Source organism: Medicago sativa, chromosome 7 (assembly GCF_051527215.1).
Source record: "Medicago sativa cultivar Bolivia chromosome 7, Bolivia_mono, whole genome shotgun sequence".
Lineage (NCBI taxonomy): Eukaryota > Viridiplantae > Streptophyta > Magnoliopsida > Fabales > Fabaceae > Medicago > Medicago sativa.
Genome location: NC_140755.1, coordinates 64,420,715 through 64,546,402, shown reverse-complemented (window position 1 = coordinate 64,546,402; position 125,688 = coordinate 64,420,715). Strand labels below are relative to the sequence as shown.

The window sequence follows — 125,688 nt, the reverse complement described above, 5'->3', positions numbered from 1 at the left end:
GCACAACTAGTATACTACTAGAATTATTATTTGTTTAACTATGAAACATTGGCACAAACCGAAACCTGGATAGGTGGACATGATACTAACATTGACACGTCAACAATTGCAATAATTTAAGAAAATGGAATACTTGAATGTAATCACATGTGACGATATCGTACATGCCTTCAATGTGAAGTGTCGGTGTGTAATTCTCATCATTTTTATTCACAATATAGATTATCAAAGAAGACCACAACACATGAATTAAAAGGTGGAAGATACAACATAAATTTTTCATGATTGCAAAAGCTGTATGCAATCAAAGTGAAATCAAAAAGTGCAATTCATGAATACAAAGAAATCAAGATTTCCTTTATTCGTGCCATGTAATGTGTTTGATCTATACCATTTGTCCTAATGAACAATAAAACACGAACAAGCGCACACCACCTCAGTAGTGCCATACGTTGAACCATAGTTCTGATTGTAATCGCTAGCAAATTTTACTCTTCTATTCAGTGGCGGATCTTGAGTTATTTTCTTGGGCGTGCGAAAAGTTTATGAATTATATATTTAGCTATCTGCAGAAATCATCAAAATTGTTAACTGGTTTGGTGGTTGATTTTGCTTGATTGCATAGTAGAGGGTATGTTCGATTCTTCGATTCCATGTGAGAAACTTTTTTTTGTACAAAATCGTAAAAATATAACAAAATCATAAAAAAGAAGAAGGCAAAAGAGTCAAACATGCGACCTCAGCCAGAAAAACATGCTAACTTTCCATTAAAAAAGGGAACCCGATGCACTAAAGCTCCCGCATACGCAGGGTCCGGGAAGGGGTCCCACCATTTGGTATATTGCACGCAGTCTTACCCTGTTTTTACACAAGAGGCTGTTTCCAGGACTTACGCCAACCTAATTTGCTAATGTCAGAATTAAAATTTCCTCTTAATTTGCAACTTAATGATCCACCTTTTGTGATGCATCAGACTATAAAGAAGAAAATTGCTTATTTATTGTTTATATGGTGATGATCGTATTTTGAAAAACAATGATAATCGAATTTGATATGTCTGATTTTGACATGATGCACAATTTTCTTGGCATTGAAGTTGTATAATCTGCAACTGGAATTTTCAAGCTCATTTCACTTTTTGTAAGATGTGGTGCAGATATTAGAAAAGAATGATATGTATCAGACCTTTTAGAAAGCGAAACTTCCTTTATGAATATTTTTACCGCATCTTTCATATTTGAAACTTCTCTTACTAGAAAGTTCAGAAAATGAAAGGTTCGATATGAAAGTTTCATTCTTTGTACATTTAAAAAATTCATTAGTATTTCGGATCTTTTGTGAGGATACGTGGAATTTGACAAGATAAATTGTTCTTTGTTTGTTAAAATCAAGGATATTTTGGTGTTTGTAGGGTTAAAAGTACAAATCATATGGTTTGAGGTAAGATGATTTCTTATTCCCCCATCCTCACGGCCCTCTGAATTTTTTTTTCTCAGCGTCATCGTTTCCTCATTTCTTCAATTTCGTATTTTGACATAAAATACTTCCAATCATCTAAAGCTTGCAACATTGTGTCATATTTCAAGTGAATCTGCTTGAATTCACCTCTTTTGAGATCTTTCCAACCACAAAATAATATGTTATTAGTTCGCATTTTTTTTGTGGACTTTATTCATAGGTATTGACTTGGAGGATCGTGACTAGAGAGAATGAACGGTGCTCATGCAAGTTTCAATTTCATGGCGCATCAGTTCAATAGGCGTCTAGAGGCAGCACAAAGGGGTGAGGATGATGAGGTCTAGAGAGAGATGAATCCACAGTAAGCCATCCAAATGTACCTACTGTAGTTGATGGCACCACTCTATTTGCTGCCAGAAGCACCACTTATGTTGATATCGCCTACTTGGAGTATTTTCTTGATTTCGGAGACGGCTGCCCTAGCCCACTTGCATAGAGAGTCTAATGTTGTTTGCAAGTATACCACAAAGAAACACATTACTCCCTCCATTTCAAAATGAGTGTCACTTTAGCCAAAAAAAATTGTTTCAAAATGAACGTCACTTTCAGTTTCCAATGCAATAATAACTTTTTCTTTTCAATTGTACCATCCAATTAATACTCTGCACACTACTTCCAAAGTATTACTTTTAAAACTAACCAATAGTTAATAAGGATAATTTGGTAAAATAACCATTCTCTTTCTTTTAATCATTGCATTTCTTAATATGTGTGTAAACACCTAAAACGACACTCATTTTGAAACAGAGGGAGTATTATTTATGTAATTGTTAAAAGTGTTATATTCAAGAGAAAATCTTGTGTGGACCCAAGACCAAGAATTTTGGTTTGGTCACACACACAAGAATTTGTCTTCTCTCTCTTCTCTTCTCCATTTTCTCTCTCTTCTCTCTTCTCTCTCTTCTCTCTTATCTCTTTGTGTGTGACCAAACCAAAATTTTTGGTCTTGGTCCACACAAGTGTTTCTCTATATTCAAATGTAGACGTGGTCCCACGACGTGTTTGGATCAAGACATTGGTACCTGGAGCCAATGGCGATGTGCAAACCAAATTTTGGAATGTTATAGAGCAGATCATTGCAGAGGCTCAGGGAGGAATGATGTATCACTTGACAAGGAAGGGGCTAGGGGTCATGCTACCTAGTAGGATTTTCTTATTTTCATTTTTAGATGTTTTCGTTTTGATTTTGTATAATCGTGTTTTGATATTATTGCTCGTTTGGTATTATGTTTGGATATTATTGCACGTTTGGGTATTATATTTGTATATTTTTGTTTGCATTTGTTATATTATGTTCACATAGTGTATATGTTTATAACAAGTCACATAAGTTCTAAAAACTGCATTGCTAAATTGCGCATTCTTTTTCAGATTTTATAAGTTGAACCAGTCTGTTTAAAAACTTAAGAATTGGAGGTTTGACATTGTTTATATTATATAATCCGAATTGTTTCTATATGTAAAATTTTCGGATTCTATAATCTAACCTAGTTAAACATATGATTTTTTGTGGTCTACAATAAACTGATAGTTTACGTGGTTACAACGCACGTAAACAACTATAAACTGGTGTGGCTGGTTTACTTTCATTCCACATCATTGAACAAGGAACACTTAACCTAGTTGCAATTTACAAGTTGTTTAATATTTGTGTTGATCTTAAATTGTCTGAATTTAATGATCAACTAGACCAAATTAATGGTCGTGCCAACCGCGTCGACACGAGAAGATGATCAGTTTTGAGTGTCATCATCCTTTGATCAACTCATATAGAAGCGTTCGGTTCACCCTATATGAAACTTCACAACAACAACGATGTGAGAACAATGTTATCTATATTTGGTCATCATAGTGAGAAGGCACTGATCGAGTTAGACGTTACCTTGATGAGATTTGTTATGTATTCATGAAATTTTGATACGTCTCAAGACATATGAAGAAATCAGGTTGTGAATGTATGAATAAGATGAAGAAATTTGTTTGGATCATCCATAATGTTGTTTGTGTTTAATTTATGTTTTTACTTTATGTTGTCGTTGTTGTATTATGTTTTTGATGTTATTGAATTCATGTTAAATTGTGTTGTGTAAATTGTTGTAGATGAATTATGTTGTTGTTGATGTAGGATGTGATTTAATATCAAAATTCTTGATCTTCTATGTTTTGATTACTTTCAGATTTTATAATATGAAACTCTTAAAACACTCTTCCGATTTTAGAATTCAAATGGGAGAAAAGTGAGAAATTTGGAGGGCGCATGAGCATGTAAAGGGGTGATAAGAAACTCTAGTGAGATAAGCTTCTATTGGGTCAAAGAATGTCCAACCTGTCTGGCCCATGCTTAATTAAAGTTTTTTTTTTGCAAGAAAATAAAATAAAATAATATTAACAAATCCGTCTGGCTCCCCTTGTATAACGTCCAAAGGGTTTCTCTAACCCGTTCATGGAAAAATGGCACACTTTTTTTTTTGTAATTTACTCACTCCGATCTCAAATGTAAGAAACTTTTCACTTTTTAGATTCATTCAATAATTGACGTATGTGGTCTATAATATGGACCACATACATCAATTATTGAATGAACCTAAAAAGTGAAAAATTTCTTACATTTGAGACCGGAGGGAGTATAGGAAACAGTGGACCATATCCAATTTTTCAATTGTCAAAATTGAGCTAATTAATGGTGTATCATTTTTGTTTTTTCCGAGAATTAAAATTACTAAACTCAAGAGTTCACATTTTTTTTTGAAAGGTAAACTCAAGAGTTCACATTTAATAATAAATATGAATATTTTAACCCCAATGCATAAAATCCAAATAAATACTAGTACACTAAGTAAATTGAATTTTCCAACCCATTATCTATCCATTTGATAATACACTTTCTTTGGAGTTTTTAGTCCTTCAAATTTGTTTTTGTTTCTCCTTTGCTAGTTTATACCATGGGTGATAATAAAAAGGAAGAGCAAGTGTCATTGAAACTTCTGGTGAACAAAGAGACCAACAAAGTCTTGTTTGCTGAGGCAGGTAAAGACTTTGTGGATGTTCTGCTTAGCTTCTTAACATTGCCTTTAGGAACCATTGCAAGACTTGTGCAGAAGGATTCAACGATAGGGCCAGTTACTATCGGTTGTTTGAACTCGCTCTATCAAAGTGTGGCAGACCTCAAAAAAGAATGTTTTTGGACGGGGAAAATCAAGGGAATGTTATTGCAGCTAAAAAACTCATCTGAAGATTATTGTGGCACTATTAAACTTAACATTGATGACACTCAGACCACAAAGTACTTCATGTGTCCAAATTTTGATCCCTTTAATTGTCGTCGTGTATTGGTAAGTAGCACTTCCTTAATTAAAAATTGTGGGTGTGGGAAATCTTTGACCTGTCCAGTTTCTGTGGAACCATTCCACAGAGGATTTGTTACTGATAACCTGAATGTCATCCCGAATGCCTCGCGTTATACAAGCCTTGGTTTGATCCGGGATTCTGGTATAAAAGGGTTTTTCTAACCTGTACAATGTTACACAGCTTAAGGGGCATTAAATACACTTTTTTATAACTGTCAATTAATAAATAGCCTTTCCTTGAAAATGATTTTTTCCTCTTTCCAATTAACTAATCAGAGAGGTTCATCCATAGTCTCAAGCAAACAAACAAAACGAAATGCTCTTTTTGCCCCTCTCTCTATCCTAACTTTGTGCAACGTTGCCGTCACGGCGGTCGCTACTGCCACAATACTCCGGCGAACTTCACTGTAATTTAGAGGTCCATGTGGAAGGGTCACCTCATGATGCAAATCCATCTGGGTCGGGTCAAAATTTAATGAGATAAAAGCCTATGTCGCCGGCGAAAATTCCGATCAAGAGGTCATTATGTATCGCAATACCTACGGTGTATAGTACAATGTCAGTATGAGATACTGGTTGTTCTTTCTGTCATGAAGGTGAATTCTCTTGTTGGCTGCTTCTAGGAGAGAGCAAAAACAAATCCTTGAGGGACATAAATGGCATTTCATTGTGTTTGTTTTCTTAGAGATAATGAGGTTTGACTTGAAACGTTAATAGGAGAGAGAAAACAATTCTTTTTCAAGGAAAGACCAATTATTAGACAGATTATGTGAGTCAAATGATGTATTTAATGCCCCTTAAACTGTGCAATATTGCACAGGTTAGAAAACCCCGGTATAAAAACCATAAATTTATTGAACGAAATGGATGTCAATGTCACCAAGGAAAAGGTTTTTTTTTTTATTCTCATTAATATTTTGTAAATAGTGTTTTGTTCTTTGATCTTCATACATTATTTCTTTTAGTAGTTAATTTTTCATCTTCTATTCATTTTTTTGACCAATTGACATTTCATACAGGTACTGGATCTATTGAAATGTTCCTTGCTTTCCAAGTCACCTTTGACCGATATATTTTTGGGGAAGAAAAAACCATCACTTGAGAGGTCATTGTTTTTCCCTACTACTTTTACAAGCCATAGTAATTTCCAAACCATCCTCAACTTAGTTATAAGAAAATCAGATGACAAGATATTATACGCACAAGGAGAACAAGATTTTGCAGACATACTTTTAAGTTTTCTCACCTTTCCTTTGGGAGCAATTGTACGCGTTTTTGACGAAAATTTGCCTTTGGGAAGTATTGATACTTTGTACAAGAGTATTGTTAACTTGGAGGAAAACAAATATTTGTTGTCAGAAGAAGCAAAAAGGAGGCTTGTTGATCCATATGTGGCCAGGCAGTTCAATTCTAGCAAATTCATGTTACCGTGTCCCAAAGATAAATTTGGATATTATTTTTATTTTCAAAATGAAAGTTCAAAACAAAGTAATGATCCATTTTTCATAACTGATGAACTTAGGAGGGTTGACAAAAATCCTTTATTATAAAAGCTAGACTTGTTTGGCTATCATGTTTGCCCTAATCCTCCTTACTTTGCCCTAATTCCCTAGCTTTTTTCCCTCCTAAACATGTACTAATTGCTCGAGTAATCTCATCCGTTCAAGCACTTGATCACATCCGTTTATTCAAACTTGAAAAAAGTTCTTTCACTTCGTTAATGCAATTGAATACGTATTAAAGCCTAATCAAGTCGGTCAACATTTCCCTACACTAATTGCTAATCAGAAATAACTGATTCCCCTACACTAATTGCTAATCAGAAATAACATAAACATCCCTTAGAAAGCGGCAATTGAAAATGTTTCACGCATACATTTTTCAAGTTTGAATTGCTAATCAGAAATAACTGATTCCCCTACACTAATTTCAAGTTGTTTTAGTTCGAAAACCCCTATTTTGCTTCTCTTAACCCCTAAATAACGATGTACTATAAATAGAGACCATTACACCCTCTTTTATTCATTCAGAAAGTTAGCAATACAAGGCAAGGTTCAAACATTAGAGCTTCAAGGCAGAGAATCTCATGTATAGTGCTTGGTGATATTGGTGACATCAACACTTCTCTGGTTTTCTCTAGGGTATATTTTTCTATTGTTTTGTAATGATGTATGTTTTCATGTGCTGCATGTTTTTTCATTTTCTTACATCAACAAAAAAACTAATAATTAAATTAATAATAAAAGATCTAACAAACCTCTTTTAAAAGAGCAAGATAACTCTAATAAACATGTTTCTAAAAAGTAACAATATACTAAAAGAGCTTGGTATCTATTTGTAAGTTAATGAGTATAAGATTATTAAATATAATAAGGTAAATTCAAATAAGGGGGACGAGGCGAGTTTAAACATCCCCAACCCCGATCCCGTAATAAAAAATCAGGTTTTCCCCACACCCACAGCCAGTTAAACTGGCTTTTTCCCGTTAAATTCAGGGTAGGGGCAGCTGGGTCAGGACAAGGGTGGACTTTGTTGCCATGCATACAAATAAGTCAAGTAAAGTATGATTCAAACTTGTCTTCATGAGCATAGTTCTGAGCATAGTTCTATTGGTAGATAGATATAATGTATGCAATAAGCAAGGGCGAAAATTCATATCTCATATTCACCACTTATTTAGCTTATAGGATGAATTTTGAATCAATAGAGTACTTAAAAAAATATTATCTATGATCTTATTAATAAGAGACATTTGAGTCAACAAAATTGATATATTTAATCCAAATTTTAAACTAAATACATCAACTTTTATTGAACTCAAATGTCTTTTATAAATAAAACCAATCTTTCCTCAAAAATAAATAAAACCAATCTACGAGCACCATATTAAGTGAATCCCATTTAAAAAAACGAGTATTAAGTTTTCCTTTACTCCCTCTGTTTTTAAAATACAAGCAAATTTTGACTTTTATGTTCATTCAATTAATGATGTATGTGGTGTATAATATAGACCACATACATCATTAATTAAATGAACAAAGTCAAAATATGCTTATACTAGTATTTAAAATCGAAGGAGTATTTTTTACTCAAATTAATGGCTTCTATCGAGGGAAAAAAAACCAAAATAATGATTGAAATTTTTTTTAATCCAAAACAATAGCTGAGGATAATAGGGAATTGAACCCTACCCTTGTCGAGTGGCCAAACGTCTGATAGTGAGAGGAGCGAGCATCACGGATATTTTGTTTTATCTTCTCTCAAGTAGAATCCGTGACTCAACTCCAAATGGGTCCCACTAATCCGACCAATAAAAAAACCCTATACCATTACGTGTCACTCTCGCCGCGTCTCTCTGTAACAAAACATTTCGATACATTTGTATTACTCTTTGTGGTTACATTAATTACACTGATATTAATATTTCATTTCTTCTTCTTCTTTTGGTTTTTTTTTTGCCACATTCATCATCATTCATCCAATCACTGTTGTTATTATTCTGAAAAAACGTTACGTAACGTGTCAACTTTCACTAACTGATTCACTTTGGACGGAAGCTCCATGGATCCTACACGAGCTTTTGTCAAAAGTGTTAAACGTGTTGTTGTTAAGGTAAATATATATATAACACATATATAACATAACGTAACATGATTTCTCTTATGTTTTTGATTGATCTAAATATACAACGTTGGTTAGTGTTTTTTTGTTTATATTGAGATCGATGTGATATATTTTTTTTTGACATGGATGAAGACATTTTGTTCTTCGGATTTATTATTTATTAATAGATTTTTTGTTTTTTTCAATATATATATATATATATATATATATATATATATATATATATATATATTTGTAACATATACTATTAGATCTTGTGATAATTGTTAATTTTGATGTTGATTGAGATATTTGAGATATTTAAAACGGTTTATGTACTATTGGATTTTTTGTTTGTATCTAATAAATGATATTATTTATTTTTTAATCATGGATATGGTTATAAGGTTGATTAAATATTTAGTTGTTTTGTGATATATGAAGGTTGGAACAGCTGTGGTTACTAGAAGTGATGGAAGATTAGCATTGGGAAGACTTGGAGCTCTTTGTGAACAGGTGATGATATATACCATTTTACACTATTAAATCACAATATCATTTCATATACAACATGAGCTAGAACTCCAATAGTGCTATCATTAGCATAAGTCAAATTTGTATTTGATAGCATATGCAAATTATGCCAGATCAAGATTTAGTAAAATAGCCAAACATTTCATTGAAATGATTTTAAATATATAACTAGTAGTTCCAAAGTGGCAGATCAGTTGGTAAGTCGAGAAACGTTGAAGGAGTACTAACCACAGTGTCCAGAGTTCAAACCCTCGAAACTAACATATTCATGAAGTTATTAAAAGAACGACATCTACTTATCAGAAAATATTTAACTAGTAATAACGGAACCGTGAAACACGGATATGGAAACACGGATATGGAAAAAAGTGTTGGACGGGAAACTATATCACTAGAAGGTGACACACGTCGTAACGAATCATCCTTTTTGATAATAGTCAATAGATAGAATGGAAGAGCTTCATAAATTGAAGAATATTGTGATTGTAAATGCTTGTCCTGTTTTGCATAAGTGCTTTTGACAATGAATGGTTTTTATAAGTGTGATATTAGTTCTTCATTAATTATGTGATTATTTTTAACTGGATGCCATTTTGTCTGCAGCTTAAAGAGCTAAATACAAGAGGATATGAGGTCATATTGGTGACTTCAGGAGCAGTTGGTCTTGGCAGGCAAAGACTAAGATATCGCCGATTGGCCAATAGCAGGTTTGTTTGTAATCTATCTTTCGCTATAGGAACTATACGTTTTCAGTGACAGGAATCATACTTTCATTTAATGATAACTGGTACATTCTTTCATCACATGAATTTATAAAATTTTGTGTTACATTGATTTGTCATTGAATGAAAATCTGTCGTTGATTTGTTTTCCTTTATCAAACAGAACGAAAATATTGTGCTACATTTAATTAAAAACATTGCTTTTCAAGAAGTAGTTCAATCTTTGAATCGCCAACTCGAAGAATGAACGCCTTTTGTAGTTTTGTTCTTTGAAATTTTTTAATTAGGACTGGCTCTGCAGTTTTGTTAAATAACAGCTATAGCAGCGCATTAGTGAAGCAGAATTTGGACAAAACATTATTTATCTGTGATTCGCTATATAATACAAAATGTTGTTAAATAGCAAATATAGTGGCGCTATAACACTGCTGCATAACGGAATTTGAACAAACTGCTATATTTTGCATTCCGTAAATGACAACAATGAATTAGCATAATATTGGAAGATCTTAGTATGAAATTTGTCATGATTCTGTCTATCAATGAGGCTGATATAAATTTACTTGTTGCGTAGCTTTTCTGATCTTCAAAATCCACAATATGAACTTGATGGCAAAGCATGTGCAGCTGTGGGACAGAGTAGCCTCATGGCTCTCTATGATATCATGTTTAGTCAGGTGAACATAATATTAAGTCTTTAATTCAATAAATCGCGAATCTTGTACATGCGTATATTTCTCTAACATATGAACTATTGTTCTATTAATCGAACTGAGTCCTTATTGATGTGGTTTTCCCTGATGCAGCTTGATGTGACTTCATCTCAACTTCTTGTGAATGATGGATTTTTTAGGGATGCCGATTTCAGAAAACAACTGACTGATACTGTGCACTCATTATTAGAATTAAGGGTCATCCCCATTTTCAATGAAAATGATGCTGTGAGTACTAGAAAGGCACCATATGAGGTATGCTTCTTTTCCTTCAACTATATCATTTGAATTAGCATCCTTGTGAAAGACAGTACTCCCTCTGGTTTCAAATATAAGCAGAAGCCGGTCAAAGAAAGTTGATGTATTTGGTCCATATTTTAGATCAAATACATCAACTTTCTTTTCTACTTTTTTTTAAGAAGCTAAATTAGTCCACCCAAATTGACACTTTGGAGAATCGAACCTGAGACCTTGAGGAGGAACACACTCCCAGGTCCCAAGCCAATTTCATCAGGCCAACGCAAGTTGGTTTTCTTTTCTACTTATATTTGAGACCGGATTAGCACCTATGATTTGATGTGAAGAAAATAGTGAAGTAGGCTTTTCAACAGGCTTGTCAGGCTTTTAGAAAGGTCGGATCAGACCCTAAAAATGGGCCTATGATAGGTAATAAGCCAAGCTCAGGGCTAACATTTTCAAAGTACATCAGGCTCGATCGGTTCAAAGCCTAGCCTAGCTTGGTCTACTTTCACCCCTAATTGGCGTCTGTTCCTCACTTGGCCTTATTAGCTTGGTTTTCTGACGAAGTTACTTTTAATTGTAAGCTTCTGCAGGACTCATCTGGTATCTTCTGGGATAATGATAGTTTGGCTGGTCTATTGGCTTTGGAACTCAAAGCTGACCTTCTTGTTTTACTGAGTGATGTTGAGGGCCTTTATAGTGGTCCACCATCTGACCCGAAATCAAAGTTAATTCACACATATGTAAGAGAAAAACATCAAACAGAAATTACTTTCGGAGACAAGTCAAGATTGGGCAGAGGGGGTATGACTGCTAAAGTTAATGCTGCTGTTTGTGCTGCTTATTCTGGTACACCTGTGATTATTACCAGGTATCATTTACTGTTGAGTTTTGTTTTGCTAAGCTTTAAATGATGCAGTAGATTATTGACACTGAAAATAACTATCTTTTGTTTTGATTTTCGATCCAGCTTATCAAAAGAGACATTGTTTTAATGAATTGTTTCCGTGTGGCCAAGTAGCGGCTGTAGCAGTTTTATAGCACTATACGAATTTGAATAAATCGCTATTGTTTTGCGATAAGCTATTTAGATAAAGTGTTGTCAACGAACCTTTGTAGCTGCGCTATAGCACTGTACCGTAGTGGAATTTAAACAAAATTTTAGTTCCTGTAATCCATGATTGATAGCACTAAATTGAATACTGAAAGTAGTATCTTTACCGAATTTAGAATTGAACAAGGTATCATGTGAACTAGTTTGTAAAAGATTATTATCCTTTATTGATCATGAAACTGCATAAATGATAAATCATTTTGAATCTGGTTATGGACAAGGTTTTAAATTGCGGCCGCATTGCAATCCTTGATATTGTGGAGATTCGCAATCAAATACGGCTAACTTGCCCTTAATCATGACTAGGCTGCGATCGCAGAGACATAAAAAACCTAGGCTCAAGTGATGAGAATATATCATCATTTCTGTTGTATTCATTTTGTTAATTTTCTGATATGCAATTTTGAGTCTGAAAAAGCACTTACTACCCGAGTACAATCATATGTTTAAAATTTTCATTTTTCTGACATTCCTTTTTCATTTCAACCTCCTTTCAAGTGGCTATCCTAATGACAACATCATGCGAGTGCTTCAAGGAGAAAGAATCGGTACTGTATTCCATAAGGATGCTCATTTGTGGACCAGCATAAAGGAAATAACTGCACATGAAATGGCAGTTGCAGCACGCGACAGCTCTAGGAAGCTTCAGGTATTTACCTACTTAGAATGTGAAAAACAAGGTTTATTTTCATGTGGCGAGTAAGTTTAATAACTAACTAATAACAAATTATTCGCCAACTACTAACTAACTATATATATATAATATTGTTGCCAATAATACAATGAGTTCGTGTTGGTGATTTTGGTTTTAGATTCTAGATTCCAAAGAAAGGAAGAAAATATTGTTGGATGTGGCTGATGCATTAGAGAAAAATGAAAGTGAAATAAGGCTTGAGAATGCTTTGGATGTTGCTGATGCAGAGGAGGCTGGATATGAGAGATCACTGATATCGCGTTTAACACTAAGACCTGAGAAGGTAAGTACTTAATTGGCTAAATAATGAAAAATAATTTGCTTAGCATTCATTTTGTTTTTGTTGTCCAAACAAAAACAAATTTGAAAAGGAGATAATTTAAGTTATAGCTTCTCATGAATTGAAGGTGAAAGAATTGAAAAGATCTTATAATCATTAATTCTCTTTTAAGATGTGACGGTATGATTGTTTTTAGTTCCACTAAAGATGTTTTTGTCGATATCTAATTAACATAAGGGCTAGAATATATAATGTTATTAGAGGAAAGTTTATAATTTCTGCTATGATCACAAGCCATTTTTTGTAAATAATGATCATCGTGACATCGTAAATATATTAATGAGAAACGATCAATGTCTCTTTCTTTATAAGTATTACTTACATACCTATACAAGTTTTGCTATCTATTTTCGTTAACGTATCCAAGCTCCATCATATTGTGATTTTTAAATATTTCATGTCCTGTGTGTGCCTACTATGTATCCGAGCTTCATAGCTAGAAGCTAATCTTATGTTTTATGAAGTTTTCTCTTTCAAGTATAATGTTTTTACCTAACCTTGATTTGTGTGTTTTCAGATTGCTAGTCTTGTAAAGTCTGTTCGCAAGCTGGCAGAAATGGAAGAACCAATTGGTCAGATTTTGAAGAGAACTGAGGTCTAAACCAACTGTACAATTGTGTCATTAATCAGTTACTAAGTAACAAATGAAATTGGTTTTGTGATATATTGTACTAATATTCATCAGTTTCTACTTTTTATATGTTTAAAGAATGTAACAATATTTGACTTATGCAATATTCGATAACAACAAATTCTGGAAACTGAATGATGTTATTGAATCTTGCACCCTACTTTTCAACATTCACTTTTGTCGATTCTGATTAGTACTCTTTGTGTCCAGCTAGCAGATAAACTCGTTCTGGAGAAAATATCATGTCCCTTGGGTGTACTTCTAGTTATATTTGAGTCTCGACCCGATGCTCTTGTTCAGGTTATAACATACCTATTCTTTTTCAATTCTTTGATTTGTTTAACATTTCGAACATTGATTCTTACAATGATCATTGAAATGGACCAATAGATAGCTGCATTGGCAATTCGAAGTGGAAATGGTTTATTGCTCAAAGGAGGAAAGGAAGCCAAACGATCTAATGCAGTGTTACACAAGGTTTGTCGATTTTATTTAGAGCATGTTTGGATTGATTTATTTGACCTTATCTACTAGCATAAACACTTACGAGACTGTTTGAGATAATTTATGAAAACAACTTATGACATTTCCATAAGCTCTATTCAGCTTATTTTCATAAGATCTCCATGATAGCTTATGAAAACAATTTGCCTTTAGTTTATCTTTTGTTATAGAAATAGCTTATAAGTAATTGTTTATATTGATTAATAATAACTCATTTCATATATTTTTTCTTCATTGTTGTAGATTATTACTTCAGCTATACCAGATACAGTTGGTGGCAAACTTATTGGCCTTGTTACTTCAAGAGAAGCGATTCCTGATCTACTCAAGGTTGTTACATCTAAAATTTGAAATTGTTTATGTTGTTTGAAATGGTTTTCAACTAACTAAACTCTGCAACAGCTTGATGACGTGATAGATCTTGTGGTCCCTCGAGGCAGTAATAAACTTGTTTCTCAAATCAAGGATTCTACAAAGATTCCTGTTCTTGGTCATGCTGGTAATATATAGTACATCATAAGTTTCCTATTTCCCATTTGTGACCAAACTTAAGGAAAATTAGTAGCATAGACGCGTATATTTTGTGTATCAGTGTATGAATATTGTTAAATTGCTATTTGTATATAGATGTGTCCAATTATGACTTTCCATCTTCGAAAACAAATTAGTAGTATTTAAGAGATATATTTAGGAAAAAAATTGTAATAGATGTATGTAAATTGTAATAGAGATTATATTGAAGGACACTTTTTTTAAAAGGGGCGCTTATATTTAGAGACAGGCGTAGTATTAACTTGTGATCTTTGTTATGCAGACGGAATATGTCATATATACATTGACAAAGCAGCTAATATCAATGTGGCAAAGAAGATTGTTAAGGATGCAAAGACTGATTATCCTGCAGCCTGCAATGCAATGGTGAATACAGTTTAAATCGCATGCAGTGTATTGTTGCACATTTGCATTTAATGATGTATATAAATTGAATCTTTAGATTGCTCATTTTAATGTTGTATCATGATGTTCCTAGGAAACCCTTCTTGTACACAAAGATCTAGCAGGAAATGGTGGACTGAACGAACTTATTGCTGAACTCCAAAAAGAAGGTTTGACCTTAATTTCTTATCTTTCTATTCAGTTTGTGTTTGCGAAGATTTTGAGTAGAAACTAAAAGCATATTTAACACAATAAATCATAGGATAATAACATGGCTGGTGTATATTAATCTATATGCAGGTGTTCAACTATATGGTGGACCAAAAGCTAGTGTCTTATTAAAGATTTCTGAAGCAAAATCTTTCCATCTGGAGTATAGCTCACTGGCTTGTACGATTGAAATTGTAGATGATGTATATGCTGCGATTGACCACATACATGATCATGGAAGGTAATTTTGGGTTCCCTTGGAAAACCTTTGTTGTCATTATATTATTATTGATATCATTATCTTATAAGTCTTAAGTTTTTTTTTTTGAATCGGATCTTATAAGTCTTAAGTATTTGTTGTTTCCTGTTTCTGCAGTTCTCATACTGATTGCATCGTTACAGAAGATAGTAAAGTTGCTGAAACTTTCTTACGTCAAGTTGACAGGTATGTCTTTAATGTTTTCTTTGATCCTTTTCTAGTTCATGAAACACCGACGTAGACACATACACCAAACACGACACTGGCATGTGGTCACCAATAACAATTTGATCCTTTTCTACATTTGGACATAATTCCTTTGACATAAGTAGCATTCATGCTTCGATGTGGCACAGTTACTCTATGACTGCGTCATGTTTGTGACTAGATGTTGCCGAGTGCTGACACTTGAAATTTACTTTTATTCCTTTTAGTGCTGCTGTATTCCACAATGCAAGTACAAGGTTTTGCGATGGAGCACGCTTTGGACTTGGTGCAGAGGTATTGTACTTTCAAAAAACTTGTTGTAATTCATAATAGCAACACAGTTATTCAAATTTTTATTGACTGTTCTTGATTCTGTTAACTGTTGATCAGGTTGGAATAAGCACAAGTAGAATTCATGCCAGAGGTCCTGTAGGAGTCGAGGGCTTGTTAACAAATAGATGGTATGGAATTTTCCAATGTCTCTGATTTTGTTTTTATTAAATTAATACAATGGATATAATAAAATATCAACTGAAGAAAGTTTTGTGATAATTTGTAAAACCTGATTTTCATGTCTTGTGGTCGTGTCCTGTGCGCGAATTGTTGGATCTTTTGATGCTTAGAAATCTCTAGATTACTTTTTTAAATAGTTAATCGATTAGGAAGCATTTGTTATCGATTAATTGAATGGTTTAATCGATTAAATCGTGTCTGTGTTATTTCAATACCATATCTTCATTCATTTTTCTATTTATCATGGCCGAATACTTGAATTAAAATTAGACTAAATCATATGCTATGTTGCAGGGTATTGAGAGGGAATGGCCAAGTGGTAGATGGCGATCGAAGTATGATTTATACACACAAGGAGCTGCCAGTAAAAGCGTAATAACTATGCAATCAGTTGAATCAGAGATTTATTTTACACACAATTGGATCATTGTTGTTCTCATCAAACATGCAGCTATTTTCTGTTCTATTTCAATATACAGAAGTCTGCTGGCACTGTATAATGTTAAATACTGCCATTGCCCCATTCCAGATTTATTTTTTCTTACCTGGAACATGTTCAGGGGAAAGAAAATTACTGTTTGATGAATATTATTTTCTGTGTACTAAGTTTCTCTTTGATAAGTTGCTGCTTATGATTTGTGAAACAATAATGCAGTGAAGCAGTGACAAATATGGAAAGCACATGCCATCATTGACATTACATCTTTGTGTAGTTGAATAATTAATTATACACTTATTATTCTTCTATATAATTTAGCTTGTGTTAATGTTTAGACAGCATTTATCTACTTTTTACTATCATGTAAATGTGGTATGTTCTACACAGGTAAGTTATCTACACATTCTACATTGTATCTAAAACAATCATAAAAAAACCCTATTCTAAATACTCCCTCCGTCCCTTAATGTAACCCCCCTTTGCATTTTTCACATTTCTTAAGAAAAGTTGTCAGTGTAATTAATGTGTCTGTTTTGTGTATTAATATTACCAAATTGTCCTTTGTTTGTATGTGTATTAAATTTGACTATTCATATTTCAAGACAAGTTAGTATTATTAATTAGGGGTATGTTTAGGAAAAAAGTAATAAATGCATCTAGTAATTTGAAAAGGGGGTTACATCTAGGGACAAAAATAAAATCAAATGAGTGGTTACATTAAGGGACGGAGGGAGTATCAGATTCTACACACTACCGGAAAATATCATATTCTCTAGGGGTGTGTTTGGATTGAGGGTTTAGGAGGGAAAGGGAGGGGAGGCGGGAGGGCTTACTTTTATATTTTGAAAAAGCCTATTAAGTAGATAGGTCAGACTTAGGCCATCAAAAAAGCCTACGAAGCCTAACAGGTCGGCCTGTTTACGCATGTTATTAAAATTTATTTTTTATTTATAATAAAATATAATTTATATTAAACATAAAAATAAAGAAACAACTCAAATAATAGACTTTTTAAATAGGCTTTAAGGCATTATAGTGAAATAGGCTTTTAAGGCCTTATAGTGATAGACAAGCCTTACAATGAAATAAACTTTAAGGCATATTTAGCCTATTTAGAAGTAGATAAAATGAAATGTTTAAGACTTTAATAATAAGTAGGCTTGTAAATAGGCTTTCAGGCCAGGCCAGGCCAAAAAAACAGGCCTATGAAAGGTCATACGCCATGCTCAGGCTTGCAAATTTTTTCTTAGGCCAGGCTCAGGCCTATCAAAGCCTGACCTGGCCTGGCCTATTCCCAACCCTAGGGGAGGGCTCACTTTTATATTTTAAATTACGAACAATGAAAAATGTTTTTTTAAAATAAATTAAGAGTTTTTGAAGTATTATATGATCATTTATCATTTTGTTAATTCAATTTTCTTAAAATCATTTTATAACGTCCATAATTTAAGAAAGAAAAGTAAACTCTCCCCTCCCTTCCCCTCCTAAACCCATCATCCAAACACAACCTAAGAATCGATCACCCACTTTAAGGCAATATAAGCTGCTTAGATTTGCAACTAATAAACTTACCTATGTTGGTGGAGAATATATTGTGTCCCATAATACTCGCAGACACCTTTCGCTCTGCCGTGAAGACTACACTGCCACCGCGCCGGAACACCGCCTGCAACCATTACCTCTATCTGATCACTACCGGACAGATCAATACTTATAATGGGTAAAGGGGGAAAGAAATAGATAATTGTCAAACTTATATGACTAATTCATTTTGTAATGTGCAGTATGCTAGTTACTAAATGATTTTAGTTTTTTGGTATTGTGTTGAATATTTATAGTTTCATTCATAATGATATGCTCAATACATGTTGGTACCTCAATGAATGTATTGGAGCTAGTTATGGATTTGGCTATCCTTGCAAGGACATGAGCTACCTTATTTGCTTGTTTCCTATTAAACTCGGTAAATAGTTGCATGTTTGATGAGATTATCATAGAGTTTAGCAAGTAGGAAACACCCTTCATCATCATGGATAAACATACTAATTCCACGCTATTTCGGTGTATAGATAACGATGCATCAATGTTACATTTGCACATACCGACTCACAGTTTCATATTACGATTATTAAATTAATTAATTAATTTAACATTTTTAGGTGACAATTTTTTTTTTTTGACAAAAGGTGACAAATATATATATATATATATATACACACACACACACACACACAAACGCACGCCCGGCTCGGCTGGCCGAGTAGCGGTGTCTCTTGAGACATCTTTGCGTTCACAAGACTGGTTACCCCAAGGGTAGACCTTGGGAGTGATTCCCCTCTTTTTATTTTGACTAAAAAGTTATTTCCCTCTTATATAAATACTATTAATAGGTGTGTTCATCCAATGTGAAACTTTCACCTTTTTTAATTCACACAACACTAATTCTATTTAATATGAGACTTTGTGTTTACTCTTTCAGTTTTTAGTTATTTGCTCTGTGTTCCAACATGAATATTATGGATTTACTATTCTTCTGTATAATTTAGCTTGTGTTAATGTTTATACACCATTTATGTACTTTTTACTATCATGTAAATGTGGTATGTTTTCTACACAGGTAAAAAATCTATACATAATTACTAAAAAAAATCTTAAAAACACCTAAATTTTCAATATCAGATTCTACTACTACCATAAAATATCATATTCTAAGAATCAACCACACCCATTTTAATGCAGTATCTTTAAGTTTAACTTATCTAATAATAATATAAACTTGTACAAAGATTAGTTATGAAACTACTTATGGGTAGTGTGTAGAATATAAGCTTCTTAGATTTGCAAGTAATATATGTTGGTGGAAAATGCATTGTGACTGACAATCCTCTTCCCCTCTCATCTCCTTCCCATAACTAATTAGCATTTTAAGGCATAATTGTGATATATACTCTAATTATTGGCAAAAAGAGCATATAATCTTAGAAAGTTATTAATATTGTTTAAATTTAAAAGTGATTTTCTCAATATATAGTATAGAGAAATAGTAAGGCTCAATGGAGAATTGCTTCAGTCAGATATTGAGTTGCGTCGACGATTTGGAAGTAATGACGACATCTTCTCCGATGAGATTATGTGAAGGCTTAAATATATAAAAGGAAATAAGACATCTTCTCCGATAGAGAACTTGAGTTTCGGTCCCTGCAATTGCAAATCCTTTCAATTTGACCTTGCAAATATTAATCATTTTTAATTTTGAATCATGATCTCTATTTTGTTTTTTTTGCTGAAGTGATATGTTTTCGCTGATGTGGCAGTGATGATTGCGCATCAATGGGAATGACAAAAATTCCCTTAAGGCATAAAGAACTAAGTAAAATGACAAAAATACACTTCTTCTCCAATTGAATTCTTATACCTCAACTACTCCATGGTTACCATTTCAAACTCAAAAATTCATTAAATGTTGAACTTAACTCATAAAAAGCAAAGAAGTCTGGTCAACTGACACAGTGTCTTCTTTGTTTTCTCGTACCCTATGAAATATGGATCTTCTAAAAAAGTGAAGTTCTACCACACAATTAACAACAAGGAAAGGGTTTTCAGATGGTTAGGATGGGAGTTGGTCCTTCGAGGGATGTTTTAGGTATTTTTTTAGGAGTATTGTGTTTTTTTGGGTAGAGAGCATTTTAGGTATGATTTTTTTTGTTATTCTGTCATTTTGTGGTGTGCTCCATCTGGATGCTCCCAATGATCTGATATTAAACTTCACTACCAACCATATAGCTAGATCCTTAAACTCCCTAAAGTTTACCAATTTGAATCAATCATCCCACCTCAACTTCCTCATGCTCCCTTCACTTCTTGTTTGCAGATTCCAATTCTTGTATACCCATTTTAGAATCAGAAACACAAAGCACCTAGGAGAAAGAATAAACAAGGATCGCAAACATGAAACACAAATTGAAGCAAAGCAGACGCAGAGGCGAGAGAGATAAAGACCAAAAATGGGAGTGAAAGTTTTGAAGAGGGAGAGATTCTAATAGTGGTGATGGATGAAGAGGGAAACAAAGAAGATGAAGATAGAGGGATTCAAGATTTGTTGGGATTGTGGGTTTTTGGATGATAAGGATAGTTTTGTCCTTACCATAGTGGTTTTAATGAGTTTGTGTGTCCAATTCCTAGACAATTGTGCCACATCACCAAATTTGTGCCACTGCAGAAACCAAAACTCAAGTTTACAATATTTGCATAGACCATTTGCATATTTAAGTCTGATGTAGATTTAAAATGATAACTGAATTTAATCTACCTCTTACACAACACACATAATCTTATCAGAGAAGATTTTGTTATTACAAGACTTTCAAATCCTTGGCACGACCGAAAGTTTGACCAATGTAAGTCTCTTCTGAGCCCTACTGCCATGCCCAAACTAAATCAGAAATTTCTCTATACTATACAATGAGAAAATCACTTTTAAAATTTAAACAATGTTAATTTCTACAACAACAAAAAAATCATGGGTAAAGATTTCTTCCTAGTCCATATAAATAAAATCAAAAACTTACGTATACAAAGTTCATGTTAGTGAGAAACTCAAACTATATGTTTTGCAAACCGATTAAAGCAGTCATATTTCATTGTCGTCTCACTGTATGTTTAAGATTATATGTGTGTGAGTATGAGATTTTCTTTTATCCAATTAAAAATACATCACTATAACTTGTTCATATAATTTATCATAATATATTTGAAGCTGTGACAACAATTAAATTTTTATTTAAAATTATGACAATTAACCTTACCAACAAATAATTAAAAATAACAGCAAAACCTTAAAAGACCATGAGATGTAAGCTAGTATAAAACTCATCAGTTGAATATTGTAGTCTTTTCAACAATTCCTCTCTTTTGATTTAAGTTCAAACATAATAGATCTCATATAAAGTGACATGACTTATTAAAATATCAGCAAATAAGAGTTCGAGTATTGAAAATAGAGTATTAAAGCAAATGTGACCAACAAAATTTTTATACTAAAGAAGACTAGCTAGGCATATAGCATACTAAGATTCTAAAGTTTTAGGGACAAATCAAGGAATGAGGTTGAAATTTGGTGGCTATTTGGGTCATCATGATTGGTATTTCCCCTTAGCACATGATTGTTAAGAGCAACACCAAATGAAGGAACCTGCAACTGATTATTAAGTTCATAATTTCCAAATCCCACATTATTATTCAGTGGAGTTTGGGTAGCCCAAGCAGAGTTACTGATCATCCCAAATGGGTTGTCATAGCTTGCACGTACGGGCAACAGGTTGAGGCCATCCAAGTCCATGATAAAAAGGTGACGACCATGCAACAGTGAAGGGATATGGGTGATAAATTGAATATGGACACAAATGATGATCCCCAAGTCCAAACGTTCCTAATTGAATTTCTTTTTCAATTCTCGCAAGAACTCTTTCACGCCTATGGGCACCTTGGTGTCCTCCCAAGGCTTGAGAACTTGAAAACTTCTTGTTGCAAAACTTACATGGGTATTCCCTCAGCTCCTCATGGATCTTGAGGGATTTGGATGAAGATCCTCCACTTCTCCCTCCTCCTAAACTCAGAGACAATGACGTCTCTGAATCAGCAACTATAGCATCATCCATCTTGCGCTTTAGCTTTTTGTTATCTGTTGGAACATCATCACCAAATCGTAGTGTTTCTGACATTGATAATAATTATATTATTATTCAACTTCAAAGATGATGGATTGTAATGTGATTTTGAAGGATATTTATCAACATGAAAAAATATATTTTATTATTTATTAAAGGTAATATATTTTTAATAAATGACCTTGATATTAAAGAGACTTTGAAATGTCAAACTTTAGGATGCATGAACTTAGTTCTTACAATATAATAATGTATATTTTAAATTAATCATACTCCTACAGTATTTTAATTTTTGTATCACCCATTTGGGGTCGACTTGCACTGGTTTTACTGGGTTAGGTTTATGTCCTCAGTTTTTATGTAAATGTTTCCATTTTTTAATAATATTTATGAGCATTTGACAAAAGATTATAGAATGATACTAACTTAATTGGAAGTCTCTCTGTTTGATGTCATTTTGTTCTTGCCTTATAAAAAGAAATTAATTACCAATAGGTTTATGAATTTGAAAGTTTTTAAATCTATGCTCCCATTGTTTTAAAAAAATTATGTTCTCACCCTAGTTCCACAGTTTTGCATATATGTAGGGATGAGTTTGACTTAGCATGCTTTGAAAAACTTAATTAATCCATTTAATATATAAAAATATTTAATTCATATTCAATTTGAAACCAAATAAATCGACATGAAGTCATGGTTTGTAGCTTTTTAATTATGGAACCATGGCTAATTAACAATAGATTACAAAATCTAGCAGTTGTTTTTATACATCAAGGTGATCACCATAGCATATTACGCAGCATTTTTAAAATCTAGTCATGGTTTGAGGGTTTAGACCGCCAGTAATTACCGAGGGTCCAAATCCGTTCGTAATGTAATTTTGAATCTGTCACTAATTAAGAGAATTCTTGTATCAAAATCACTTGGGTTGGCCTAGTGGTATTGGTCAAGAATTTGGGAGTATGCTCTTCCACAAGGTCTTAGGTTCGATTCTCTCTGATGCTAATTTAGGTGAGCTAATTTAGCTTTTTATTAGGTGAGCTAATTTAGCTTTTTATTAGGTTCGATTCTCTCTGATGCTAATTTAGGTGAGCTAATTTAGCTTTTTTTTAAAAAAAAAAAAAATCTTGTAGTGACTATACCATATTACACAATATTTTTAAAGTTCAAAAAAAGGTGAGCTAATTTAGCTTTTTATTAGGTTCGATTCTCTCTGATGCTAATTTAGGTGAGCTAATTTAGCTTTTTTTTAAAAAAAAAAAATAATAATCTTGTAGTGACTATACCATATTACACAATATTTTTAAAGTTCAAAAAAAATATTTAAGACTTCTTTACAATAAAAATATTATACATTGTCCAAACCAACTGAGCTATGCTTACACGGACTTTACAAGAAAAATATTGAAAACCTAAAATATGGTAAAACTTTATATACACATACATACCCAATGTAACATTTTATTTATGTTAAGAAAATATATAATTGTATACGCTTTGAATGAATTTGGAACTTATAAACCCCAAATACATAGTTACCTAAAGATGACATTTTTATAGTATATAACATGGGATTAATTTTGATACACTATTTGTGTATAACACATTACAGTGTTAGCTAATTTTTTTGACAGTGTTAGCTAATTATAAATCATAGCTTGTATATTTTTTTAGGTAGATGCGACTAAAGTTAGATAATTTTAATGATCAAACAATTATTATTGATTTAAAATATACAAATCTTTCACACTTCAATATTTATGTATATTTCAATTAAATTCATAAAATATTACAAGCTCCTCCTTTCCATAAGAACCAGAGAGTTAACATAAAAAAAATATGAATAAAATATTATGATCGACTAAACTTAAGAAATAATATTTTAGAGAGAAAAAAGAAATAAATAATAAAACATAAATGTTTGTCAGACATGTGATGCATTTAGAATATAAATATACCATATGTCTGAATGAATCACATATCTGACAAACATTATAAAATATTTATGTCTAAATGCATCACATGTCTAACTTTGACTAAAATATTCTTAACAATGCAGAAAGACATTATAAAATGTTAAGAATAGTTTTGACTAAAATATAAAATGTTTGGCAATATATGTATATTAATATTGCTAATGTATATTTATATTGCTAAGTTTGACTAAAGATTAATGTAGTCGTTAAGAATAGTTTAATTAATATATATTTGTACAAAAACACTCTTATTTTATCATTATTTAAAATACTCAACTATAAATATTTTCATAAAATCAAATATTTTAATGATATCTAATAATAAGGTCTGAAAAACAATGGTCAATCCTATTTTAAGATTCCAAAATATTCATATTATTTTGAAAGAAAAAAATTAAAGATGTATAATACTATTTTTTTGACAAAAGATGTATAATACTATTGTGATGTGATAAATAAAAGTTTTGGGTACGATTCTCGCTAGTGCTTTTGAGTTTGTGATGAATATTACTTTTATGTTGAGTGTTAGTAAATTATGGAATGAATAATATATTTAATGAATTAAATAATTTTAAATTTCAAAATAGGAATCCATTAATCTTTTCTTAGAATGTGATTTTTTTCGTCAACACTTGGTTCCGGTTTCCGCAGTGGATGGGAATTTTTAGTGTTTTACCATTTCATGTTTGAATTTATGCTTTGCAATTTCGTGATTCACAATTGTTTTGGGAGGATGTTCATAATTGCTTTCAAAAAATCTGGTTGGCTTGTATCTAGGTCATATGAAAGGTAATTCTCAAACTTTTTCAACAAAGATTTGTCTCTGTCGGACCGTTCTGCAATGACACAAATATATCTACTGGGGGGTTAGATTTGTCTCTGTCGGACCGTTATGCAATGACACAAATATATCTACTGGGGGGTTGGCTTTTCCAAAGTAGGTGCAGAGAAAAGGTGGTAATTTTTATATTATGCTTATTTGAACAACGCAAATGAGAAGTTGTTCATTAATGGAGATCAACAAAATACTCAAGATAGCGAAAAGTAAAAACCAATTGACATAATCAAATTAAATGAGAGAGAATCACATAGTTTGAAGATATTGATAATAAGCTAAAAATTATACAATAACTTATTTGAAAAAGCACCTAACTTTGTTAAAACTTATTGTTAGGCCCCCCAAAATTATTGGCGCACCATACACATTGAGTTATCTACCGGAGTAACAAAAGCGGAATTTTAAAAATACACTTCAGGTAGTTATCTACCGGAGTAACAAAATCGAAATTTTAAAAAAACACGTCCAGGAGTTATCTACCGGAAGCACAAAATCAAAATTTTTAAAAATGAAACTCCAATATTTATCTACCGGGAGTTTTATTAAGGACAGTTTTGTAATTTTGGAGGGCATGAAGAGATATGGGGGCCTAAAAAGAAACCTCCAAATTGAATTACACAACAATCAAATGCAAACAACAGAAGTTTAATTCCATTGGGTTACTAATGTGATGGATTCTAAGAAGCCCTTCTCGATGCTATTGATTCTCAACAAAGAATCAATTTCTTTTAAATCAGTCAAAATTACATTCTTCAAAATCAATGTTTAAAACCCACAATTGAATCACTATACAAACAAAAATATGAGAGTAAATGGATAGGGAAGTAATTAAACATCGAGGTTTATAGTGGTCACCCAAATTGTCCTCGCTAATGGTTTTCATCCCCTCTTAAAGACAGTCGTCAGTGGAGTTTTTGTTGATTATTGAATACCCATCATTTGTGAAAATTGTTTACACAAATATTGTTCCTCGGGCTCTGGAAATTGAACATTAGAACCCCAATCTTTTAATAATTATTGGTGTTGCCCATGAACCTTGACACCTGAGATTCAAAACCTCCAAATGTCATCAATGACCTCTCTTGTGCAACCAATCTGATGGATCTATTCAATCTGAGAGTCTCCTCAATCATAGCATAAGCCACTCCTAAATCTGTTTGGGTCTTTTTCGATCTAGAGAACCCAACCTTTGATCCTCCAATGATTGTTGACAAGCCATCGATAAAACCATCCAATAACCCCAATTAAGGTGAAATATCATGTCTCTCGTCTAGGTTTCAATTTTCTTATTTCAAAACTGTAGGATATCACAATTCGAGTACAAATAAACCTTTTTTACGTAACTCACAATGTCTCGGTCTTCACAATCAATATCTACGAGTGTTTAAAGAGTAGAAAGTAGAAGGTGTTTGAGATAATGATTGTGATAAATTCAAGTTTTAAAATGTTGTGAGGTGTCTAATTTATATAGGTTTTTGAAACTAGTGAGAAAGTGAAGTTAAAAGGTATGCTGTGAAAATAATAAAGTGGGTTGATTCACTTTAAAGAGTGAAAAGATTCACTATTTTTCTCTAGACGAGAAACGATTCACTTAGCAGAGTGAACCGATTCACTTTTTAAAAAAATAGCAAAGTTTGCATGATAACAAAAAGTGAAACAACTCACTTGGTCAAATGAACTGAGTGATACGATTCACTCAATAAAGTAAAATGATTCACATTGTGAAAACTTTCCAAAATCAAAAATAAACACTGAGTTGATTAATGTAAGGTTTAAAGGAATGCAACCTAGATAAGATTGTAAAGACAATATCATGTTAGCTAGCTACGTGCACAAATTCTAATAAGAATTTGTAATATAATAAAAATCATCACTAAGCCTAATTTCATAACTAAACAAGGAGCCGAATGCCCACTAACAATCTTATGCGCATTTACGTATTTGTACCAAGCTTTATTCATTGTGGTAGCTGAAGGCTCAAATACCATATTCTTTTTTTGGATTTTAATTCTTACCGATCTAACCCATCTATTTGTATTGGTTTTGCCACCTGTGATGTCGTTTGGTTGGTTTATGAGTTTGACTCTTTTTGTGTATTTTGTGACATTGTTTTGATTACTTTTTGGAAATTGCTCTTTAAGCTTCAGAAATTGTTCAGGACATATTTTGGACTCATCTCAAATCTATTAAGTTGTTTAACAATTTTCCGACTGTTTTGATCATAGACTCCACCTATAAAACCAACATGTGCATAATGCCATTGTTTGAGATAGTTGAGGTCACCTCAACCGATATGACATATTTTGTTGTTTTTGCTTTTCTGACGTCTAAGAAAGAAGATAACTTCACTTGGGTTTTACACGCATTGCTTTATCTTCTTAGCTCAAAGGAAGATATGCAATGGTAATTATGAATGACAGGGATATTGCTTTGATGAATATTGTAACAACTATTTTTCCTAAAACTACTTTGTGATTTTCATGTTGGTAAAAATGTTAGAGGTAAATGCATCACATAGTGTAGAGTCAAATCTAGGGTTGCGAAAGTGGATGGGAAAGAAAAGGAAGTCAATGTGGTTAAGGGAATTGAGATAGTTAACAATAATATCATGAGAGCTTCAGATAATGTGGTTGAGTCTCATTCAAAAGAATCATTTGCTGATGTTTTTATGTAATATCGAGATGTCTGTAAAAAATTCTCAAAGTTCCTTACCTATGTTGAAACTACCATATTGAATACTATTAAAGAAAAAATAGTGAGCCATGAGCATACCGTGTCTTGCATCTTGGTTGTAGAACCACCAACAGAGTTGAAGGGGCTCATGAAACATTGAAGAAATATTTGAGTAATAGCGCGAGAGATTTGGCTACATGTTGGGAGGTAATACACGATATGTTGGAAGGGGGGTTAACTGAGATACAAACCTCCTTTAGGAGGAGTTGTATTGTCTTAGAACATAGATACAATGACAACATATTGTACTATGAGTTGGAGGGTTATGTTTCTATAGCTGACTTGAGCTTTATTTTTTTGGAAGCAAAACACTCCAAGAAAACTGGGATGGATAAGAAAAAATGCGGTTGTGTGATCAAAACATCGTATGTGCTACCTTGTGCATGTATTATTGCTATGAAGATTAGACACAACAAGCCTATTTGATTGGGTGATATAAACCCTCGCTAGCAAAGGTTATATATGGGTGAAGAAGGTGAAGATGATTTTTCTGTGATGGATGAGTGGAATGGTATTCAGGACAATCTCAAATAGTCCATTACAAAATGAAACTACACATCAAGGAGGTTATGCGACAATTAGTATTTCTAGAAATGACAATGTTTACTCCACCTCCAAGAAAGGTACCAACCAAGGGGGCCAAGAAAAGAGGGAGATCAACACCAAAAGAGGCTTCGACTAATCGAATCTCATCTTTGTGTGAGCATGTTGATTCTCAATTACCCGATAGTCAATCGTCACGAATAAAGTCATCATTTTCTAAAAGAAAATGTGCTCGTATTGGCAATCCATAATGTTCTCTGATTTCGTTGTCTACTCGGGTACCAAAGCATATTCCGGTTCCAACGTCTATTGATCATATGCCAAAATTCATGAAACCATTCACTGAAAAAATTATGGATGTTACAGGAGATACGAATTCTGGATTTCAGGCTATAACTATGCTAATGGGTTTGACTGAAGAAAGTCATTATATGATTCACGGAGTACTTATACAAGAGGTGAAAGATCATTGGAGTTACTATACGTGGGTATTTGGGTGAGGAGCATTTTAACTATATCTTGAATGGTTTGTACCCTTCCGAAAATAGTAGTGGGATTTCATATGAAGATAAGTGGCTGATCGGACATGAGTTATAACATTGTTGCAACTTGTTACACAATAAAGTTGTAGTTGAGTTGATAAATCATGAAATCGGTATTTCAGAGGCTTTTTCCCAATTAGAGGTAGGCCACCACTAAACCCAAATACCCATATCATGTGTCTTGCCTTAATCCCCAAACATTTTGTTCTTGCTTTTTTGAAAGATGGTTGTCTAATACCTCCATCGTCAAATTTATTCTCTCTTTGTTAAAGAGTAAAACTAACTTCTACCAAAAAAAAAAAAAGTGAAACTAACATAAATTTTTGGGGAAAAAAACATGAAATATTTTCACAAAAGTAAACTAACCATATATTACTGCTGAAACAATAGTTGGTCCAACACCCATGTTATAATTCTAGTATGTTTGGTAAGAATTCAAACCAAACCCAAATCATACTCTGGTGAAAACACATGATGGCAACTTCAAAAAAAATGGTCATTGGAAAAGTTCTCTTCACATTGGATCTTGGAAGCTTTTTAAAAGAAATAATACTAAAAGAAATTGTTCAATGGTAGAGCCAAACACTCCCAAATGACATATTTTATGAAGGCAATCCAAATTGTGTCTTCTGCCATCGCTGTACAGAAAGCCTAGACCTTTTCCTTCCTATGAATGGGCAAAACAAAAAATATTTTAGCTTTTTTTTTTTTTTTTTTTTTTTTTTTGTATATGAAGAAAGTTCAGAATGTTCTTGAAGCAAAATGAATTGTTCTAAGCATGTGTTTGGAAAAGCGTTTGGAAACCCAATACGGTGTCCCAATGCACTTTCGCCGTGAAAATTCTGAAGCTAGTATACCAAGTTTCTGTGTTGCCGTGATTCTCAACGTGATTTTGTCCAAATTGACACCATTCCAAACATACTATAAGTAGTAGACCTATGTGGTAAAAAAAAATATGTTATGTCTTAGTTATCTCTAGTTGATAGTGCACTTTTTATAATCGACTGCAAGTTTATTAAGCAGTTGTTTTTTACGTCTTTCTTCCAACGAAACAAAAAAATCATGGATAATAGGAAAAGATTAAATGAAGATAATTTCTCAATCCGCCCACCCAAAAACACCAGGGGCTTACAGGAAGCATGTTTACGGTAGTGTATTTTGGCATACTTGAGCATATATGGGGGCGGATTGAGAAACTATCTTAAATGAAATGAAGGCCTCATAACGAAATCATAAGTCGATGTTTCCTTCTGCTAAAATATCTAGCTATTCAGTATTCACATAAAGCCCACAGAAAGAGAAATGAACATATCTTTAGTCAAAATAGCAATGCAAATTATCTCCATTTCATATTTCTCCATCCCACAAATCTTCAAGACTTTTGTATGGACTACAACTTTCATGGACTGCAAAGTCCCCTCTAAGTAGCCTTTGCTGCATTATACAACAAAATAAATAATTAAACTGAAGAAGAATAAAAAAAATTATGCATACATGTGGACAAGAATGATTAGTTTTTATGTTTTCAACAAAGGCAGTGATCAAACCTGGTGAATCTGTGAGAATTTTGAGAAGAGTTCTGGAGGGATACACCAATCAAATAAGCTAAGGTTCTCTTTGATCCTAGATTCGTTAACACTCTTTGGAAGAACACTGTGACCACTTTGAAGTCCCCACCTTAAAGCCACTTGTGCTGGAGACTTGTTAAGTTTTTCAGCAATTTCAATCAAAATTGGTTCCTTCAAGATTTCTCCCTTTACCCATGATCCAGGAGAACCTAGAGGAGAATATGCCTGCAAGGAAGCATTTGTAGTTAACAAAATGTAAGCAAAAAAAAACCTCAAATACATAAATGCAGGACCAAAAAATATCATTTAGATTACTCAAATGGACATGTATAGTATGGCCTAGATATCAGTGAGGAAAATAAGGGGTTGCCGTTACGCTACAGTGCTATAGATAGTGCTGCTATAGCCATTATTTGGCAACACTTTGTACTAACTAGCGTATCACAGAACAATAGCGATTTGTTTAAATCCTCCAATGCCTGTAGTGCTATTTGCAACACTGAATAGAATTTAATTTATACATATATTTAGTGTTATTTTGTCATGTTATTTAATGATATTTCTAACGGGAATACTCATTAAAAGGGCAACCCGGTGCACTGAAGCTCCCGCATATGCAGGGTAATAAATATTTTTTTCACTTATGATGCATACAGATTAAATTCTTTAGATTATATCAACTGTTATTAAAAGTTGATCTATTAAAGACCAAAACTCGTTTGGAACATACTATATCCATCTTATCAGGGTATTACCGTGAGATGAACACCAGTAGAATTGCACAAATTATGAAGAGCTGGTTGTTGCCAAACAGGATGGCCTTCAACTTGGTTAACTGCTGGTGGAATCTTTGCATATCCGAGTAAGTCTTGAAGCTTCTTAGTTGAAAAGTTGCTGACACCAATCGCACGTGCTTGACCTGAGGCGAATAAACCTTCCATCGCATTCCATGTCTCTGAAAGACATAAGGGAGCCATGACCTCAGGGTCCCAACCCCTTGATCCTGATTTTGTCCTAAAAGGCCAATGTATCTGTGACAAATAATTTACTGTCAAAAGCATCAATTTTTCATACAATCATCTTCAGTCTCGGCATCATGTTCGAAGACTGGTTTAAAATCAAGAACCATACCAGATATAAATCAATGTAATCAAGCTGCAGGTCCTCTAGAGTCCTAGCCAGTGCCTTTGAGACATCTTCAGGTGCACAGTCACTAATCCTGTATGGATAAAAAATAAAGTCAAGCCATATATGAAGACAATTCATTGCTCTTCAATTCTTGAGTAAACCCTCAATCATCCAAGTATCAAACTACATTAGTCGTATAAAGAGTTTTGTAGCAAAATTAGTCCCTCAGATACTATAATGTCATCATATCTGTCTTCTAAGTAATGATTCACTAAATTGATCCCTTAGTCCTTGTATACACAAAATTGTCAACAAGTTAGTCCTTTTATATCACCAATTTATTCCTTTTCCTAGAGGAATTGGATGACAATTGTATATATTTGAGCAACTAATTTGATTACAGAAGACTCAATCTGGCGACACCATCTTCAGATCCACTTTTCATCCTCTTCTTCTCATATTTTACAATCAACTACTAACTGAAATGCTACATATCACGCACTCTCAGATATACATCAAAAGCATGATTAAAAAAAAAAATAAAAAAAATAAGGTCAATAATCTTTGATCATAATAAGAATTAGTCTAAACACATACCACAGCTTTGATGTGATGAACATTTCACCACGCTGTACAACCCCAGCAGAAAACACTGTCTTCAAAGCCTCGCCTACCTGCAGCAAATACAACTTTCCTAGCATCAAGAATGCCAGAACAAACAAAACATTTTTTTTTCTTGACTACCTAAAATATTAGTTTCATATAAATTTAAAAAATTTGGTTACCTCTTTTTCATTATCATATACCCGAGCACAATCGATATGTCTGTAGCCAGCCTGAACAAATCATTGAGACAATACATTCAAAACACAAATTAGCACCTAGCGCTGATACTTCAGATTGAAGACGTGTATGATGTCCAACATGTGTCAATCCACCGATACAACGGCACATGTAGTTATATTTGAATATTCTAGTTTATTAAATTAATCACAGTGTCTGCGTGTCTGTGTCAATGTTTCATAGATTAACACAAGAAATTCAAAAGAAACCAATGAAGCACAAACCCTCCTCGGATTACATGTGTCCCTGTGTCGGACACGTGTCGTGTCCGACACCAACACATGTAATGTAATTACACTGAATTATGTGATTTTCTCACATTATTAGCAGTGTCGGCGTGTGAGTGTCCGTATCCGTGCTTCATAGAGAGAAACCAAGAGATTAAGAAGCAAAAAGCAGAGAAAGCACCTTGACTGCAGCAACAACAGCATCACCAACAACACCAGGAGAAGCTTTCCATGTTCCAAGACCAATTGATGGTATCTTTGCACCAGTATTCAGATCAAAATGTTGAGGACCATTTATATTTTCTTTTTCCATCTTCTAAAAAAGAAGAAGAAAAAACAACATTAATTAATATAAAGATAAAATACAAGAATAAAAATAATTAAACTTTGAACAAATAATACATACCCTTCTTGAAACAAATTGCTATAGATTTTTTTCTCAGTTTTTTTACATAGCTCTAAATGTTGTATATTAAAATTGTTGAAGATGAATATAAATGTGACATAAAGCAAAGGGTTCGGAGTAAAAGGTGGATCATTGCATCATTCTTTTAACAAAAGTTTCGGAGCATTGAAAGTAATGGAAAAAAGTTATACTTACCAAGTCACTTTTTTTGACAATGAGGATTCTCGTGATTATGACTTACTCAAAAAAAAAGTTTCTCGTGATTATGAAAATGTAACCACCGTAGTTCCTGGCTCATAGATTTTGGGAAGAGTTTGATTGGCTTGAATCTATTCACAATTTCAATCCAAAACAATTCTGTTTGTTTTTTTTCAATGGAATTAAAAGGTAGTACTAGTCAATTTAGACTCTTGGTTGTGTAACAAGTTGCTACAATTGTCCTCAGATGTATAAAAATTCTAAAATAGTACTCCCTCCGTTTCACAGTACTTGTCCATTTTAAAGAAATTACACATACTAAGGAATCAAATAAATGTTGTAATTTTTGATGAAATTCTTTGTGTTTTTTCTATAATACCCTTATTCATTTATTATTTCATTCTATTATTTCTCTCTACAATAAATAGGCAAGGGTATTATTTATAAATCAATAATTAATGTTGCATTAAAACTTAAAAGTGACAAGTAAAGTGAAACAATATTATTCTCCAAAATGGTCAACTATTGTGAAACGGAAGGAGTATTTGATTGTGCATTTGTTAGATTAAATAGTCTCCGACATTAAAATATTCTTTCAATATTGACAGTAACTCTTTGAATATCGGGACTAATATAACAATAAGTACTTATAAGGATTGATATGATAATAAATAAGTATATTGAGTGAATAATATAACAATATTAATGAAATATTTTTAACGTAAGAGACTATTTTGATCAACATAATGCATAATCAGAAACTATTTTGAAATTTCGATATATTGAGGGACTATTTTGATTACTCATTACACATTCACGAACCAAAATGACTATTACCCTCAGAATTAAATTTAGTTTTTTGAGAGGGGAATTAATTATTATTTTTTTGCAACGGGGGAATCAAGTTTAGTTGTTGATTAAAAAATAAATAAATTTTAACCAAGCAATTTAGCACAAGTGGTTAATGAAATTCATCTACGACAAGTTGTTTGGGTGAACCTGCGTTTGATTCCTGGATAGAACAATTAAACCCGAGTTTGTTCAGCGGAAGAACCCGAGTTCGAGTACCAGCGCCCCTTCCCCTGAAAACCAGAGGGTTAAAGAAAAAAAGTTGCATTATTGACTTAAATTTACAAATGGTGTATTAATAATAACATGTCATCTTACGTTATTTTTAACATATTTTTCAGTCATTTTTATTTGATTTTGATCCAATTTAGAGGAGTTTTAGAATAATTGCATATGGTTTTCAGGACATTTTGTAATGTTTTCATTTCAAGTCATATAATTATAGTTTTCCCGAAACCAAGGAGTTCTAGGGTGTTTTTGATGTAATTCAAGGCAAAATCATGCAAATTGGCAGAGCAAAGCATCTTATGAAAGATTTGGAAAGACAGTGAATGAAGATTCAAGAGGTCTCTGAAGACATTACAAGAAGGAGAAATTCTATTCAAAGTCCAAAGACAAGTTCCATGGAAGAAAACACCCAAAAGGACGAAGAAACTTATGTGCAGAAAAAAAAAGAACCCTATTAGGTAGGGTTCTACGATGAACCTCTAATTTATTTGTTTGATCTATTTAATTTAATTCTTTTTATTCGATTATTTTATGAGTCATGTTTAATTTTATTATGTGAAGTACGTAATTCTTTCACATGACCTAGGGCACACCTGAGATAACAGTAAATTACTCGATTAGTGAAGTGAGATACCTAATATAACAGTAAATTACTCGAATTAGAAAGTATCTTAGACAACAGTATTTGTTAATACTGTCACTGATTTGGATACAGGTAGTTTTTCCTGAAAGAGGAGTTTGGCTTCCAGACTGATGTTGGGGCTAAAATACATTTATGATTTCTCAAGGTTAATCTTTTGATCTGAAGCTGCCTGGTATTGATCCAAGATTTCCTTAATAATGTGCCCTTATTCAGGTTTTGCCTTGCAAAATAAGATACAGTCATTAGCATAGAGTAAATGAGAAATGGGAGGGGCATTAGTAGCTATGGTAACACCATGTATGTGCCCTTCATGTAAATTCTTAGTAATTAAGCCAGATAAGACTTCAACACAAATAATAAAAATGTAAGGGGAGAGGGGGTCTCCTTGTCTGATGCCTCTATTAGGAGAAAAAGATTCAGTGGGTTGACCATTGATAAGAATAGAAAAAGAAACAATCCTGATACAATTCATAATAACATTAATAGTATTAGGAGGAAAACCCATAGCTCTCATAATATTCTCTATAAAGTTCCACTCTAAGCTGTCATAAGCTTTGGCTATGTCCAATTTAATGCCAACGAAGCCTTGTCTTTCTTTCTAGGTCTTTTAATGTATTGGAAGGCCTCAAACACAATAAGAGCATTATCAGTAATGAGTCTGCCCGGAAGGAAAGCACTTTGTTGATCATTAATGATGGAGGGAAGGACATTTTTAATCCTATTAGCTATAGTTTTGGTGACTATTTTAAGGATAACATTACAAAGACTAATAGGACGAAAATCAGAGGGAAAATTGGGAGAGGAGAGCTTAGGGATCAAACTGATATAAGTGTGATTGATATCTTTAGGGCTCCCATTATTATTTAAAATATTAAGGGAATACTCAATTATATCCTGCCCTATGATGTCCCAATATTTATGATAAAATAAAGCATTTAAACCATCAGGACCTGGAGCAGAATTGCTTTTCAGGTCTTTGATGGTTTTGGTAACATCCAAAGCAGTATAATTGGCATCAAGGAACTCATGATGAGCTTGAGTCACTCTGTTATGAACTACACTGAAGATATCATGGATTGGCTGACAATTATTAGAAGCAAAGATATTTTTAAAATAACTTTCGAAACAAGCATTAATATGAATAATGTCCTGCCAAAGCTGACCCATGTTATCTTTTATGCTGTAGATAGTGTTCTTTCTTTTTCTTTGACTGGCCTTGTGATGGAAGTATTTGGTATTTAGATCTCCATGTTGGAGCCAATTTACTTTAACTCTCTGTGCCCACCAAATTTCCTCCTCTTTAAGGATAGAGTCTAACTCCTTTTCTGTGGATTTGATGTCAATAAGAGTGTCTGCTGTAGGAATTTTGTTTTTGATTTTATCTAATTGTTCCTGGAGAAGTTTAACTTTTTTAGGAATGACACCAAACTTAGTGTTCCTCCAGTCAAACAATTGATTCATGGTATTGTTAAGCTTTAGCACACTATCTCATGAAGTGGTGGACCAAGCTTTTTTCACCACTTCTTGGCAATCGCTGTCTTTGGTCCAGACTTGCTCAAATCTCTTAATTTTGATTTTTCTTTGAGTAGTGATGCAATTGATAAGGTCAGAAAACTCAAGGCAAATAGGAGAATGATCAGACGTATATCTTATAAGGTGTTTATTAACATAAATGGGAAAGGTGTTTAACCAGTTAAAGTTAGCACAAAATCTATCTAATCTTTCCTTAATATGCTCAGAGTCTGCCTGATTATTAGCCCATGTAAACTTATAACCATGATATCCTAAATCATATAGATCACATTGGTTAAGAGTATTAATAAACAGGGACGTATGATTGAAATCCACACCATTACCACCAAGCTTCTCAGAACTATTAAGAATCAAATTAAAATCACCAAAAATAAGCCACTTTTGAGATTTTTTACTGGGATAGAGGTCATTAATAGCTTCACAGGTCAAATGTTTTTGATTATAGTAAGGGGAGCCATAAAGGCCAGTAGCAAACCACTCAAAATTAGAATTACAAGACATAATGTACATATCAATTAACATTTTATTAGATTGGAGAAAATCAATTTGAATACAATCATTCCAGGGGACAGCTAGTCCTCCAGATCTGCTACCATTATTCATATTACAATCAACCATAAAAGAGTGGGGGAGAGGACCACAAGAGAGAACATAATTAACATTTTTATCTGAAGAGTGTAGCTTGGTTTCCATAAGAAAAACAATATCAGGGCAAGTAGATTTAAGGAGCTTTTTAAGAGCTCTAACTGCAGAGGGTTTCCCTAACCCTCTGCAGTTCCAAGAAACAACCTTCATAGTTGTTGGCTGGCCTTGTTATCAAGGCCTGCCAATCCATGGTCATGAGTGATAGAGGGGGTAACAGCATTTTCCCCCACTTCTGAAATTTGCAGTTTCCTTTTTAGCTTATTCAAATCCTCTATATGAGCTCTTTGTTGGTTAGAAACAGTCTTCAGGTATGTTTGTCCAGGGTGAAAAACCATAGAAGTCTTAGAGATCTGATGTTGATATTGCTTGGGAGAGGAGTTTGACACATTAGAGTGGGTCCCTGCTTGAGGAGAGTTGCTGGGACCAGGCATATTCAAGTTTATATTTGCCATTTTGTTGATTAATCCCTTAGGTATAGGACTATAAGGACCACCACTAATAGACTTCAAGGGGTTGCTACATAACGTTTTTTTTTTCCTTTCTTTCTATGAATCTGCGTCCATAGCTTTTTGACCTTAGCCAAGCTCCTCTGGGATTCACAGTACCTTCTGTTGGGGTAGAGATGATTCTGCAATTTTCAACCATGTGTCCTACTAAACCACACCCAAAACAGAACATGGACAGGTTTTCAAAACGAAAATCAACCTAGTTGTTGCCATCACGGTCATTTCCAATGAACATACCTGCCCTAATGGGGTTGGAGGTATTAAACATAATTTTTACTTTGACTGTTCTGGCATTGTCAGGGAAATCATAAAGACCCACATCCAAAACTTGACCCAACTGGGCTCCCATTTCTTTGCCCATAGAGAGGGATTTGCAATGCAGAGGGAGACCCCAAACCTGAACCCATAGAGGGACATTAGCAAAATCTAGAGATTGAATGTTGATGTTACGATCCCAGCTAACCAGCAATTGCGTAAAATCCAAGGACTGCCCTTAAGAATCCTCTGCAATTCTTCTTCTTTTTCAAGCTTGATCTGATATAATTTCCCTTCAATTTCACTGATCTTGAACCCTTGAGGATTACACCAGATCCGAGTGAGTGTATTATGGAGAACTTGTATAGAGATAGGTTTTTACGAAAGAATCTTGCCAATAATACTATTTTGACACTGAGAAACGCTTTCTTGAACATGATCTTCTTCATAGTAGAGAAAAGGGTCTTCTGAAGTAGTATCTGTAGACCAAGATTTTCGGGTGTCAAGCCATTGATTGGACTTGAACCTTCAATCTACCGGACTTGCTCGATTTTATTCTTGGGAAGGGAAAAAGAGATTGAAAAACCCTTTTTGGATCCGGGGGTTGGTTACGATTCGGGAAGGTGTTAGGCACCCGCGTCGTTCACGGTACTCCGTGAGAACCTCTTTCTAACTTTTATTTTTATTTGGAAAATTATTGCTTAAGTATATGTGAAAGAATGGAGGGAGAAGAAGTTGGAGTTTTGGTTATTTTTATTTGATTGATTTGAAAGGATTAAAGCCTCTGCCTACGTACCCTTAAAAGGGATCAAAACCACCGTAGTTCACTCTTATAAAAAATATTTTTGTGGGTTAGGTTGATTTTAATTATTTTTGAAAAATGGTTTTAAAGAAGGAGATTGAGGGGCCTCAAGGCACTAGAAATAAAAATAGGAGTGAGGTTGTTTCATTTTATTTAAGAAATTGAGTCTAAGTTTAATTAAAGTTCAATTAGGAATTTGATTAAGAAAATAAAGGGAAAAATCACTTGGATTTGGATCCAAGGTTTATTATGAAAATAATTTGACTTTTGCTTATTTAATTTTTGGAATGAAAAAGGTTTTACTAAACTAACGGTAAATAGGCGTAACGATGCGAAAAGTAAAGCAAGCATGGATAAAATGGTGTAGTGTCGGTGCTTGTGTCGGTGTGTGCAATTACTAAGCTATTACATACCATTCCTAAATGCAAAGCCCACAACAAATTACATCATTCCCCTAATTATACACACTAAAAAAATCATGGGGCTTTGCAATAGGAAATAAATGAATAGATACCAAAAATTAAAGCAAACATGATTAAATGAAATATAGAGAAAATTTAAAGCATCAAATATTAAAATGTAAAGCAATGATGATAAATTTTTTTTAGTAAAGCATGATTTAAAGCTAGATGCACATGTAAAAAAAATGGACAAGACATTAAAAATATGCATAATATAAAAACTTTAAAGCCTAAGAACAAAATGATAAAGTATGGAGATTAATGCTAAAAAAAGATGAGGTAATATCAAAATAAAAATGCATGAAAGAAAGTTTAAAACATGAAATTATAAAAATATAGTGATAATAAAATGCAATGCATGAAATAAATTATTATGCCGTAAGTATGAGAAAAGGATATGCATGTGAAAGATTTTTTGAGTCTAAATAGAATGCATGACATAGAGAAGGACTATATGAGCTATAACATAGAAGTTTGGTTCATAATCAGACTTATATAAATGCACAATGGTGTAAATTCTTTCAAGAAGAAGCTACGTAAACTAGAAAAGTAAAAAAGAATGCGTGATGTAAGAACAAAAGTTATTTAAATGAACTTAAAAGATAAAGATGCATGATATAAACGATTCTAAACCTAAAAAAGATGAATGTATCAAAGGATTAATGTGCTAAGATAATAAGTAAAAACAAAGTAGAGTAAGACATGCAACTACGAGGAAAAAAAACAAAAGCAAAGAAAATTTTATCATGAAATAGGGGGGTACAGGCTGTACAGTGGGGTGTGTGTAGTGAAACTGAAAACCTGCAACAGAAGGAAGAAGAGTGGGCTGCAGGATGGGTCAAAAGAAAATTGGACCGGTTCAGGAACGGGTCGGTTCAACCGAACCGGTCCAACACATTGGTATAAAAACGGGAAACTAGGGTTTCCTCTTCATTTCAAACAAAAATCTTCTTCCTCCCTACATGCTAAACGGCGCTACTCCCTCTTCTTTGTTTTTTTTCATTTTTTCAAAACAACATTTAAGATACCACACATTTATGCATCGAACATTCAAGCATATCACCAGCACATAGACTCAACAACATCAAATTCTACACACAAAGGAATCGATACCACAATAGTTTTTTTTTGTTCTTCTTTTTTTTTTATTTAAATTTTGACAGTGAGTAAATCACAATAGCAGTGTCGAATCACTCCCTTTCCTTCATGTTTTTTTTGAAATTTTTTTTAAACACAATAGATTTGTTTAACTTCGGATCTGAAATTTTAATTCTATTCTAAAAAACTGTTTTCGAAATTAAAATTGTCTCAATATTTTCCATTAGTTCCAGATCTTGAGCTTAAATCCTTTTGGTTCAAACGATATGTCAGCAAATGAAACATGAAGGAAAGTATTCATACCACTTTGATTCAAACGAAATACCAGCAAACAACATATAGATCTATAGCACCGAATAAAATTTACGTTTAAGAGTAGTTACCTCTTCTAGATCGGAGAAAGTTGGAATAGAAGGGAAAACTTCAAGATCCAAGCTGCTGCACTCCTTTATAACTCCGATCCGGATTCACCGCTGCTTCAGAGTTAAGAGCAAATTGTTGATGTTGAGGTGTTTGAGTTCGGATTCACTGTTGTTGAAGAGAACAGATCCGGAAACAAACTATTTGAAATTAGATTGTGATTTGCGATCTGGATGTGTATGTGTTGTTGTGATGGAATCTGAGTTGGTTTGAATAGATGTTGTAGTTTCAGTGGTAAATTTATGATTCTGGAAAAATTAGGGTTCATGTGTTCTTCATGTTCTTCATGAAGTTCATATGATTTTTGATATTTGATTTGAAATTGTGAAGAAAGAGAAGAGGATTAGGGTTTCTGCCGCTACAGTGTAAAATCAATCATTGGGGAATAAATTCTGACACTGTAGACTATATATAGTAGAAAATTAGGGTTAACACTGACTCTGAGAAAAAAGACTAAAATGCCCCTATGTCTCTGATGCAAGAAAATGGACAGCACAACACTAAAGGATTGGTGCCCAAGTTTCACATTGACCAATGACAGACTGACACTGGACAAAAAAGGACTCAAAGATTAAAACAAAAACTAAAAAAGAAAATAAAAAAATAATAATAATAATTAAAAAAGAAAATGAAACAAGTGTGAGCTTTTTTGCTCACGTGACCTTCTAAAGAAGAAAAATAAAATTTTAAATAATAATAAATAATAATAAAGATAAATAATAAAAAATAAAAAAAATTAAGACCAAAAACTTTATCTTAAATGAGGTATTTTAAAATACCTCTCTGCCGAAATTTTGACTGAAATGTCTGAAATAACGCGGCGTTTTAATGCGCGAACAAAATTCTTTTAAAGCGGTTTAAGAACGAGCGAGGCGGAAATTTTGAATTAAAAGCTTCTTGAAGGAAATTAAAATAAAAATAGGACGCTAAACACTTAAAAAGAGCGCGTAAAATATTTTAAAAAAGCTAACGCGCAAAAGAAATAATTACACGAAACTTGGACAAAGAGAAATTCACTTGGAACTGTAAAATAAAGCTTCAAAAACAAGTTTAAAAGACGACTAAATGACTTTAAATAGTTAGAACGAGAAAAGAGTTTGACGTTTTAAAAATACGACTAAAAAGAAATGACTGGTCCAAAATTGGGGTATGACAGATGCCCCTATTTAAGTTTCTTCGTCACGAAGATTTGAAAGAAGACTTTTAAATCGATGGGTCGAAGAGACTTAAATACTTAAGTACACCACTTTTGGACCAGTTGAAATGCTGCGAATACAATGCTCATGAGTATTATGGTATGCATGCGTGCAATGTGATTATGAATGCAATGACGACAAATATATACCGACTGGGGGACAAAAGCTGACAAGTAACACTGGGGAGATAAAGCCTGTCTAATACCGACTGCCGTGGTAAAGGCGAAAATACGGACGATAAAGCTTGTCTTTTATCAACTGCCGTGATAAAGACGAAAGTACCGAAGATAAAGCTTGAAACGGGAAGTAAAGCTTGTCTATTACCAACAGCCTGTGATAAAGACGGAGATACAGAAGGTAAAGCTTGTCTATTACCAACTGACGCGGTAAAGACGAAAATACAGATGATAAAGCTTGTCGGAATATAAAGCTTGAACAGACGGTAAAGCTTGGAAGATAAAGCTCAGACAGCAAATAAAGCTTAAGACATGATGTAAAGCTTGCGACGGAAAATAAAGCTTAAGACGGAAAATAAAGCTTATGACGGAAAGTAAAGCTTGAGATGGAAAATAAAGCTTATCAATTACCAACAGCCCGTGGTAAACGATGCCAATGCGGAAGATAAAGCTTGGACCGAAAAAATAAAGCTCAGACGGGAGATAAAGCTTGAGACTGAACATAAAGCTTGAGACAAAAGTAAAGCTTGAGGTGGAAAGTAAAGCTTATCAATTACCAACAGCCCGTGGTAAATGATGAAAATGCGGAAGATAAAGCTTGTCTACTACCAACTGCCGTGGTAAAGACGAAAGTACTGATTAAAGCTTGTCTATTACCAACTGCCCGTGGTAAAGACGCAAGAACGGAAGATAAAGCTTGTCTATCAATAATACCGGAGTACTTTAAGCAGGGTACTGGGAAACTGATTAGCATTGGTAAAATGATCATTTGATGTGACTTGCCACTTGAGCATAAATTGATTGGTTAACACCTTGGGATTGACATTTTTAAGTATTGGAGTAAAGCATGGGAAAATAATGCAGTTATGCATGAATGATATTTGTATGCATGCTATCTATGCATGGATGAATGAATGCATATGAGACTTATATGACGGTTTAACAGAAAGATTATTGAGACGAGCATGGGCAGGTCCAAAGAAAGTGGCCCGACATCACATAGCCAACACTTAGTAATCTTCATTGGGGATAACATTGCTGGGGATGAACCAAAACGAAAGCCGGGGTACCACCCTTCAAACAAATCAATGGCAGAAGTCGACATTTCTCAACCGCGGCACCTTCTCAAATTCATGCTTTACATAGTCATTGCTTTCTTTTGAGTATTTTTCTTTCAAATCTTTTGAAATCCCTAACTTTTGCCTGGATCGCCCTTTCGGGTTTTCAATCCACCGGGAATATACTTTTTTTTTTTTTTTGCATTTTCTATGTCCTTAATTTTTGCCTGGACCGCCCTTTCGGGTTTTCGATCCACCAGGACGCTCATTCTTGCTTAAGTCGCCCTTTCAGGTTTTCAACTTAGCGAGCTTTTTCTTCTTCTCTCTTTCTCTTTTTTTTTAGCAATGACTATGTCCAAATGTTGTATCCACCTGCTTTTAGACCGAATGTTGACACATGCTTCTATGATACATAATTGTAAAGATAATATGTTTGTCATTTTTGTTTTTTTTTTTTTTTCAAAGAAAACATGAAAATTTTTTTAAAAGATTTTTCAAAGTTTTTGTTTCAAGTACTAATATTAAAAATAGAAGAAATTTTGCACATAGAATAAATAAGAATTCCAAACAAAAGCACAGGCTCAAATTAATGTATTAGAAATGGTAACCGGCCAAAGGCATGGCACCACAGATTACGAAATTTGGAAAATGGTAATTAAAATATGGGAGGTACATTGAACACAATAACCGCTATATTCCCTAACAACTTTGAAATCCACTGCTATGATGCTCTGATATCGGAGAACTTCTGACAGCTAAGGTGCCCCAAGTGAGTGATGCTTATTCTGATGCAGTTACTTGTCATAAACCCTTAACTTTTGCATAGATCGCCCTTTCGGGTTTTCAATCTATCAGGGTAAACATTCTTTTTTTTTTTTTTTTTTTTTTGTGTCTCTAATTTTTGCATGGACCGCCCTTTCGGGTTTTCAATCCATCGAGACGCTCATTTTTGGTTTAGGCCGCCCTTTCGGGTTTTCAACCTACCGAGCTGTTCTTTTATATATTTTCTAGACATAGTATTTCTTGACTGCATCAGAATTCACAGGACGGGGTAACTCTTCTCCATCCATATTTGTGAGTATTAAAGCACCACCGGAGAAAGCTCTCTTGACAACATAGGGACCTTCATAGTTAGGTGTCCATTTGCCCCTTGGGTCTGGTTGAAAGGACTTGATACTCTTGACCACAAGGTCTCCTTCTTTAAATTTGCGGGGATGCACCCTCTTGTCAAATGCCTGTTTCATTCTTGACTGATATAGCTGTCCACGACACAAAGCTGTCATACGCTTTTTTTCAATCAAATTCAACTGATCATACCTATCCTGACACCATTCAGCTTCAGACAATTCAGCTTCCTTCAAAACTCTTAAAGATGGGATTTCAACCTCCACCGGGAGTACAGCCTCCATACCATATACCAGGGAGAAAGGGGTTGCCCCTGTCGAAGTACGCACTGAGGTACGATAACCATACAAAGCATAAGGTAACATTTCATGCCAGTCCTTGTAAGTGACCACCATCTTTTGCACAATCTTCTTGATGTTCTTATTTGCAGCTTCAACTGCACCATTCATCTGTGGTCTATAAGGAGAGGAGTTATGATGTTCAATCTTGAAATCCTCGCACAATTCCTTCATCATCTTGTTATTCAGATTGGTACCATTATCTGTGATAATCTTGTTAGGGACACCATATCTGCAGATGATATTGTTCTTGATGAATCGGACCACCACTTGCTTGGTCACATTAGCATAAGATGCCGCTTCAACCCACTTGGTGAAGTAATCAATAGCCACTAGTATGAAACGATGTCCATTGGAAGCTTTTGGTTCAATCCGACCAATCACATCAATGCCCCACATAGAGAAAGGCCACGGGGAGGAGATAACATTGAGCAAAGTTGGCGGGACATGGATCTTATCTGCATAAATCTGACACTTGTGACACTTCTTGGCATGGTGATAACAGTCAGCATGCATCGTTATCCAGTAATAGCCTGCCCTCAACGCCTTCTTAGCCATTGCATAGCCATTAGCGTGAGTCCCGAACGTGCCTTCATGTATCTCATGCATTAACAAATCTGCCTCACGCCGATCTATACATCGGAGCAAAACCTCATCGAAGTTCCTTTTGTACAACACATCTCCATTCAAGAAAAAGTTACCAGACAATCTTCTTAGAGTCCTCTTGTCTTTGCGAGATGCCCCAGGCGGATACTCTTGAGTTTGAAGGAAAACCTTGATATCGTGAAACCATGGTTTGTCATCAAAGACTGCTTCAGCAGCAAATACATAAGCTGGCCTGTCAAGGAACTTGACACTAATCAAAGGTACCATTTTGGGGCAATTTACCTTGATCATGGAGGATAAGGTAGCTAAAGCATCTGCCATTTGATTCTCCTCCCTCGGAATGTGGTTCAATTCCACTTTGTTGAAGAAAGTTAACAGACGTCTGGCGTAATCTCTGTAAGGTATCAAACCGTCATGATGAGTTTCCCACTTTCCCTTAATCTGGTTAATCACCAGAGCTGAATCGCCATATATCTTAATCTTCTTAATTCTCAAATCGATAGCTTCCTCAATACCCATAATACAAGCCTCATACTCTGCAATGTTATTTGTACAATCAAAACGTAACCTTGCAGTAAAAGGGATGTGCTCGCCATTGGGTTTGATGAGAATCGCCCCAATTCCTTTACCATAGACATTCACAGCTCCATCAAATATCAAACCCCATTCAGATTCAGGATCAGGACCTTCACCAAACAACGGTTCATCACAATCTTTCATCTTCAAATACATGATCTCTTCATCTGGGAAGTCAAACTTGATAGGCTGGTAATCTTCAACCGGTTGATGAGCTAAATGATCAGCGAGGATACTACCTTTGATAGCTTTCTGAGTGCGGTACACAATATCATATTCTGACAACAACATCTGCCAACGAGAAATTCTGCCGTTCAACACAGGCTTCTCAAAGAGGTACTTGATTGGATCCATTCTAGATATCAACCAAGTAGTGTGATTAATCATATAGTGGCGGAGACGCCTGGCAGCCCAGACTAGGGCACAACAAGTTTTCTCCAGTGCGGAGTATCGAGTCTCACAATCGGTGAACTTCTTGCTCAAGTAGTAAATCGCATGTTCTTTCTGACCAGTCTCATCTTGCTGACCCAGTACACAGCCCATGGAGTCTTCCAACACAGTCAAGTACATGATCAAAGGTCTTCCATCCACTGGAGGGACAAGGATTGGAGGTTCTAGCAAATACTCCTTGATGCTATCAAAGGCTTTTTGGCACTCATCGGTCCATACGATCCCTTGATCCTTGCGAAGAAGCTTGAATATCGGCCTACATGTAGCAGTCATGTGAGAAATGAATCGGGATATGTAGTTCAGCCTACCAAGGAATCCTCTGACTTGTTTCTCTGTTTTAGGAGTAGGCATTTCTCTGATGGCTTTGACTTTGTCGGGATCCACTTCAATACCCTTCTGACTAACAATAAAACCCAGGAGTTTCCCAGATCTGACACCGAAGGTACACTTATTGGGATTCAAACGGAGCTTGTACTTTCTCAACCGCTGAAACATTTTCAACAAATACTCAACATGCTCTTCTTCAGTACTTGACTTGACAATCATATCATCCACATAAACCTCGACCTCTTTGTGCATCATATCATGGAAAATCTTAGTCATGCCCCTTTGGTAAGTGGCACCAGCATTTATCAATCCGAACGGCATCACCTTATAGCAAAAAGCGCCCCATGGCGTGATGAAAGATGTCTTCTCTCTATCTTCAGGAGCCATCTTGATCTGATTATACCCGGAGAAACCATCCATGAAGGAGAACACTTTGCATTTAGCAGTATTATCAACCAATACATCGATGTGAGGTAAAGGGAAATCATCTTTTGGGCTAGCTTTGTTCAAATCTCGGTAATCCACACACATTCTGACCTTACCATCTTTCTTCGGGACAGGCACTATGTTGGCTAACCATTGAGGGTATTCTGATGTGATTAAGAAACCAGCGTCAATCTGCTTTCGCACTTCTTCCTTGATCTTGAGGGCCATCTCGGGATGAGATCTTCTCAACTTTTGCTTAACAGGAGGGCACTCGGGTTTCAAAGGCAGACGATGTTCCACAACTTCGGCATCTATCCCTGGCATATCCTTGTATGACCATGCGAAAATGTCAGCATACTCTCTGAGAAGCTCAATAACTCTTTCCTTAACCGTGGCATCCAACAATGCCCCTATCTTGATTTCTTTCTTGTCTTCCTCTGTACCCAGATTGACAATTTCTATCTCTTCCTGATGAGGTTGAATAGCTTTTCTTTCTCGCTCCAACATCCATCTAATCTCATCAGGAATCTCTTCATCACCTTCTACCATAGCCTCATATACGGGAACCTCAAAGTTGGGAGGAAGCATAGGGTTACTGTGTTCAACTGGCTCATTTATGTTCAGCCTGCATATGATTCATGATTGATTTTAAATGAGTAAATGCAGGACCTTTGAGTTTGATTTTTAAAAGAAAAAGAGAAACAACTTTGGTTTTATGTATTACCATTTTTTTTCCAGAAAAAGCACTAAAATAAAATAAAGTAAAGTAAAATAAAGGCCGTGATAGAAACGACGATTTCATTAATAACCAAAAGTACTTGAAACAAAACATAAGGCCCTACAAAGTTTCACTTTCGTCTGGGGCAGGACGAAAGAAGTTTTCTTAAAGAAAAAACAAAAACAAAGACAAACATATTACTTAAAGCGAGGTATCACAGAAGGAACATCCACAGCGATCCAGTTGCAGCAGACTCCCCCAGGTGTTACGAAGATAGGTGCCACCTCTTCAGATTGATCCTCAATGATCGCATTAGTCTCCGGTGGATCATAGATAAAACCAGCACTGTAAAAAGTACAACCAGTAGGGTTGAACGCCCCAGGCTTGCTATTCGGGAAACCAATTCCCTCCTTGCGTTTGTTCTCGTGCAGCTCCACCAACTGACCCCACGCTTCAGTCTTGCCTTCTTGAATAACCCTCTGAGCGTCCTTCAAAGAAGCCATACTAGTCTCAGCTTTCTTTGCACTCCCTTCAACGGAGAGACCCTGGAATGACGACCCCTCTGAGCTACTACCCCCAATGTAAGAGAAAGCCGACAGATTACTGACCAACAAGGCCGTCTCACCACTTACGGTTATTAACTTTCCATGACTTATAAACTTCAGCTTCTGGTGGAGAGTGGATGTCACTGCCCCAGCATCATGGATCCAAGGCCGGCCAAGGAGGCAACTGAAAGAGGCCTGAATCTCCATAACTTGGAATTTAACTTCAAATTCATGCGGGCCTACTGAGATAGGCAACTTTATTTCCCCAAATACTGACCTTCTAGTTCCGTCAAATGCTCTCACCGTCACCGTGCTGGGCTGCAAGAGAGCTTTTGGATATGAAAGCTGGTCCAAAGTGGACTTAGGCATCACATTTAAAGCGGACCCAGTATCTATCAAGACGTTAGAGAGAGAATCTGATTTGCAGAGGACGGAGATGAGCAATGCCAGATTGTGATTCTTTCCTTCCGCTGGGAGGTCTTCGTCACTGAAGCTCAAATTGTTGCAGGCAGTCACATTCCCCACAATACTTTCAAATTGTCCCAGAGTCACATCATATTCCACATAGGCTTGATCTAGCACCTTCATCAAGGCATCTCTGTGGGCATCAGAGCTGGATAGGAGAGACATTATAGAGATTTTGGCAGGAGTTTGTAGCAACTGATCCACTACCTTATACTCGCTCCTCTTGATTAGTTTCAAGATCTCATCACTATCTTCATAGACAATCTCATTGGGCTGTCTGATAGCTTTACCCTTATCAAGATTTCGCCCTTTCACTGGTTCTTCGGCTGGAGCACTGACTTCCTTCTGATTAACAACCGGGAACACCCGTCCACTTCTCAAGATCTTGCTATTTTCCGCAATGTTGTCTACATGGACTGACGAATCAAGGGGTACCTTTTTTCCATCTTCCAGAATGGAGTATTCGTAATTATACGGCACAGCTTTTTGAGATGAATAAGGCAACTGTTCTGGTGGGCAGATCACCAGGGGAGTACTGGCTGGTTTGGCACGATTGACCATTATCACAAGTGGCTCCCGAGTCTTGAAAACTGGAGTAACAACACAAACATTCTTATCTTTCTCCTTTCTAGTGACAACAAGTTCTTTCCTGTCCAGTAACCCCTGCACATCGTCCTGGACTTGCTTACACCCGCGAGAATCCACTGAACATACAACACAAGCCTCATGATTATGACTGAAGAGGGTGGCCTCACACATTTTTACATGAATCGGGACCAGAGGAGTCTTGATATCACTTGCATAGAGAACATAGTTGTCTCCTTGAATCATATTGACAGCAGGCCCATGTGGCGGCAGAGGGTTGTTTGGAACAACAGGGTCAGGGTTCGCGAAGGTTAGCTCTTTGTCATTGATTAACTTCTGGACCTCTTCTTTAAGGGCGCGACAATGTTCAATATCATGCCCTGGTGCCCCTTGATGGAATTCACAGGTGCGATCGGCACGATACCAGGCTGGTAAAGGGTTTTGCATGCGAGGCTGAGGCCTAGTTTGCACCAAATTTCTGGCAAGGAGAGAAGGCAACAAATCCTTGTATGGCATAGGTATGGGAGGGAATTGACTTCTAGGAGGGCGAGGCTGCTGTTGAGCTTGAGGACGTTGTTGTTGTTGAGGTGGTGAGGGTGGTGGAGGATAATATGGGTATGGGTAGAATGGTTGAGGATTGTATGGTTGGTAAGGTTGTTGGTATAATGGTGGATAGTATGGTGGAGGAGCTTGAGGACGTTGTTGTTGTTGTTGAGGTGGGTTTTGTGGGGCTGGCGTTTGTGGTGCGACATTGGCGACATATGGGTAGTTTGGGTATACAGGCTGAGATCCGCCATGGGCCACCATGCCGACTTCTTGAGTGTTCTTCCTTGGATACCCATTTCCAAACTTTTTACCATTAGACGATCCACTTGATGAGCCACCCGAAGAACCATTCGATGAACCATTATCCTTAGACACGTGTCCTTTCCGGGCCCACTCTTCGATACGCACCCCTGTATCCACCATGTCAGTGAACTTTTGCGAAGCACATGCCACCATCTTCTCTGAGTAAAAAGGGCTCAAAGTTTCATAGAATAAGTCAGATAACTCTCTTTCATTCAGAGCTGGGCGGATCTGAGCAGACTTCTGGATGAAACGCTGAGCATATTCCTTGAATGACTCCTTTTCCCCTTGTGTCATAGATTGCAGCTCTTTCCGATTAGGTGCCAGATAGGAGTTGTACTTATATTGCTGAAGGAAAGCGTCGGCCAGTTCCCCAAAAGTGGTAATACTCTTCAAATTCATATACCATGTATGTGCGGGGCCAGCCAAACTGTCCTCGAAACAATAAATAAGCAAAGGTTCATTATCTCTATGAGCTGTCATTTTTCTCACATACGTGGTTAAATGCATTTGCGGGCAAGTTTCTCCTGTATACTTCTCAAACACCGGCGTCTTAAACTTAGGCGGTATTACCACATTTGGAACCAAGCAGAGATCATGCACACTTTGACCGAATACCTCCTTACCCTTGATACTCCTCAACTCTTTTTGCACTGCATCAAACTTCTCTTCCAAGTTACCCACTCGATCATCCCCCATTACACTACCAGAGTGATAAACCTGTTCTTCCTCTTGCTGGGTCGCATGAACAATAGGCCCTGCCTGAGTCATAGTAGCCTGAGGAATTGGCTGGCCAGGCTGAACAAATGGTGGTGATTGTTGACCATAAGGAAACGGCATTTCCGTAGCACCAGGACGAACACCGTCATTGATCATTTGTGGCATGCCCCATGGATAACCGGGCGGCATGTAGTATTGGGAAGCAACACCATGAGGACCAGGAGGACGGAAATTCTGGTTGTTCATATCATCAGATGAGAAACCCACCATGAAAGGCTGTGTAGGCCCAGCAGATGTAACAACAACAGGTATCGGCTGTGAAGTACCATTAAGTGCAGCAGAAGTGACCACAGTAGGAGCTGGCTCGGAAACCGCTGCATGTTCTCTCTCAGTCATCAGGACTTCCATCATAAGTGCCATCTTCTCTAATTCTGCCTTGAGATTACTAACATCTGCTCTGAGCTGAACGTTTTCCTGTTCCGCATTTGCCATCTTCTTCTTAATGTAAGCCCTTGTGTGATGAATGCGAGTAGGCTTGTATTGAATTCGTCGGGCCACTTTCAATTACTGCGGCAGAAAAGGAGTGAAGTGTGAGACTTGATTTTGACACTTGATGAATGCAAATGATGCATGATATGCAAGATGCGCAAGTATGCATTTTTCATTTTTATCGAAGGACTTATCGAAGTAATTTTGTAAACATAACAACTTAAACATTACATTAATGATAAAAGTACTACAAGATAATTCCCTTTCTAACAACCAAGCCAAGGGATAAACTTACAAATATAAAATACTACAAGATAAATCCCTTTCTAACAGACTGAGCCAAGGGGTGGACTCCAAAATAGAAAATACTACAAGGTAGTTCCCTTTCTAACAGACTGAGCCAAGGGATAGACTCCAAAGTTCATAAACAAAAGCTACAATTATAACATAAATAAAAAAGCCTGGGAAATTCTCACGCTCCTACTCCTCGCCATCTGGGTGTGTTCCTGCAAAGAAATCCATACGCTCCTTTGTGCTAATGAACGGTGCAAGCCTCTTGCTTAGAGCTTGAATTTGGATATTTTTCTCAATCAGCTGCTCCCCTTGCTTGAGGATGGTACTTTGTTGCAGTTCTATCTCGAGGTCCTTATCTGTTACTTGAGCCATAGCTTTTTCATACTTCCTTTTCCAAGTATCACACACTCGGCTTAGGTCAGCCATTTTCTCCTGATATTTCTCTTGAGTGGCAGGAAGTAAAGGGAATGGTTGCTCTGGAGTGGTTGATGATAAGTATCTCGGTATAGGGTAAGGCATCTTGTACTTAGCAGCTTCATCAATGATCCATTGGTTATAGGTTGCATAAGTGAGGTCTGACTTCTCTCCCAACTGATTGCTATCCTTCTTATGAATGGTATGCCAAGCCTTCACGAATTGCTCCCTCAAACCCTTGCTGTCGGTATGATAGTGATAGAATATGCTGTCTAGTGCAATGTTGAGGGGCTTTTGCTTCATAGGATACCCGAACTGGCGTCTTGCAAGGATAGGGTTGTAGGTGATCCCCCCATGAATGCCAAGAAGAGGCACGTTACCATACTCTCCACAACGATCAATGATCACTCCAGTATCATAAGCCGGGTTATACCAAACTACATTGTCAGGGGTAAGGGCCATGATTTTTTCAGAGTATTGGGCTTTTTCTTTGGTGAGGTAGGATCGGGGTAGATGTAAGGTATACCACTGATATAACAACGGTGCACAACCAAGGATAGTCCCATCTTGCTTCTCGGTCCTATAGTGAAGGGAATGGTAGATGTCACCAAGAAGGGTAGGGACCGGATTTTTTGTGATGAAAATGTGGATAGCATTGGCATCAACAAAACCTTCAACATTGGGAAAGAGCACAAGACCATAGATGAGTAGGGCGAGTATAGACTCAAAAGCGTGGATGTTACCAGCATTAGCACAAGTGTAAGCTTTACCGATCAAGAACCCAGAGGTGAGACCTAAGATCTTCTCTTTTCCTTTAGCAGTGAGGTTAGACGTTACGTCGGTCAATTTGAGGTTAAGAGAGTTTGCAATAGCTTTTGCTTTGGGGGGTTCCTCAAGACCACTGAAAGGTACTTCATTAAGCACGGGTAAACCAACCAGGTAAGCATATTCTTCGAGGGTAGGAATGAGCTGATAATCAGGGAAAGTAAAACTGTGGTAACGGTTATCATAGAATTGAACCAAGGTCTTGAGAACTCCTTCGTCAAACTTCTGGTTGAGAATGTTGAGCAATTTTCCATGACGGCCTCGAAAGCCCACCGGGTCAGAGACGATGACTGCTAACTTCCTCAAGTCTTCCAAATTTTGTTTCTTGAAGCCATACCTCTTAATACTCCTAGTAGCCATATCTACAATGTTTACAAAAACTTGTCTAAGTCCTTCGATTTTTTTTGATGAGCAAAAGATTTATGGATGTATGCATGTATGCATGATTATGCAATGAAAACATAATGAGGTTTAGGGTAAACAATGTTGGAGTCAAGGGATAATAACGCCATTAGGTAAGGACTATGGTTTTCATTTGCACATGTGACAAGGGTTCTACCAAGTTCCCAAATTACAACTACCCTTATGAATTTATCGGTGCGTAGGAATGCTCCTAGTCCAATATCATCCACAAGGAAGTCTAGTTTGAGTGTAGTATCGCGTGACAACTAAAATCAAGAATGCTCTTGGTTCAGTTTCCGCACTACGTCCTAAAAAGAGGCCAAGTGGGGTTAAGGGTTACTAAGGTCCACGGCTTCACCGGACACTCACATTGAAAGTAATAACGCCAACACGAATGCTCATGTTAACAAGACTACTACCTTCCGTGAGGCCTCCGCCGAGTAGGGTCATCACTTGTAAACATGGTCCAAGAATGCTCTTGGTATGTCACTATGATTTTACCCCGTCCTATATCCTATGTTTCACTCAAGTCCGGGTATAGGACTTTGTCTCACCACTCACGTGTAAATATTCACAAAGTATATACAAAAGATAAAGCATAAGAAATAAAGAAAGAAAGGTGGGCTTAACCCGCGTAGTATCCCCAGTGAAGTCGCCATTTTTGTAGACCAAGATTTTCGGGTGTCAAGCCATTGATTGGACTTGAACCTTCAATCTACCGGACTTGCTCGATTTTATTCTTGGGAAGGGAAAAAGAGATTGAAAAACCCTTTTTGGATCCGGGGGTTGGTTACGATTCGGGAAGGTGTTAGGCACCCGCGTCGTTCACGGTACTCCGTGAGAACCTCTTTCTAACTTTTATTTTTATTTGGAAAATTATTGCTTAAGTATATGTGAAAGAATGGAGGGAGAAGAAGTTGGAGTTTTGGTTATTTTTATTTGATTGATTTGAAAGGATTAAAGCCTCTGCCTACGTACCCTTAAAAGGGATCAAAACCACCGTAGTTCACTCTTATAAAAAATATTTTTTTGGGTTAGGTTGATTTTAATTATTTTTGAAAAATGGTTTTAAAGAAGGAGATTGAGGGGCCTCAAGGCACTAGAAATAAAAATAGGAGTGAGGTTGTTTCATTTTATTTAAGAAATTGAGTCTAAGTTTAATTAAAGTTCAATTAGGAATTTGATTAAGAAAATAAAGGGAAAAATCACTTGGATTTGGATCCAAGGTTTATTATGAAAATAATTTGACTTTTGCTTATTTAATTTTTGGAATGAAAAAGGTTTTACTAAACTAACGGTAAATAGGCGTAACGATGCGAAAAGTAAAGCAAGCATGGATAAAATGGTGTAGTGTCGGTGCTTGTGTCGGTGTGTGCAATTACTAAGCTATTACATACCATTCCTAAATGCAAAGCCCACAACAAATTACATCATTCCCCTAATTATACACACTAAAAAAATCATGGGGCTTTGCAATAGGAAATAAATGAATAGATACCAAAAATTAAAGCAAACATGATTAAATGAAATATAGAGAAAATTTAAAGCATCAAATATTAAAATGTAAAGCAATGATGATAAATTTTTTTTAGTAAAGCATGATTTAAAGCTAGATGCACATGTAAAAAAAATGGACAAGACATTAAAAATATGCATAATATAAAAACTTTAAAGCCTAAGAACAAAATGATAAAGTATGGAGATTAATGCTAAAAAAAGATGAGGTAATATCAAAATAAAAATGCATGAAAGAAAGTTTAAAACATGAAATTATAAAAATATAGTGATAATAAAATGCAATGCATGAAATAAATTATTATGCCGTAAGTATGAGAAAAGGATATGCATGTGAAAGATTTTTTGAGTCTAAATAGAATGCATGACATAGAGAAGGACTATATGAGCTATAACATAGAAGTTTGGTTCATAATCAGACTTATATAAATGCACAATGGTGTAAATTCTTTCAAGAAGAAGCTACGTAAACTAGAAAAGTAAAAAAGAATGCGTGATGTAAGAACAAAAGTTATTTAAATGAACTTAAAAGATAAAGATGCATGATATAAACGATTCTAAACCTAAAAAAGATGAATGTATCAAAGGATTAATGTGCTAAGATAATAAGTAAAAACAAAGTAGAGTAAGACATGCAACTACGAGGAAAAAAAACAAAAGCAAAGAAAATTTTATCATGAAATAGGGGGGTACAGGCTGTACAGTGGGGTGTGTGTAGTGAAACTGAAAACCTGCAACAGAAGGAAGAAGAGTGGGCTGCAGGATGGGTCAAAAGAAAATTGGACCGGTTCAGGAACGGGTCGGTTCAACCGAACCGGTCCAACACATTGGTATAAAAACGGGAAACTAGGGTTTCCTCTTCATTTCAAACAAAAATCTTCTTCCTCCCTACATGCTAAACGGCGCTACTCCCTCTTCTTTGTTTTTTTTCATTTTTTCAAAACAACATTTAAGATACCACACATTTATGCATCGAACATTCAAGCATATCACCAGCACATAGACTCAACAACATCAAATTCTACACACAAAGGAATCGATACCACAATAGTTTTTTTTTGTTCTTCTTTTTTTTTTATTTAAATTTTGACAGTGAGTAAATCACAATAGCAGTGTCGAATCACTCCCTTTCCTTCATGTTTTTTTTGAAATTTTTTTTAAACACAATAGATTTGTTTAACTTCGGATCTGAAATTTTAATTCTATTCTAAAAAACTGTTTTCGAAATTAAAATTGTCTCAATATTTTCCATTAGTTCCAGATCTTGAGCTTAAATCCTTTTGGTTCAAACGATATGTCAGCAAATGAAACATGAAGGAAAGTATTCATACCACTTTGATTCAAACGAAATACCAGCAAACAACATATAGATCTATAGCACCGAATAAAATTTACGTTTAAGAGTAGTTACCTCTTCTAGATCGGAGAAAGTTGGAATAGAAGGGAAAACTTCAAGATCCAAGCTGCTGCACTCCTTTATAACTCCGATCCGGATTCACCGCTGCTTCAGAGTTAAGAGCAAATTGTTGATGTTGAGGTGTTTGAGTTCGGATTCACTGTTGTTGAAGAGAACAGATCCGGAAACAAACTATTTGAAATTAGATTGTGATTTGCGATCTGGATGTGTATGTGTTGTTGTGATGGAATCTGAGTTGGTTTGAATAGATGTTGTAGTTTCAGTGGTAAATTTATGATTCTGGAAAAATTAGGGTTCATGTGTTCTTCATGTTCTTCATGAAGTTCATATGATTTTTGATATTTGATTTGAAATTGTGAAGAAAGAGAAGAGGATTAGGGTTTCTGCCGCTACAGTGTAAAATCAATCATTGGGGAATAAATTCTGACACTGTAGACTATATATAGTAGAAAATTAGGGTTAACACTGACTCTGAGAAAAAAGACTAAAATGCCCCTATGTCTCTGATGCAAGAAAATGGACAGCACAACACTAAAGGATTGGTGCCCAAGTTTCACATTGACCAATGACAGACTGACACTGGACAAAAAAGGACTCAAAGATTAAAACAAAAACTAAAAAAGAAAATAAAAAAATAATAATAATAATTAAAAAAGAAAATGAAACAAGTGTGAGCTTTTTTGCTCACGTGACCTTCTAAAGAAGAAAAATAAAATTTTAAATAATAATAAATAATAATAAAGATAAATAATAAAAAATAAAAAAAATTAAGACCAAAAACTTTATCTTAAATGAGGTATTTTAAAATACCTCTCTGCCGAAATTTTGACTGAAATGTCTGAAATAACGCGGCGTTTTAATGCGCGAACAAAATTCTTTTAAAGCGGTTTAAGAACGAGCGAGGCGGAAATTTTGAATTAAAAGCTTCTTGAAGGAAATTAAAATAAAAATAGGACGCTAAACACTTAAAAAGAGCGCGTAAAATATTTTAAAAAAGCTAACGCGCAAAAGAAATAATTACACGAAACTTGGACAAAGAGAAATTCACTTGGAACTGTAAAATAAAGCTTCAAAAACAAGTTTAAAAGACGACTAAATGACTTTAAATAGTTAGAACGAGAAAAGAGTTTGACGTTTCAAAAATACGACTAAAAAGAAATGACTGGTCCAAAATTGGGGTATGACAGTATCTGTAGGATGGTTTTCCTGATCTTTTTCTGTGTTATCTGCAGGTATGTATTCTTCATACTGGAATTGATGGTTTTCTTCAGTAGAAGAAACAAAGGCCTCATGCTGATGAAGGGTATTGAAGGTGAGATCTTGAAGATAGAGATGGGAGTGGGTTCTTTGTAGTTTAGAGGGACGGTTGAGGCCAGAGCAATTGGGCTTGGAAGGATCAATGTTCATGGTGTTGGAGGTTGCACTTTTAGGGTTGGGAGGATCCATGGAGTAAAAAGAAGCAAAAAGAAGAGAAAATTGGATAGGAGAAGGAAACCAGAAAAGAAAACGGTAGCGATCAAGGAAAAAAGAAAAAAACAAGGAAAAAGAATGGTAACCAGAGAAAGAGAAAGAAAGGAGAGGCAACAAAACGATAATGGAGAGGGTAGAAAGAAATAAGCAAAGACAAGAAAAGGAGGAGAGAAAAAAAATAGAAGATAGGAACGAAAGGAAAGATGAAGGGATAAAAGACAGTTTAAACAAGGAAAAACCAATCACCACAAGGTGAAACAAACCCAAAAGAGGGGAAAACAAAGCAGACAACTATCAACAATCAGGGGAAATTTGATTGAAGAAGGATAACAGGAAGAAAAAAGGCGGTGAAAAACGAGGTGTTGAGAATCAGATGGAAAGGGAAGATGTGTAGAGGTCCTGGGAGGTTGAGAGAGATGGATGTAATTCTTGATGCGATGAGTGTGAATCTTGATGCGATCTTACTCATACTCCATTTGAGTCTTCATGCTCTCTTGCTTTGCTCACAAACATATATAGTTTTCTATATTATAGTACTATATTATAACTGATGAGTGACAAAGGCAAAGATATATCTTATTACTATTTTATATACACATGTGTTTTACGGATCAACATTCTAAATACATATATGTTCTACATATTATACTACTAGTAGATACATTAGATATTATATAGTTGGTATAGAAATAATTCACGCTGCATTATTTTTGGTCCACTTCATATTCATCACTACTAATAATATAATATGTCTTTCTTCATTGTTAATTAAGAAATCTATCAAGAAGTGGGTTTTATTGATGTTTATATGGAGGGGTGTCCTTTTACTTGGTTTAAAAGTTTGGGAACTCCGCGTGCAGTCGAAGAAAAGTTGGATCGAGCCATGGCTACTAACTCTTGGTTGCAGTTATTTCCTAATGTCAAGTTAGAAAATCTTGTTGCTCCATCACCAGATCATTTTCCTATCTTGCTCGATAGAACTCCGGTAGTTCGAAATCATAGAGTCGAAAGGTCTTTCAAATTTGAAAATGCATGGAGAATTGAGGAAGGAGTGAATGATGTAGTCCGAGATAGCTGGATCGGGAGTGCAGGAAGCAATGTCATTAATAAATTAGCAAAATTGTGCAGAAGATCTAACATACTGGAGTAAAACCCACTGCAATAAGATTCAAGAAGAGATTGATCTTTGCAGGAAACAACTCAGCAGAAGCCGCACCGCTCACGGAATCCAGAACGAGGTCCATTTCGACAACGTGAGGCAAAAACTCAATAATCTACTTGTTCAACAAGACCTATATTGGAGACAGAGAGCTAAAACTCACTGGTATTGTGATGGCGACCTGAACACGAAATTCTTTCATGCGGCAGCAACCTCTAGAAGGAAAGTTAATAAAATCCTATCTCTTGAAACCAACGAAGGAGGTTGGGTTACAGATGATAGCGGGATGCAATCAATAGCAAAGAATTATTTGAAGGTCATGATAGTGTTTGATCTCCACTGATTGATTTGCTGAATCAAGTGGTTGATAATGAGGACAATGCACAGTTAACCGCTCCTTTTTGCAGAGAAGAATTCAGAGAAGCAATGTTTTCTATGCAACCTGACAAGTGCCCGGGGCCTGATGGTTTCAATCCTGGGTTTTATCAACAATTTTGGTCGTTTTGTAGTGATGACATCTTCAATGAGTGTTGCCAGTGGATGAATGAATGACAATTTCTCCATCTTTGAACTCCATAAATATAGCTCTAATTCCAAAATGTACAGAACAAAAAACAATGAAGGATTGGAGACCCATAGCCTTGTGTAATGTCCTTTACAAACTCTTGTCAAAGGTCCTGGCTAATCGCTTGAAGAAAATTTTACACAAATGTATTGCCGATTCACAGTCAGCTTTTGTCCCCGGTAGATCCATTCTAGATAATGTTATAGTTGCAATTGAATTGGTTCATTACATGAAGACTAAAACGAAGGGTAAAGAAAAAAGTGTGGCGTTGAAGCTAGATATAAGCAAGGCTTATGATAGAATTGATTGGGCTTATCTTAAAGATGTTATTATTAAAATGGGGTTCTCAAGGAAATGGATCCAATGGATTATGATGTGTGTTGACACAGCTGACTATTCTGTCATCTTGAACAATGAGAAGGTTGGCCCTATCATTCCAAGTCGCGGTCTAAGAGAAGGTGACACATTGTCACCTTATCTCTTCATTCTTTCCGCCGAAGGCTTATCTGCGTTAATCAGAAATGCTGAAAATAGAGGGGACCTTCAAGGTGTTCGTGTTTGTCGTAATACTCCAAGAGTTTCCCATCTACTGTTTGCTGATGATTGCTTCTTGTTCTTCCAAGCGGAGGAGGGTCAGGCTAATGCAATGAAGCAGATTTTAAATCAATATGAGGAAGCTTCAGGCCAAGCTATTAGCCTGCCTAAATCTGAAATTTTTTACAGCAGGAACACTGAAGAACCATTACAACAATCCATCACAAGCATATTGGGAGTCCGAGCGGTTTTAGGGACTGGTAAATATCTTGGCTTACCGTCAATGGTAGTACGTAGCAAAAAAGCAACCTTCAGCTTCATCAAGGATAGAGTGTGGCAAAAAATTAGTAGTTGGAGTAGCAAATGTTTGTCCAAAGCAGGTAGAGAGGTTATGATCAAATCCGTTCTTCAAGCTATTCCGTCTTATGTCATGAGCATCTTCAGACTACCAAATACACTATTAGACGAAATAGAAAAGATGATGAATGCTTTCTGGTGGGGTCATGGAGGTTCAAGAAACAAAGGTTTAAACTGGTTATCCTGGGAAAAACTTTCTTATCATAAAAATAATGGAGGCATGGGTTTCAAAGACCTGGCAGCTTTTAATGTGGCAATGCTTGGCAAACAGGGATGGCAGTTGTAACATCCCGCTCATCAGCCAAAGGAAACTTTATCTGTTAAATGTAACAGAGGACTCAGGTTCATGGAAAGTGATAATGATGAAGAAAGTTAAGTACGATGGAAGATATTTGTAAGTAATATCAGTTAAGCATGAGTTATGTATCAGTGTCAGGTAAACACGCGTTAAGACGAAGGGCATTTAAGTATTTGCGCGCAAAGGAGTATATAAGTGCTTTTGGGGCCAAATTACTCATTTCCCACTTCACTTTCTCTCTCTAGGTTAAGAGAAGAGAATTCTCTCCTCCTTCTCTCTACAAGGCCGCCCCATCTCTCCCTCTCTAGGCCATTAAAGCTTCCCAAAATCATGCAATTGGTAATCAAGCAAGGATCTTATAAGCTTTATGAGCAAGAAACAACAAAGAGAAAGGATTGAACTTGGATTTTGGGCTAGGGTTTGAACTTGGGAAAGCTTGGAGCTTGAGGAATCACAAGGATTATGTTAGGTGAGTTCTTAGATAGAACCCTCCCTTGGGATTATGTGTTTATTTTGCAAGAAAACATGAATTATGTTAAGATTAGGAAATATGAGAATTTTATCCCCTTGCCTTGATCTTGATTAGTACATGTTAATATGGCTATGAAAGATGTTTTATAATGTATATATATGTTGCTGGATGTTTTGGTGCATTGCAGGAACCATTAGGATGAGTTTTGGGTCAAAAATAGCAAAAATTGTACCACAGACCCGAAGAACCACGCTATTAGCGAAATATACGCTAATAGCGAAATTCTTCAGCAAGGGCTACGCCCCAGCTGCGCTAATAGCGTGGCCTTCTGGACTTGGCCAACTTGCTTTGCCCTGTTGGCCTAGTTCAGGGTCCGTGGTGCATTCCGAAGCTTTTCTTTCAACGTTTTATAACTTTGTAACCCCAAAACAACATCTAATCAATGCACATAACATCAAGAAATCATCGAATCAAGAATCGTGGTGATCTTAACATGTACATCAAGAAAGGAACAAGAGAGTTTAAGCCGATTTATTCGGGTAGTAAGCATTAAGAAAGGGAAGAACTAGAACCTCGACATAGTAGTCGAGAACTAGCAAGTTTAGCATGAAATCCCTAAGTATGTTAAGTATAGGAATGAACCTAAGTAAGTAAGACGCGAAGTGTAATCTCTTCGCATATGATCATGTATGATTAGTTAGCACATTAAGTCATGGATTGATTAGTTAATCTCTCCACTAAGAATAAGAATGTATAAGTTTACCGCTAACCGGATCGACTCAAGGGTCTGAGGTAATAAGCAAGCAAGTATGAATATGTTTATGTATACGTACGACAAGACTATGACTTAATAAGTAGGTGGCATGTCTCTTGCTATCCACATCAGGGGGATACAAGAGGTTCTCGATCTAAGGGGAACGATTCAAGCCGTAAGGGACCCGCATGTCACTAAAATTAACAAGACGTAGGTGTTCGTGTCTCTTGTTATCCACGCCAGGGGGATACGGGAGGTTCTCGACCTAAGGGGAACGGTTCAAGCCGCAAGGGACCCGCACGACACCGAGGGAGTCCGATGTACGTACATTGGTCATGTATGGGATTGTACTCGGGGTTACTCCACCCGGGACTTTCCGTAAAATGAATCAAGATAATAATTGTTTGTTCAACGCTAACCTAATGAATGAACTTAGATACGTTTATGCACGATATGATTATGATATGTTTATGCAAGAATGATTGCATGTATGATCAAGTTAGGAGCATTAGATGCTAAGACAAGAGCAAGTTATGTATAGAATAAGTAAAGATCATGATACCGATGACGATCTTAGGTTTCCCTAATCGTCCGGTTTAGAATCGTGCCATGATTATGTTATGATAGGTGCTCGATACGTAGAGCATATTCTTGGCAATGCGGTCCTAGATCCCCCCTCGACCGCCATGACACGTATAGGAAGTGAAGCCTATAACAAGCTAAGTTAAGACTATGACGGCTCTAGTATGCATTACCGTCTAAGTATGCAAGTCCCCACACACGTATAACCAACCGTCAGGTTGTAAAGTAGACACGTGGTGACCGTAGGTTTCCCTTGAGGTTGCCTATAGCCTAGGATTAGGTGGAACTCACTGAGACATTAGGTCTCATCCCAATCCTTATTTGTTTCAGATAAGCAGGACACTATGCAAGCTTGAAGTCGGATGAATGTTTCAGCAAGTGTGCGTTCGTGTCATTGCAGGATGCTTTGGATATTGAAGGATGAAATTATATATGTATAGTTGTGATGTTTATGTGATTTATGTACGAACGCAATTTGTTGTATAAATATTCATTTGTGTGTGATTTATGTTGTAAATTTTTAATGTATCCAGTACTAATATTAACACACGTGCTAGACTTTCTAGATACGTCTGGTATGGGTGTTACAATTGGTATCAGAGCAGGTCGATTCAGACCGTGCCTTGGGTCATTAAATTATAACTAAGGTAGTGGGACCATTGGGTTCCGGGTAAATATTCTATTTGTCATTGTTAGTTGAGCCTGATCAACTTAATTTAACATTCGACGATTAGGACGGATGCCTGAGAGCTGAATAGGACCCTGGAGGAACGAAGTATGTGATGAAGATGCACTGGAAAGTGTGAACTCAGAAGTAAGAACTCAGATAAGTATTAGTAAGAGTTTGATCGTGCCAAAAGGTGGCCGGTGAACTGACCAAGCACAAGAGTGATTCCTCCGGGAATGTAAGGCATGTTAAGAAGGAATGTTCCAACAGTGTTGGGTAAGATGTTAATGATATTTTGTGTACCCGTAAGTGAAGAAGTTGGATATATGTATCTAACCAGGACCGAAAGTTTCGGTAAGAATTGTTGTGGAACAGAATTATGATATTCTGGAATGTCAGTACAAGGTTACAAGATAGTGAGAAGTCGACATATGTTGACGGAGTTAGCAGGCTCTCAGGAATAACAACATGTGAATGAAGTTAAGGTTTTATGTGGAAGTTATGTTAAGTGCTATGAGGAACAAGACATTAGTTTCTAATGTGCCTTGAATTGAACCGAATGATGTTAATGCTTGCCATGCAAAGGTTATAAAATTGCTTTAAGAGATTGGAAGGAATGATATGCATTGGGATCCTTGAGGAAATAAGATTTTTATGTAAAATATGATTTTTGGAAAACTGTGCTGAAGAAACCACGCCAATAGCGAAAATTTCGCTAATAGCGAAATTACTCCAGAGGATTTCGCTAATAGCGAACCTGGAGCGAAAATTTTCAGTTTTTCCAAAAACTGTCATTTCGTCTCTAGGGCTTTAGTAGCTATTGGGGGTTGTTTTCACACTCTTTTATGTAACCAACACTCTCTATAACATCAAGTATCGAATGCACATCACCTCCTATGATTTCTAAGGAAGAAAATGCATGGACAAGTATTAACGGAATCAATCCGGTTTAAGGTAGTTTTGGAAGTTAATGTGTCAAGAACAAGCCAAGATCAAGAGTATAGAAGTTCCGGCATTTAGAAGAAAAGTCACCAGTGTTTATGCATGAGTTAGGAAGTAAGAAATTAAAGCGGTGCAAAGTTATGAGAAATCACAAGATTCACGGATTATGTGGAAATATGACGTATCTCTCAAACCTATGTTTTGCTTAATAGACTTGCTAAGGCTCGATACGATGTTGAATTATAAAGTTTAAATAATTTTAGAAAGATTTACGCGTATGGGTGATTGAAGTTGACGTTTTGAAAATTCACGAGATTTTTCTAGGAACCGGGTTGCTTCGACACTCGTAGAGCGGGCTAGACTTATTAGAGTCTAGGTTTGATGGCACGTATGTGTTATCAACTCGTTCTATGATTTTAGAGCAACGAACGGGGCCTAAACTCGATATATTTATAAAATAGAAAATTATCAATGTCAATGACCCGTGCGCTAGTTAACAAAGTTTTCTTTAAAAGAAAGATTAATGAGCAAACATTGGTATGATTAAGCAAAATATAGTTGGCGAGAATGCGAAGGTACAAGGAGTAGATATTTAAGAAAGTCATGTTCAAGTGCTAAATGGGTTAGTTAATGGAATTTGAGTTACTCGAAACATGTTCAAATATGATATGTATGGTAAATGCAACCAGCAAGAACATAAGGTTTACCCCCAAGTCAAGTATTATGAGCATAAGATAAGTTATCATGAGTTTTATTCTTACAAGGCAGTGGTTAGGACAAGTGTGAGGTTATGACGTTGTTTGCAACATGGAAGATCCTGAGAATAGTTCTAGAAGTAAGTATTCTAGTGGTAAGCATGAATTGAAGTCTCAATTGCTCTAACGGGTTAGAGTATTAGTTTAAGCCAACCGGTGGGAATCAGAGTAGCACCATGGAAGTTAATCGTTAAACACGAAACAAGGGAGTTTTAGTATGTATGAAGCTTTGTGAAGAATGTTCGGTTGGTAAGGCAAGTTTAGCAGAAGCATCATAAGACAAGTGAGGAGTTCTTGATGTGATAAGTAAGTATGGATGTTTATATAGATAGCATTGGCTAAGGTAAAAGTTTAAGTATGTGCCATCACCTAAGTAAAATGAAAATGGAAAGAATTGCCTTATATGAATTGATCAGAATGCACGAAAGGTGATAATGGGAAGTATGTAAGGTTCAGAAGGTTACCTTTTTGTGACTCAAGTAAAGAATCAAAGCATCAAGAATGATGACCGGGTTCCGGAATGGGTATTAACGCTCAAGCGATGACCGAATGAGATAATGTGGAGAATTAAGTTTAATGTTCCGAAGAAGAGGAATAAGTTTATGTTAAGAGGTCCAAGGATTTCTTATGGATATGTAAGCGGTATGGCAAGTATGTATATCGGTTAAACAAGGGAAGAATTTATCTTCGATGTTAAGCATGTTAATATGAAGGGAGACGTGACTCTCGAATTTTGTGCAATAAGAATCATACTCTTGTATGCAATACTTGTTGAGTGAAAACGATACTTGTTAAGACATGTTAAGTTATGATTTTAAAACTTTTTGAAAGTTAAGATTGGTATTATGGAACTTGGGAACGATGTTTTTATTTAAACTCAGGGAATTATACATTTTCGAAACTGATGAGATACGTCGTAAGTAAACTCACTTAAGACGTACAAATTTCAGGACCAACTTGTAGTGGACAAGATTTAGGCGAGTTGTTAAATCTTTTTCCAAAAATATCGAAACTCGTCTGGTGGTTCTGTGGCACTATTATACAATCAGTTTTGGAAATGATAAAATCTTTTTAGTCATGTATAAATTCGTTCCAAGAACCGGAATACCAAAGTTTAAGAAAAATTTATTTAAGGAAGATTTTAGAACACGTATCGTTATCATTTAACAAGAAGTGGCATTTGGAAGTATGTACATGTTATGGAAATGACAATGTTCGTATGGAGTCAATATCAGGTAGGATACACGGAAATGTTTTAAGAATGTTTGATGTAAGTGCAAGTAAAATGCTAGAAAGTTTCAAGAGTATGTGAACCATGATGTTAATTAATAGATTATCAGATGAAGTGGTGAGTTGATTTCACTTTTCCATGTCAAGCTATATAAGTTACCCTTCAGTACGGGTGATAAGATGCAATAAGATTGCAATAAGATCGAAGATTTCCTAAGACTCGGGAAGAGATAAGTGATCCGTGGAATTGTTTATATGAGTAATACAAGTAAGAAGCATGTGTCTCAAGGTATAATAAGTAAACTGATATACTAAGATAACTCTAAGTTGAGTGATATTAAGATCAAGAAAGCTATGTTAATTGCATCTGGGTTAAGTAACAAGATGAGAAAATTATATGAAGAACTTCTTGATAATGTATGATTAAAAATATGTATGGTTTAGACCAAAGATGTTAAGATTTTGTTATGACGGTTGTTAAGTGATCTCTAAATTTCGAGGACGAATTTTTTTTTAAGGGGGGTAGAATGTAACATTCCGCTCATCAGCCAAAGGAAACTTTATCTGTTAAATGTAACAGAGGACTCAGGTTCATGGAAAGTGATAATGATGAAGAAAGTTAAGTACGATGGAAGATATTTGTAAGTAATATCAGTTAAGCATGAGTTATGTATCAGTGTCAGGTAAACACGCGTTAAGACGAAGGGCATTTAAGTATTTGCGCGCAAAGGAGTATATAAGTGCTTTTGGGGCCAAATTACTCATTTCCCACTTCACTTTCTCTCTCTAGGTTAAGAGAAGAGAATTCTCTCCTCCTTCTCTCTACAAGGCCGCCCCATCTCTCCCTCTCTAGGCCATTAAAGCTTCCCAAAATCATGCAATTGGTAATCAAGCAAGGATCTTATAAGCTTTATGAGCAAGAAACAACAAAGAGAAAGGATTGAACTTGGATTTTGGGCTAGGGTTTGAACTTGGGAAAGCTTGGAGCTTGAGGAATCACAAGGATTATGTTAGGTGAGTTCTTAGATAGAACCCTCCCTTGGGATTATGTGTTTATTTTGCAAGAAAACATGAATTATGTTAAGATTAGGAAATATGAGAATTTTATCCCCTTGCCTTGATCTTGATTAGTACATGTTAATATGGCTATGAAAGATGTTTTATAATGTATATATATGTTGCTGGATGTTTTGGTGCATTGCAGGAACCATTAGGATGAGTTTTGGGTCAAAAATAGCAAAAATTGTACCACAGACCCGAAGAACCACGCTATTAGCGAAATATACGCTAATAGCGAAATTCTTCAGCAAGGGCTACGCCCCAGCTGCGCTAATAGCGTGGCCTTCTGGACTTGGCCAACTTGCTTTGCCCTGTTGGCCTAGTTCAGGGTCCGTGGTGCATTCCGAAGCTTTTCTTTCAACGTTTTATAACTTTGTAACCCCAAAACAACATCTAATCAATGCACATAACATCAAGAAATCATCGAATCAAGAATCGTGGTGATCTTAACATGTACATCAAGAAAGGAACAAGAGAGTTTAAGCCGATTTATTCGGGTAGTAAGCATTAAGAAAGGGAAGAACTAGAACCTCGACATAGTAGTCGAGAACTAGCAAGTTTAGCATGAAATCCCTAAGTATGTTAAGTATAGGAATGAACCTAAGTAAGTAAGACGCGAAGTGTAATCTCTTCGCATATGATCATGTATGATTAGTTAGCACATTAAGTCATGGATTGATTAGTTAATCTCTCCACTAAGAATAAGAATGTATAAGTTTACCGCTAACCGGATCGACTCAAGGGTCCGAGGTAATAAGCAAGCAAGTATGAATATGTTTATGTATACGTACGACAAGACTATGACTTAATAAGTAGGTGGCATGTCTCTTGCTATCCACATCAGGGGGATACAAGAGGTTCTCGATCTAAGGGGAACGATTCAAGCCGTAAGGGACCCGCATGTCACTGAAATTAACAAGACGTAGGTGTTCGTGTCTCTTGTTATCCACGCCAGGGGGATACGGGAGGTTCTCGACCTAAGGGGAACGGTTCAAGCCGCAAGGGACCCGCACGACACCGAGGGAGTCCGATGTACGTACATCGGTCATGTATGGGATTGTACTCGGGGTTACTCCACCCGGGACTTTCCGTAAAATGAATCAAACTTAGATACGTTTATGCACGATATGATTATGATATGTTTATGCAAGAATGATTGCATGTATGATCAAGTTAAGAGCATTAGATGCTAAGACAAGAGCAAGTTATGTATAGAATAAGTAAAGATCATGATACCGATGACGATCTTAGGTTTCCCTAATCGTCCGGTTTAGAATCGTGCCATGATTATGTTATGATAGGGCCTCGATACGTAGAGCGTATTCTTGGCAATGCGGTCCTAGATCCCCCCCCTCGACCGCCATGACACGTATAGGAAGTGAAGCCTATAACAAGCTAAGTTAAGACTATGACGGCTCTAGTATGCACCACTGTCTAAGTATGCAAGTCCCCACACACGTATAACCAACCGTCAGGTTGTAAAGTAGACACGTGGTGACCGTAGGTTTCCCTTGAGGTTGCCTATAGCCTAGGATTAGGTGGTACTCACTGAGACATTAGGTCTCATCCCAATCCTTATTTGTTTCAGATAAGCAGGACGCTATGCAAGCTTGAAGTCGGATGAATGTTTCAGCAAGTGTGCGTTCGTGTCGTTGCAGGATGCTTTGGATATTGAAGGATGAAATTATATATGTATAGTTGTGATGTTTATGTGATTTATGTACGAACGCAATTTGTTGTATAAATATTCATTCGTGTGTGATTTATGTTGTAAATTTTTAATGTATCCAGTACTAATATTAACACACGTGCTAGACTTTCTAGATACGTCTGGTACGGGTGTTACAGCAGTTACAAACAAATTCGGAAAGCCTCGTCTCAAAAATCTTCAAAGCGAGATACTATCCAAACAGTTCCTACTTAGATGCCAAATTGGGACATAATCCTAGTTTTGTTTGGCGAAGTATTCTCAGTGCAAAGGTGGTGGTCCGACAAGGAGCTCGATGGAAGATTGGTAATGGCTTCAGAATTCCCATCATTAGTGAACCATGGATTGGGTCAGGATCCAGTATCCCTCCAGTTGGTGACGACATGGTAGCTCTTCAACCTTACTCCATAGGTCATCTAATTGATCAAAAAGCTAAAGTCTGGAATGAGCCATTGGTCCGACATTTATTCGCTAACGAAACGGCCCAAAATATCTTAAATACCCCTCTTCATCATCAGGTTCAGACCGACAGAATGATCTGGAAGGCGGAAAAGAATGGGCATTATTCAGTAAAAAATGCCTATCATATTTGTATTGAAGAGGTTATTAACAATGAACATTTGCATAAACCCGGGTATTGGAGTGGTATCTGGAGATTGAAAGTGCCCCTCAAAGTCAAGAACTTGGTGTGGAGAATTTGTAGATACTATTTTCCAACTCGGGTGAAGCTGCGAAGTAGAGGTGTCAACTGCCCTTCGGAGTGTGTCAGGTGTGAAGACCCTCATGAGCATAGTTACCATATCTTTTTTCACTGCCCATTAGCAGTTGATATTTGGCAGACAGCTAACTTCTGGCATTTGATTTCTCCGTCCTTGAATCAATTTGACAACGCTCCTGATATCATCTTCAACTTGTTGCAAAGATTATCAGCAGTTCAAATTGAGAGCATTTTCACTATATTGTGGAGTATTTGGAAAGCTAGGAACCTCAAATTATGGCAGCAGGTGTCCAATTCAACGGTTACCATTCTGGAAAGAGCAAGACATCTCCCAGATGGTTGGAGAAATGCTAATCGTAAGCAAGCTCATATAAGACAAGACAATTCATCTGTTTTTTCGAGTGTTTCTCATCCTGGGGATACAACTTTTAGATGGAGAAAACCAAGAAGTGGTAGATACAAATGTAATGTCGATGCCTCATTTCCTAACAACACAAATAAAGTAGGTTTTGGAATGTGCATTCGAGATTCAGATGGGAACCACGTCCGTTCTAAAACAATGTGGTTTACACCGGTCTGTTCTGTTGATGTTGGGGAGGCTCTGGCGTTACACCATGCAATTCGGTGGATACATGAACTTCAACTCACTAATGTTGATTTCAAGGTTGACTCAAAAAGAGTATCTGATTATTTCAAAAATGGTCATGGAGATATCACCGAGTTTGGGAGTATTATGGATAGTAGTACTCAGTTTTGTAGCACTTATTTAACAAACTCTCATGTCGAGTTTATTAGGAGACAAGCAAATGAGGTTGCACATACTTTAGCTAAGGCAGCCACATCTAGTCCTAGTCTCCAGGTCTTTGATGATATTCCAATATTTATTTCGGATCTGATTTTTAATGAAATGATATAAGTTATTTTTCCTATAAAAAAAAAAATCTATCAATTTATTTCGCCTCCTGCTTCTATTTCATTTACGTTAGAAGCATGTGGTTGAACCATAACAACAATCTTTATTATTCACTATTTTATTCTAAGAAATATAAGTGATTTACACTTTGTAAGAGCTATAAATCATTTACACCTCATTTATTTTAACTTTTTCGGTGGAGCAACAAGGACTTGCCACTCTCAATAACTTTTGACTCATGAGTCATGACTTCTAAGGTTACCATGGCTCTGTTTGGTAAAAATAGCGGATAGCTGATAAGTTAGTTGATAGCTTTTAGCTGATAAGCTAGCTGATGACTGATGACTGATAAGCTGGTTGAAGTGTTTGGTAAAATTAGTGGTTTAACTAGCTGATAAATGTAAAATGACATAAAAGGGTATTATTAATTCAAAATATAAAGTTTATATAACTTGATATTTAAATATTCAGGAATTCTTAATTCAATTTTGTTTTTTAAAAAGTAATTGAAATTTATAAATTTAATATATATTTTATATTGTAAATTAAATTTTATTCACTAAAAAATTTATTTAAGTATAACGAGGTATATATACTTTTTTGTCAACGGAGGTATATATATTTTTTGTCAACAACATAAGGCAAGAGAGATAAATGGAGGTATTTTGTCAAAAAAAAAAGATAAATGGAGGTATATATTGTCAGCAACATAAGGCAAAAGATAAATGGAGGTATATATATTGTCAGCAACATAAGACAAGTGAGATAAATAATAACGAGGGATGTATTTGTCAAAAAAATAAAATAACGAGGGATGTATATTTATTAGGAAAAAAAAACGAGGGATGTATATTAGGGAATTGTAGGTTTGAATTAAATTATAATAAAAGGGTAAAAATGGATTTTAGATAAAACAATAGGGGTAAAAGTGGAAGAAAATATGAGAAGCTATAAGCTATAAGCTCAAACGCTACTTGGAATAGCTTCTGAAAAATAGCTTATAAGCTCGTGAAATAAGCTATAAGCTCATGGTCAAAAAGTGTTACCAAACAGAGCTATTTTTGTCAAATGAGCTTATAAGCTAGAAGCTAAGAGCTAAAAGCTCTTTTTTGGTGTTTACCAAACAGACCCCATAAGAAGAAAAGAATGCTCTGTGTCCTTGATACGTGGTGTGCTCTTATTCACTTTTAATTTGGTTTATCATTTTTTAATCACCTCAAAACATGTATAAATACGGAGAGATTATTAATATAAACAAGTTAGGATGGTTATTAAAGTTTCACCGAGACGGTGGGACGTCTCATAAATTACTATTCATAATAGCTTATTATACAAAATGACATAATATCAAGTTACAACTTATAATCACTTCATATTTAAAAAAAACTTATAATCACTTCTACAACATGATATAATAAGTCAGATTTTAACTTTTAATTTGTGGATCTTTAACAATAACGAATGCACCAAAGCTATTACCAACATCAACAAAAGTTGGAAGTCCACCAGTTATCAAGCCTTGTCAATAAGCTAGTAAAATAATTTTTTAAGCCCGTGAAAAATAATTGTTACCAACAAGATCAACGATGTGTGGTTCAATGACTTGATTATATGTTACACCGAGTGGGAGATATTTAAGTCACTTGATAATGTTGATATTATTCAAACATTCGCCGCATAGAGGTCTCAGAAAGGGCATTTACTTTTATTGACAAAATGACGAACATCTTTTATTTCGATTTATGACTACTTATATATTGTCCCATGTGAATTTGCGGTCAAAATTTTGCGTAAATCAATAAAATTCCTGACTCAACCACCGTAAATAACTCACACCTCTGATGTTAATAGGGGTGGCAAAACAGATATAGTTTGTTGAACCAATTAATTGAACCTGCTATTTTAGACATATTAAGTCAAGGTTTTGAGTCCACCTTTTCTAGTTGGTCCGCCCCGTTTATTTTGTAGTTGAACTTTTATATTGTCATTACAAAATGTTTTACACTATTAATAAATCATAACCGACATGTATCACTTTAGAAATATGATCAGAAGATTGTGATTAAGTGACAGGATACAACAACAACAACAATCAAAAATTTATTCCACCAAGTGTCATATTAAGTTTGTGTCTGAACAATATGAATAAACAACATAGCATACGAAAGCATTTTCTTGGAGTGGAACCTAATGATGCATTTGACAGCACAATAAACTATATAAATCAAGAATTGTTACTACATGTATTAAAAATAACGAAAATGTACATTTGGTGAGGAGAAGAGCAAACAACATCATTGACCGACTCATAAATGTGGAAATTATCTAGAAGTGAATTTTAATTAGGAAAATCCTAAAAATAATTCTAGAGTTCTCCTAATGTAACTACAAATAATCCTTTGCAGGTATGTGATATCATAATGGCATCAAGAACACTTAAGCCCCTACAAATCTTTAAAAAAAAATGCTCTTCTCCCAAAAAAATGTTCACTCCCAACCAAACTTCTCAAAATACCTGTAAGTTAAGTCATGCTGGATATAACATCCGCTTGAATTAAATCAAACAGGTGTTAAACATGAAGAGAAAAAAAAATACATGAGTTAATTCAATTTTAGTCTAATCAAATGGCAAAACACAAGTTTTATTCAAAAAATACAACATAATAAAGCATACATTCACTATCCAAATTTAGAAACTTATAAAAATATGATATAACATCAATTTGAATATAAGTACAACAAGATTTATTTCACATAAGATATAATTAAGGTGGCATGTCAACAAAAAATTCAGGTAAAGACAATCCAACAAAATAGAATACCGCCAACCATATCTAGAAGCCTCCGCCGCCTCCTCAACACCCTCCGCCACCACCTCCACCACCATCTCCATGATAACCTCCATGATGACCTCCTCCATGATGACCCCCTCCATGATGACCCCCTCCATGATCACCATGTCCATGATGACCCCCTCCAGGATTAGCATCAGTCACAATGTTACCAATTCCATCTCCACCTTCACCTACACCTCCACCTTTACCTCCACAATATCGAGAGCAAAAATTTCCCATATCTATATATATGTTGTTGGCCTTTGAGTTTTATTTTACGGTAAAGCTTTACCCTTTATATACACCTATATAGTTTATAATTTATAGTCAACCTCCTTGGAACTTCAGTCAAACGATCTTGTTTCCGCGAAAATAATATGGTGATTATGTCTCATACCATGGACCATAAAGTCCACTGGATTTGCAATAAAAAAGGTGCTAAGAGAGATCAACTTGCTTCTTAGAAACCGACAAAATAGAAGAGATATCAAATTAGTACTTCTACTCTGCAAATGGCATATAAAAAAACAACAACTACTGCTCATCCGTGAACTTTCATATGCACTGTATTCGCACCATTCAACATTATTCCCAAAATAATCATATCCACACACACTTTTGTTAAATTTTGTTTTGGTAGTCGGAGTTTGAACTCCAGACGTTATATATATTATACGTTGTCCATACTAATTGAGTTAAATTCACGAAGACCATTTGTTAAAATTATTTAATAGAGTTCTACTATTTAAAAAATGGATATTGTTCAAAAAATATAAGTTTCAATATAAATTTTGTAAGACACATTCCAATTCTAATTAATACGAATATTAATTGATAAGAAAGTGTGTTGTTGGGAGTCACTAGAGTTTCTCTTTGTTCTCTCTCTTTCCTTTCTTTCTCGTGAGCCGTCACAAAAACTCTAGTTTCTACTCCTTCATTCATCAAAGAGGGGTGATTTAAGGTCAATTTTTGACCCAAAATTACCTCTCTAACTAGTTTTTCTCTTTTCCTTTATTGAAATAAGTGATTTTCACATCTATTTTGTTTTTATTTTGTGATTTCTCTATCTTAGTGCGACCTTGGTTTGTTCGTCGTCTTTGTGCGGCGTTGTTTGTCTTTCTTGTTTCGTTCAAGTATTTGTTAGTTCAAATTTTCAAATCATCTTCGATCTAGTGCAGATTAAATCAATGACTTTGGCGTCGTCCACGTTGCAGATCTGGAGACCTGAGGGTTGAAGCAAAAATAGAAGTTTAAAAGTTGAGTTAAATATGCAAATAGTCTGGTAAAAATATATTTTTAGTGTTAGTCCTTGCAAATTGATTCATATTGAATTTGGTCATTGTGATCCTTGCAAAATTGATTCATATTGGATTTGGTCATTGTAATATGTAGAATATTTGATTTAAATTCCATAAAATAAGGACTAAAATGAATATTATATGCATCAATTTTAATATGAATAGATTTTACAGAGACTAAAATAAAAATCCAAGAACCAAAACAAAAGATCATATATTTGCAGGCCTTCATGGGCCTTGGACGGGGGAAGAGAGTTAGGTTAGGTCCGCTTATGGTTTGACGCTGTTATTTGGACCATCTCTGGACGTCTTGGAATAACCTTATTTTCTCTGGTGGCACTCTCTGTGAGGAGCCTGTGGTGGATAGAGTGAAACTCTTAGCTTGGAAGTGGTTCCTTGCTAAGTGCCCTGCTAGTTCCTGCACTTATCATGAGTGGGAGGTGCAGCCCGTCCTGTGTTGGCATCAGTAGGTTTTGGTGGTGGTATGCCTCGGTTCGCTTGGGGGTTTGGGTGGGGGGCTTCTGTATCCTTCCTCCTGGCCTGCTTCTGGGGTTGTTTCTTTGCTTTTATGTCTCTGTCACGACAACTTTTTGTTGGGTGATGGTTGTTACTTTTTGTTTCTCTCTTTTGGTCTAGCTTTCTCTTTGTGTAGTTTTTCGTTTTTTTTGTATTCAGGTGGTTTTTGGTGTGGCCCTTGGGGGTTTATCCCGATGGTTTATCCTTTGGTGGTTTTAAGGAGCGTCACTTGATGAATGTTTTGATGTATCTTGTACAGTTCTCTCTTTTATTTATATATATTTTTTGCCATTAAAAAAAAGCAAAAAAATAAATACAAGACTAAAACCAAAACGCTTGAAATTTCCAAATACCATTTCTCTTGCATATTGAGCAATGCTAAGGATAAACTCTCTATCACACTCTATTGAACACACCCTCACTAATTGGTCCACGTCATTAACATTTTAAAATGATTTACCAGTTACCGGTTCTTCTTCTTGTTTGACAAAAGCATAACAACACACGATCTCCCAAAAAGGGTTCCTCCCTCTCTCTCTCTCTCTCTCTCTCTCTCTCTCTCTCTCTCTCTAATTCTTACTGCCTCAACAACACAAAACCTTCAAAAAAAATCTTGGATCTGTTTATGAAAGAGATGAATTTACTGTTTGTTTTTTAAGATATGAATTTTACAGTTCACACCCATCACCTAGTTGATTTAAAGTTTAGATGGAAATTGCCCTTTCTTTCAATCTTAGTATGCATTCAAAACCTAGTATGCATTCAAAACCGCCAAACAATTATGGATTTCAATTAATAAACCTAGTATGCAATCAAAACCGCTACAAAGTTTCAAAGGTCAAACAAATCAACAATTTTGAAAATTTAATTTAAGTGTTAAGAGAAATGAAATATGGGGTAATCATGATTGAATGGAGTTTGCAGCGCAGGTGCTCTTTAGAATGATAAACGAATGGAAAGGGCAGTCCAAAGATTGTGCAGGGACGATGATGATTTGAAATAAATAAATAAATAATGTAGGGAACATGCATAACTGGTAAACAAGTGAAGGGCAAAAAAAATTAGATGATGTGGCCCAATAGTTGAGAGTGTGTCAAAAAGAGTGTGACAGAGAGTTTGTCCTTAGCATTTCTCTTTGCATATTTAAGCCTTAATTGTGTTTTGAGAAAAATACATTAATCTTCTCCAGCCTGTTTAAGTAACACTCACACACCCGAGAGTTGCTAATGGACTAACTCGGCCTAGCCTTAGCCCAATGAGCCAACACCTATAAGAGTGTTACTTTTCCCACCCTATGTCTTTCCTCGCGCGCCCTATTTTTTTTTTCCAATTTTACCCCTTGTCCGGATTACGTTTTCCGGTTTAAATTGTTAGAATTTTGCAGATGTATCCGGATTATAAAATCCGAAATAGTGTTTTACCAGAATTTTTGCAATTTTAAGCTCTGCAATTCGTAAAATAAAATGCAAATAAATCAAAAAACAGAAATAAAAAGAAACAAACATAAAAACAACTCATTTTATTAATATATGAACAATACATTACAATAATTTTCAAGCTTTTTAAACTTATTACATAAGAGCCTAAATCTATTTCTAATCCTATCCTATTACCTAAGCTATACCAGTGGCTCGAGCTCTAACTCCAGCCACTGATGGAGAGGAAAGAGGCTGGGAGGAAAGAAGATGGCGGGGAAGAAGAAATGTTGTTGGAGGGGAAACAGAGGGGGCACAGGGGACTCTAGGGAACAAGAGACCATGATGGTCAACATGACACCCAGGCAAACCCACCTCAGATTCAGACTGACCCCTACTTTATTGACCGATCATATGACCCCTGATGTATTTCCAAAGAGGCCTCTTTCTATGAAAGGCCAGCGATGGAAACACATCGTTGTAGAAGAGGAGAAGAGAAGAAAGAAAAAGGTGTGAGAAAATGGAGAAGAGGAGCATATTTATAGGGGAGGGGGGATAAAAAAACGGTGGAGAAGCCATCAATGCCGGTCAAAAAACATGTTTTTACACTTGACCACCGCCCAAAACGTTTGAAAAACGTTTTCTTTGTGGTGCAGACCACCGACCAAAACTTCTGGTGCAGTCCGGAATATATAATCCGGATTACACATGCACTCCGGATTACGTATTCCGGAAAAAGACTATAATGGGGTGTCCCAAAGTGAAACTTGGGACGTTGTGTATGGTGAGGGTTGGTTCGGATTGTATAATCCGGATTGCTTCAGCATTGGATTCTTCTGTGTGGCCCGCATTGCACCGACAATTTTTGTGGTCCACAGCGCCCAAATGCCTTTATAAATAGGGGTCCCTGATTTCATTACAAGTAAACTACACCAGGAAAAAAAATCATTGAATTCCCTGGCTTTGATCCGAACACCAAGCTAGCGGCAGTCTACTACAACGGTGGAACACCACCACATCTGTTTAGGATTCGCGACGATGTCACCCTCTCCGGGATGAAGGATGAGCTGGATTAAATCAACCATCAACTCAACCGCAGAGACACGAGGAGGGTGGTCAGTGTAGAATATCGATATCCATTATCCGACTCAGCCAGATCTCTTCGCTTCAGCCGGATGAAACTCACAAACGACAACGTTGAGAACCATGTTCTATGTCTTTGGTCAGCACAGCGCTAGAGGACCGATCGAGTTGGACGCTTCTTTGGTTAGATCTGCTGATCAAATTCTGAAAAGTTTGCACCGACCCAGGAACTACGAAGAGATCAGGGCTCTGCTGGAGGGACCAGAGGAGGAAGAAGTTAGTTTAGATGATCCGTGATAATGTGTTATGGTTTAATTAATCGCGTGTTTTATGTTGTTTTAATTGCATGTTAGTTATGTGTTGTTGAATTAAGTTGTTGCATTATGTTTTAATTGCGTGTTTTATTGCGTGTTAGTTATCTATTGTTGAATTTAATTGCGTGCGTTATTATGTTTTAATTTATGGCAAAGATGTTCATTTAATTGATAAAATAACCAAACATATTCTGTTCGGACTACGTAATCCAGAAAAACATAGGGCGTAAGTGCATTCCGGAAATCGTAATCCGGAATGACTCAACATAGGATTCTTTTCTATGGACCACATTGCACTAAGAGTTTATGTGGTCCACAACATCCAAGGACCTCTATAAATATATCCTCTCCGGTTTTCACCTTCAATACCATCAAAACACACAAACACACCAAAGCAAACCATGAAAATTTTTGTCATCAAGCTGAGGATCTTTCTCATGCTGTTTTAAATATATAGATCTCTATATAACGGCATGATGAAGATCCTCAGCATGTTGTCAAAAATATATAGATAGCCCTTGATGCCTCCTTGATAGATAGATAACTCAAAAATATCAAGAGATTTCTATGAGTTAGATCTTGCTGCCTGCCAGATGAATATGTCATTTGGCAAGGCAGCAGGATCTAACTCAAAGAAATCCTCTTGAAAACACTTGCTTTTCTTCATTGTGTTGCAGATCTAACTCCGAAGAATAGGTTCTTATGAACTCGATCATTTCGGCCTGCCGATCGTAACATGTCAGTTGACAGGCCGACATGATCGAGTTCAAAAGCTCCTCTTCGAACACCTTCCCAAAAGATTCATCATTTATGTTATTATTGTTTTTTTAACTGTTTATTTGTCTTATGTTGCTTTTATTTATGTTATGTATCTTTGATCTATTTTTTTCCAGGGCATTCGCAATGAAAACGATCCAAATAAAGGGTCAGGTGCAGTTCGGACTATATAATCTGGAACAATTGCATGCATTCCGGATTGTATTTTCCGGAAACCCTCAGTAAAATTTTGGCCGGTGACGTTTCACCAAAGGCTAGGCCGGTTAGTGGAGTTTGAATGCATTTTTTTTACGGTTTTGAATGTGTAACACGTTTTATTTGACTGTAATTAAGACCTATGACTTATATAAGGCTGTAAAAAGGTTTGGATCTTCAACATTTTCCTTCATTCTTCTTCACCTCCTTTCTTACATTTTCTTCAATTTTTCTAAGTTTTTTAGGTAGCTTTTAGGAGTGTTTGTGGTGTCATGGTCATTGTTGAACGCTCATACGACCCCTGCAATTGCTTTGCAGCTTATGCGGGGGTCGTATAACGGTCAACAGAGACCCTTGACATCAAAGAAAGACACAAAATATGCATATCAAATTGGTCCGGATTTTATAATCCGGAAACACTAACAATCTGGTTCGGAAAATGTAATCCGGACTAGGGGTATTTTTGGAATTTTAGCAGGGCGCGCGAGAAGGTCATAGGGTGGGAAAAGTAACACTCCACATATAAATGGGATGGAATGGACCAATCACTTCGTATGAGGGATGTAAAAAAAAAATCTCAATAGGCCCCTTCATTTGCTCATACACCCCTCGAAACCCAAAAAAATACCTTTTTTGGAAGTTACAATTCGATCTCTTGGTTATAACTCCTACTCGTTCAAGTTTTGAGGTTATGACTCGAACTTCTTCTATTTCAATATCAAGAAACCAAGCATGTGCTACACAACCTCCCTAGACTCTAATTATCATTACATAATTTCATAATTATTTCTTCACTCATATGGCGTCAAAAAATATGAATTACATCTTTTAAAATGATTACATTGTTGTTTTGCATGTTTTTTTAAGCCTGGATTGTTATTTATCAATAGTTAAGAATTGAGCGTGTATCGGGCCTGAACTCCGGAACTATTCAGCACATTGATTCCTTCAATTTCAATGTAATCTTTTGATGTTTCTAAATTATAAGTTAGTTTTTAATTTTGTTTTGTGCTTTATTTATAGTTATGGTTAAATATCTTGTTTCTAAACCATATTAATGTTGAATTATTGATGTTGAATTATAAGTTTTTGTTTATTGTTGAATCATGATTGTTAAAAATAATTGTTCGATTATGAGTGTTGTTAATTGTTCTTGAAAATATGAATGGTTGATGAATTACGTGTTTGGTACTGTAAATTATGTCTAAGTCTAAAGCATGAATGGATCAAATCCTAACTCCCGATCTGATCTCAGTTCATAACTTTCAATCCAAGGTTAAATGAAATTGATGGGGATCGAGTCTTACCTCATAAACTAGAGCGATCAGAAGTTAGAACCTGAGAGGTTTTTTTTTTTTTTTTAATTTTGAGGGACATGTGAGCATTTTGATGGCCTATTGAGCAGCTTTCATGTAAAAATTGAGTTCAACCCAAAAATTTATGGGCTATGTTGAGGCAGCCAGACCCATATTTCAATATTATCATTTTTATTTAAAATTGATATGTAATGTAGAACAAATTTTTTTTTTCCTTTTTTCACACACAAAAATGGAAAAATGACACATTGTTTCTTTGCAAGGTTATATACTAAACAAATGTGCTCTTCATATGAAATTTTTATTGACAGGGAATGCATCAATATAATAATTGCAAATCAATCAAGATACAAGCCACATAAAATAACATTCATACAAAAGAAATCGAAAGAACCCATAGTAGTGGATCTCGTTAAAAAAGTTTTCTCTTTACCGACTGCAACCTTCGCCTTAATTTCATCTTAGTGGATCTCGTTGAATCATTTCCTCTTTGCCAATTGCAGCTGGATCAAGGTCATAACAACATTTTGGAACATCTTGCCTTTCATCTTCACAGGTTGTTTTGAACTTGATATAGTTGTCATACCAATAGAAGTATGTCAGTTGATAGGTGATGGTTAGATTAGGCAAGTGTAGCAAATCATTTACCAAGTAATAAAGTGACAAGTTGATGGGATAAACCGCAAGTGCACGATTTACCGATGTAGTAATAAAAAGACATCGTTCCGACAGGGAGTTATGAATTCAATTAATTTTAAACAATGATTAGATTGAAAGTTTAAAAGGTAGAAAGTTGTATTTTTGTTTAATTAAAAGAAAATAACAATAATAAAATAAAAGAGTTTTGGGATTATTGGTTCATCATAATGACGAATCCTTCACAAACAAACTCTTAAACTTATAACTTTACGTTAGACAAGTTTCTCTTTAGCCTATCACATCTCCTTTCGGTCTCAGTGAGTGTGTTCCTCCAACAACCACGCCTATTCTCATGGGTGATTGACTTTGGAATCCTTGAAGCTCGAAACTTTATATGTCTCAAGGTTTGCTAGACTATTCTCATGTTTCGCAATCCTTGTCTAAATTCACTTGTTCGAATATCAAAACTCCACTTTCGTTTTATGAATTGATATTTGGAATAATGAATTAACAATTATCAAACCCTCCACTTTCGTTTCCACAGTTTGATAATGGTTAATTCATGTTAAAACAGTGAATTTAGATTAGAAATTAGGGTTACATAAAATTAAGGTTTAAGACTTGGTTTGATTCTGATTACGTCATTAGACTTATCCAACAATCTTGCTCCAAGACTCAATCTTTAGAATATTTGTTCCTGAAATATAATAACTTGCAATTGTAGTAAAAGAGTTCTAAAAAGGAAATAAACTTAAATAAAATAAACTCAAATATAATTAAAAAGGACTTAAATATTATATTAAAACTAACTGATTATTGACTCATCACAAGTAGAGTGTAGTATTCACAGGGATTGTCATTTTGTCTAAACAACTCGCATTATCTATTTTTTTATGTTGACAATATAATAAAAGATAAGGCTTATAAGCTTGCAATTTTTATCTGTTTGCAACAGAGCAAGTTTACCTGTTTTGGTTACAGAAAAGTAAGCAGCTGTTAGGATTATTTGAATCCCCCTATTTATATTGTTGGATATTAAATAACAGTAATTTCATCGTTTATTTATCTTAAGTAGACTATACAAGTGATGAGGTCGTTGGAACGTGACTAACCTAATATGTTGGAAGATTCACCTGCTGATCACACGATGATCCTTATGTGTGGGGTCTTTACTTCTGGGTTAAGTAGGTTTTTCCCTCCAATGTTTGGTTGCACATGCTGGTCACACGGCGATCCTTACGTCTTGTAGAGTCCTAGCCAATGCGTTCGAGACATCTTCAGGTGCACAGTCACTAATCCTGTATGGATTAAAAATAAAGTCAAGCCATATATGAAGACAATTCATTACTCTTCAATTCTTGAGTAAACCCTCAATCATCCAAGTATCAAACTACATTAGTTGTATAAAGAGTTTTGTAGCAAAATTAGTCCCTCAGATACTATAATGTCATCATATCTGTCTTCTAAATAATGATTCACTAAATTGACCCCTTAGTCCTTGTATACACAAAATTGTCAACAAACTAGTCCTTTTATATCACCAATCTATTCCTTTTCCTAGAGGAATTGGATGACAATTGTATATATTTGAGCAACTAATTTGATTACAGAAGACTCAATCCGGCGACACCATCTTCAGATCCACTTTTCATCTGATAAGTAGATTTATTACGTATTTTAATTAAGTTATTTATTTTAAGTCTATTTAGATTTAATTAGATTCTATGTGTTTTTATTTATATTTAAGAGCTTTTTACTTCAAAGAATCCAATATTATATTTCAGGATCAAATATATGATTTGTAAGGCTTGGAGCTAAAGAAAAGGGATTTGGAGCACAAAAATAGGAGATTTCCAAGATTTGGGACCGAAATATGCACTTGAAGAAATCAGAATTCGCTCCCCCAATTCAGTGAAGGGCGCACGGCCCACGCCTGCAAGGCGCACGGCCGTGCGCGATTGCCAGCATCCCTTTTAGCTGCTTTTTGCTCCGAACAGCGGTTTTCTACGCAGCCTGCTTTGACGATAAAGCCCATGGATCTTCAGAGAATATTCCTTCAGTTATTTCTTAGGGCTTAAGTCATTAGTAGGCTATAAATAGAGAGCTGGTTCTCCTTGTTTTATCATCTTGAATTCTGAATATTGTATTGTGACAGAATACTATTTCTCAATAAAAGTTCTCGTTTTTATTCAATCGTTCTTATTGTTTTCTTCTTATTCATTCATGGCAACACCAACCATGAGTGAGTAATTCCCTTAGACCTTGGGATTGTTGGGAGAGTCCTATGGCTTGATCCAACAATCCTAATCCGAAACCCTAGTTTATGTAACCCTACTTTTCTTATCTAAATTCACCGTTCTTCACAACGATATTAATAAGTACCAAACTTTGGATGCGAACGCGGAGGGTTAGTACTTGTTAATTCGTTACCCTAGTTATTAAGGTGATGAATCGAACGAAGAAGTCTTAATAACCGAACAAGTGAATTTAGACAAGGATTGCGAAGCATGAGAATAGCCTAGTGAACCTTGGGACTTATAGAATCTCGTACAATCAAGGATCTTAATATAGGAGTTAGCCATGAGAATAGGTCTAACACCTTGAGAGACACACTCCCCGGATATCGAACGAAGAAGGGGATAGGCTTTAGAGAGATTCGTCCTTAGAAACTAGGATTTACATAAACAAGGATTAGGATGTTAGGTCAACCATAGGATGAACCAATAATCCCTAGGTTGCCTTTAGCTATTGTTTTCAACCGTCGTTTAGATTACCTTGAAACCCTAATTATCAATTTCTCCCTAACCTTTACTACTTTTGATTGGAATTTAAATAACTCCCTGTGGATCGATATTCTCTCTTTATTACTACTACGGTAAACCCATGCACTTGCGGATTTACGGTAATAAGTTTTTGGCGCCGTTGCCGGGGAGTTGACCAAATTCCGATCAACTTTGGTGATGGTTAGGTTTTATTTCTGTTTTTACACTTTCCCCTTCTCAATCGATTTCTTCTTCTTCTTCTTCTTTTTGGATTTCTTTTCCGCTTATGCGTAGAACTAGAAGTCTTGGGAGTAATATTCCTTCGGATTATATCCCTGAGATAGAACAGTACTTACGTAAGCGTAGAAGAGAGGCACGAAAAAACCAAGCCATGGCTGATGTACGTACTCTTAAGGAGTATGCAACTCCGTCAACGGAGGAGCCGGCAGCGGTTATTGTGTATCCGGATGTGGAAGGAAACAATTTCGAAATCAAGCCTGCACTTCTCCATCTTGTGCAGCAAAATCAATTCTCGGGATCCCCCGCTGAGGATCCCAATCTTCACATCTCTACCTTTCTTAGGCTTAGTGGAACCATCAAAGCCAACCAAGAAGCCGTTAGGCTACATCTTTTCCCTTTCTCCCTTCGAGATAGAGCTAGTGCTTGGTTCCATTCCTTAGAAAAGGGTTCCATTACATCATGGGACCAAATCAGGCAAGTCTTCCTTGCTCGATTCTTTCCACCCTCCAAAACTGCCAAGTATAGGGACCAGATTACTAGGTTCAATCAAGCAATTGGGGAGTCTTTGTATGACGCTTGGGAGCGTTTTAAGGAGATGCTAAGAGTTTGCCCCCATCACGGTCTTGAGCAATGGCTCATAATTCATACTTTTTACAATGGTCTTTTGTATAACACTAAATTGACTGTTGATGCAGCAGCAGGAGGAGCACTAATGAATAAGAATTATGCAGATGCTTATGCGCTGATAGAAGACATGGCCCAAAACCACTACCAGTGGACGAGCGAGAGGGCAATTGGTGGTACAACACCATCAAACAAGGAAGCCGGTATATATGAGGTCTCTCCTCATGATCACTTGGCAGCTAAGGTAGAAGCACTCTCTCATAAACTCAATAAACTCAATGTAAGTGCCTCTACTCCTTCTTCTCCTATATCTTCCTGTGAAGTATGCGGTATTACTGGCCACTCTAGTGATGAATGCCAGCTAGGGAGTGCTCTCTTGTTTCCCGAACAAATAAACTATGCCCAATACCAAGGTATGAGTCAAGGGCAGAATTTTTACAATAAAAATCAATTCGGGCAGCAAGTAGCACCACCAGGCTATGGCAACAACCAAAGGGTGGCTCAGAAATCTAATCTTGAGCTTATGTTGGAAAATTTTGTGCTAAACCAAGAAAAACAAAACCAAGAGCTTAAGTCGCAAACTAGACTTCTAAAAGAGTCGCTTGACACTCTAACTTCTAAGGTAGACTCTCTTACCATAAGCAACAAATCATTGGAGACCCAAATCTCCCAAGTAGCCCAACATGTTTCTTCTACCTCTCAAACACCTGGAATTTTTCCAGGACAACCCGAGGCCAATCCTAAAGCACACATCAATGTTGTTACCCTAGAAAATGGCCAAGAGCTAGAAAAACCAAAGGTTGAAATTGTGCAAGTCAGAGAATCCCTAGAAGAGAGTGAAAGTCTGGCAGATACAAAGCCCTATGTTCCTAAAGTCCCATTCCCTCAAAGGCTTGTTAAGCCTAATCTAGAGGACAAATTTAGGAAGTTTGTTGAGCTAACACAAAGTCTACACACCAAGGTCCCGAAAGTCTTGTCCCAAATGCCCACCTATGCTAAGTTTGTTAAAGACGTCATCTCTAAAAAGAGAATCCCCGTGGGCAATGAGACAATAACCTTGACCAAAGAGTGTAATGCCTTTCTAGGAGGACCACCCAAGCTTGGTGACCCTGGTAGTTTTGCAATCCCTATCATGATAGGAGACACAAATGTGGAAAGAGCCTTATGCGATCTAGGAGCTAGTGTGAGCATGTTACCCTTGTCCCTCTTCATGAGGATAGGAATAGGAAACCTAAAGCCAACGGACATATCCCTTAAGCTTGCAGATCGCACTATTATCAGTCCCGTTGGTATTGCGGAAGATATGCCCGTTTTAATAGATGGGTGTTTTGTTCCCGCTGATTTTGTGGTTGTTGACATTCCTGAGGACCCTCAAGTCCCAATCCTACTTGGAAGACCTTTATTAGCCACAGCGGGAGCAGTCATAAATGTTAGAGAAGGATGCATTATGTTCCAAATAAGTGGCATGCTCATAGGTTTCGAAATGTATAACATCAATAGAGGAATCACCGACTACTCCTTGTTCGAAGCCGAAGATCATGGTGGAAAGCAATGCTCTTCACCACCACCTGGCTACCATCATCTCTTTGACCCATTTTAGGGATCACCACTAATCGTCAAGCTAATGACGTGAAAAGAGCGCTTCGTGGGAGGCAACCCACGCATTTTTTTATCGCTTTATTTCTGCTTGTTTTGTTTTGTTTTTAATTGTTTTGTAGGTACATGTCCGATATGTGAAAGAAAATTTGAAAAATTTTGACTCAGAGGACCAGAAACAGGCGCACTGCCCACGCCTCATTGCGCGTGGGCGTGCGCAATTTTTTGAAAAAAATTGCCTAGGGGAACAGCAAGGTCCGCACGGCCCACGCCTGCAAGGCGCACGGCCGTGCGCGACACTTATGTGTATATTCACATGATTTTTCTTCTTCTTCCTCTTTCAAACCACACAAAAACCTCCCTCATCCACTTCTCTCTCTAAACCTCCATTTTTCTTCAACCTTCAACCTCACATATCTCCATCAAAACTCAACCAATTCACACAAAACTTTCACCCAAACCAATCCAAAATCAATTCCAAAAACAAACACCCAAACAAAATCAATTTCCATCCATCCAATCCATTAACCCCAATTTTCGTATACCCCATTAACCTAAACCAAAAACCACAAATTTTCCAACCAAATCCAACAAACTACTCAAAAACTTCACTTCCACCACATACCCAACATCAAACCTTCACTTCCCACACAAAACCTTCATCAAAAACCCACTTTTTCCCACAAACCTAAAATCCACAAAAGTCAATTTTTTTCAAACTAAGTCAAAATGACCGGAAAAAGAAAGGGCAAGGAAATTGACACCACCGGAGGCGCGGGAGGAAGAAAGAAGCCATCAAAATACCACGGCATTAACCTCAAAGGCTCCGACCAAAAAGATAGAAAATTTGCTTTATGATGATTTGCAGGTACCCGAGGTGCAAGTTAATGATGGTGGTGATGAGGAGGAAGCTCAACATGAGCAAGAGGAACCGGTGCTGCATGCCGGTCCCCAATTTGAAGATGACCGGTGGGCTTGGGTGCAAGCCGAATTCCAAAAAGTGCATACAAAGCAAAATCAAATGCACAATGAGATGATTGGAATGCGAGCTGACATCCAACATGGAAATAGAGTGGCGGAAGAAAGCCAACGCCTTGTCACTCAAAATGATGCAAAGGTTTGGCCTTAACCGTCCCCCTCCGGGCAACAATTAAGAATGTGAGCTTTCCTCTTCCTTTCTCTTCTCTTCTCTTCCTCTCTTCCTTTTAATTTCTTGTTTTCTTTATGCATTGAGGACAATGCTTCTCCCAAGTGTGGGGGGGAGCCAATAAAGTGTCTAGGTAGTAAGAGTCGTAGTGTTTCAAACTCCCTTGAATTTTTATCTTTTGTTTTGTTTTATTGCGAAAGGCATGTAAGCGGCTAGATAGTTTTCTTGTTTTAATTGTTAAATATGACATATACTTTTTGTTAAGTTCTCTTCCAATATAGGCTAAATAATGTTCTTGTTGTGTACATGAAAATAGCTTCTTGTTGCCTTAAGTTTTTCCAATAGACCCACATTGATTCTAGGTGAACAAAACTTCTCCAATGAGAAAATTCACAGTGCATCCTTTGAGTAAGTGTATGAATAGGTATTTTAAGGACCACGTTCTAAGTTTAATGGTACATGGACCCTTTAAAGTCTCTAGGAGTAAAAGTAGTATAAGCTTGTGTGGGGAAATTTAATTAACTTTATTTAACGTTGAAATAATATGGGGGGAAGCATGATTTTCACTTTTTCACTAAGTTGAGAACACCGCCGGAGCATGGAGGGAATGATAGTGTACTCGAACAACTCCTACGCGAAGGATGGTACCTCCTTAGTGATTGTATAGCTTCTACAAACTTCTGAAGAAAAAAAAATAGAAAGAAAAGAAAAAGAAAAAAAAAATTATGAAAGAAGTTACAAACTACAGCACTACTTAGGGTGATTGCCGGAGTAGTGGAGGAAGGAGTGAGTCCCTCTCCGACTTCCTATGAAAAGGTGATATCCCCTAGGCATCTGTAGCCCCAAAAGAGACCAAAAGAAAAGAAAAATATGGTCCACAATTTAAAATTGAACCAACTTAAACTTAATTCCCACCTTGCTTATATGGAATGAAAATGAGGTTTTTCTCGGTTGATGTACTGTTGGGGTTAGAACCTGTTTCCTCATAATACCTGTTTATACAGGAGCAAAGGGGATGCACTACACACACACACTCACTTAGTTTCTCTTGTTGGGTTGAATAGGAATCATAAGGGGCTCTTGAGGTTGTGATTAGTGTATGCTTAGGACAAGGCCTTGGAGGGAACATGTGTTTTAATTTTGTCATATACTTAAATGTTTTCTATGCTGCTATGTCTATGCCTTTTGCTTGAGGACAAGCAAAGATTCAAGTGTGGGGGAGTTTGATAAGTAGATTTATTACGTATTTTAATTAAGTTATTTAGTTTAAGTCTATTTAGATTTAATTAGATTCTATGTGTTTTTATTTATATTTAAGAGCTTTTTACTTCAAAGAATCCAATATTATATTTCAGGATCAAATATATGATTTGCAAGGCTTGGAGCTAAAGAAAAGGGATTTGGAGCACAAAAATAGGAGATTTCCAAGATTTGTGACCGAAATATGCACTTGAAGAAATCAGAATTCGCTCCCCCAAGTCAGTGAAGGGCGCACGGCCCACGCCTGCAAGGCGCACGGCCGTGCGCGATTGCCAGCATCCCTTTTAGCTGCTTTTTGCTCTGAACAGCGGTTTTCTACGCAGCCTGCTTTGACGATAAAGCCCATGGATCTCCAGAGAATATTCCTTCAGTTATTTCTTAGGGCTTAAGTCATTAGTAGGCTATAAATAGAGAGCTGGTTCTCCTTGTTTTATCATCTTGAATTCTGAATATTGTATTGTGACAGAATACTATTTCTCAATAAAAGTTCTCGTTTTTATTCAATCGTTCTTATTGTTTTCTTCTTATTCATTCATGGCAACACCAACCATGAGTGAGTAATTCCCTTAGACCTTGGGATTGTTGGGAGAGTCCTATGGCTTGATCCAACAATCCTAATCTGAAACCCTAGTTTATGTAACCCTACTTTTCTTATCAAAATTCACCGTTCTTCACAACGATATTAACAAGTACCAAACTTTGGATGCGAACGCGGAGGGTTAGTACTTGTTAATTCTTTACCCTAGTTATTAAGGTGATGAATCGAACGAAGAAGTCTTAATAACCAAACAAGTGAATTTAGACAAGGATTGCGAAGCATGAGAATAGCCTAGTGAACCTTGGGACTTATAGAATCTCGTACAATCAAGGATCTTAATATAGGAGTTAGCCATGAGAATAGGTCTAACACCTTGAGAGACACACTCCCTGAATATCGAACGAAGAAGGGGATAGGCTTTAGAGAGATTCGTCCTTAGAAACTAGGATTTACATAAACAAGGATTAGGATTAGGATGTTAGGTCAACCATAGGATGAACCAATAATCCCTAGGTTGCCTTTAGCTATTGTTTTCAACCGTCGTTTAGATTACCTTGAAACCCTAATTATCAATTTCTCCCTAACCTTTACTACTTTTGATTGGAATTTAAATAACTCCCTGTGGATCGATACTCTCTCTTTATTACTACTACGGTAAACCCGTGCACTTGCGGATTTACGGTAACATCATCCTCTTCTTCTCATATTTTATAATCAACTAGTAACTGAAAAGCTTGATTAAAAAAAAAGGCTAAAATGCACTTTTGGCCCCCTATGTTTTGCCCGGTAGCAATTTTGGCCCCCTATTAAAAAAAACCACTTTCCAGCCCCCCAACTTTTCCCCCTTTTGCAACTCATAGGCCCCTCTGATTTTGACTTGGTCAAAGTACAGGGGGCCAATAGATGGACGCCACGTGTCATTTAATTAATTAAAAAAATAAAAAAACTAAAAAGAATTTAAAAAGAATTTTGGCCAATTAAAAGGAATCTGTGCCGCGCGAACAGACTTAAATGCCCCTGGTTTCTATTTCTTTCTTCCTCTGTTCTTTCACGGCAGTTTCCCTTTCTTCTTCCTTCTATCTTCATTTTTTACAAGAAGCATTGAAGAATGGAGTACCTATGGAAAAACAAAATCAAGTAAAAAGGAATTAAAACCAAAATTAAAACCGTTTCTCTCCATTTCTTCTTCCTTCTATCTTCCTTCTCTTCGTTTCTTCTCAATTTTTCTCTCTGTTTTCCTTCCACCAAAACTCACCAACTTCATGCACCATCTTCATCACCATACCCATTAACCCAATTCCCTCAAATTCATCACAAACAATCAACAAAAACAAACAGAAACAAACCCATGTTTATGGACCAGAAATAAACAGAAACAGAAACAAACCCATTAACCCAATTCCTTCTATCTTCTTCTATAGAATTCAACAGAAACAAACCCATGTTTATGGACCAGAGTTATCTGCAATAACAAAAGAGTCACTGCCTTAAGGTTACCGGCGATGGGTCTCTCTGGTAACCACGTTTTGGAGAAGAAGTAATGGAATTGAAGTTTGAAGAAGATTGAGACAAGGTTGTTGTGTTGTGTTGTGCTGTGGTGTTTTGGGGTAAGCCGCAAGCTTCTTGTGCTGTGATGGTGTGTAGAAAGAGCTTTTTTTTGGTAGTGAAGAGAGAAACGATGAGGTGGTGGTGCCAATTCCTTTTTAATTTTTTTTTTTGACCAAAATTCTTTTTTAATTCTTTTTAAATTCTTTTTTTTTATTTTTTTTAATTAATTAAATGCCACGTGGCGTCCATCTATTGGCCCCTGTGCTTTGACCAAGTCAAAATCAGAGGGGGCCTATGAGTTGCAAAAGGGGGTAAAGTTGGGGGGCCAGAAAGTTGTTTTTTTTAATAGGGGGCCAAAATTGCTACCGAGCAAAACATAAGGGGCCAAAAGTGCATTTTAGCCAAAAAAAAATAAGGTCAATAATCTTTGATCATAATAAGAATTAGTCTAAGCACATACCACAGCTTTGATGTGATGAACATTTCACCACGCTGTACAACCCCAGCATAAAACAGTGTCTTCAAAGCCTCGCCTACCTGCAGCAAATACAATTTTCCTAGCATCAAGTAAACCAGAACAAACAAAACAATTTTTTCTTGACCACCTAGAATATTAGTATTCAAAAATACTTATTTCATATAAATTTAAAAATTTTGGTTACCTCTTTTTCATTATCATACACCCGAGCACAATCGATATGTCTGTAGCCAGCCTGAACAAATCATTGAGACAATACATTCAAAACTCAAATTAGCACCTAGCAGTGATACTTCAGATTGAAGACGTGTCTGATATCCGACATGTGTCAATGCACCGATAAAACAGCACATATAGTTACATTTGAATAGTTTAGTTTATTAAATTATTAACGGTGTATGTGTGTCTATGTCAAAGTTTCATACATTAACACAAGAAATTCAAAAGAAACCTATGAAGCACGGACACTCCTCGGATTAGACGTGTCCATGTGTTGGACACGTGTCATGTCCGACACCGACATGTCACCAACACATATAATTACACTGAATGATGTGATTTTCTCAAATTATTAACGGTGTCGGCGTGTCAGTGTCTGTGTCGTGTCTAGTGTCTGTGTCCGTATACGTGCTTCGTAAAAAGAAACCAAGAAATTAAGAAGCAAAAATCAGAGAATGCACCTTGACTGCAGCAACAACAGCATCACCAACAACACCAGGAGAAGCTTTCCATGTTCCAAGACCAATTGATGGTATCTTTGCACCAGTATTCAGATCAAAATGTTGAGGACCATTTATATTTTCTTTTTCCATCTTCTAAAAAAGAAGAAGAAAAAACAACATTAATTAATATAAAGATAAAATACAAGAATAAAAATAATTAAACTTTGAACAAATAATACATACCCTTCTTGAAACAAATTGCTATAGATTTTTTTCTCAGTTTTTTTACATAGCTCTAAATGTTGTATATTAAAATTGTTGAAGATGAATATAAATGTGACATAAAGCAAAGGGTTCGGAGTAAAAGGTGGATCATTGCATCATTCTTTTAACAAAAGTTTCGGAGCATTGAAAGTAATGGAAAAAAGTTATACTTACCAAGTCACTTTTTTTGACAATGAGGATTCTCGTGATTATGACTTACTCAAAAAAAAAGTTTCTCGTGATTATGAAAATGTAACCACCGTAGTTCCTGGCTCATAGATTTTGGGAAGAGTTTGATTGGCTTGAATCTATTCACAATTTCAATCCAAAACAATTCTGTTTGTTTTTTTCAATGGAATTAAAAGGTAGTACTAGTCAATTTAGACTCTTGGTTGTGTAACAAGTTGCTACAATTGTCCTTAGATGTATAAAAATTCTAAAATAGTACTCCCTCCGTTTCACAGTACTTGTCCATTTTAAAGAAATTACACATACTAAGGAATCAAATAAATGTTGTCATTTTTGATGAAATTCTTTGTGTTTTTTCTATAATACCCTTATTCATTTATTATTTCATTCTATTATTTCTCTCTACAATAAATAGGCAAGGGTATTATTTATAAATCAATAATTAATGTTGCATTAAAACTTAAAAGTGACAAGTAAAGTGAAACAATATTATTCTCCAAAATGGTCAACTATTGTGAAACGGAAGGAGTATTTGATTGTGCATTTGTTAGATTAAATAGTCTCCGACATTAAAATATTCTTTCAATATTGACAGTAACTCTTTGAATATCGGGACTAATATAACAATAAGTACTTATAAGGATTGATATGATAATAAATAAGTATATTGAGTGAATAATATAACAATATTAATGAAATATTTTTAACGTAAGAGACTATTTTGATCAACATAGCATAATCAGAAACTATTTTGAAATTTCGATATATTGAGGGACTATTTTGATTACTCATTACACATTCACGAACCAAAATGACTATTACCCTCAGAATTAAATTTAGTTTTTTGAGAGGGGAATTAATTATTATTTTTTTGCAACGGGGGAATCAAGTTTAGTTGTTGATTAAAAAATAAATAAATTTTAACCAAGCAATTTAGCACAAGTGGTTAATGAAATTCATCTACGACAAGTTGTTTGGGTGAACCTGCGTTTGATTCCTGGATAGAACAATTAAACCCGAGTTTGTTCAGCGGAAGAACCCGAGTTCGAGTACCAGCGCCCCTTCCCCTGAAAACCAGAGGGTTAAAGAAAAAAAGTTGCATTATTGACTTAAATTTACAAATGGTGTATTAATAATAACATGTCATCTTACGTTATTTTTAACATATTTTTCAGTCATTTTTATTTGATTTTGATCCAATTTAGAGGAGTTTTAGAATAATTGCATATGGTTTTCAGGACATTTTGTAATGTTTTCATTTCAAGTCATATATTTATAGTTTTCCCGAAACCAAGGACTTCTGGGTGTTTTTGATGTAATTCAAGGCAAAATCATGCAAATTGGCAGAGCAAAGCATCTTATGGAGATTTGAAAATACAATGAATGAAGATTCAAGAGGTCTCTGAAGACATTACAAGAAGGAGAAATTCTATTCAAAGTCCAAAGACAAGTGACATGGAAGAAAACACCCAAAAGGACGAAGAAACAGACGATTATGTGCGGAAAAAAAAGAACCCTGTTAGGTAGGGTTCTACGATGAACCTCTAATTTATTTGTTGGATCTATTTAATTTAATTCTTTTTATTCGATTATTTTATGAGTCATGTTTAATTTTATTATGTGAAGTACATAATTCTTTCACATGACCTAGGGCACACCTGAGATAACAGTAAATTTACTCGATTAGTGAAGTGAGATACCTAATATAACGGTAAATTACTCGAATTAGAAAGTATCTTAGACAACGGTGAAAAACCAACCGAATTAGGGAAATTGTCTTAACTAGGAAAATTGTGAATGAGCCTACGAACCTAGCATAGTAATTTTTCCCTTTCATCCTTGGTAAGATAGATGAGATAGGGCTGCCTGTTTGTAGAATACCAAGAGGAAGAGTATGATGATCTACTTTTAAGATTCATAGATGATGAAACCTTTAGGACAATTGATAATTTAGGAACTAGAATTTAAGTATATGCTTCAATTACCTCCGAGAGAGTAAGGACCTCATATAAAGCTACGTACGAAAGTGCATTCTTTATATACGACTGACGACCCTATGCCCTGACGCATGTAGAAACTCTAATGTAATGGTTGCAACTCGACAGTTGAAGCGGATAAAACCCCACAAACTCATCACTTGAATGAGTACCATTTAACCAATCCATGAATAACTTGACTATTAATTAATTTCAACAAATAAAATAGAGGGGATTTGAGGAATCCTAACTGTCGCTAACATTATGCAATAAAAAACAAGTTACTTCTAAACTCTCCATCTAAGCAAATAGATCAAATTTTGTGTTTACTTTTTTTTTTGTTCGAAAAAAGTAACGTGAATTGCCTAGTTGGAACGACAATCCATGTGGATGTGATACTCTACTTATCACTTTATTACTTGGTAATGATTTGGTACATTTGCCTAAATTTGATCATCATGCATGCAAAAATCAAACGTTTTGATGCCAATCCAGTAAAAATATATTTTTATTTCTAGTCCATGCATACATATAAGTTTTTTGCTTTTTGGTCCTTGTAAGATTGATTCATATTGGATTTGGACATTGTAATATGTAGAATATTTGACTTTCATCCCTTAAAATGAGGACTAAAATGAATATTATATGGATCAATTTCCATATAAATAGATTTTACAGAGACTAAACAAAACTCCAAGAACCAAAACAAAAGATCATATATTTGTGAGGATCGAAGAAAAAAATTACAATAACTAAAACCAAAACGCTTGAGATTTGCAAAGACTGTTTGCATATTTAAGCCTTAATTGTTTTTGAGAAAAATACATTAATCTCCTCCATTGTCTTTTTAAATAACACCCACACACACCCGAGAGTTTCCAATGGCCTAGCTTGACCCAGTCGTACCCCGACGGGCCAACACATATAAATAGGATGGATTGGACCAATCATTTCGGGATGTAAAAAAATCTCAATAGTCCCCTTCCTTTGCTCATACGCCCCTCAAAACCCCAAAAATATCCCTCTTGGAAGTTACAATCTTATCTCTTAGTTATAACTCTCGCGCGCTCAAGTTTTGATATTACGACCCAAACTACTTCTATTTATATATCAAGCAACCAAGCATGTAGTACACAACCTGCCCTAGACTAATCATCATTACATGATTGCTAAACGATTTATTCACTCATCTGGGGTCAAAGAATATGGATTACATCTTTTGAACATATTACAATGTTGTTTTGCATACACCCTCCGGTCACAAATATAAGCAAAAATTCACTTTTTAGGTTTATTCAATAAATGATGTATGTGGACTATTAAATAGTCCACATACATCATTTATTGAATGAACTTAAAAAGTAAATTTTTGCTTATATTTGTGACCGGAGGGTGTAGATTTTAAACCTGGATTGTTATTTATCAAGAGTTAAGACCTGAACCTGGATCGACCCTAGCTAACTCTGAAATCATTCAACACATTGATTCCTTAAATTTCAATGCAATATTTTAATTTTTCTAAATTATAATTTAGTTTTTACTTTGTTTTGTGCTTTTATTTATAGTTATGATTGAACATCTTGTTTCTAAATCATAATTATGTTGAATTATTGTTGTTGAATTATAATTTTTTGTGTATTGTTGTTGAATTATGACCGTTGGAAATTATTGTTCGATTATGAGTGTTGTTAATTGTTCTTGAAAATATGAATGGTTGATGAATTATGTGTTTTGTATTGTAAATTATGTCTAAATCTGAGGCATGAATGGATCAGATCCTAACTTCTGATATGATCCTGGGTCGTAACTTCTAATTCGAGGTTAAATTGAATTGATGGGAGATCGGGTCTTGCCTCCTGAACAAGAGCGATCAGGAGTTAAAACCAGAGAGAGTTTTTTTTTTTTTTTTGGAAATTTAAGGGGCATGTGAGCATTTTGTTGGCCTATTGAGCAACTTTCATGTAAAAATTGAGTTCAACCCAAAAATTAATGGGCTATGCGGGGCCAGCAAAACCCATATTTCAATATTATCATTTTTATTTAAAATAGAGATTTAATGTTGAACAAGTTTTTTTTTTCTTTTTTACCGCACACGATAAAGGAAAAATGACAAACATTGTTTCTTTGCATGGTTATATACTAAAGAAATGTGTTCTTCATTTGAAATTTTGGTTGACAAGGAATGCATCAATATTATGATTGCAAATCAATATAAATACAAACAACATAAAATAACATTCATACAAAAGAAATTGAAAGAACTTATAGTAGCGGACCTCGTTAAAACATTTCCTCTTTACCAGCAACAGCTGGATCAAGCTCATAAATATCTTACCGTTCATCTTCACGCATCTTATAAATACCTATTCGGCGGATCTGAACACGAAGAAGCTGTTTTGAACTTGATCTAGTTGCTCTGTCAATAGAAATATGTGAGTTGTCAGGTCAATTAGATCAAGTTTATAACAACATCTTAGAACACTTTCACTTTCATCATCATTCAACATTTTACAATGATTTACATGCATTGTTTACTTTGTAGAAGTATGAGATTGTGAGTTGTTACTCTGGTATAAGGAAGAACGCAACGATAGTTAACTGTCGCTCGTACAACAACAGTGAACAACATATAGGTAATTGTCGTTGAGGGTATTTAAGTAATTATGGGGTGTAGAAGAGCAATTATTAAAGCTTAAAGTGCCATTTTCTTTTTACACCCTTTAGTTTTTTTAACTAAACTTCAATCTCCCTAATTTTGTTATTAAATTGACAAAAAACTCCATTCCAGTTTAACACCATTTTATCTCTTTAACTCCCCTCACTTTCACCCAGATTACTATGAATTCTTTTACTTTGTTATTAAACATTTTTATCTTTCGTTGTTGCACTCTAAGTTTTCCTTTTTTTCTCCTAATAAATAATCATGGGCAAATCTACCGTCCGAAGAGCCTGGGCACACGCCCGGGCACAACCCATACTTTCTTTGCATCGTTACAAGAAATTTACAAGAGATTTGACTTACAGTGACTGCCATAAGCCGTCAATATAGGCCAAATTTTCGTAGCTAAATCTGTCTGTCATTGTCAATTGGTTGTCATTGCATGTTTTTCATTTTTACCTATGGACAAAACGTATGCAACTCTAAGGAGATCATTTTAAAAAATATTATGGACTTTTACCTACGGTTGCGGCTGTCACTAAATCTTAACATTGTTTTATTTTTAAATTGTAACATCCTGTTTTTCGTAACTTGGTAGATTTCACTAAACTTCAGTTTTTTTTATAACTTGACAGTTTTGAGAATCCTTAATATTTTCCATATTGACAAATTTTCTATTTTGATTTTTGAAAGTGTTTGAAAAGAGATATTTATTTATAAGAAAAATTATTATTATTTTATCTTATAGCATGTAGAAAATATATATATTTTTTTTTGGTCAAGTGTAGAAAATATATTTTATTAGAAGAAATATTTACACATACTCTTTATACTATAATTTGGGATCATTATTTTAAATTTAATTTAACTTTGTTTGTATTAACCAAATTATAAAGTATATCATAATTATTTATGAAAATAATGACGATTATAATATATAAGTTGCTTTGCTCACATACATATATAGTTTTCTATATTATATATACTGATGAGTGACAAAGGCAAAGATATATCTTAGTAATCTGGGTGACAAAACAGATATAGTACGTTGAACCAATTAATTTTACCCGCAATGTTAAACGGATTAAATCTAGGTTTTGAGTCCATCTTTTTCTAGTTTGTCAGCCCCGTTTATGTTTGGAGTTGAATTTTTATATTGTTTTTTTTTTTTGGTCAAGTAGCCTAGTGACCCCGCAATTTAATTGATTGTGGTTCGAACCCCGGCCCCTACATATAAAATGTGATATTCCTATCAACTGAGTTAAGCTCACGGGGATGAATTTTTATATTGTTATTACAAAATATTTTACACTATCAATAAATCATAATGACATGGATCACTTTAGAAATATGGTCAAAAGATTAATAAATCATAACCGACATGTATCACTTTAGAAATATGGTCAAAAGATTATGATTAAGTGTCACATTAAGTATGGGTCTGAACAGAATTTTTTTTTTTTTCGACCCTGTTCCCAAAAAAAATTCCAAATCTGACCCCTTTTGACATTTATATACAGAAATGACTCCTTTTCTGGTATTTTTTTTTTGTTTTGTCGTTTTCCTCATTACCGCAGTTTCAAATTGCGGTAATGAGCCTCCTTTCTGACCTGACACGCATCGCAGACTGGGCACAGGTGAGCAGGTTTTGTCTATTTTTTTTTAAATTTTTTTATTCATTATCGCAGTTTGGAATTGCAGTAATGAATTTTCATTTATTTGGAGATGTGTTCAGTGAATATTGCCAGAATTGCAGTAAATGAAAAATAGAAAAAACGAAAAATAAATGAAAATTCATTACTGCAATTCCAAACTACGGTAATGAATAAAAAAATTTTAAAAAAAATAGACAAAACCTGCTCACCTGTGCCCAATCTGCGGTTCGTGTCAGAAAGGAGGCTCATTACCGCAATTTGAAACTGCGGTAATGAGGAAAACGACAAAACAAACAAAAAAAATACCAGAAAGGGGGTCATTTCTGTATATAAATGTCAAAGGGGGTCAGATTTAGAAATTTTTTTGGAAACAGGGTCGAAAAAAAAAATTCGTCTGAACAATATGAATAAACAACATACTGAACATAGCATACGAAAGCATTTTCTTGGAGTGGAACCTAATGATGCATTTGACAGTACAATAAACCATATATAAATCAAGAACAATATATTTTATAGACAATTATTACTACATGTATTAAAAATAACGAAAATGTAGATTAGGTGAGGAAAAGAGCAACAACATCGTTGACCAACTCATAAATGTGGAAATTATCTAGAAGTGAATTTTAATTAGGAAAATCCTAGAAATAATTCTAGAGTTCTCCTAATGTAACTACAAATAATCCTTTGCAGGAATGTGATATCATAATGGCATCAAGAACACTTAGGCCCCTACAAATCTTTAAAAAAAAAAATGCTCTTCTCCCAACCAAACTTCTCAAAATACCTGTAAATTAAGTCATGTTGGATATAACATCCGCTTGAATTAACTCAAACACGTGTTAAACATGAAAAAAATAAAAAATACATGAGTTAATTCAATTTTAATCTAATCAAATGGCAAAACACAAGTTTTATTCAAAAAATACAACATACTAAAGCATACATTCACTATCCAAATTTAGAAACTTAAACATCAATTTGAATATAAGTACAACAAGATTTATTTCACATGAGATATAATTAAGGTGGCATGTCAACTAAGTAAATACAATCCAACAAAATAGAATACCGCCAACCATATCTCAGAAGCCCCCACCGCCTTCTTAACACCCTCCGCCACCACCTCCACCACCATCTCCATGATGACCATGTCCATGATGACCACCTCCATGATGACCATGTCCATGATGGCCCCCTCCATGATGATCCCCTCCAGGATTAGCATCAGTCACAATGTTACCAATTCCACCTACACCTCCACCTACACCTACCCCTTTACCTCCACAATATCGAGAGCAAAAATTTCCCATATCTATATATATGTTGTTGGCCTTTGAGTTTTATTTTCCTGTAAAGCTTTACCCTTTATATACACCTATATAGTTTATAATTTATAGTCAACCTCCTTGGAACTTCAGTCAAACGACCTTTGTTTCCACGAAATAATAATAATAATCAACGATACAGATTAATAGAGAGATAAATAAAAAATAAGAGTAATGATATTTTGACATCCATTTGATGACAACTTTGTTGACAACCTCGTTTTTCTCACTTCTTATTGGTCAAAAACAATGGAGAGAGAAAAAGGAAGAGAGAAGATAACAATATCATGTGAGTATGAGAGAGAAAGTTGTCCAAAACTTGTCAAAAAGTGGTTGTCAAAATATCATTTCTCAAAAAATAATGTGAGTATGAGAGAGAAAGTTGTTGGAAAAGTTGTCACTAAATTGATGTTCAAATATCATTTCTCTATCAACAATCTCTCCAAGACCGATAGCACATGTGTACCATTAAAGTACCAATGGTATATTGGCTAATTAGGATGTGTCACGTGGCATACCCTTTAAAAATTATATTAAATAAAACATTTATAAAGTAACATTGACATTTTAATTGGTCAATGATATATAATATTGATACCTTAATGGTACATAAGTGCTATCCAAAATAAGAGAGATGCTAAATGGTACGGAATTCTTTTGTACGAAATTTGACGAACTTTGTACATGCAACCTATCTTCTCATTTATTTTACTAGAAAAAGATTGGAGATTAAATTAAGGAAAATGTTAATCAATGCCCTCAGGACAATGGTTAAGGAAGCAAATATACTAATCTCATATTGGAATTTGTGCATTCAACTCCTCAAAAGTTTAAAAAGTGGTATTTTTAACTTAAAACTTTCTTTTTTTGGTTTCCTTAATCATTGTCTTAAGGGCACCGATTAGCATAACCCTTAAATTAAACAAGCACTAATACTAGATTAAAAATAATAACAAAAATACATCACTTTTTGTAGAAATAATAATAGTGATCATGTCTCTTTAAAAAATAATATAATGATCATGTCTCATACCATGGATGATAAAGTCCACAGAATTTGTAATAAAAGGTGCTAAGAGATCAACTTACTTCTTAGAAACCGAGAAAATAGGTATATGGTACACATGAGATATCAAATCAGTGCTTCTTCTACTCTGCAAAGAGAATAAAAAAAAACCCAACTATTGCTCATCCGTGAACTTTCGTATGCACATGCACCTTATTTGTACCATTCAACATTATTCCCAAAATAATCGTATCCACACACTCTTTTGTTAAGTTTTTTTGGTAGTCGGGGTTTGAAACTCAAACCTTGCATATATTATGCATTGTTTATACCAACTAAGTTAAGTTCACGAAGACCCTTAAAATTATTTAATAGAGTTCTACTATTTAAAAACTCGATATCTTTAAAAAAAATATAAATTTCAATATAAATTTTGTAAAACACATTCCAATTCTAATTAATACGAAGAGAAATGCTAGCAACACTCACTTTTTAACACTCTCTTTGACACTCACTCTTTTATTGGATGAAATCAAGGTATGTCCCACTACTTTGTGTGGGTTCAATTTTCAAAGTGTAGACCCACAATGATTTAAACCAATAAGAGAGTGGGTATTAGAGAGAGTGTTTAAAAGAGAGTGTTGTCAGCATTACTCTTAATACGAATATTAATTGATAAGAAAGTGTGTTGGTAGGAGTCACAAGAGTTTCTCTTTGCTCTCTCTTTCCTTTCTCTCTCGTGAGCCGTCACAAAAACTCTAGTTTCTACTCCTTCATCTATCAAAAAGGGGTGATTTGATGTCAATTTTGATCCCAAATCCCCCCTCTAACTAGTTTTTCTCTTTTCCTTTATTGAAATAAGTGATTTTCACATCTATTTTGTTTTTATTTTGTGATTTCTCCATCTTAGTGCGACCTTGGTTTGTTCGTCGTCTTTGTGTGACGTTGTTTGTCTTTCTTGTTTCGTTCAAGTATTTGTTTGGTTCAAATTGTCAAATCATCTTTGGTGTCGTCCACGTTGCAGATCTGGAGACCTGAGGGTTGAAGCAAAAATAGAAGTTTAAAAGTTGAGTTAAATATGCAAATAGTCTAGTAAAAATATATTTTTAGTGTTAGTCCTTGCAAATTGATTCTGCGTATTGGATTTGGTTATTGTGATCCTTGCAAAATTGATTCATATTGGATTTGGTCATTGTAATATATTGAATATCTGATTTTAATCTCTTAAAATAAGGACTAAAATGAATATTATATGCATCAATTTTAATATGAATAAATGTTACACTGGCTAAAATAAAACTCCAAGAACCAAAACAAAAGATCATATATTTGCAGGCTTTCATGGGCCTTGGAGGGGGGGAAGAGAGTTAGGTTAGGTCTGCTTCTGGTTTGACATGCTGTTATTTGGACCATCTGGACGTCTTGGAATGACCTTACTTTCTCTGGTGGCACTCTCCGTGAGGAGTCTGTGGTGGATAGAGTGAAACTCTTAGCTTGGAAGTGGTTCCTTGCTAAGTGCCCTGCTATTTCCTGCACTTATCATCAGTGGGAGGTGTAGCCCGTCCTATGTTGGCATCGGTAGGTTTTGGTGGTGGTTTGCCTCGGTTCGCTTGGGGGTTTGGGTGGGGGCTTCTGTATCCTCCCTCCTGGCCTGCTTCTAGGGTTGTTTCTTTGCTTTTCAGTCTCTGTCATGACAACTTTTTGTTGGGTGATGGTTGTTACTTTTTGTTTCTCTCTTTTGGTGTAGCTTTCTCTGTGTAGTTTTTCGTTTTTTTTCGTATTCGGGTGGTTTTTGGTGTGGCCCTTGGGCGTTTATCCTTTGGTGGTTTTCAGGAGCGTCACTTAACGAATGTTTTGATGTATATCTTGTACAGTTCTCTCTCTCTCTCTCTCTCTCTTATATATATATATATATATATATATATATATATATATATATATATATATATGCTATTAAAAAAAAGCAAAAAAATAAATACAAGACTAAAACCAAAACGCTTGAAATTTTCAAATACCATTTGCATATTTAAGCCTTAATTGTGTTTTGAGAAAAATACATTAATCTCCTCCAGCCTGTTTAAGTAACACTCACACACCTGAGAGTTGCTAATGGATTAACTCGGCCTAGCCCTAGCCCGACGAGCCAACACATATAAATGGGATGGAATGGACCAATCACTTCTTATAAGGGAAATTCTCAAAAGGCCCCTTCATATGCTCATACACCCTTCAAAACCCAAAAAAAAATACCTTTTTTGGAAGTTACAATTCGATCTCTTGGTTATAATTCCTACTCGTTCAAGTTTTGAGGTTATGACCCGAACTGCTTCTATTTAAATATCAAGCAACCAAGCATGTGCTACACAACCTCCCTAGACTCATATTATCATTACATAATTGCATAATTATTTCTTCACTCATATGGCGTCAAGGAATATGAATTATATCTTTTAAACTGATTACATTGTTGTTTTACATTTTTTTTAAACCTAGATTGTTATTTATCAAGAGTTAAGACTTGAACGTGTATCGGGCCTGAACTTCGTAACCATTCACCACATTGATTCCTTCAATTTCAATGCAATCTTTTGATGTTTCTAAAGTATAATTTAGTGTTTAATTATGTTTTGTGCTTTATTTATAGTTATGGTTAACCATCTTGTTTCTAAACCATATTAATGTTGAATTATTGATGTTGAATTATAAGTTTTTGTGTATTGTTGAATCATGATTGTTAAAAATTATTGTTCGATTATGAGGGTTGTTAATTGTTCTTGAAAATATGAATGGTTGATGAATTACATGTTTGGTACTGTAAATTATGTCTAAGTCTGAAGCACGAATGGATCAAATCCTAACTCCCTATCTGATCTTGGTTCATAACTTTCAATCCAAGGTTAAATGAAGTCGATGGAGATCGAGTCTTACCTCATGAACTAGAGCGATCGGAAGTTAGAACCTGAGAGGTTTTTTTTAATTTTGAGGGACATGTGAGCATTTTGATGGCCTATTGAGCAGCTTTCATGTAAAAATTGAGTTCAAACCAAAATTTATGGGCTATGTTGAGGCAGCCAAACCCATATTTCAATATTATCATTTTTATTTAAAAGTGATATGTAATGTAGAACAATTTTTTTTTCCTTTTTTCACACACAAAAAAGGAAAAATGACACATTGTTTCTTTGCAAGGTTATATACTAAAAAAATGTGCTCTTCATATGAAATTTTGATTGACAAGGAATGCATCAATATAATAATTGCAAATCAATCCAGATACAAACCACATTAAATAACATTCATACAAAAGAAATCGAAAGAACCCATAGTAATGGATCTCGTTAAAAAAGTTTCCTCTTTACCGACTGCAACCTTCGCCTTAATTTCATCTTAGTGGATCTCGTTGAAACGTTTCCTCTTTACCAATTGCAGCTGGATCAAGGTCATAACAACATTTTGAAACACCTTGCCTTTCATCTTCACATGTTGTTTTGAACTTGATATAGTTGTCATGCCAATAGAAGTATGTCAGTTGACTGGTGATGGTCGGATTAAGCAAGTGTAGCAAATCATTTACCAAGTAATAAAGTGATAAGTAGAGTTTCGTATCCATAGGGATTGTCGTTTTGTCCAAACAACTAGCATTATTTATTTTTTTAAGTTGACGATATAATAAAAGATTAGGCTTAGAAGCTTGCAATTTTCATCTGTTTGCAACAGAGAAAGTTTACCTGTTTTGGTTGAAGAAAAGTAAGAAGCTGTTAGGAATATTTGAATCCCCCCTATTTATATTGTTAGATATTAAATAACAGGAATATCTTCGTTTATTTATCTTAAGAAGACTATACAAGTGATGAGGCCTTTGGGACGTGATTAACCTAATAGGTTGGAAGCTTCACCTGTTGATCACACGATGATCCTTATGTGTGGGGTCTATACTTCCTGGTTAACTAGGTTTATCCCTACAATGTTTGGTTGCACCTGCTGGTCACACGGCGATCCTTACGTGTGGGGTTTCACCACCTCAAAGGTAAGTGAAACATAGACTTTATGTTGGCTTTCCACCATTTCCTAAGGCAATGAAGGTCAAGGTTCATTAGGTCTACCCATCTATGCATCTTATGGCACTCATAGCACACACTCTCTTGGTAGTTATACAAACGGACATCCATATCAATGTCTACCTTACCAAGGTTCAAAGAGAATGATTCTATTAGGTTTACTCCCTGTAGTCGCTTGTTTCCTTAATCACTAACTAGTTACCTCCTAGGTTCATCAGATTTTACTCAATATTAGTAATGTCACCTCCTAAGTACTTACTACTAGGTTCAACTCATTTTCGATATCTTTCACTAGTTACTAACTAATTAATTCCTAGACAGATAAATATTAATATAAGAGCTATACATATCAAGATACAAGCAGCAAGATAGTAATATCAATATTAGGCCCTGTCACAACCTAAGTGCCTAATATAGGGTTACTATCCTTTGAAATAAATAATTCCTAATAAAACTTAATAGCGAACAAGGAATAAATAAAATAAAACGAAATTATATTAAAAAATATCCAACAAAAATAAACAGAGGTTCATCTTAGAACTCTCACCTAAAAACGATTAGTTACACATGGTAACTAAAAACAAATTACTAAACATAAAAACATACCTTAGAAAATCAATGAGAAGATAGAAACTCCTCTGAAACTCTAGAATTACCTTCCTCTTGAACTGCCACAATTCTGAACGAGAAATTCTGAATGAGGAAGACTGATATTTATAGTGAGAGTTTCTACCTAAGTTTGGGCTAAAATTGCGGGTTTACCCACAAAAAAGCAGGAAAAGATGCTTGCGCCCCGCACTTTTCAGATGCACGGGGTGCATGTGAGAGCATGGAAAACCATGCCTTAGGCGCATGGAAATGGCCTAGGCGCATGTCATCTCTTCTTAGGCCAAAATTCTCTGATTTTCTGTCGTTTTAGGTCTTCGTCTTCAAATAACTTGCCTCGGAACATGGGAACATAATTTCTCCCTCTTGTAAGTCTCAGGAGGCCTCTTGAATCTTCATTCTTGGTTTTCCTAAGTCTTCACAAATCTTCGGATGTTCTTGATTCGTCGATTTGCATGATTTCTTCGTGAATTACTTCAAAAAAACCCCTAAAATTGCTATGTTTCGGGAAAACTAGAATTACGTACTCAAATATAGAAAACATTACAAAAGTTCCGAAATCATAGGTAATTGTTCTAATACTCCTCCTTTTGCTGCTAAAACCTACTAAAAATAACTGAAAAACATGCTAAGAATAACGTAAGATGACATGTCATCAACATGTCATCTGTATCAAGTTTATAAGATCTTGGAAAACCTTCACTTTCATCATCATTCAACATTTTACATAGTCTTACATGCATTGTTTTCTTTGTAAAAGTTTGGGAGTGAGTTGTTGCGCTAGTATAAGGCAAAACGTAACTGTAGTTAATTGTCGCAGACACAACGACAATTAACTACATTTGGATAGCAAACTACAGTTAATTGTCGTATAGGGTATTTAGGTAATTTTAGAACGTGAGAGATCAATTTCCTTTTGAGAGCTCTAAACACACCCTTTAGTTTTTAACTTTCCTCACTTTCACCCAGACTACTGTGAACTCTTTTACCTTATTATTAAGCATTTTTATCTAATTTAACGCTATTTTATCTCTTTTAACTTTCCTCACTTTCACCCAGACTACTGTGAACTCTTTTACCTTATTATTAAGCATTTTTATCTTTCGTCGTTGCACTCTAAGTTCCCTTTTTTAAGTAAACCCCACCTTTAACGTTAATAGGGGTGGAAAAACAGATATAATACGTTTGACCAGCCTATTTAACCCACTATTTAAGATAGAGTGGGTCGATGTTTTGAGTCCACCTTTTTTAATTGGACTGCCCCGTTTATCCTGTCGTAAAAACTGGGCAAGCAGGTTGGCATAGGGGCTCCTCAAAAGAAAAAATTATTACTATATTAGTAAGTAATAATAGGTGCCCCAAACTGACGATTTATTTCAATATTCAATATTGAAATATTGAATAGGTTGGCATTTTGCCATCTCTGATATAGCAAGTTGATCCGTTTATTCAATATTTTTAATCAAGGAAGTTGTCGTAGAAATACTTCCTTTCCTCTAACATCAGAGCACTTGCAGAGAAGGAGAGTGGTTATGAAAAAAATAATCTGAAAACTAACATAATATGCCAAGGCAAACCAAAGCAACTCCAAACAATAAAATTATATTTGGTATATTTAACTACTATTTTTTAATACTTCTTTGTTCATATTCATTTAGGTGTAAATTTATCATCTAATAATTCAAATGAATTAATCCTCAAAAAAAGAAATTCAAATCAAGTAAAATTTAACTAATAGTACAATTCTCTGATTTAATATTCGATCTGATTTTTAAAGATAGATAATAATTCCAAGTGCAAACCAATCCGTTGAAAGTGATGGATTCTCACTGCCAACAAACAGATTATATAAGAAGAGCACTAATATACATGATAAATCATACCAACCACACAAATCAATTTTATCATCTCATGGTTGATCTCACATTCTCTACCACAAAACTAATCATTTATCTTGTTCTTTTTTTTGACTAAAAAAACTAATCATTTATCTTGAATGTATATTAGCAAGTTAAAATTCCACTAATTTTTAAAATTCCTCCTACACAATGATGACAAATCAATTGGGCTTTTGCCCTATTTTGTACTAAGAAAAATATGACAAATCAATGAGCTCTCAATACTGTTCCTCTTTCTTTTAATGAACACAAGCTTGAAAATTATTTCTCACTAGATTATTGCTCTTTTCCCATTTGTTTCTACTCATTCCCATTAAAATATCTGAGCGCGAGTTAACTCACACAGATATATTATCAGCGTGAGTCAACTCACGTAGGTGTATTTCTCAGCGGGGATGAGCAAAAACGGATGGGAGAAGAGCAGTACTCTTCTCACTATCATGCATAATTTAAAAATATTTGAGAATTAATTGAATTAGATACATTATTTTGTTTTTCCTTCTTCTAGTTGGTAAGCTGCATAAGTTTTTTTGTTAAAGAAGTCACACTAGCTCACAAAATTGGCGTCGAGGAGAATCAAATTTGCGACTTTAAAAAAAGTGTATTTCAAGATTTCAAGTTAACACCATCAGACCAACCCAAAAAAATCGAAATTGGATGCAGAAGTTAAATAATTTCTAATAAGAAAGTTTAAACCTTAGAAACTAATTAACTTAATATAATTTAATAACAACTTATATTCACTTCTTTAAAAAAAAAAAAAAAAACTTATATTCACCGTATGTGTGTGTATATACACACACACCAAAATATATTTTAGAGTTTGGTTGGGTACAAGTACTCATAAAAATATAACATAACGTTGAATGATTGTATAAGGCATTGGTCACATTTATAAGCAACTTTTACTTTTCCACATTCATTAAATAACCAATGTATCTAGACTTCATTATTATCCAAATACATCAATTATTCAATAAACTTGAAAAAGGAATATTTGCTTATAAATGTGACCGGAGGGAGTACATATCTAACCAAACTCAACGGGTACCATTGTGTTCATCATGTGAAAGTGCTAAAAATAATAGAATTGTACATATTTGATTTATGTCTAATTAGTGCTTAGACTTACTCCCTCCGTTTCTTTTTATAAGCAAATTTTACTTTTTAGATTCATTCAATTAATGATGTATGTGGTTCATAATATGGACCACATACATCATTAATTGAATGAATCTAAAAAGTAAAATTTGCTTATAAAAAGAAACGGAGGGAGTAGAAGCCAAAGTTTAGAGATGAGTGGCTCAAGTTGATTGGTCGCTTTCAAATGGATTTGACCTTTGTGGTCAGCTTAACAATAATATCTAACGTGCACTCAAATATGAACATAAAATCACTTCCAATTTTCTTTGCCTAAAAGTATTTTTAGTGCAACAGTGGTACTAAGATCAAATAAAATGTCAACTATACAAATTGCAGCTCTAAATGGCTGTCTTTTTTATATCCAAAAGGTCAAATTCAACATCATTTCTTGAATTCGCAACATTAATTATCATTCCAAACATTCCAATTCTACTACTCTCTCCTTTGTTATTCTTCTTTATGAAATTATTATTGAGTTGCAAAATATGTAAAAGGAAAATACGAGGAAAAAAGAAAAGAAAATTATAATAGAAATGTAAAAGGAAAGGTTAGCGAAATATTATATCGTTTGATTTGACCAAAGAAATTTCGAAGAGGAAAAGTATAGCGCATAGAGAAATGCTGGGAGTATAATTATGTCGTACGTTACAGGTAAAACTTAAGAGTTAAGATAGAATTTATTTAATTTTCTTGGAGCATCTACTAGTATTTTCACTGGGATGCTCAGGGGTTGTAGGTAATTCTTCCGTCCTAAATTATAAGTTGCTTAGATCATTTCACACGTATTAAAAAATTTAGTTAATTTTTTATGAAAATAAAATTATGAGTTGATTTACAAAAATATCTTTAATAATGATATGAGAAAGATAAATTAAAAAAAAGAATAATAAATAGTTAAGTATATAAAAGAAAAAACAGTATTAATATTTCATTAGTATTGTAAAGTGATTTTTAATTTGGAATGAAATTTTTTTCTAAAACAACTTATTATTCTTTTTAAGAAGCTAATTTTTCCAAATCAACTTATAATTTGTGACAGAATGATTATTAGACATAATTTTTTAAGAACACAAATTCACTTCCTCCAACCGATAAACGTTCACTTCCTCCAATTTAACACTTTAATCAAAATTTATAAATGAATCCACCAACAACTATATATTATTACATTTTAACAACACATTTATATTAGAGATGTATTATTTGAACAACCATTTTGGTGACAACTTTTGGGATAACCATAAATTTACAAAGAAAATTATGTATTGACACGAAAACCAAAACAACAGAGAGAAAGTAAAAACATAATATAAGTATGAGAGATAAAGTTATCATAAAATGGTTGTACAAATATCATTTCCTTTAATTTTAATACAAATGTATTAAGTAGGACACATAAAAGGTAAAGAAAAAGAGACTACTTGTATAACTCCTTCTCCTTAGGTATCCTTTTATTTCATCTTCAATGTGGGTATCAGATAAATGGTGGTCCTTAATAAATACTCCATCCGTCCCTATATGTAAACCCCTTTTGCTATTTTCACATTTCTTAAAAAAAGTTGTTAGTGTAATTAATGTGTCTAATTTTTGTGTTAATATTACTAAATTGTCCTTTGTCTGTGTATTAAATTTGATTTTTCATATTTCAAGATAAGTTAGTAGTATTAATCAGTGGTATGTTTAGGAAAAAATAATAAATGCATCTAGGAATTTGAAAAGGGGTTTACATTTAGGTACAAATTTTTAGTCAAATAGGTGTTTACATATAGGGACGGAGGGAGTAAGTACCACTTTTCTTTTCATTAAATGCTAAGTTTATAGACTTAAACGATCCAATTGGAGATGGTCTTAAGGCTCAATTTGATTTTATTTATAGGTCATGTTAACTTGTGCCCTTAGGCACATGTTAATCATTAATGTCATTCCATTAATGGTAAAAATTTATTGAAAAAAGATTATAATAAACATTTTGACCAATAAATTAACACAATTTCCGATACATTATTTCTATCAGTGGAATTCTTAACATGTGTCTTAAGGACACAAATTAACATTTCCCTTTATTTATTAATTTTTAATCCAAGCACAAGTTGTACATGGATTGATGAAAGTTTGAACATCACCAAATACATAGAAACCCGTACAAACGCTCAATACAATGCAAGATCCAAAATCACACTAATAGATCACCCAATACAATTATTCCCTAACCTCAAAACAATTACAAACCAACTCAAGTTTTTTAATGATAAATATTACACCCTCCGATCACACATATAAGCAAAAAAAAAACTTTCACGGTGATTAAGAAATGCAATTAAGTGTAGTTGATTTTCTAAATTTTGTGTAAAACATAAGTTAAATTGACTATATTACCCTTTTCTTAAAATTAATACAACAACATCATTGTACAACCGCATTGAGAGAAATTTATTAACCCCCCCCCCCCCCCCCGAGAATAGGCAAGACATTGGAGCAAGTCAAAATTATTCTCATAGAAGACCCATCTTCATTAGGGGCTTTGTTCAAGTCAAAATTGTTCTTGTACTGCCCTCCAAATGCTACATCTCCAAACTCACATGTTTGCTTTGTTGTGACCTCATCATTACTTTTTGACATCACTTCACCTTCAAACAAAGTATCTTCAATTAGGTTGGTATCTCCATCCCCATCAAGTGAGTCATCAACAACAAGAAGGGAAATATCTTCCGAGTTGTTGTCAATGCCCAAATCAAATGAGGGTGCTTCATTAAACCAATTTTGTGGGGATGCCATTATTTTATTTTTTTTAGTTGAAAAGAAGAAGTTGTATTGTAGGGTGATAGACAACCGTAAATTAGAGGAAGATAATATTGTGGAGAATTGACAATAAATGGGTTTTTATAATATTGGGTACACCAAGAGTTAAACTTGTGGAGAATTGAAATGAATGCATTATGGAAAGCTGTTATGGGAAACATGTACTGTACTTGTATTCCAAGAGGTGTTTGAAAACCACAGAAGACTTTAAAGGGGTATATTAGGAATAACAGTGTGAAAGTGGTTAGTTTTGCTTATATTTGTGACCAAAGATTGATTTTTTTTTTTTTTTTGCTTATATATGTGACTGAAGGATGTATAATATTGATACCTTAATGGTACATAAGTGCTATCCAATATAAGAGAGATGCTAAATGGTACGGAATTCTTTTGTACGAAATTTGACGAACTTCGTACATGCAACCTATCTTCTCATTTATTTTACTAGAAAAAAAATTGGATATTAAATTAAGGAAAATGTTAATCAATGCCCTCAGGACAACGGTTAAGGAAGCAAATATAATAATTTCATATTGGAATTTGTGCATTCAACTCCTCAAAAGTTTAAAAAGTGGTATTTTTAACTTAAAACTTTTTTTTTTTTGGTTTCCTTAATCATTGTCCTAAGGGCACCGATTAGCATAACCCTTAAATTAAAGGTTAAATTGCATTTTTGATCTCTTAACTATTTAGGTAGTATCGCTTTAGTCCCTTAATTAAAATTCAATTTATTTTGGTCCCTTAACTTCGCTCCGTTACACATTTTGGTCCTTTCCGTTAGTTTTAATTCAAAAACATTAGGTTTTCTTCCTCTTCTTCTCCTCTTCTTCATCTTCATATCATCTCCATCAACCTTTAACAACAAGAATCCCTGAAAATTTTCAGAAAAAAATGAAGAAAACCTAACGTTTTTGAATTAAAACTAACGGAAATGATCAAAATGTGTAATAGAGAGAAGTTAAGGGACCAAAATAAATTGAACTAGACCATCGACCCGTGTTATCGCACGGGTCATATCAATAGTAATAATTGACAATGAAATAAAAAATAATATAAAAGTGCGATGGCAGTTCATTTTATAATGGAACATCTACTCTGCGAATATAACATAATATTGAAATAGCATGAGTCGTTTAACACAAAAAGTTTGACACTTTGCTAATACCTTTAAAATGAACATATGTTGGAAAAATATATTATACAACGAAGTACTACACATTACAAAAAACTTTTTTATAAACCACATTCGACGTAACATTGGTATCTTCACCGTCTTCATAATTTATCAAGATCTTCAAACCATCTCTTGAAGTAACCCTTGATATTGCAACATACAATTGTCCATGTGAAAAAACAGAAGAAGGTAAATAGACACCAACATTTTTTAGTGGCTAACCTTGGCTTTCATTGATAGTCATTGCAAATGAAACAATTAACGGAAACTGATCTTTGAATATTTTTTTTTTTTTTTGCAAAAATTACTTTCATTACTTTTTTTTTTTTTTTAACAAAAGAGTAATGCAGGAAGCACTACTCAAAATATATAAATCAAAAAAAGTAGAAGTACATCATAGAAAAGGGGGACTAGGCCAAGGACCTTTTCAAAAAGAAATAAACCTGAAGTTGGGCATTCCCAACCTATTCCTAATATACTCCCTCCTGATGATGTCAGGGATGTCTATCCACCAAGCTAAAGAGTAAAAAGATAAAGATAAGCCTATATTAGCTAACCTATCTGCACAAAAATTTCCTTCTCTATATATATGAGTTACAAAGAAACTCATACTTCTAGTTAGATATAAACAATTTTCCCATCTAGCTTTCAAATGCCAGGGCACCACAGAAGAGGATTTGAAAGCTAGAATGACTAATTGAGAGTCAGATTCCATCCATAGATTAGTGTATCCTTTATCAACAGCAACTTCGATTGCAATCATTGCAGCATGCAACTCTGCAACCAAGGCGTCACCTGGACCAATATCAATGTTGAATATCAATGTTGATAGTTTTTTGTTATTTACAAATGATATACTTTATTTATTAATTTTTTTTTTGTGCATCATATACTTTATTACTTATCCTCATTGAACATGTAACACATTCTTTCAGTCTTTGGAGTGCATTTTATCCTCCAAACATTTCTTTAGTGTTTAATGAATCATCGTATTTTCCTTTCTTTTCTTATTATACTTTTAACTTTGGATATTATTTCTCAATTCCTTCCACAGATTTTTCTTTTGATAGTAATGGGGAAATTTTGCTAAAATTCATTCAATGTATCTCAAACTTTTTAACCAAGGACTAACAATTCTTATGTCTTCCACATCTAGAGTGGTTGTTGCCTGTTATCATGAATTAGTTGTTGCCAAGTTTTACTTATGTCAATCGACTTGTATTGCATATGAGCATCTTTAAGGATTAGCAAAAGTTTATTCTCTAAGCCAATGGTAGTTCACTTTCATAATTGATTGATTCGCACAGGACATAAATTATAATGTCATAAAAAATATGAACATAAATTTATTCCTCTCGTATTTTTCTTTAATCGATCCTCACAGACCACAAATCAAACCTGAACAAAAGAAACTAAACTATTGTCAGAACTCCCAATTTAAAATAGCAAATCCTTTCAATGGTCTTTGTAAATTTTCAACAATTTTGCAACCGAACTAATGTTCAACACTTTCAATATCAAAAGCAACCAAACTTAATTGAAGGAACAACAAATTTCAATAAGCATTTAGAATATTCATGTGAAAAGTCTACACATACAACAATTTTGCCGACTTAATGGCTGAACAATCTGATCCTTCAATTATGCTTAAAACATCATGCAATGCAAAACCAAAATTCAATTATGCAAAATAAAAGATTGACTACCCCTTGTTCATTTTGAAACCATCACCAACAACAATATCATTCTATACACCAGTACAGTTGAGTTAGTTCAAGTGGTTCTCAAGAGAACAATCCAATTTGAGCTTCATAAACAATTCGATTTTTCATGCAACTTCATTCCCATTACACAATAAATTGAATGTGGTCAAGAAATTGATATACATTTTGCTCAAACATATAATTAATGAACCACCATATCACAACATAAATTAGAATACATAAATAAGAATATATAAGAAGACGTAGATAAGAAAGACATCTTTTTCATTGAACTACTATTAAACTATAATAAAATAGACATAAGAGCCAAGATATTAATTGGTCAGTGAGCAAACTAATATAATTGAGTGTCCTCTAATGGTAAAGGTAAGAAAACTCCTAATGCTTACAAACCATTCTGCAAAATAAAGTGGATCAAATGAGTATGGTTTATAGGAGTATAACAAAATCAACTTAGAAAAACTGAAAACAAAAGTGAATATATAAACTAAAGAGAAGAGTAGAAGGAAAAAAAAAAAAAGCAAATGATTTAATCTACTTGACTATGTCTTGTGTAAATCCTGCTACACAAAAGTACCTTGATACAAAGCAAGCCATAAATGACACAACAATCAAATTTCAATAGTGAGCAAAAATATCCGGCATAACATAAGCAAACTCAACATCATTGTGTTAGGTTAATATTGTAGTACCCATCAAATAAATAAAATATATTATTCAGGTTAATGGTTTGCATTGTAGTCCCTGTCAATTAAAATATATTCTTTAGCAACATTGAAAGGAAAAAATTGGAAAATACTTCTTTTAAGCCAATTAATATATTTTTAAAAATGGGATAATAGCAATGTTGTAGAAAAATACCTCTATTGGAGGATGTAATAATTCCCTAAAATACTGAGTCAATATGTTAGCAATCCCTAACAAAGAAAACCAAATGAAAATTAGCTCATGAGACTTTTCATGCTAAATGAAACCACATAACAGAAGAGATTGAGGGCTATATAGAGAGGTAAAGAGAAAAAGGCACAAAAAATACACTAAAAAGAAAGTAACGTTGGGTATTTGCAGAATGGAAACAACTTTGGTACCAGCAGTGCACATCAACCTAAGAGGTTACAATCAACCATCAGCCATCATCATCATTCATCAACTTACTCCAACCAGTCATCAGATCCCTACATTTGAGCAATAAGCAGATTTCATGCTAGTACTATAATAGTAATACCATTTGTAACGATGAAGAAGATGTAAAACATGTAACACAATGAATTTTCATCTAGCTAGAGTTGTATTGTATTATACAAAATTATACATCATAAGGAAATAAAGTGATTGTAATCCAGTAAAGTAAGAAAAAACTCACTGTATTCCCAAGCATGGTTGCTTATATAAGAAAGCTAAAGCTATCATCAGAAAGTGCATTTGATTGCCGTGCATTTTCTGTGTTCTCTATTTCTTTCTTAACAACCATCCTTCTACCAAAATCAAAGGATTCCATACTCAATATGAGCATCACTTTTTGGAGATATTGAGCAACCTATCAATATATCAATTCACTCACCTATCACATTTCCAAAAAACAATAAGAGAAACAACAAAATTGTTTGAATTAGAACAAATATGAAAAAAATAAAATAAAAAGGATTTGTGCATCACAATTTAAAAAAGGTATGGCAGTGAGAAACAAAACATATTGATTCAAATGAGCTAAAAAAAATATTTAGAATCCATTACTCATGAAAAATGCCTAAATTCTTTATCTCAAAATCTATCATTCGTACTACCAAAATATTTCTCCAATCGATCTGAAAAGTCGATGCCAAAGAGAAATTACAAAAGTAATAATTAGAAAATAGAGATATAAATCAGTGTCAGAAGAAAACATGAGATATTTCTTCATCATGATGGCGTGTCATAGAATGGGAAGGATGAGAATTGAAGAGATAGTGGGAGAAGAACAAATGATCAGGAAATAGAATGGAAAAAGAAAGGATTTGCATGCTCACGCAAATGAAACATTGCTTTTCTCAAATTTATTAACGGAAAAAGAAAGGATTTTTCAAAAGATGAAACATTGCATACTCACGCAAATTTTTGTTTTGTTTTTCAACAAAAATAGGATAATTAGGTTGGAAAAGATAGGAGCGATCTGTTTAAAGGAAATAATAGGAGTGATTTGTTTTTTTAATCTGTTAATAGGAGTGATTTTTTTTTTAAGTTTATCTGTTTATCAGCAAAATAGAGTTTTGTTATAGGAATGTAGCTAATCAGCAAAATAGATTTTTTTTTTATGTTTATCGATTTTATTTGTACGATTTTTGTGTTGGAAACAAAATAGGAGGAAGCTGTTATAGGATGGACTCCGTTTAGTAAAAGGTGTGAAAATTAGGGCCAATTTGTTTTGTTCAAGAAAATAGGAGATTAGGTGTGATGTGGCCGATTTGTTTCAACAAAAAAATAGGGTTAATAGGGAAATAGGAGATTAGGTCCAATCTGTTTCAACAAAAAAAATAGGGTTAATAGGGAAACAGGAGATTAGGTCCGATTTGTTTGAACAAAAAAATAAGGTTAATACGGTTAAATGATAGGGCCAAACCGCAAGTGCACGGCCTATAGAAGTAATAGTAGTAAGAAGAGTATCGTTCCGCTAGGGAGTTGTTCAACTTAATTAACTTTTAAAGAATGATTAGAGGAGAAGAAAGTTTGATAAAAGGAGGTTTGATTGCTGAAGGTAAATAATAATAATAATAATAAAGAGCCTTGGGATTATTGGTTTGTCATAATAACAAATCTTTCACTAGACAAGACTTTAACTTCTAATTCCATGATTTACACAGTAATTTCTTAAGACCGGTTTCCCTTTAGCCCCTCACCTTTCCGATGAAAGTCCGGTGAGAGTTTACTTCTAGTAACCAAGTATATTTCGCTGACTTGATTACTAGAAGATGCTTATAAGGATTGAAACTACCTGTGTCTCAATAATTGCAAGGACTATTTCGCTGTCTTGCAATTATTGTCTAGATTCACTTGTTCCAACATCAAAGCTCCGCTCTCGCTTTATGAATTGATGTTTAGGATAATGGATTAACAATTATCAAACCCTCCGCTTTCGCTTCCACAGTTTGATAATTGTTAATTCATGTTAAAACGGTGAATCTAAATTAGAAATTACGGCTACATAGAATTAGGGTTAAAGCTTGGTTCGTTAGGATTATGTCATTAGACTTTTCCAACAATCCCAAGACAAAGAAGTCTACACACTCATGTTCATCGTAGACATGGGGGAAGAAGAGAGAAGATAATAAAATAAATTGCGAAAGAGAAAGTAAAGGAATAAAAGACTTTATTAAAATAATACTTGAAATATTCTAAGCAAAGGTGAATGTTTATGGTGGAGAGCTACTCTATTTATAGCTTTACAATCGACTTACAAACTAAGCAACTAAAAGGGCAAAACAGTAAAGCTGCAACAGGGTAACTTGGGCCCGAAGAAAAAGCAGCAAACGTGGCTCTGGAGGGTGGCACGGCCGTGCCACATGTTGGCACGGGCCGTGCCAAGGTTCTGACTTGGTGGGAACATATTTTTGTCCCGTATCTTCGTATTTTCGCACTGTATTTGCTCCAGTCCTCTTTCTTTTGCTCCAAGACACCTTCCACCATATATTCGTTCCTAAAATATAATAAAAAGTAATTTGTAGTAAAAGATTCAAAAAGGAAATAAATTGCAATAAAATCAAATCAAATCTTTAATAAAACTAAACTAAATAATGCAATAAAATAGACTAATTAATGACTCATCATTAAACAAATCGGAATTAAGCTTTAGGGTTAAAACAGTAAATTTAGGCAATAGGATTTAGGTTAAAATTAGGGCTAAAATAAGCTTTCGGGTTAACTTTTATAGATAAATAAATAGATTTTAATTAAGGGACCAAAGTGATACTACCTAAATAGTTAAGGGACCAAAAATGCAATTTAGCCTAAACTAAACAAGCACTAACACTAGATTAAAAATAATAACAAAAATACAACACCCTTTTGTAGAAATAATAATAGTGATCATGTCTCTTTAAAAAATAATATAATGATCATGTCTCATACCATGGACGATAAAGTCCACTGAATTTGCAATAAAAGGTGCCAAGAGATCAACTTACTTCTTAGAAACCGAGAAAATAGGTATATGGTACACATGAGATATCAAATCAGTGCTTCTACTCTGCAAAGAGAAAAAAAAAACCCAACTATTGCTCATCCGTGAACTTTCGTATGCACATGCACCTTATTCGTACCATTCCGCATTATTCCCAAAATAATCATATCGACACACTCCTTTGTTAATTTTTTCTTAGTCAGGGTTTGAACCTCAAACCTTACATATGTTTGCATTGTTCATACCAACTAAGTTAAGCTCACGAAGACCCTTAAAATTATTTAATAGAGTTACACTATTTAAAAAAAATATAAGTTTCAATAAATTTTGTAAAACACATTCCAATTCTAATTAATACGAATATTAATTGATAAGAAAGTGTGTTGTTGGGAGTCACAAGAGTTTCTCTTTGTTCTCTCTCTTTCCTTTCTCTCTCGTGAGCCGTCACAAAAACTCTAGTTTCTACTCCTTCATTCATCAAAGAGGGGTGATTTAAGGTCAATTTTGACCCAAAATCATTCCTCTAACTAGTTTTTTTCATTTCCTATATTGAAATAAGTGATTTTCACATCAATTTTGTTTGTTTTTTTTTGTGATTTCTCCGTCTTAGTGCGACCTTGGTTTGTTCGTCGTCTTTGTGCGGCGTTGATTGTCTTTCTTGTTTCGTTCAAGTATTTGTTTGGTTCAAATTATCAAATCATCTTCGATCTGGTGCAGATTAAATCAATGACTTTGGCGTCGTCCACGTTGCAGATATGAAGACCTGAGGGTTGAAGCAAAAATAGAAGTTTAAAAGTTGAGTTAAATATGCAAATAGTCTAGTAAAAATGTATTTTTAGTGTTAGTCCTTGCAAATTGATTCATATTGGATTTGGTCATTGTGATCCTTGCAAAATTGATTCATATTGAATTTGATCATAATATGTAGAATATTTGATTTTAATCCTTTAAAATATGGACTAAAATGAATATTATATGCATCAATTTTAATATGAATAAGTTTTACAGAGACTAAAATAAAACTCCAAGAACCAAAACAAAAGATCATATATTTGTAGGCCTTCATGGGCCTTGGAGGGGGGAAGAGAGTTAGGTTAGGTATGCTTCTGGTTTGACATGCTGTTATTTGGACCATCTAGAAGTCTTGGAATGACCTTATTTTCTCTGGTGGCACTCTCCGTGAGGAGCCTGTGGTGGATAGAGTGAAAGTCTTAGCTTGCAAGTGGTTTCTTGCTAAGTGCCCTGCTAGTTCTTGTACTTATCATGAGTGGGAGGTGCAACCCGTCCTGTGTTGACATCGGTAGGTTTTGGTGGTGGTTTGCCTCGGTTCTCTTGGGGGTTTGGGTGGGGGCTTTTGTATCCTCCCTCCTGGCCTGCTTTTGGGGTTGTTTTTTTGCTTTTTTGTCTCTATCACGACATCTTTTTGTTGGGTAATGGTTGTTACTTTTTGTTTCTCTCTTTTGGTGTAGCTTTCTCTTTGTGTAGTTTTTTTTTTCCGTATTCGGGTGGTTTTTGGTGTGGCCCTTGGGGGTTTATCCCGAGGGTTGATCCTTTGGTGGTTTTCAGGAGCGTCACTTGACGAATGTTTTGATGTATCTTGTACAATTCTCTCTTATATATATATATATATATATATAGGGGTTTGCTACAATAGACCCACTCATTTTCATGAAGGTCTATTTTAGCAATCAGCACCTTTTCACTTGGACCCAAAGACCCTTGTTTTTGTTTTTTGGGAAAATTAAAGATGAAGGGCAAAAAGGTAATTAGTTATTTTTTTTTTTGTTTTCTAATTTTCCTTCTCCACCATCAGTCCGTGTATCTCCCTCTTCTGAGTTTTTGGTTTCCATCCCAACCTTTCTCTCGTTGAATCTCCATCTTTTCACTAGCAATCTCTTCTCTTAAACCTTGCGAATTTTCGTCCTCTTCCCTTGAATCATGTTTTTCGATTTTTGTTTTGCAGAGAAACCGCTGAAACCCTAAACTAGTTGAGCAATAAGAAAAAAAGCAATAACTAAGAAATAACCCGAACTCTTGGTTATAACTCCTACTCATTCAAGTTTTGAGGTTATGACCTGAACTTCTTCTATTTAAATATCAAGCAACCAAGCATGTGCTACACAACCTCCCCAGACTCTAATTATCATTACATAATTGCATAATTGTTTCTTCACTCATATGGCGTCAAAGAATATGAATTACATCTTTTAAACTGATTATATTGTTGTTTTGCATTTTTTTTCAAAACCTGGATTGTTATTTATCAAGAGTTAAGACTTGAACGTGTACCGGGCTTGAACTCTGGAAATATTCAGCACATTGATTCCTTCAATTTCAATGCAATCTTTTGATGTTCCTAAATTATAATTTTGTTTTTAATTTTGTTTTGTGCTTATTTATAGTTATGGTTAAACATCTAGTTTCTAAACCATATGAATGTTGAAATATTGATGCTGAATTATAAGTTTTTGTGTATTGTTGAATCATGATTGTTAAAAATTATTGTTCGATTATGAGTGTTGTTAATTGTTCTTGAAAATATGAATGGTTGATTAATTACATGTTTGGTACTGTGAATTATGTCTAAGTCTGAAGCATGAATGGATCAAATCCAAACTCCCGATCTGATCTCGGTTCATAACTTTCAATCCAAGGTTAAATGAAATCGATGGAGATTGAGTCTTACCTCATGAACTAGAGCGATCGGAAGTTAGAACCTGAGAGGTTTTTTTTTTAATTTTGAGGGACATGTGAGCATTTTGATGGCCTATTGAGCAACTTTCATGTAAAAATAGAGTTCAACCCAGAAATTTATGGGCTATGTTGAGGCAGCCATACCCATATTTCAATATTATCATTTCTATTTAAAAGTGATATGTAATGTAGAACAAATTTTCTTTTTCCTTTTTTACACATAAAAAGGAAAAATGACACATTGTTTCTTTGGAAGGTTATATACTAAAAAAATGTGCTCTTCATATGAAATTTTGATTGACAAGGAATGCATCAATATAATAATTGCAAATCAATCTAGATATAAACCACATAAAATGACATTCATACAAAAGAAATCGAAAGAACCCATATATAGTAGTGGATCTCGTTAAAAAAGTATCCTCTTTACTGACTGCAACCTTCACCTTAATTTCATCTTAGTGGATCTCGTTGAAACATTTCCTCTTTACCAATTGCAGCTCGATCAAGGTCATAACAACATTTTTGAACATCTTGCCTTTCATCTTCACATGTTGTTTTGAACTTGATATCGTTGTCATGCCAATAGAAGTATGTCAGTTGACATGTGATGGTCTGATTAGGCAAGTGTAGCAAATCGTTTACTAAGTTAAAGTGATAAGTCGAGTATCGTATCCATAGGGATTGTCGTTTTGTCCAGAAAACTCGCATTATTTTTTTTAAGTTGACAATATAATAAAAGATAAGGCTTAGAAGCTTGCAATTTTTATTTGTTTGCAACAGAGCAAGTTTACCTGTTTTGGTTGCAGAAAAGGAAGCAGCTGTTAGAATTCTTTGAATACCCCTATTTATATTTTGTGATATTAATTAACATTAATTTCGTCGTTTATGTTGGATTTCCACCATTTCTTAAGGTAATGAAGGTCAAGGTTCATTAGGTCTACCCATCTATGCATCTTATTACACTCATAACACATTCTCTCTCTCTCTCTCTCTCTCTCTCTCTCTCTCTCTCTCTCTGCCGGTAGTTATACAAACAGGCAGCCCTATTAGTGTCTACCTTACCAAGGTTCAAAGAGATTGGTTCTATTAGGTTTACTCCATGTAGTTGCTTGTTTCCTTAATCACTAAATAGTTACCTCCTAGGTTTAGTAGATTTTACTCAGTAGCAGTAATGTCACCCCCTAAGTACTTACTACTAGGTTCAATTCGTTTTCGGTATCTTTCGCTAGTTACTAACTAATTACTTCCTAGACATATAAATATTAATGTACGAGCTATAAATATCAAGATATAAGCAGCAAGATAATAATATCAATATTAGGCCCTGTCACAACCTAAGTACCTAATATAGGGTTACTATCCATTGAAATAAATAATTCCTAATAAAACTAAATAACGAACAGGAAATAAATAAAATAAAACGACATTATATTAAATAAATATCCAACGAAAATAAACAGAGGTTCATCTTAGAACTCTAACCTAAAAACGATTAGTTACACATGGTAACTAAAAACAAATTACTAAAGATAAAAACATACCTTAGAAAATCAATGAGAAGATAGAAACTCCTATGAAGCTCCCAAATTGCCTTCCTCTTGAACTGCCACAATTCTGAACGAGAAATTCTGAATGAGGAAGGTTGGTATTTATAGTGAGAGTTTCTACCTGAGTTTGGGCAAAAACTGTGGGCTTTACCCACAAAAAAGTAGGAAAAGATGCTTGCGCCCCACACTTTTCAGATGCACGGGGCGCATGGGAGAGCATGGAAAACCATGCCTTAGGCACATGGAAATGGCCTAGGCACATGTCATCTCTTCCTAGGCCAAAATTCTTTGATTTTCCGTCATTTTAGGTCTTCGTCTTCAGATAACTTGCCTCGGAACTTGGAAACAAAATTCCTCCCTCTTGTAAGTCTCATGAGGCCTCTTGAATCTTCATTTTTGCTTTTCCTAAGTCTTCAAATATCTTCGGATGTTCTTGATTTGTTGATTGGTTGATTTCTTCGTGATATACTTAAAAAAACGCATAAAATTGCTATTTTTCGAGAAAACTAGAATTACATACTCAAATATACACCCTCCGGTCACTATTATAAGCAAAAATTAACTTTTTAGGTTCATTCATTTAATGATGTATTTGGTCTATAATAAAGACTATATACATCATTAATTGAATGAACCTAGAATGTAGATTTTTGCTTATAATAGTGACCGGGGGGTGTAGAAAACATTACAAAAGTTCCGAAATCATAGGAAATTGTTCTAATACTCCTCCTTTTTGCTGCTAAAACCTACTAAAAATAACTGAAAAACATGCTAAGAATAACGTAAGATGACATGTCATCAACATGTCATCTATATCAAGTTTATAACATCTTAGAAAACCTTAACTTTCATCATCATTCAACATTTTACATTGTTTTACATATTGTTTTCTTTGTAAAAGTTTGGGAGTGAGTTGTTGCGCTAGTATAAGGCAAAATGTAATGGGAGTTAATTGTCGCAGACACAACGACAATTAGCTACATTTGGATAGCAAATTGCAGTTAATTGTCGTATATGGGATTTAGGTAATTTTGAATGTGGGAGAGCAATTATTGAAGCTTAAAGACCAATTTCCTTTTGAGAGCTCTAAACACACCCTTTAGTTTTTAACTAAACTCCAATCTACCTTATTTTGTTATTAAATTGACAACAACAAAAAAACTTAATTCCAATTTAACACTATTTTATCTCTTTTAACTTTCCTCACTTTCACCCAGACTACTGTGAACTCTTTTACCTTATTATTAAACATTTTTATCTTTCATCGTTGCACTCTAAGTTCCCTTTTTTCTTCTGAAAAATAACCCCCACCTCTAATGTTACTAGGGGTGGAAAAACAAATATAATACGTTTGACCGGCCCATTTAACCCACTATTTAAGATAGAGTGGTTTGATGTTTGAGTCCACCTTTTCTAATTGGTCCGCCCCGTTTATCCTGTCGTAAAAGGGGCAAGCAAGTTGGCATGTAGGCTCTTCAAAAGCAAAAAATATTAGACGATTAATTTTCCCACCCTATGCCTTTCCTCGCGCGCCCTATTTTTTTCCAATTTTACCCCTGGTCCGGATTTCGTTTTTCGGATTGCATTGTTAGAATTTTGCAGATGTTTCCGAATTTTAAAATCCGGAATAATGTTTTACCAGAACTTTTGCAATTTAAGCTTTATAGTTCGTAAAATAAAATGCGAATAAAAATAATAAACAGAAATAAAAAGACATAAGAATAAAAAGAAGTCATTTTATTAATATATGAACAATACATTACAATAATTTTCAAGCTTTTTAAGCTTATTACATAATATCCTAAAACTATTTCTAATCTTATCCTATTACATAAGCTATACCAGTGGCTCCAGTCATTGGTGGAGAGGAAAGAGGGTGGGAGGAAAGAAGATGGCAGGGAAGAAGAAACCAATGCTTCCTGATGGGACATACCAGTTGCTTTGGTGTTGGTGGGGAGACAGAGGGGGCACAGGGGCCTCTAGGGAACAAGAGACCATGATGGTCAACATGACACCCAGGCAAACCAACCTCACACCCAGACTGACCCCTTTCCTATTGACCAATCATATGACCCCTGATGGATTTCTAAAGATGCCTCTTTCTATGAAAGGCCAACGATGGAAATACATCGTTGTAGAAGAGGAGAAGAGGAGAAAGAAGAATGTGTAAAAATGTTTGAGGAAATGAACCATATTTATAGGGGGATAAAAAAAAGGTGGGGAAGCCATCAATGCCGGTCAAAAAACGTGTAAAAATAGGTTTTTCAACTTGACCACCGCCCAAAACGTTTGAAAAATGTTTTCTTTGTGGTGCAGACCACCGGCCAAAAGCTTCTGGTGCAATCCGGAATATATAATCCGGAATACACATATATTCCGGATTTAATATTCTAAAAAGATACGATCATGGCGTGAACCAAAAGATAACTTAGGACTGTGTATGGTGATGCTTGGTTCGTATTTTAATATCCGGATTGCTTCAACATTGGATTCTTTTGTGTGTCCCACATTGCACCGACAATTTTCGTGGTCAACAACGACCATATACCTCTATAAATAGGGGTCCCTGTTTTCATTACAAGTAAACTACAATGCCCAGATACCTCTGCAACATGGAATTCCTTGGCTTTGATTCAAACACCAAGCTAGCGGCAGTCTACTACAACGGTGGAACACAACCCCATCTGTTTAGGATTCGCGACGATGTCACCCTCTTCGGGCTGAAGGATGAGCTGGATCAAATCAACCGTCAACTCAACCACAGAGACACGAGGAGGGTGGTCGGTGTTAAATATCGATGTCCATTGTCCGACTCAGCCGGATCTCTTCGCTTTAGCCGGATGAAACTCACAAACGATGGCGGCGTGAGAACCATGTTCTCTGTCTTTGGTCAGCACACCACTAGAGGACCGATCGAGTTAGACGCTTCGTTGGTTAGATCTGCTGAACAAATTCTGAAAAGTTTGCACCAGCCCAGGAACTACTTGTAGAACTTATTGAACAAGAGACAACATTTTCTTTCGCAACACGTTGTCGAAATTTTTAGACACGTAACCACCTACTTTCGTAGCGTATAATTACAGGCCTAAAAATTCCTTTTTCTAAGTTCAACAAACTCTTAATTAAAAGAAAAGAAGTGCTATCGCTTTAACCTTTTCAATTAAAAACTTGATATTTTTCTAAGTCCGATATCGTTTTTGCTCTTTTGATGCGTAAACGATATCTCAGTATCTCTATTT

The 125,688-nt window shown here is 35.0% G+C and overlaps 8 protein-coding genes, 2 long non-coding RNA genes and 1 other non-coding gene across 19 annotated transcripts; 3 read left to right on the top strand and 8 right to left on the bottom strand.

Moving 5' to 3' along the window:
• Positions 1 to 4,460: 4,460 nt before the first annotated feature.
• Positions 4,461 to 6,415, top strand: LOC146907666 (uncharacterized). Its single transcript, XM_085729139.1, has 3 exons — positions 4,461 to 5,017; positions 5,686 to 5,755; positions 5,885 to 6,415. Exons 1-3 carry the CDS (start codon positions 4,461 to 4,463, stop codon positions 6,413 to 6,415), a joined length of 1,158 nt encoding a protein of 385 aa, XP_085585265.1.
• Positions 6,416 to 8,258: 1,843 nt separating this feature from the next.
• On the top strand, positions 8,259 to 16,785 carry LOC146907665 (delta-1-pyrroline-5-carboxylate synthase-like). 2 transcript variants are annotated; one of them, XM_085731035.1, is made up of 20 exons: positions 8,259 to 8,477; positions 8,913 to 8,984; positions 9,606 to 9,709; positions 10,299 to 10,401; positions 10,531 to 10,692; positions 11,271 to 11,548; positions 12,290 to 12,440; positions 12,604 to 12,768; positions 13,343 to 13,420; positions 13,667 to 13,756; positions 13,847 to 13,933; positions 14,204 to 14,290; positions 14,363 to 14,459; positions 14,775 to 14,878; positions 14,991 to 15,066; positions 15,197 to 15,347; positions 15,483 to 15,551; positions 15,800 to 15,866; positions 15,963 to 16,033; positions 16,380 to 16,785. In XM_085731035.1, exons 1-20 carry the CDS (start codon positions 8,427 to 8,429, stop codon positions 16,459 to 16,461), a joined length of 2,145 nt encoding a protein of 714 aa, XP_085587161.1. In that variant the 5' UTR covers positions 8,259 to 8,426; the 3' UTR covers positions 16,462 to 16,785. The 2 variants fall into 2 exon arrangements, with proteins under 2 accessions (XP_085587161.1, XP_085587160.1); XM_085731034.1 differs by having other exon boundaries at positions 11,262 to 11,548.
• Positions 16,786 to 29,318: 12,533 nt separating this feature from the next.
• On the bottom strand, positions 29,319 to 29,816 carry LOC146907664 (uncharacterized). Its single transcript, XR_015020691.1, has 2 exons — positions 29,680 to 29,816; positions 29,319 to 29,489 (listed from the first exon to the last, which is right to left on the bottom strand). It is a non-coding gene; the product is annotated as an uncharacterized LOC146907664 (long non-coding RNA).
• A 228-nt stretch (positions 29,817 to 30,044) lies between these two features.
• LOC146907663 (NADPH-dependent aldo-keto reductase, chloroplastic-like) lies at positions 30,045 to 33,383 on the bottom strand. 4 transcript variants are annotated; one of them, XM_085731030.1, is made up of 8 exons: positions 33,190 to 33,383; positions 32,770 to 32,904; positions 32,304 to 32,354; positions 32,116 to 32,192; positions 31,522 to 31,609; positions 31,146 to 31,421; positions 30,370 to 30,615; positions 30,045 to 30,256 (listed from the first exon to the last, which is right to left on the bottom strand). In XM_085731030.1, the coding sequence occupies exons 2-8, from the start codon at positions 32,899 to 32,901 to the stop codon at positions 30,170 to 30,172; spliced, it is 957 nt and encodes a 318-aa protein (XP_085587156.1). In that variant the 5' UTR covers positions 32,902 to 32,904; positions 33,190 to 33,383; the 3' UTR covers positions 30,045 to 30,169. The 4 variants fall into 4 exon arrangements, with proteins under 4 accessions (XP_085587156.1, XP_085587158.1, XP_085587155.1 ...); XM_085731032.1 differs by having other exon boundaries at positions 32,770 to 32,901; positions 33,190 to 33,347; XM_085731029.1 differs by having other exon boundaries at positions 32,995 to 33,210.
• A 3,017-nt stretch (positions 33,384 to 36,400) lies between these two features.
• On the bottom strand, positions 36,401 to 37,240 carry LOC146907662 (uncharacterized). Its single transcript, XM_085729138.1, has one exon. The coding sequence runs from the start codon at positions 37,238 to 37,240 to the stop codon at positions 36,401 to 36,403; it is 840 nt and encodes a 279-aa protein (XP_085585264.1).
• Positions 37,241 to 43,925: 6,685 nt separating this feature from the next.
• Positions 43,926 to 51,459, bottom strand: LOC146907661 (uncharacterized). The gene is made up of 2 exons (XM_085731028.1): positions 47,830 to 51,459; positions 43,926 to 47,535 (listed from the first exon to the last, which is right to left on the bottom strand). The coding sequence occupies exons 1-2, from the start codon at positions 51,279 to 51,281 to the stop codon at positions 44,070 to 44,072; spliced, it is 6,918 nt and encodes a 2,305-aa protein (XP_085587154.1). The 5' UTR covers positions 51,282 to 51,459; the 3' UTR covers positions 43,926 to 44,069.
• A 299-nt stretch (positions 51,460 to 51,758) lies between these two features.
• Positions 51,759 to 53,171, bottom strand: LOC146907660 (uncharacterized). The gene has a single exon (XM_085729137.1). The coding sequence runs from the start codon at positions 53,169 to 53,171 to the stop codon at positions 51,759 to 51,761; it is 1,413 nt and encodes a 470-aa protein (XP_085585263.1).
• Positions 53,172 to 72,954: 19,783 nt separating this feature from the next.
• Positions 72,955 to 99,756, bottom strand: LOC146907657 (uncharacterized). The gene is made up of 2 exons (XR_015020690.1): positions 99,443 to 99,756; positions 72,955 to 73,203 (listed from the first exon to the last, which is right to left on the bottom strand). It is a non-coding gene; the product is annotated as an uncharacterized LOC146907657 (long non-coding RNA).
• On the bottom strand, positions 80,341 to 92,317 carry LOC146907658 (NADPH-dependent aldo-keto reductase, chloroplastic-like). 5 transcript variants are annotated; one of them, XM_085731026.1, is made up of 5 exons: positions 92,009 to 92,317; positions 91,589 to 91,720; positions 91,093 to 91,143; positions 90,891 to 90,967; positions 80,341 to 80,643 (listed from the first exon to the last, which is right to left on the bottom strand). In XM_085731026.1, exons 2-5 carry the CDS (start codon positions 91,718 to 91,720, stop codon positions 80,556 to 80,558), a joined length of 348 nt encoding a protein of 115 aa, XP_085587152.1. In that variant the 5' UTR covers positions 92,009 to 92,317; the 3' UTR covers positions 80,341 to 80,555. The 5 variants fall into 5 exon arrangements, with proteins under 5 accessions (XP_085587152.1, XP_085587150.1, XP_085587149.1 ...); XM_085731024.1 differs by having other exon boundaries at positions 91,589 to 91,723; positions 92,009 to 92,305; XM_085731023.1 differs by lacking the exon at positions 92,009 to 92,317 and adding an exon at positions 91,814 to 92,000 and having other exon boundaries at positions 91,589 to 91,723.
• LOC146907659 (small nucleolar RNA R71) lies at positions 84,235 to 84,341 on the bottom strand. Its single transcript, XR_015020888.1, has one exon. It is a non-coding gene; the product is annotated as a small nucleolar RNA R71 (small nucleolar RNA).
• Positions 99,757 to 125,040: 25,284 nt separating the features above from the next.
• Positions 125,041 to 125,439, top strand: LOC146907656 (uncharacterized). The gene has a single exon (XM_085729136.1). The coding sequence runs from the start codon at positions 125,041 to 125,043 to the stop codon at positions 125,437 to 125,439; it is 399 nt and encodes a 132-aa protein (XP_085585262.1).
• The last annotated feature ends 249 nt before the right edge of the window (positions 125,440 to 125,688 follow it).

Bases quoted from the DNA above. Each gene is read 5' to 3' on its own strand.
- LOC146907661 (XM_085731028.1), bottom strand. From the start codon at position 51,281: ATGGCAAATGCGGAACAGGAAAACGTTCAGCTCAGAGCAGATGTTAGT. The intron at 47,536-47,829 runs GTAATATGTTTG...AATCATATGCAG, and splicing joins TCTGTGATACCTCGCTTTAA to GCTGAACATAAATGAGCCAG.
- LOC146907666 (XM_085729139.1), top strand. From the start codon at position 4,461: ATGGGTGATAATAAAAAGGAAGAGCAAGTGTCATTGAAACTTCTGGTG. The intron at 5,018-5,685 runs GTTTTTCTAACC...AATATTGCACAG, and splicing joins CGGGATTCTGGTATAAAAGG to GTTAGAAAACCCCGGTATAA. The intron at 5,756-5,884 runs GTTTTTTTTTTT...CATTTCATACAG, and splicing joins TCAATGTCACCAAGGAAAAG to GTACTGGATCTATTGAAATG.
- LOC146907660 (XM_085729137.1), bottom strand. From the start codon at position 53,171: ATGGCTACTAGGAGTATTAAGAGGTATGGCTTCAAGAAACAAAATTTG.
- LOC146907665 (XM_085731034.1), top strand. From the start codon at position 8,427: ATGGATCCTACACGAGCTTTTGTCAAAAGTGTTAAACGTGTTGTTGTT. The intron at 9,710-10,298 runs GTTTGTTTGTAA...CTTGTTGCGTAG, and splicing joins CGCCGATTGGCCAATAGCAG to CTTTTCTGATCTTCAAAATC. The intron at 13,757-13,846 runs GTTATAACATAC...ATGGACCAATAG, and splicing joins GACCCGATGCTCTTGTTCAG to ATAGCTGCATTGGCAATTCG.
- LOC146907662 (XM_085729138.1), bottom strand. From the start codon at position 37,240: ATGAAGGTTGTTTCTTGGAACTGCAGAGGGTTAGGGAAACCCTCTGCA.
- LOC146907663 (XM_085731030.1), bottom strand. From the start codon at position 32,901: ATGGAAAAAGAAAATATAAATGGTCCTCAACATTTTGATCTGAATACT. The intron at 31,610-32,115 runs GTATGTGTTTAG...TTATCCATACAG, and splicing joins TTCATCACATCAAAGCTGTG to GATTAGTGACTGTGCACCTG. The intron at 30,257-30,369 runs GTTTGATCACTG...TGTATAATGCAG, and splicing joins AATTCTCACAGATTCACCAG to CAAAGGCTACTTAGAGGGGA.
- LOC146907658 (XM_085731026.1), bottom strand. From the start codon at position 91,720: ATGGAAAAAGAAAATATAAATGGTCCTCAACATTTTGATCTGAATACT. The intron at 91,144-91,588 runs GTGCATTCTCTG...TGATTTGTTCAG, and splicing joins CTGTTGTTGCTGCAGTCAAG to GCTGGCTACAGACATATCGA. The intron at 90,968-91,092 runs GTAACCAAAATT...TATTTGCTGCAG, and splicing joins TGTATGATAATGAAAAAGAG to GTAGGCGAGGCTTTGAAGAC.
- LOC146907656 (XM_085729136.1), top strand. From the start codon at position 125,041: ATGCCCAGATACCTCTGCAACATGGAATTCCTTGGCTTTGATTCAAAC.